The sequence below is a fragment of the Cryptomeria japonica genome, chromosome 9 (assembly GCF_030272615.1).
Source record: "Cryptomeria japonica chromosome 9, Sugi_1.0, whole genome shotgun sequence".
Lineage (NCBI taxonomy): Eukaryota > Viridiplantae > Streptophyta > Pinopsida > Cupressales > Cupressaceae > Cryptomeria > Cryptomeria japonica.
In genome coordinates, this window is record NC_081413.1 from 339428505 (window position 1) to 339572683 (window position 144179).

A 144179-nucleotide genomic window follows, 5' to 3' on the forward strand; every position below is an offset into this window, starting at 1 on the left:
TCAATCAAAAAAATCAATTAACTCCAAGGTACCTTTAGTGTCAAGTCTTAGCAATCTAGATCTATCATGGTCTTAGTGTTAAAGTTCTCATCACTATCCATAGTATAAGAGTCACGGATCTAATAGTTTTGATGCCTAACAACATATTGAGAAGCATAATATTAAGTGATACTAAAGTGTAAATTTCTTGTAGGTGTTATACTCAAAGAAAAACCAATCCTTTAACCCAGGGGAATAAGCCTTTGAAAATTATTAGGGTTTTGTAAAAAAAAGTACTTCATAACAAATATGTCAATGAAGGTTATCTTTAAGTCATGATAGAAAAAGAGTAAAATACTTTGAGTTATTGGGGATCAAACTTTGAAAGAAGGAAAAATAGCACCCATATAATCTAGTGGCATAAAAGAAAGTTCCAAAAATGATAAACTAGTGCAAGATGTTCGTGATAAAACACTAGAGGGACAACAAAAAATAATACTAAACTAAGTGTATGACTACAAACCCAACTCTTAATAAATATATAAAATTAAATCAAGGAGTTGACCATCAAGGACACTTCAAGATGGGTGTAAAAACATGACGACACTTGAAACCCAGAGTAGGAAAGATGATGGAGCTTTAAAAATGTATTTGTTAGACTTTAGGAAGAAAATATAACATGTACCCATATAAGAGGATTCTCAAAATCCTTACTAAAAAAGGCATAGAAATTTAAGCATGGGAGATGGACTCTAGATATTTTAACAACTCATCCCAAAGGAATGTCATGAAAAATCCCACAAATCTTATGCCAAGCATCAAAGCTCACTAAATAATGATATATCATCATGACATTGCCAAAAAAGAAGAAAGTTAATAACCCTAAAAAATAAATCTATCAAAAATAAATTTGTATAACTTAACAACAATAAAATTAAAAGATCAAAATACAAACAAAAACAAAGAAACGGAAAAAACCTTATAAATCCTTGATTACACAAACAAAACGAGAATATATGAAAGAAAGAAAAAACACCATAAAATACATATAATCGATCTAATAAAATCATAATCCATAAAAACAAAACCCTACTTGTTAAAATGACAAGGGGTTGAGGAGAAGAAAATTGACCAACACACTTCAACAATAGTTTTTTCACCATGAGCTCAAATTATAATGTGGCAAGAAAACTAGTTGTAAAGCATAGGAGAACTTGAAGGGTCGCGATATAAAATGACTACAAAAGAATCAAACAAGAACAAGTGCCACATAGTGGCTAGTACTTGTCGTTTTAATAAAGTAATAAATGTATAATCATATAAGATTTTAATTTTATGTAATTATATTTGATTGTTTGAATTGACTGATTTAATTTATATAATTTAAAAATAGAAATAATCAATCTCATTTGAATTATAATTGAAACTTATAATTATATGCATTGTAGGTTAAAATTATATGTATTGTAATTTGATTTTAATTTTGATTTTAGAAAATGAGTGTATTAGAAAAAATAAGATATATTATAATATTATCTAATTCTATTCCACTAATAAGTGATATAATATTAAATTATATAAGAATAACCTTAACTTAATTTCAAAAAAAAAAATTATATTACAATAAATAATGTATTGTTATTCTAGCTATTATATTTTTATTATTATTTTAAAAATGATCTTATTTTATTGCAAAAAAAATTCTTTTCTAGCACTAAGATTCTTATATTATTGTATTTCTAATTATTATAATATTAATATATGTTAATTATATACTACATGATATATTAAATACAATTCAAAAATTAAGTTTGGATTATAGTTAATTTAGAATTATGTTTAAAAAGTTGGTGTTAGTTAGGCTTAGGTTCAATATGTTTAAGTTAGGTTGGAGTCATATATATAAACATTAAGATTCTTATAATATTTTATTTTAATTATTATAATTATATTATAAGTTTGGATTATAGTTAATTTAGAGTTATGTTTAAAAGGTTGGTGTTAGTTAGGCTTAGGTTTAATATGTTTAAGTTAGGTTGGAGTCATATATATAAACATTAAGATTCTTATAATATTTTATTTTAATTATTATAATTATATTATAATATTATTGTTTAAATTTTTATATATTTATTATTATGTTGTGGTTGTTTATTAGTTTATTATTATAAATATTAGTATTATATTATTTATTTATGTTTTTTTGTATCTTATATATGTTTATTTATTTATATAAAGTTTTAAAAGATTTAGAATTTGTTAAATATTTGTTTGGTGGATGTGTAAAATAAATTTGATAAGAAAATTTAACACGCTTAATAGTATTTTAACATACTTAAAAAATTGCCTAAAAAAATTCATTCACATAGTGGATCCAGGAAATTCGCTAATAAGATGTAAATTTTTCAAGCCAATTAGATTGGAGAAAAATAATTTCTACAATTTAGAAACTTAAAAATCATAATAAAAAGGAAGTAACATGAGCATGAAAATCACCATTAATATAAGGCCAAAGTTCCCCATCCTTTGTGCTTTGATGATTGTCCATACCGTCAGAAAATTCCCCCATCTTTTATGCTTTGATGGTTGCCCATACCCTATTTTAAACCTTGGACAGGTTGGGAAGATGTTGGGAAAGTTTGCTAAAGTCTAGCATTAATTCTTTGGGACATTTTGTCCATGATTCCACATCTTGCATATCCTGCAATCCTGACATTCGGTCAAGCAATTTTTGGAGTCATTTAGTCAAATAGTTTGTGTGTCTTATCTATGCTTAGAACTTCTGCATGTCCAGCAAGGTAGTTGCAGCTACAACATCTGACAAAATTACTCTATCGTTGATCCATACCCTGTTTCAAAGCTTCCATTTTCGCACAGGCTGGGAGGATGCTTGCAAAGTTTGTGGAATTTGACGTTATACCAGCCAATAACCTTAGTTTTGAAAGTTTTTAAGTACTTTTTGACAAACGCATTTTGTGCATAGCCTGCAATCAAATCATTCCACGAAACCACATATCTCTGAGGCATCACTCAAACAGTTCACTTGCCCGGTCTATGCTTCCACGTTTTGCATTCAAAAACTCGACCATTTCTAGTACAGTCTGATCTTGTTTTGAAGCTCCCATTGTCGCTGCTTATAAAATAGTCATAGGTCAGAATATGAATCAGCAATTTTTTATGCGATAACACGCATCCACTTGACGTCGCGTGGGAATGGACTCAATTTAAAATTAACAGCGACTATCGTTTAAACAGGAACGGATGCTGACGATAGGGACGAGCCCAGAAGCTGCCAGCTAAGCAGTCACACCCGATTAGTGTGTGTTGTTTAAGCCAGGCGGTCCATACGTTGTTCTGAAGCTTCCATTTGTGCAAGCAAGGAGAACGCAAGCTTCAAAATCATTATCAACAAATACATTGTTCTGCAATCCCAAATCACAGAATTTCCACTTTAACGCAGCAATAGTTGCATTTGTTTTAAATTTTTTAGGCTTTCTCAACAGATCTATCTTATGCGAACTCGGCATTCATTGCATTCCATTAATGACATCTCTTTGGGGTATTCTGACAGACAATTCGCATGTGTCGTCTATGTTTCAACATTTTGCTTGCATTGAGCATTATGTCACAATCATAGCATTTCATTCTTTAAAATGGCCTCTTTTCGGGCATTCCGTAAAATCATTCAAGGGTGTGGATTGTTTCAAGCCTCCAATTCTATCACACGCACGTAGGATTCTGGAAAAGGACGTGGACTTTGGCTTTGTGCCCACCAAATGCATTTCTTTGAAAGTTTCTAAAGCATTTTCAACAGAACCATTTTGCACCCGATGTACTCCTTGGTTTCCATCTGAGATTCCACATTTTGCATACATATCTGCACGGCATTTTCAACTACAATTTTTACCAAAACCCCCTTACAAACGTGCTTCAATGAATGCCCAAGCCCTCTTTCAAAGCTTCCACATCGCACAAGTAGAGAGAACACTGGCAATGGTTGTGCACTTCGGCTTTTACACCTGCAGATTGTACATGCTTGAAAGTTTCTATTGCCTTTTAAATCCGTCGAGTGTATATCATGTAATCATTAATTCCATGAGAGGTCATCTCTTTGGGACATTCGATCAAACTGTTCGTGTGCCTTGTCTGAGACCACATTTATTTGAGGCATCACTGCTAAACAGTTGATTTGCAGTGTCCATGATTCCACTGTTTGCATGCATGTCTACAGAAGACACTTCCACCGCTCTCCCGCACACTTTTTAGGGTTAGACGCCTTCACTCATGCGGGATGACGGTGAGATCATGGATTGCAATGCTTTTGATGACATCTGGTGCAAATATATGGATATTCTAAGAGTTCAGTTTCTAAATATCTGTTTAAAAACAAGATACAACATGAAGTCAAGTGTTTTGAGATCATATGATCCTGAAGGATTCATTCGATGGTTGAAAAATGATCATTTCAAAAAAATTTCCTACATGAGGTTTATTATGAGGAGGCGGCAATAAGAAATTGTCAGAATATGAAAGATGTCCAAAGGAGGAAGAAATGAGACGTTTTGATGAAGAAAGAAGCTAAGAGAAAAAAGTTGGATCCTCATTTCCCTGGCCTTTTTGTGAATGTTAAAGATCCAACAAAGAGAATTGACCTCATAATTGATAACTTTGAGAAATTATATGGTAAGTGTCTAATGGAAGAACAAAGGTCAATGTATGAGCCACCAAAGGTGCAAGTCCCTAGGGCCACTAGAATTAAAATAATTGAGTTAGATGCTCAATCTGTCCAAGCACCACCATCAAACCATCCACAATAATTGTTGGCATTTGACTGAACTGGTAAAGATTGTTGTTGTTATGCAACCGGTATATAATTAGTTAGTAACTGTGATGAAGAGATTGAGATTCATGTTTGATGACTAAGTTTTGTGTTGTCATTGATGGCAACAATGTTTTTGATGTCATCTAAGTCTTAGAAGCCAACCAAAAGGTTTAACTGGTACAAAAGACAGTTTTACAGAGAAGCGGCAATTAGGTTCTCAACCGGTAAACTGAGACAGAGTTGCATTCCGACAACCGGTACAAGCGATTCATGAAGAGTTGGATGATGTGGTTTCACACCGATGGTGGTTACAGGTATTTGGAGCTATGTTCACAACCACATTGGTAGATTCAACTGGATGAGCGAGATTTGATTTACATAACAAACAAACTGGTAGAACACTTAACCGGTAGTAATATAGTCACTTAAATCGGTAACACGACACAATTTTTAATTTGTTATATTGATGGCCGACATATGTAAAGTGTGATGTAATTTTGTCTAGATTCATTAAACCTAGGAAATTGTTCCAAGGTTGTAGCCGACTTAATGTAAAATGTTTAAAATAAGTGTGATGAGGTAAAAAGTCGGTAAGTGTGAATATTGTGAATGTGATCGTGCGGTGATTACGGAAGTTTTGTAAAGAAGTATTGTTGATGTTTTAAGGATCAAAAGTGGATCTTATCAGACACAGAAGGTGTTACTTGAAGATCTTATCACTGTTGTTTTTCTAACAGTTTGCAACAGCAAAATCCCCTAACCGGGTAGGTCCTAGCAGGCCTTAATCTATAAATCCCCTAACAAGGTAGCTTTGAATCATTCAAATCCCTTAACCGGGTGGCTCCTAACCGGGTCTGCTCCTAACAGGGCATAGTTGTAAGACCTTAACCGGTCAAGATTTCTATTCTGCAGCTAGTGAATCTTGTGGGTACCAACTCCCATCATGGTTTTTCCCTTTTGGATTTTCCACGTGTAATCTCTTGTGTTATGTGGAATTTGTTTCATTGGGCATTTGCTTAAGTGGTGATATTTCTCATATGCTTGATAAGTTTTAAGTTCCATTTTAGTGATATTTTTTCCAGAATTCCTATGTAAAAAAAACTTTATGACTCTTATATCTATATATATCTGCTCTGATGCAAATTTTGATATCACATGTATTTGTATTTCATTAGGCATCATTTTCAAAGGGGGAGTAAGAGTTGAGTCAAAATTTTGTATGTAATTGTATATTGTATTTATTTTGTTATAGCATGCAACTGTTAAGGGGGAGTATATGTCATGTAGTCAATTTTTATTTTGCACACTTTGTTTTGCTCAGAAGCCAGCATCGGCAGATGCAGATGATGAAGACACTGAATCTAAGAAAGAGAAGAAAGTCCTAAGGACTAGTCGCAAGAAATCAAAGGTTGTTGGAACCTCCAATGTCAAATTTGTGGAGAACCCGGTAAATAAACCTATTGCTCTTGATAATTTATTAAAAAGTATTATGGAATATGGTGTTCTTAAGGGATTGAATAAACTATATGATAATCTTGGTGAGAATAAACAAAGATTAATAGAAGAGCAGTAGTGTATATGATGAATAAATATAGTAAAGCCCTTATTGAGCTGCAAGGAAAAATTTCAAATTCATTATAAAACAAAATTGATGCAAGGTGGCAGGCTGCAATGAAGCAGGACAGAGAATTTGGTGACTATACACTCAAGAGTCTTCAACCGGAAGCCACAAAGGAAGAATTAGATGATATTTTATTGAATGCAAAATCTTAATTCACATCTAAGAAAAGATTGACAAAAATGCTAATCGGTGAGACTCAATCAGTCCAGCAAGAGATTGAAATTTTGTTAAAGAAGGCTTTAGGTCTAATTCCTATTGAAGAGGAATATGATAAGGATACTGAACCTGTAAAGCTTAAGGGTGAATATTTTCCAGAGGATATTAAAAATATTGATTTTAAACTCGATGACATTGTGTTAAAGGACCAATCGGTGAACACATAAACAGAACAAGTGTTTATTCCTGATGATGATGATACTAGTGATAATGTTGATAATACTGATGATAATATAGATGTCTATGATGTAGATGTTCAGATGTCTTAACAACATGAGAAGAATCAGGAACAGGAAAGAAAGAAAGATGAAGAAGAAAAGAAGGATGAGGAACCATCGGTATATAATCAGACTGTAGATACTCAACCACCACCGGTAATGGAAAGTAATGAAGAAAAGCAAGCACAAGAGAAGAATGAAGAAACTGAAAAGAAAAAGGGAGAAGAGAAAACTGAAAATCAAGAGGGAACGGAGGAGAATAAGGCAGAAAAAACTGAACCCATAGTGACACCTTTGTCACTTGATTCCAAAAAGAAAGTTTTTGATGAAGAAGATGATGATGATGTTGTGATGGTGGGTAAATGATGAGTGATAGATCAAGAGGAAAACTAACCCTTTCCCTCAAAGAGAGATGAGAGTTTCACTATTGATTATCCTTCAAGCACTTTTCACCATTACATTAAGGAGATAAGGGGTAATTCACTAGATCCAATCTCCACACAAAGATGATAAATTGAATTTTGAATGAATTAAGGATGTTATGATGATCCCCTTATTCCCTTTTGTTTGATTTGAAATGGAAAGGAAATTGATTGAATTATGTAGTGCAAAAGTGACAAAGAATCGATTATAACTTGAGATCTGAATATGGGATGAAGTTGTGCACCTGGATATGGCAATAAAATGTCAAGACGAAGTTGCCCTGCAAATTTGATGAAAATTGTCCGCACTGTGGCGGGAATGTACACGGTCCTCCGAAAAATCCGTGAAATGAAAAGGGTTTTTCCGCCTCTACAAATGAAGTCTCAATCCAAAAGTACAACTACGCACCTACAACCTACACATAGAAAAGAGAGGGAAATGTGTTGGGATTGAGGGTTTGCCTTTAGGTCAAACCCCAGCTTTGGAATTAACCAAGTAATAAAAGAAAGTACTTGCAAGTAGATGTAAATGAAAGACTGAATTGTAAATCACCTCAAGGGAGGTTGTAGTAGCAATGTTGATAGAAATGCTTGTGTGGAATTGAATGTTGAAAGGGATCTCCTCTTCAATGGTTGAATCCTTTATTTGAATGCAACACCTAGCCTAAAAGGGAGACTTGAGAGTGCTCAATGCTAGAAAAGAATGCTTGATCGCTTATGCAACTTGAATCTCTCCAGCTTATTGAACCTCAACTTATGCAAATGAGCCCCTTAAATACATGTTTGAAGGATTTGAATTTCATCACGGGCCGACATCGGGGAGATTTCCCGCTCACTGCACAACCCACAATGCTTGCACTAGAAAGGTCCTGCCCCAAAATAGGGCAAGGACAAGGGCGCCATGCCCCTAACCTGGAAGGACAAGGGTGCCATGCCCATGTCCTACCCCTTTCTCTAGGGCGGAGTGTGGACAGGGTGATGCGGAGGCCAAGGAAGAAGCAGTTTTCACAAGCCGAGCACTCTTTGGTCTCCGATCAGGCTAGAGGATTCGAGTTCGCATGCGTGAGGACCCTAATGCAGTCATAAAGTGCTAGGGTCACAATTTTATGACACTACAGATGCATTAAGCATCCAAGAACCTCTTGACATGGATAAACTGAGTTCTACTGAGTTAATGGAGATTGCAACTGCCATGCAATCTCGAGCCAAAAAGAAGAGGATGAAAGAACAACAGAAGTAGGCAGAGATAATAAGGAGTGCAGTAGATATTTTGTCTAGTCTCCTACCGAAGACTGATATAGGAAATTTTGCCACACCTATTGACAAGATTCGACAACTTGTTTCTGATGTCGGAGAGCAGATGAAGTCGTTAGAGGATGTAGCTTATGTCAATGTGGATAAAACCTACAAGAAGAAAAGAACAGAGCACTTGATGTCTAAAATTGATAAAGGTAAAGTGCCTCTTACTGTTAATAAGGATTATTTGAAGGAAGCACTGGAAACCGGAGGTAAAATCCTCTCTATTGTTTCAACATTTTCCTTATTTTGTGCTGATTTGAAAAACAAAAGAGAAGAAGTTGAGAATGAACTTGAGGTTGTAAGTGGGTCATTTAAGCCCCTTAATGAATCTGCTATTCATTTTGGAAGATAAGTTGTAGAACTTCAGCACAATCTAAAAGTATATGAGCAGGAACGGGTAAAGAGAATCAGATCCCTGTAGGAACTTCAAACATAGCTCATACTGAAGGTTGAAGTTTTGCATAGAGCATACAAGGAATGTAAAGTCATTCTTGCTACACCGGAAATGAGCATTGTCGATGCTATGGAGAAGCTAGCTAGACAAATCAAGACTCATGTGGAGATTGCAGGCATAATTTTAGAGACATGACATAATGACTCTAAAAATTTGAAGTCTCATTTTAGTAATGTTTTTTCCAGAATTCCTGTGTAAAAAACTTTATGACTTATATCTATATATATCTGCTCTTATTCAAATTTTGATATCACATGTATTTGTATTACATTAGGCATTGTTGTCAAAGGGGGAGTAAGAGTTGAGCCAAAAATTTGTATGTAATTGTATATTGTATTTATTTTGTTATAGCATGCAACTACTAAGGGGCAGTATATGTCATGTAGTCAATTTTTGTTTTGCACACTTAGTTGACAAAATTTTTCCTAAGTGTTGCCATCAATGCCAAAGGGGGAGATTGTTGGCATTTGACTGAACCGGTAAAGATTGTTGTTGTTATCCAACCGCTATATGATTAGTTAGTAATTGTGATGAAGAGATTGAGATTCATGTTTGATGACTAATTTGTGTGTTGTCATTGATGGCAATAATGTTTTTGATGTCATCTAAGTCTTAGAAGCCAACCGATAAGGTTTAATCGGTACAAAAGACAGTTTTACAGAGAACTGGTAATTAGGTTCTCAACTAGTAAACTGAGACAGAGTTGCATTCCGACAACCGGTATAGGCGATTCATGAAGAGTTGGATGATACAATTTCACAGCAATGGTGGTGACAGGTATTTGGAGCTATGTTCACAATCGCATTGGCAAATTCAACTGGATGAGCGAGATTTGATTTACAGAACAGACAAACTAGTAGAACACTTAATCGGTAGTGATATAGTCACTTGAATCGATAACACGACACAAGTTTTAATTTGTTATATTGGTGGATGGCATATGTAAAGCATGCGATGTAAGTTTGTCTAGATTCATTGAACCTAGGAAATTGTTCCAAGATTGTAGTCGACTTAATGTAAAATGTTTATAATAAGTGTGATGAGGTAAAAAATTGGTATGTGTGTGGAGAGAATTCATGAGCAAATATTGTGAATGTGATCGTGCGGTGATTAGGCAATTTTTGTAATGAAGTGTTGTTGATGTTTTAAGGATCAGAAGTGGATCTTATCAGACACAGAAGGTGTTACTTGAATATCTTATCACTATTGTTTTCCTAACAGTTTGCAGGAGCAAAATCCCCTAACCAAGTAGGTCCTAACATGCCTTAATCTATAAATCCCCTAACAGGGTAGCTCTAAATCAGAGTCTCAAATCCTCTTGAAAGGTTGATCCTAACACGTCATTGCTCCTAACAGGGCTTATCATTCAAATCCGTGACTCTTAATTGGGTCTGCTCCTAATAGGGCATAGTTGTAAGACCTTAACCGATCAAGATTTCTATTCTACAGATAGTGAATCTTGTGCGTACCAACTCCTACTGTGGTTTTTCCCTTTTGCGTTTTCCATGTATAATCTCTTGTGTTATGTGGAATTTGATTTATTAGGCATTTGCTTATGTGGTGATATTTCTCATATGCTTGATAAGTTTTAAGTTGCTAAAGTTAGTGATCAAATTTATATTATTTTTGCTTGCATTGATTCACCGCCCCCCCCCCCCCCCTCAGTGCCTTATAATTTCATCAACAACAACCCTCAAAGAGGCAAAAGATTGATGATTGGCCTTCTCTTGCGAAATATTCCACAATTGAAGGAGAGCGTAGAGATACAGAGTAGGTGGAAAAGAGTATGCACTATTTAAATGATGAAGTTGTGGATCAACCTTTAAGAACACTACCCAAGGAGGATAATACTGCTCAAGTGCCAAAAGACAAAATTAATGTCCATAAGACAACTCATCATTAGTTAGTAGATGATGAAAGGGTAGTTGCATCAGTCCAATTTATGCTTGATGATGACTTCATAAAAACTCCCAAGTTAAAAGATTATAGATGAAGATGAAAACAAAAGAATGAAAGGAGGTGGAAACCAACAAAATAGGAGTTGAGGAAGAAAACCATGATGAGATTGTAGCTTCCACTTTTAAGGAAGTAAATTTTGATGAGATTAATAAGTACCCCTTCATGAATCAAAAAATTGGTGCAGGATATTGGTATGTTGCTCGTACCAAACTAGAATCTACAATCTTTGTTATCGTTGGATCAAGTTAGAAGTCAAAAGGACATTGTTTTTGTTTCTAAGTTTGAAGCAAAACAGGGGATAAGTAGATCAGGATACCATTGAAAGCTTGAGACATTGGCATTTTGGATGCGCAAACCCCAAGGACTCAGAAGCCACAACTGTTGCAGGTGACACAGAAAATGAGGGGGAATGCCATGATTAAAACTTTGAAAGATACCTCAGCATTAGAGGCATTAACTTTAACTATCCATGCAGCCATTTTCAGTCAAGTAGAAATTTGCAGGAAGAAAATGAAAGATTGAAAGAAGTGCAGGTGGAGATGAATGAAAAATATAATAAAATGTACCTGGATAATATAAAATTGAAGGAATCTTTAGCTTCAAGTAGTGTCCCTCCTACCTTGTTATTATAAGGATCCGGTTACTACTGAGAGGGGGGGTGAATCGGTAGTTAAACAATTCTGCAATACTTCAAAAAACTATACCGGTAACTACTCAAACATTCTGCTAAACTGATTTACCAAACCATTCATTTAAGTGTTCATCAACATGCAAATAAAGTAATGATAGCAAATGCATAACAATAATGCAACCACCACATGAATAGATATTTTTCACGTGGAAACCCAAATGGGAAAAACCACGATGGGAATTAGCACCTACAAAATATTTGCACTCTTTCGGAATGTGCCTGGTTAAATGCCTAGCCTGGTTAGGAGCTTACAATATGTCCAGTTAAGAGAAGACCATGTTAGGAGTCACTCGATTAAGGGATTTGCCTCAACCCTATTAGGAGCTCTACCCTGTTAGGAGTAACCTTGTTAGAGGATTTTAAACTCAAGCTAATGAGCCACCCGGTGAAAGAATTTTACAAATAAGACATGTTAGGATCTACGTGGTTAAGTGATTTCAAGCTGTTGTAACTATTAGGGAACAACGGAGCAAATGATTTGATCACAACACTTCCTTGCTTGCTAGTACAGATCTTTTTCATCTCAACTCTACTTCACACATGCAGACACTTAAATCTAGTTTGGCAACACCTTCTCTCAAACTCACCGACACAAAATCTCTTCTCCAACTAGCTCTAAATACATTTTTCAGTTACGTCAGCTACATAACCCTAACTACATTCAAAATACATTGAATTAACATTTACATATCATTATAACAAATTTCAAGACAATTTCCACCGTTGAATGATCACAGCACATCACCGCACATCAATTTGATAAGCAATCAAACCCTTGTCACTTTCTACTAAACACTTTGTTGTTTCCCAAGAAATTTGATCCTTGTACACGCTCAAACTCAATCTTATCATTACATGTGGATTCTGACACGTCATCACTAAGTTATGAACATGATAAGATCCACTGCCAAACCATAAATCATTACCGCTTAAAGATCTGTTACTAGTATACATTCTTCTTCATAGAGTTCATGACAATTAATCATAACTCACTCAATGCATCGAATCTACTAATGCGATTGCAATCACAAACTCATGCCAATGTTATAAGCATATCTTCAAAACCACAGCACCTAACTCCTCTCCAATCATCCATACCGGTGTCTTGATCATCACTTTGTTCCTGCTTACCGATTTACAGCAACTTAGCAGTTTTGTTGTCTAACTCATTCCTCTACTATTTAGGCTTTACCGGTAGGCCTAGATGACTTAAATGACTCAACAAACATGGTTGTCATCAATGACAACACAAATAAAGTACTCATCAAACAACTTACAACTATATCATCATCATCTAGCCAACAATCTCCATCAATTTTACAAGTTATGCCAATAATAACTTTAATGGTCATCTTCTCATCTCATCATCATCTCCATATGTCAATAATCTCCTCATCATTATCTTCATCAATTATGCCAACAATCTCCCCCTTTGGCATTGATGGCGACACCAAAATAGCAATACCAAAAGCTCATCATACAAAATTGCTAGAGTTCCGGTTATGACTGTTGTACATGATCTTCTCCCTTCATCAGTTCTTCTCTTTCTTTACTTTTATTCTCCCTCTTTGCTTTAATTCTCCCCCTATCACTTTTCTTCTCCCCTTTTGACAACAATGTCGAAGGTGCGAAGTGTCAAATTCATCTTCTGTTGCTAGTGTTTTCTACATCTATGTTGCTCCCCCTGAGGAGTAGCCTACTTCTCATCAATCCATGGTGAAATATCTTCAATTAGTCCACTAGATTGATGCTACAACGGCATCTTATTTTACCTTCGGTAGGGTTATAACCCCTAGCATGCCTCTAAGATATTCAAAGGTTGCTTTAGGCAATGGCTTAATGAAGATGTCAGCCAACTGCTCCTTACTTGACACATGTTACATCCTGACTTGCTTTTCCTGTACTCTTTCTCTCAGAAAATCGTACTTCAGTTCAATATGCTTTGTCCTAGCATGCAATATCGGGTTCTTTGATATACTTATTGCACTTGTATTATCACAATATATGATCACCAGTTCTGTCATAGTCTCCTTGAATCCTTCCAATACATGTCTCATCCATATTGCTTGAGTACAGTTCATAGATGTAGCCACATACTATCCTTTTGTTGTAGACCAAAAAATACAACTTTGTTTCTTACTGGTCCAGGCTACCAATCTTTCTCCTAGAAAGAATGCTCCACCGGTTGTTCTCTTTTAGTCATCTATATTACCTGCCCAATCAGCACCTGTGAACACCTTCAATGAGAAGTTGTCTTTGTATGGATACCATAATCCATAATCAATAGTTCCTCTAAGATATCTAAAAAATTCTCTTCGTTGTCACCATGTGGGTCTCTTTAGGACTTTTCTAAAATGTTGCTACTATACCAACTGCATGAGCAATATCTGATCTACTATGAACAACATAGTGTAGTTTCCCAATCATAGATCTATACTCAGATTCATCCACTGGATCATAATCATCTTCCTTTGATAATATACAACCAGTAACCATAGGGGTTCCAACTGGTTTATAGACTTCCATTCCAAAGGTTTTCAATAACTCCTTCACATATTTGGACTCACTAATAAAGATGCCTCCTTTCATCTATTGGACCTGCAAACCAATGAAAATTTTGATTTCACCTATCAAAGACATTTCAAATTCCTTTTTCATCTCTTCTGCAAAAGATAAACTCATGTTATCATCTCCTCCAAATATGATATCATCTACAAACACTTTTGCAATCAATAATTTGTCCCTTCTGTCTTCAAGTAAATGTTGTTGTCCTCACTGGTTCTTTGAAATCCAATCTTTATCAAGTGTGAATGGAGTCTTTCATACCATACTCTAGGAGCTTGCTTTAATCCATATAAAGCTTTATGCAGTTTGCACACCATGTCCTTATCTTCAGTCAATGCAAACACATCCGGTTGTTCAATATAAACCTCTTCTTCTAGAATTTCATTCAAAAATGTCGACTTAACATCCATTTGGTAAACCTTGAATCCTTTAAATGTTGCAAATGCAAGTAGCATTCTTACTCCTTCAAGTCTAGCAACCGATGCAAAAGTTTCTCCATAATCCTCACCTTCTTCTTGTGCATATCCTTTGCAAACTAGTCTAGCCTTGTTCCTAACCGCTTCACCATCTTCATTCATTTTATTTCTAAACACCCACTTAGTACCAATCACATTTTTATTAGCTGGTCTGGGGACAAGTGACCAAGTGTTGTTATTCTCTATTTGATCAAGCTCTTCATTCATAGCCTTTATCCAATCATCATCCTTGAGAGCTTCTCTCACTGTCTTCGGTTCAATTGTGGAAATTAGACAAGCACTTTCTCTAGTCTTTCTTCTTGTTTGTACTCCAGCATTCCTGTCTCCAATTATCTAATCTGCTGAGTGATTCAACATTACATGTCTAGGTATAACAAGTTCTGGTATAGAAGTTTCTTCTTGTTCTTCTTCATCTTCATATTCCGGTTGAGCAGTATCCTCAACATTGTTCTACTCAACATCATTTGAACTTCGGGTTCAATAATCACTAGCTTTTGTTCATCTACTGCATTAGACTTGTTGGTATCATCATATTTGTCAGAATACTCATCAATTTTCACATTTACACTTTCCACAATCTTCTTAGCTCTTTTGTTAAAGCACTTGAATGCTTTGCTCTTAGTTGAGTAGCCAAGGAAAGTTCCTTCATCACTCTTAGGATCAAACTTTCCGGTATACTCATCTCTCTTTATGTAACCCCTGTTGCCAAAGAATTTGAAATAACTAACATTAGGAGTACGACCATACCATAATTTATAGGGAGTTTTGTCACTACCTTTCTTGACCAGTACCCAGTTCATTGTGTATACTACAGTGCTAATTGCTTCTCTCCAAAACATTTAGGTACATCTCCTTGTATCAGCATTGTTCTAGCTGCTTCAACTATGGTCTGGTTCCTCCTTTCTGCAATCCCAATATGTTGTGGTGTCCTTGGTGCAGATAGTTGTCTCTTGATTCCATTCTCATCACAGTATTTCACAAATTCAGTTGATGTGAATTCTCCATCCCGGTCATATCTCAGGCACTTTAGGTTCTTACCGGTTTCTTTCTCCACTAAAGCTTTGAATGCCTTAAAATTGTTGAAAGCGTCAGACTTCTCCTTCAAAAATGTAACCCATGTCATTCTTGAATGGTCATCAATAAATATCATAAAATATTTATCACCATAAATACTCCTAGTCCTCATAGGACCACATAAATCAGTGTGCACCAAATCTAAAATATTTTTAGAAGAAAATGATTTGCTTTTGAAAGAGGAAGTAGTCATCTTACCCAACTGACACTCTTTACAAATCGCATTGTCTGGTTTGACTAGTTGTGGCATACCTCTAACCATACTAGACTTGCTGACCTTAACCAAATTGTCAAAATTTACATGACAAAATCTTCTATGCCATAACCAATTGTCCTCAACTTTTGCAACCAAACAACTGTTAACATTAGTGTTCAGATGAAATAAGTTGCCTTTTGTTTGTTTACCGGTAGCAATCAGTTCTCATTTGCTTTCTAAAACCCTACACACTCCATTTTTGAACTCAAGATGATAACCTTTATCATTTAGTTGACCAACACTCAACAAGTTATGCTTCAATCCTTCAACCCAATACACATCATCAGCATTACTTTTTCCATTTAAAAAAATTGAACGTTTACCTTTTACCATACATGGTGTATTGTTGTCAAATCTCACTATTCCACCATCAAATTCTTCAAGTGAGATGAACTTGTTCTTGTCACCGGTCATGTGATGTGAGCAACCACTATCAATGACCCACTCGTCACTATTGTCAATATGAGACACTAAAGTTTTCTTGTCAGAAAGATCTTCCTTAACCACTACAAATATAATTTTATCATTGTCTTCATCCTCTGATTCCTCATCGATAACACCTTCATCTACTGCAACATAACATTGTTTCTTACCTTTTCCCTTAAACCTTTTGAACTTTTCCTTCCGATCATTGTTAGGACAATTAGCAGCAATATGTCTTATCTTGTTACATGAGAAGCATTTATGAGGAAGCTTGCCTTTGTATTTATCGGTGCCTCTAGGAAGTTTCTTTGCCAATAAAGCCTCAATTTCCATCAAGTTATCTTCACCATCCACTTCTTCATTACCACCGCCATGATGACTTGACCTATAGACATCCTTTCATTTTCTTACCAGTGCATTAGATACTGATGCTTTGAAAGCAAATTCTACTTTAGGTACACTATTGTCAAAGCTATTCAACTCAAAAGCAGTAAGCTTGCCTATCAATGAATCAATTGTAACTTTATCTTTGCTGACAGACCACAATTCTTGGATAGCAGATACTCTAATAGCATAAGCAGACAATAAGGTTCTTAGAATTTTACTTACCACTGTGTGTTTTGTAATGGTTCCACCAACACTTTTGATTCCTCCAACTACTTATTTTATTCTTTGACCGTACTGGGTGATGTTCTCACCTTCCATCATCTTCATGTCATCAAACTTGCCTCTTAAGCTTTCTTCTTTATCTTTTTGCACATGCTCATCTCCACCATAAATCAACTTCAACTTTTCCCAAACTTCATAAGTTGTTTCAAGACCATGAACATCAATACACTCAAAATCAGAAAGTGTGCTTACAATGGCTTCCAATGCTTGAATATTCTCATGTTGTTCCTTAAGTTGATCTGCAATCAGAGTACCGGTAGGAGGTGTGTATTGATTAACAACATGCTCCCATAACTATTGCCCCATACCTTTGATGTAGATCTTCATTCTGTCGCTCCATATTCTGTAGTTATCGTTTGTGAACTTAGGACCCTCCTTCTTCATCATCTCGGATCTTTGCCTCAAGCAGTTAAGCTTCTGCTCAAAGAGGACCTAGTGCTCGGATGCCAATTGTTATTATGAGGATCTGGTTACTACTGTGAGGGGGGGTGAATCAGTAGTTAAACAATTCTACAATACTTCAAAAAATTATACCAGTAACTACTCAAACATTTTGTTAAACTGATTTAGCAAACCATTCATTTAAGTGTTCATCAACATGCAAATAAAGTAATGATATCAAATGCATAACAATAAAGTAATGAACACAAAGATTTTTCACGTGGAAACCCAAATGGAAAAAACCACGGTGGGAATTAGCACCCACAAAATATTTGCACTCTTTTGGAATGTGCCTGATTAAAGGCCTAGGCCGGTTAGGAGCTTACAATATGCCCAGTTAAGAGAAGACCCTGTTAGGAGTCACCCGGTTAAGGGATTTGCCTCAGCCCTGTTAGGAGTAACCTTGTTAGAGGATTTTAAACTCAAGCTAATGAGCCACTCGATGAACGAATTTTACAAATAAGACCTATTAGGATCTACCCAGTTAAGGGATTTCAAATTGTTGTAACTGTTATTGAACAACAAGGAAAATGATCTAATCACAGCACTTCCTTGCTTGCTAGTACAGATCCTTTTTAGCTCAACTCTTCTTCACACATGCAGACACTTCAATCTAGTTCGGCAACACCTTCTCTCAAACTCACTGACACAAAATCTCTTCTCCAGCTAGCCCTAAATACATTTTCAGTTAGGTCATCTACATAACCCTAACTACATTCAAAATACATTGAATTAACATTTACAGATCATTACAACAAATTTCAAGACAATTTCCATCGTTGAATGATCACAACACATCACCGCACATTGATTTGATAAGCAATCAAACCCTTGTCACATTCTACAAAGCACTTTGTTGTCTCCTAAGAAATTTGATCCTTGTACGCGTTCAAACACAATCTTATCATTACACGGATTTTGACATGTCATCACTAAGTTATGAACATGATAGGATCCACCGCCAAACTATAAATCATTACCGATTAAAGATCTATTACCGGTATACATTCTTCTTCACAGAGTTCATGACAGTTAATCATAACTCACTCAATACATTGAATTTGTTGATGCAGTTGCAATTACAAACTCATGCCAATGTTATAAACATATGTTCCAAACAGCAACACCTAACTCCTCTCCAATCATCCATACCAGTGTCTTGATCATCGCTTTGTTCATGCTTACCAGTTTTGTTGTCTAACTCATTCCTCTACCAATTAGGCTTTACCAGTAGGCCTAGATGACTTAGATGACTCAACAAACATGGTTGTCATCAATAACAACACAAATAAAGTCATCAATGACAACACAAATAAAGTCATCAAACAACTTACAACTATATCATCATCATCTAGCCAACAATCTCCATCAACTTTACAAGTTATGCCATCAATAACTTTACCGGTCTTCTCATCTCATCATCATCTCCATATGCCAATAATCTCCTCATCAATTATGCCAACACTACCATAAGTTCAAATATAGTGATTTATCAACCACATGTTGCCACAAGTGTTACCCCATCTGTTGATTTTAAAGAAAAGTTAAAATAGTATGCAGGAAGAATTGAGGTGTTAGAAGAAGCTCTAGTAAGAGCAAGGACGGAATTTAATTGAAGAATTATGGAAACATTGGAGAAGGTTCTCAACTATAGACTGAAGAATATCATTGCCAAATTAGATGATGTCTAGAATGGTTATCAAGCTTTGTTGTAGGCCTCATATCAGTGCAAAGTTCTATTCTCCTATCCTCAAGCCTATCTTTGATAAGTGGCATTTAAAGCATCATACATTAGACACATTGTGTTTGGTTACACAACATAATCCAAATGATCCACTAGCGTTGAACTCAACTCAAAAAATGGTGACAATGGTAATTGATGAATTCCAACTTATACCAAGGGCAAAGCAAATAATAAAGTTTAGAATTGATTTCTTTCACACTCTACAACATTGGTCGATCCACTGATTTTAAATATCAAAGGTCTAGACAAATGGAACAGGAATTTAATCTTGCTTTACCAATGATTCTTTTGTTGTTTGATGATGGAGATAAAGCAAAAGTACAGATGTTTAACTTCACCTTTGGTAGGATAATTGCAATAGACATGGGGTATACTAAGTTCATAATGGAGACTACAGTCACACTGGACAATAGATGGAGAGAACATTTGGCTCACATACAACAATTATAGGAATATTAATGGCCCCATGAGCTCACTTATATCCAATGGTAGGAGAAGTATTGCACCTTTGTGGATTAGTCAGTTGTGTCCTTATCTTACAATTTTGTCATGAAGAGTATGGTGCAATTGGGTGGAGGAGAGAATGCATTTGATTTATACTCTACAATATATAGAACCTTCCCAAACCTTTGGGTCATGGGTCTCTATGGAACTTAAATGGAAATAGAGTATATTCAATGTTGCAATCTTATCAATTTGAGTCTTCAATTTCTTTACATTCCTTTCTTATTGTTGGCAAAAAAAAATAGAGCAGAAATGAAGATAATGCATTTTAGTTGTTTTAAGATAGGACCTTGCTAGACCTTTGGGTCATGGGTGCCTTATGGTTATCAAATGAAACTAAATGTACCTAATTTGCATTTAAATTTGTCATTAAATTTTAGTGCCTTCGTCATTTCATATTTCATGTCATTCTTGTTACATGTCAGCTTGTTGTCAATTTGGTTCCATGTCAGCGTAGGCAGTAGGAGAATGTTGAGTCAAGACCAACGCCCGCATTGCTGCAACAAAGCCAATTTTCCCTCCAACATTGCAAATGGTTTTTATCTCATGTGTAAGCAAAGATGCTTAACGCATATTCATTCATTTTTTAAGATTATCGAAATCAAATTTTGACACGTGCATGGTCTAAAGCTTGTTGGCTCCCTTGTTTTATTAAAAGTATATCAAAAGCATTGCAAAAGGTTCTAAATTTTGATTCTAGGTGGTAGATATAAAAAGTGTCTAGTATACAGTTAGAGAATAGTTACAGATAATGTATATGTTCATATGCAATTTCAATCAAGTTTTGAACAATCATTGAGAAATATCGCAAAATTGTCTCCATATTATGTACTCAAATTTACACGAAACAATAATATCAAAGACGTTTTAGTTTGTCATCATGGTTTTCCCTGTGATTGTGTAATTTGTGCTGCATTCTTTCAATGAAGGAATCAAAAGCTTTATACAAATTGCAGTGAGTTTGAGTAACTAACATGTATAGGCATAAATGATAAAGATCCACTTATTCCAATTCATTTTGTTATATGAATGTGTTCATGATTTGAAGCTAACACTCCATGCCCATTACTAATCTGTTGAAATCTCCATGTTTGGTTCAAAAACAATTCAATTATCAAAATATTTTTACTTTTTTGTTGTGGGAGTAGGTTTAAATTAGAAGTTATTCCCAATTGTTGGTATATTTTCATTGGGAATTATCTGTGACAAATCACAATGTCTGCATAATTTGAAGTAGATCTTAAAGCAATTGTAAAAGATATCAATCTTTGGTTGATTCTCGTTTGTTGGCCACTGATCGCTGGAACTCCTGGGCAATCAATTGGAACAACCAACACAACGCGCGACTTGGTGATTTATACTTGTGTATATGGTCAACGTAGTTTCTACTTGATTAGTTAAGTGTCTCTAAAGTTTATTTATTAAAGGGTGCATGAAACAAATTTTTAATCCTTTAAAATCTCTATATTTCATTTTTTTTTTCAATTTGCCAAGTCTAAACGCCGAGTCCAAGTCATAAATCAGCTTGCCAAGTCCAATGCAAGTCCGAATCCTGAAACACCGATACAAACACAAGCCCAGCAAACCACCAAAAATGAATACAATTTTTCAGAGAGCTGAATTTGTGCTACCTTTATACTCATGATGAATATAGCTTTTTGCTCTTACAATTGGATGCTAAAATGAAAGGGTATTTCGCACCAAAATCTATAAAAACAGATGAACTGGAAATGCCCAAACTACCACTAGAGCCATATATATACTTGCACGGTACTTCATTTTGTGCCAACAAACAAAGGATGGAAGATCAAAGCATAATTTATCTTGCAGGTCATTTGCCATGTTTTTCCAGTTCATAAATTCAACCTCTAAATGCCTGTGGAGATACAAACACAAGCGCAGCAAACCATAAAAATAAATACATTCTTTCCAAAGAACTGAATTTTAGTAATGCCTTATATTCAAGATAAGTGTAGTTTTTTATTCTTACAATCAATCATAGACTGGAATATAATTGGATGTTAAACTGAAATTTAAGAGGCACTATGCACCAAAATCTTAAAAAATGGATGAATTTAATATGCCCAAACAACCACTAGACATTCTACTAATTCAACAGGGACGGTGTTGTACCCAAATTCTCAAATCGAGAAACTGATTTGCTCTCATAGCATTTGCATATGATGCCAATGCACCAAAAGCCTATGATACCAATGCGTCAAAGCAATTTGGTACTTCTATCTGATATGCATCATGCACAGAAATTCAAGTAAGATTTGAATGCCAGATTACCATTTTAAACATTGGAATGTATTTAATCATAAGGGTTCCTGAACCTCTGAAGTAATTCGGGAATGTCATATCCCAGCATATTATCTACTGACTGGACCATTTTTGGCTTTAGCTTCTCAAATTTATCAATGTTATATCCAGCTAATACTTCCTTGAAATGTTCAACGCTTGGAAAATCACCTGCTGGTAAATGGTACTCTCTCTGAACCTGAAAATGCAAACAGAGAAATTCTCACTAAAGTATTCAGATAATATAAGATACATGAGAGATTGGCACGCAGAAACTGTGGAGCCAGATAGTGCAATATGGGTAAGCTAAATATCTCACGAAACCTCCATACCAATGCATTGCATGCAGGAACTTGCATTTGAATTGACATAATAAGCCCTCAATATTTCAAAAATAGTATAACATTGAATACATATCTGGGGGTAAACCACATTGATACAAATTATCTTCTAAACTTCCCTTTAGTGCTATATAGCATGTAGAATGGAGAGGAAAAAAAGGGTTCTCACAAGGTCGTCCTATGAGTTTAGCATAATGAAGAGTTGAAAAAGGGAGAAATCCAAACCTTCGCAAATTCATCTGCCAGGTTATCAATGAGGCGTTGTTGAGCTTTGGCCTTTCCCATCATGGCAGGCATCTCTTTCTTCAGATGACTGATGATATATGAATGAATAGTAGCAGCTCGAGCACGCTTAACAAATTCATTTATCTGCATTCAAATAGATTAACAAGGGACTGCTCCAAGTTAACACAATCATCATTTAAAGCATATGCCTGAAAAGGAAACTTACTCGACGGTCACAGGCCTTCCGAGGAATATCTTTCAAATCAGTTAGTAGATCTTCCTGTTCCTTTTCAAATAATTCCTTTCCAATAGGACCTGTTGCTCCTTCATTTATTGGTTTATCGTTGAATGAACTGCATTAATAACAAACTAAGTGTCACATCAAATGGGTTATAAAAGCTGACAAGATAAATATAACATGACATCTTAATTTCAAGGGTAGATGCAACAGATTTAATCATATTACCCCAACTAAACTAGAATGAGAAGCAATACCCCCTCAAAATGCTGATTCCAATACAATATTATTATAAGCTCGTAAAGTAGATGATACAGAAACTCTCTTCTAACAAGAATTAGTTTACTCAATCAATAATGTTCTCACATGTGAGAATAGTTATGAAATTTATGACAGAGACCACAATCAATAGTTAAATCTAAAATTAACAAAATTTCTCAGGGCAATTTTTAAGGTTGTGTCGCTGGGACCTGGCCACTGAACACTGAATACTGAAAACAAATGGCCAAGAACCTAATATCAAAAAGGCCTAGGAATTAGAAGTTAGATTAGTAATACACCCAAAGAAAAATCATAAACATGAAGTTGAACACAGAACATATTCATGATCCAAATCAAAGACCATAGTGAACACTGAATACTGAAAACAAATAGCTAAGAACCTAATATCACAAAGGCCTAGTAATTAGAAGTTAGATTAGTAATACACCCAAAGGAAAATCATAAACATGAAGTTGAACACGGAACATATTCATGATCCAAACCAAAGACCGTAGAGTATGCAAATTTGCAAATTGACTAGTTTACAATAAATATTTCTCACACTTCCACAAAAGTTCATCTGCAATCCACACTAGAATCAAGGGTTGGCCAAAGCCGAACATATCATGAGCAAGAACCAACTTGCAGATCAAAATCCACAGTAGAAGCAGTATTGTGAGGAAACAATCTGTGCCAGAAAAGCCACTTAGTTATACTGGCTTGGAATTTGTCAATATGTTAAAACAACCAGGTGGCATCTATGCCACAAATCCCATTTTTTCAAAATTCACAATAAGTTACAATGTATTTATCTGCCCTTCTTCATAATTACAATAATTTATTTTTGGATACAAAATTATGTCGCTACTATATTTCTTTTTGGATACAAAATTATATTGCTGCTATATTACATAGAGAGATTTCATAGCACAAAATCTCCATAACTTGAATGACTAAGATTAGAGTGCAAAAACACTGTTAAAGTTCAAACCTACAACATTGCAGCATTCAATACGCACTAGCAAACTTATTCATGTCTTCGGTCACTTTGAACTTGTCAAAAAAGTAAAGCAGCTATGTGATATCTATGCCACTAATACCTTTTCTCAACTAACAGCACGCATGGTTTATCTGCCCTTCTTGTTTAGGGTAAAAAAGTCAAGCAATCTGGACCAAAAAAACCAATCATGTCTCTCTAACAATAAAGCTGCCATGTAACATCTCTGCAACATAATCCAATTTTCTCAGGAACAGCAGGAAGTTGAGAGATTTTATCTTCACTTCTTGATTACTGACTATAACATATGTATAAATATGAAATAAGAGCCGTGTAGGTATTTTAAATTAATATACATGTCACCTCAATAATACTAAATGATTCATTTTAGTCATGGTTGATATGGATACTTATTTTGCTATAAACTAATATTCCCACTGCATTTTAAAACCAGCTAATTTCCCCCCAAACCTACTTGGAGTAAACAACATTAGTATCATAGCAGACCACCCTCCTAACTTGAATAGCGAGAATGGAGTAAAAAAGTACATTATTCCAATTTCCCACAAAACATCACTTTATCTTAACACTTGGGACTGTCTCAAATAGCAAGAAATCTAAATTCACTTGAGCATTTACATGCAATAATCTAGATGCACAAGTAAAATAGATAAATGAAATGTAAAATCAACTTGCACAAACCTAAAAAGATTTAAAACTTCAACTACACCAATCACATCTTGAAGTTAACATGTTTGGTGACAACCCATTTCAATATACACGACAATCTGAATATTTAGAAGCCGCAAAACAAATGGACTGACAGTCACTTTCTAAGACCAAAAAAGATTGGAACAGCTGCATTCTATAGATGGTAATGATACTATAAGTATAAGTAATCTGAAGATATGAATGAATCTATGAGCACCTAGACATAGTTTGTAAAGTACTCTATAACTAAGTCACCAGGTTCGAATTCGAATTCGTGTTCAGCAACAATAAAATTTGGATGAAAAATTATATAGTATTTGAAATTATAAGGGCAGAGGAAAGAACAATATCTCACACACTGTCATGCCTAAACAAAGTCGTCTGCAAAAAAGCTAAATTATACCCTAGCTGCTTGCCTTTTCTGGTAGGAACTTAAACTAGAACTTCGACAAATATCATAACTTAGTTAACTTTTCGCCAAATTTCGAACTTCAAGTAAGAAATTTGGCAAATGCGGTGACTTAGCTCTATAATGAATGTAATGAAATAACTTGAAAATGAGAAGAATGTATAATAGGAAATATGCTGCAAATACTCAAAAAATAATAGGCCACTTCGAAGAGGCAAACCTCCAAAAGTCTTCCATAAGAACATCATTCACAGTATGATGACTTACATGGCAGCTTTGTAATCAACCCTAATGACAAGAAGAAGTTTCATAATCATGTCCTAGTGACAAACAGTGAAATTATTCCATAACACAAAATGAATCGTGGCATTCCAATTTCTTCCACTTTTTGACTTCCTTCAGTTTTTGAGCTTATGTTCTTTGTGGTAAAATATAAAATGTATTGTTGTAAACCAAAAATTGGGAGGGAATGACATGTAATTGGGATTAAAAATGAGCTCAAGTGAGTTCATAGTTCACATGTCTAATGGCATACCTGCTCACAGAAAGTAGTTCAAAGGTAGGAGGTACAACCTGTAACACTGATCCCCGTGTGCTAGATTTATGATCTAACAAAAGAAGAGGACAGAGAAGAATTTTGGGAGATGAATATTTGTGAAAGTTTTGTGAAATCCATAGCAGCAAAAATCTTTTAGGGGAAAAATAGGCAAACCAAAAGCATAAATTGTTTACAAATTCGGAAAAAAAAAACGGATTTAAAAAAATGGTAAAAATTGTATAAAAAGAGAAATTTTTCTTTTTGAAATTTAAGGGCATTTCAATAGCATAGAGATATAGAGAACAAATAAATTAGAGACTTCAACCCATGAATTATGGAAAATAGGATTGTGTTGTTTATATTCATATCACTAATTAGTAATTACATTGCATTGCACAAAGCATACTTCATAGTGCATAAATAATAACTAGATGGTTATAATAATTCAATTGCAATATAGTCTGTACAAAGTCAACCTATGAACTAAGTATAAAGTTCCAGAAAATCAAACAATTCTTGCTACTACAAATAGAGCTATCATAGAGGGCTGCAGGTCCTGATAATAAGCTCCTGGTTCAGATACTCCTAAGTCGTTCAACCTCATGACTACCCAAGTTTGCCTCCACAATCTCAAAATCATCAGTCTCAAGAAAGAAATTAAGAAAACAGTTTTCCTTTGCTCAGCAGACATCATATATTATAAAATGGGAATCAACTGGTTCATATTTGCGATTTAACAGTACATGTGATTTCTAGAATAGTGTCAAAGAGTATGAAAAGGAAATTAGTTGACAAAGAAAATAATTGCAAAGTTCAACTTGATAGGTTGAGTAATAGAAAATGCTTTTAAAACGGCATCTTACATCTCAAGAGACCATAAATAATATTGAAATGTTTTCATTGATAATTGTTTTAGCAGACTCATAAAATAGTAAAGTGGGTGTTAAATATTTTAGCAACTATTTGAGCCGCAATTTTAGCTATTATTATTCAAGTAATTTTTCTGGATTTTGCGTGTAAGTGGATGACGGAATTAAAAACATTGGACTTTGAGTTGAGAATTTAAGAGATACAAGTACAAGTTTCAATGGAAAATCAAAGCATGAGGAACATCCTCTTTCAATGGGACAACTGCTACTGAGATCTATCTGACTCATTAAAGACAAAATATAAGAGGCCCACTTCACGAGGGATTAAGATAAGCCCACAAGACTAGGGCATGACTTCTCTCAAGACATGTATTAGTTTGTCTGATACCTATTTAACATGCATGGAATGCTACACTATATATGTCTAAAGCATTCATACACAATACATTATTGTTCTCCTTGCAGGCCTTATGAACCTCCATGTATATGACGAGCCTAAATGGAATGTAGTTCCCTAACAAGTGCAGGACATGCATTGAAGCAATGAGCTTCACTAGCTAACAAAGCACTAAGCATGCAAAACCAAAACAATCCTTCATTTTTATATAAAATATTGCTATGGTTCATTTTTTCCAGCACGATTGTTATCTCATAGGAACCATTCTACTTCTGGTTCCACGTCTTGATACTGTTATGTATATACTTTTGCTACCCACTTGATTATACAATTGTTATTACCCTACCCAGTTGTCATTAAAATTTGATAGCCGGTGTCAAATTGGAGCTCCAAATTATCACACTTTCTTAGCATCTGAAAAGGAAATTTGTCCCAATCTAGCCTTGATAATCTAAACAACCACATTGGTATTATTGTCGACAATCAATATGTTGAAATTCTTTTTTGTAGTCAAGATCACAAAAATTCCAAGAAAACAAACATATTTAGGTTGCTATCAAGCCAACAAAGTTTCGTTTTAGTTTATTTTGGCTTTCTATATTTACATTTGGCAAGTACTCTTATATTGTTCAGATATGTTTAAAAAAATCAAATAGAAGCCTGCCTTAGTATTTATAATATCGTCTACTATTTCACACTAAATTGTCTTTGGAATTATATACATGGAAAGCATTACTATTTCACACTAAAAAGTAACACATCTCTCAATCATTCCCCATGTTAATGTCCTTAACATCAAACGTAGAAACATACCAAAGAATGATTCTATTTTAATGTCCTTAACATCAAACGTAGAAGCATACCATGATTCTATTTTAATGTCCTTAACATCGATTAGAAATATACATCCATTCAAGGCCCGCCTACCAAGCATTTACCTTAGCAACCTGCTGAAATCTGGTGAATCTTTGATGGTGAACCCCATCCCAGCAACAAACGCTCAATTCTATGCTAAAAATCAACGAAAAAACCTGATTAAATAGTGATTTTGTGTGGTTAGGATTTCACAATAGGTGGACAATAAATGTGTTTTTTGAGCGATTTTTTCACATTTTAAACCCTTTAAAATCGTTGAAAATCAGAGCTGATTGAATCACGATTTCTTGGGAAAAAAATCATTTGGGTCAGTAGGATATTTTCAGGATCTATGCTTGTATGGTGAAAACTCCCTAGTAACAAAAATAGCAGGATGACACTAATTCAAATACACAAAACTAGAATGATGAGGGAGAGTGGTAAAGGGAAGCAAAGTAGGATGGAAGCAAACTGATACATGAAAGGCCTTGCATCTACATGCTTGCAGAAGGCACTTCAAAGCTAGAATGTACAAGCTGACACTTAATCCTCCTACATTAGATTTATGGACAAATGGCAAATCATTAAAAAGGGACAGAAGAGAGTAGAATTTTAGAGGGATGTTAATGCAAGTTTTGCAGGTTTTTCTTTTAGAACATAAAAAGAATCATCTACGTGCTAAAAAGCAAAACTAAATACATCAAAAAATTAAAAGTATTTGCAAAATTACACCTCACACACAAGAAAGTACTCACTAGATTTAATAATTAACATGCAATATTAAAACTCCCTAGGAAAAAAATAACAAGACAATAAACCAAATCAAAAATGATAGAATTCTAATATTTCTATTCTAGATGCATGCCAAGACTACTCATCCCAAAATGTGCCCACCTCAGATGCCCAAGTATAAACAATCACTGAAGCTACTAGTGCTGAAGGCATTTGAGACCCCTATACGCAATCTCATCTTTTATATCATCAACATATGGAGGATACTCAAAGTCATCAACAGTTAGAAAACTATCGATAGTAGAATCATCTGGGAATAGAGTTTCCTTGGGATCTCCATTCGTCTCCCAAATTTTGTCCAAAGAGTGAAAGGGCACTCAACGTGTGAGAGAGCCCACGATGTGTGCTTGCCAACACCAAGACTAGTTAATCCTAAAACATGATCATTTTGGTTAACTGATACATATTTCTACCAATAAAATACTGATTCAAGAACAAACCCATCTAAGACATGGTTTCTTTTTTCCAAGGTAATTTTATAAAAGGATGAAATAAAATATACCCATTAGTGACTTGATTAGATTTCCCCCTAGCAGATTTGGAACTTTATTTTGGTCATTTGATTACAAAATGCCCGTGATGAACTTTATAAGTGTGTGAGGATTCCCTATTTGCATAATCAAAAACCCTGATGCATGGCCAATCAAACCCCACCACAAAAAAATGCAGTTTGAGGCACTTTATTTAAATGTATTTTTACAAAGAATAAGCTCAAAAACACTTGTTTATACTTTATAGTGCATCGGATTTTTGCAATTTCCTGAGAGAAAACAGCCAATAAATGAAAAACACAAGCACAATTGGATTCCTTGTGATTTTCTGAGCAATGTAGAAAAAAAATGCTAAATTTCAATATTCTAAGAGAAAGTTCTACTCATTTGGAAGAGGCAAAAAAAGATAGTTGGGTACTTGGGTGCACAAGTGGCAATGCTTGGGCAGTGCTTCCAGCAACACAAACAAAACGGGCAACAGTGCTTGGGCGATGCTTCTAGCGTCGTGCACGGAGAGTTAAGAGAGTGCAGCAGACAAGCAGCACTTGGGCAAAGGGGGTGAAGCAATGAGGCAGCATGCACAGAGACCAGCAAGAACAAGATGCACTGCTCAAGCACCAATGGAGCTGCAAAATAGTGGCATCAAGCAATGGCAGCATTGGAGGATCAATAGTAGGACCTTGTAGTACGGTAACAAAGAAAGGGTTCCACAAATCTAAACAACCAAAGATCCAAAAACTATGTAAGGGGTTAAAAAGGCACCATGAAACCAAACAACATTCCAACTGTCGGCCAATCCACACTCTCAAGGTATGGTCATGCCTATTGTCATTGTACATGAACCTGAACATCTAATACCATGTTAGAAGTAATGCTGCACAAAAAGACTGCATAATACAAGGAAATGATCATAAAATAAACATGATTTAGAATGGGTACATTAAATAATAAATACCCTTCATCGATCATTTCACTTCAACTCAATCATTACATTGTACAGACTACATTGTACAGAGAATCTCATTATATAATGTCACTTGAGCAGGGACCTATCATGTACAACACGTGGATAAATCCACACGATTAAATATTAGCATGTTACAATAGTACAAACCTCATGTAACATATGGGATAAATCTACATAATGGAATATTAACCCATTCCAACATTCCAATTTTATGATGATGATTGACTACTCAAAGTCCAACAAATGAGGGTGTGATGGCTGCAAATATTCTTGGGTATCTGTTACAAGCAGCCATCGTTTAGGAGCAGACTAATAGTATCAGTCTCTCAAGCAGTCAGGAAAATGTGCTCAATAAACACCTTTGAGATAATCACCTGAGCGCATGGATAAATCTTTTTTAGGTACTCTTTCTTATTTTAGAATATACTAACTATATTTCATATTGATCAACCCTAGAAAGAAACAGGTTTGAAGAGAAAGATTTTCTGCAACACACTGAATCCACTTGGCATCAATGCTTTTAGAAAGGACACATGAGAGCGCCTTGTTTCCAAGTTCGAACCCAAAACACAAAACGCAGTAAAAATTGTGAGTAAGAACAAAACCAAACAAATATACCTCACAAGGACACAAGCCCTCCATACCATACTCTATAAGGCTACAATATGACCAATCAGCTGACAGGGTGATTTTCGAGAGTTCTTTAATGTTCAAAGAATATGTTGTACATACCCGATATATACCCGCATAACTTCTGGTGTATTCAGCACTTTTCCAAGTGACCACATCAATGCCCCATATACTCTCATTAGCTGCAATGACAATCCAACAGATAGAATTGAACAAATTAAAAGACAAACAGAAAACCAAAAGCAGTTATCTGTTAAAAAAAAGAACATGTAGTCTTACCTGTTGTGTATCAACTTGATCTGCTTTGTTAAGAACTACCCTTATCTTGTCATCATGGCCACGGAGGGACCCAATAACACGCCTAAACTCGTCGCTAATATCAAGCTTGTAAGGGTCAAATAACAAGAGTATAAGATCACACTTCGCAGCAAACCAGGAAGTCACACCAGTGAAGTCATAACTACGTTGTGTACGTTGCTTTTCTCCAGATAGAACTCCTGGAGTATCAACAAACGTGATATGCTCCAGAAGCTATAGACATACAATACAGACATAAATAAGTAACAGGCTAGGAAAAAGAAGGAAACTATGGATCCTTCATCAGGAATCATCACATTGATAAGTATACAGACTAGGAAAAAGAAGGAGCTGGGGATCCTTTCTTCAGGGATCTCTTAAAGACTTACCGGATGTGGCATTTGTGAACACTCAAATTTAGAGAGAAAAGCAGTGCCAAATCTTGTTAGCCCACTAAAAGGCATATCTGCTTGCACTGCAATTGTATTTCCTGGAACACTTCTATCATCAGGCCCTGACTGGAAACAAAGAAAAGATATTTATTACTTAAGAAATATTCCAGCAAATAAACTAGTATACTCAAGTTTTGAAATATCCAAAAAAGCAAATCCATGTCAAAAAGCAAAGATCTTGTTTATAAACAACAAAGGTGTCTAAAAATTAAATATAGGAAACTCGACATCAATAAAACTCAAAAAATCAAGAGAAATTTTGTATAATGCATCAAATACATAGCAGCAAAAAAGGAATGATCATGAATACTAGAAATAAAATTGTGAACACAAATCCAAGAGATCATATACCATCTTTCACCCAGAACAGTAAAGTCTCGAGGCAGACCTGAAATTCTAGTTAGAATTTAACCATCTCCTCAAACTGACAAAAAAAGATCAAGTTCTTACCACCTGACTAGATGAAAATAAAAAAATTATGTTTGAATTATGAACCCAGAATACCATATAGAGAAAATTGATTTCTCTAATCTCCCAAATGACCAAAAACAAGTATCATTTACAAAAGTGAGCATAATCAATTCTTGCACATAGTAGTACCATGCTACAAACATATTTTAGTGTTCATAAATGTCTTGTACCAAACCAAACAGTATAAAAAAATTGTGACAGACAATGAAGTCCGTACCATGACCACAACAAATCGATCAGTAGTGGGCTCTGGTCCAATGTGTGCTCCTACAATTAGAAGAAAACAATCAGTAAAATATTGATTATAATATTAAAAAATATTATATTTTAACAATTGAAGTTAGATGTTCTACCTGGATAATTAGCTCTTAGCAAGTGTTTTATAAAGGTCGTCTTTCCAGTTGAATATTGACCTAAAAGCATGACCATCGGTTTGGCATCAAAGTCGCTGTTGGTCTGTTATGTAAAAAGAAACAAACTACTATTATTTTATCCCTTGTACAAAAATTTTAAGAGATTTATAATCCCCTTTTTAATAATTAATTCACTTAGTTTTTCCCATTTCACTCAAACTCTTGAAGGTATTACGAATTTAGCAATTATTTAAATCCTGTAAATTAAAGATAATAATTCCCTGTGCAAGTTGAATAAGCTACATTTAAGGGACTTGAGAGAAATCTTGAAATATTTTAATAAAAGATATTTTACTGTATTTACCAGAATGGGTGAGCAAAAATCGTTGAACCGATAAGTAACTTCCAATGGTTTTAGTTTCTCTATGTACAGTCTCTTCAAACCATCAATTATCGACGTAACCGAATTAATTGACACCTGGTTTAACAACACATCAAAATAGAATCAATTGATAAAGAAACACAGATCCAAAACCACGCTACAAAAATTTTCCATGAATAACTTCCCTGTAATGTTGCAAATGACTAAGAACCCAAACCACTCAATCATACAGATTAGTATTTAATATTCTTTTATATTTTTATTTTGTTGAAAGTTTCTGGAAACAGCAAGAGACAAATACTGTTCAATTGTATCAAAAATTAAAAACATCATTAGACATCATATGCCTTTGCAATGGCTGTTAAACAAATATAAGAGAGAAGAAAATATTAAAACATTTCAGTTTTCAGATTGAACAACGGCTCCCCCCACGAGAAAAACTGTGATGTTTAATAGCAGCCCAAGCCATTTACTTTAGTGACCTCATAGTTTTTGTCTTCTTGCTGTTTTCATAAAATTCATCACACACCATATGCCTTTCCAGTGGCTGTCAAAGGAATATAAGAAAGAAAAAGTTCAAAATATTAAAGTTTCAGATTGTGCCCCCAAAAACACATCTATACTTAATATTCAGCCCAAGCATCTTAATTTAGTGACCTCCATGATAGAGACTTAATTTCCAATGATCCATAGTAAATTAGTGAAGCATACTCTTCTATATGGGCCCTATGTACAAGGGGCATCTAAGGCCACACCATCATCCTAGAGACAACCAAGGGACCCACACTCCCAAAAATAAATAAAACAATTTTTTAAATCACTGTTATGCTATATCAATTCTGTTTTCATAAATATTTGCAGAGTTGGATGAGGTTGGAACCACACCGCTGAAGGAAAAACTAGTAGGTTAGGCTTCACGTGACAGTTGGGAGATGGATTGATGCACTCTCTAATAACCATGACTGTGACTGTTCGGAATTGAACCCCTCTCTATCTGAGAATAAAGGAGGAAAAGCTCACATGATCCTGACTGGCTGCTACTTCTCACTATGCCTAACTGCTGTGTTGAGTTTCCGAGTCCTCATCACAATTGCATAGGAAACAGACAAATAGTAAACGTAAAACAAATAAGCAAATAAATAAGAAAAAATTTCACTACCTCAACACAGCTAAAATTTCAGGCGATGGCACAAACACAGATAATAGACAGCATGTTCCAGAGCAGTCAGATTGCACATTCTGTTGGAGAGGAAAAGAGGCTAGGGTTTTATGGCAAATAGATTTGTCACTGCAATTGTTTTTCTGAAACTGACCCTGTTCACCCGAAGAGCAGTGACAAATGTTCCAACAGTTGGAGAGATTGCGGTGAAACCACAATCTTCCTCTGTGTTTGAAAGGAGCAGCTCCCTCGTATGATTAGTGTTTTTAGGATTTTTGTGTACTTTTAACCTGAAAGTACGTAAAGGAGAAAACATAAAACTAAAAGAAGAGGAATAACAGAAACTCTACAGGAAGGCATACAAATACCAAGTAGGATATATGGGATCATGCCATCATATTCTTCATCCTTATGATTAACATCATGTGAACCATAAGCCATCACTCATACAGGATTTACTGCAATAATCAGATTCATAAGGTTGAAGAAGTGGCAACAATTCTCTACCTAGTTGCCCATTGTATTTACATTGAACCCATTCCAATTGCGAACCTTGATAGAAGGAAACTGATGCTCCCTGATCTCAACCGTCCAAACTCGCCCAAGCACCCCACTTTGGACTTCCTTGATCAATATAGCTACAACTGGCATGTATCTATATTCCAATCCAACTTGTACTAGTATATTTGGCCTTTCCATGACTGCTATTACAACGTTTTTGCAATGCTCCATCTTAAGTACAAAGAGGCTTTTCTACAAGAATGTGATGAGACTTTGGGAGTCTTAGAATATCCATGAGCATTTCATAATGTGTCTTATTAGGTGTTGAAACCACCAGTATGTCACATATAACTCACTGTCCAGAAGCTCATGGTGACTCAAAAATACCATTCTGTGCACAACCTAGAATCATTTCATTTTATTCCTCAATATGATATCTCTTTGAGGGATTTTGTCAGACACTTCAGGTGCATCGTATATGATTCCATAGTTTGCCCATATCTACAAGAGCATTCCAAAAATATTTCTTCATTATACTATGATGGATGTCCATATATTGCTGTTGGTCATTTGATATAGTGCAACAAGCATTATTTTTCAGATTGTTTCATTTAGAATCGCTAGTAATCTCCGCAATAACATTGTCGATGTTCAAAATGATGGAAATAAACCGGATGCAATTGCTAACTTTAATTATGATGGAAGATGAATAATTTGTTGTCTTTCACCTCCACGGCATTAATCATGTGTCTTGAATCTAAGAATACCATGCTACCTTCATTTGCCAAACTTGCATATAGCAGCGTGCACATATAACATAAACAAAGCTTACAATGTTAGGATATGTTCCAGAGTAATTCATTAACTCAAATCTTTTGAGAGCTTCCTTGCAAAATCCTTTTGTGCACATTCTGCAATCATTTAATTTCATTCCTTGAGACGATATCGCTTGGAGGCATTCTGTCAAATAGTTCACTCGCCTTGTCTATGACTCCACATTCTTCATGAAGACATTCTGTCAAACAGTTCGCAGGTTGTCTTTGATTCCATATTATTGTTCCAAACCTCTCATTCTAGTGCGCAAGCTGCTGGCAAATGATTGTGGAATTTGGATTTATACCCGCAAGGGCATTTTGTAAAGGCCCCCATCCTTCTGCACTAATTAGTTCAGTTTACTTGGTTTAGCATTTCGTCAAACAGTTGGCAGGCTATCATTTAAGGACTGATTTTTTCCCCTCTTCTAAAAATTTTCTGTGGTTTAGTTGATACCTGGTGCGTTTTGTTTATTGCTTGCAAATATTCATTCTTTCCAATACTCGTGCATTAATATAACAACAAAATCTTGCAATTTAGAACTAAGACAAAGCAATCAGCTAGCTTGTAGAAACACTACTCAAGATCACTGATTTACTGCAGTCAAAGAACAAGGGGTTCATTTCAAAATATTCAAACAACTCAGTTCCAAATAATGTATTCATACATAGAGTATAATCACATTTTGAACAGCAGGGTTCCAATGAAAACTACATTCCAAACACACACTTTCATTCTTTACAAACTTCTGTTCCAAAGCTGGAAAAAACCACATTCGTGTTGAAGGACTAACCCAAGTCGCAACTGTTCCAAACCACCACTGTGTCCCACGACCCCCGCCTCTTATTCACGTCCCAACCTGAAAGGACGATCAGCTAGCTGTGAATGAGCTGGGTGCTAATCTCCCCTCCATTTCTGCCATACTCCAGTTATTACCAGCTGCAACTTAAGGGAAATCAGACCAAAGGTACTATGCAGCTGTAGTTTGGTCTATGGCAGCTAAAAGCTATGTGCAGCGGCTGTCCAGAAATCACTGTGCTTCCAATAAATAACTCTTAACTCCAAACTGGTTGCTGGTGTAATGTATTCTCTTACTGATTTCATACAGTTTGCAGTATTCCCAGCGTAGTAAACTAGTGGCTGGATGTTCTACGATTCTCCCTGAAGCGGCCATGTAAAAACATCAATAGTTTTCCATTCAAAGCACTGATCAATCCCATTCTCCTGGTTCACTATTCAATTTGCATCAATATTCTTATAGCTGGAAAGTAATAAATACCTGATTCAGTACTGTGACTTCACCCAGCAGAGTTTCCACCAGAATCTGAGACTTCACTGCTATTCAACTCGTTGAACACCCATTTGTTTCTATGAATCTCCCAAACCTGGTCTTTCACAGGCAAGAGAAATGTCACATTTGAGGGATTTTGTCCCCAAATGCCAAGAAGATTTCCGGATTTTCTCCAAAAACACAATCCCCAATAAACACAATTTCCAAGATACGATTTCCAAGATGTCCCAATCTGCATTTAATGCTTTCATTTATAACTCTCATTGGGCTCATTTCCCAAGACAACGCGAATGTGCGATAAATAACTTCTTTTAAAAATATCACTTCTCTCTTAAGTGAATAAAGTGTACCTTTTAAAATAAAGTGACTTTATAAATAAATGTACTTTAATTTAATAGTCACTTTATTTATTTAAACTCCCTTTTTCGTATTAAACTGACCCTTTCAATAATATAATAATATTTTGACACTTAAGGTCACTGTTTTATGTGCCCAAGATTTAAAACTTTTCGCCCCGGTTCCAACGAGCTATAACACTAAAGTTGGAATTAAATATTTGAATTAAATTTAAGCAACCTTAGTAAAATAATTAAAATAACTCATTAATGCACCAAATTTGCGAAAACTTGTCGGAACACATCGGAATCAAGTTTCAATCGCACCGGAGTGATCCTGATGACGAATAATAGCAAACGAGGCTGATTGGGCAACTTACTAAAAATAGACGGCTTCTCCAAGATTCTTGGAGACCAATCTAGAGGCCAAAAATCACTTCAGAAAATGGTGTATAACTCCACTAAACCAACTGAGCTCACCGGAAACATCAGATTACTCATCTGAACAAGCTGACGTGAACCCAGAGTGTCAGCTACTAAAGCTAGCTAGAAAGCCTGAAAAATTAGGGACATTACACATTTCTTCAATGTTTTCAAAGCCTTTTCAACTAGTTCATTTTAGGCATATCGTTCAATCATTGCATTATGAGATGGCATCTCTTTGAGGTGGTCTACCAAAAGCCTGTGTGCTACATTAATTCAAACATTTTGAGAGCTTCCTTGCAAACTCCATTTCGTGCGCATCGTGCAGTCATTTCATTCCATTCCATGTGATGAGGTCTCTTTAAGGCATTTCCCAAATCAGTTTGCGTACTATCTATGTCATTACGGCCTGTGATTTCAACATTTTGAGGTGTTTTTAAACAGTTTGATGCTTTATACTGTTGTGACGTTTTCACACATCGCCCCATTGCAAATGGGGACCCCTGCTTTTTTGCTTTTAGGGTTTGTTTTCTAGGTCTTTTAGGGTTTTGTCCGTTAGCCTTTGCATTTTTTAGTGCTGTCGGGGAGATCAATAGGATAGCAAGTCCTGCTTGAGTGATGTCCTGATCCTGAAATTTAGCTAAGTCTGGAAGTCCTGATCCTGAAATTTGACTAAGTCTGGAAACTGAAAATCCTCCAAAAACTAGATTTTGCAATATAACTCCTGGAGGTCTGAAACCACTCTCAAACATCCTGAAAGTATAAATGGAATATAACTTAAAGTATAAGAAAGAAGAAAGATGTCTTTCTTATACTTAAATGCTATATTCCATAAAAATTATCCTGATAGAGAGTTCAAAAAGTCAAATTTCGCTCCTGTCCCTCTCCAAGGGTCCAAGGCAAAGCGCTCTTGTCCCTCACCAAGGGACCAAGGCGAAAGGGCTTATTTGAGTCATTCCTGGCCTTGTTTGGTCAAATTGAAACATCAAAGGCATGGTGGACGGCGAAATGAACGTGATAGAGCATCCAGACTTGATCAAAGACGATGAAATGATGGAGTTTTTGTCTAGAAAGGCAAAAGCGCTCTTGTCCCTCACTGAAGGACCAGAGCGATTTTATTTATATGCACAATTTTAGACCTTTCTTGGACATTAACTCTTATTCATAGCATCAAGTAAGATGAAATCTTCCCTAGCAACGGAATTTCGAGATGAAAAGTGAGACACTTTGGCCTAGAAGGCAAAAAGCGCTCCTGTCCCTCACTGAAGGACCGGAGCTTGAATTTCAAATTTGCACTATTTTTGCAAGATTAAAGTGATTTTACGATTTGAAAAGGTCAAGGGAAGCATGTTTTGTCCATTGAATATAATTTAAGTGGTCTACAAAGGAGGAAATCAACCCAAATGACAAAAAGCGCTCCTATCCCTCACTGAAGGACCATAGCGTCTTTTCCAAAATTCTCCTCTTTGTTTAAGATTTTGAGGCAAAACCTGACTTGGACAGGAGGGAGCAATGATGTTTTATGCCTTAGATACGATTGAGGGTTTAAAGAACAAAGAAATACACCAAGATGTAAAAAGGCGCTCCTGTCCCTCTCCAAGGGTCCAGAGCGATTTTCCAAAAAGTGCAAATTTCTTGCAAAAGACAAGGCAAGTTTGTGATTGAAATGAATGGAATAAGGCATGATTAGCCCATTGAAGATAATTTGGAAGGCTAGCAAAGGACAAACAAGCTTGAATTTATAAAAGCGCTCATGTCCCTCTCCAAGGGACCAAGGCGAAAAACATATTATCTAGCTCTTCTCTCCAAATTGGGACAAATCCAAGCCAAGGCAAGTTTGAAATGATGTTTAAAATGCTTCGAGGTGGAATCGAGATTCAAGATTTGCAAATTTTGATGACAATTGGCAAAAGCACTCCTGTCCTTCTCCAAGGGACCAGGGCGAAATCTCCAAATATGCCCATTTACCTTACATTTTGAGATGCTATTTTTTGTTTCCAAGGCTCAAGAAAGAATGGGGAATGATGTCCTACGCCTTAAGGGTAATTTGAGGATCGAAACAATCAAGAATTTGCACAAGGACTCAAAAGCGCTCCTATCCCTCACTAAAGGACCACGGCGATTTTTACAAAACCAATAACTTCCCTCCAAAATTACGCTAAGGCAAGGTTGTGCAAGATGGAAAAGGTCTTCTAAAGCATGGTGAACAAAGATTTGCCTTCAAAACTTGAGAATCCTAGCCTAAAATACAAAAAGCGCTCCTGTCCCTCACCCAGGGACTAGGGCGAAAATATTTGGGAACCTATTTTGCCTTTCAAGAACAATTTAAGCATGCATGGAACAAGTGAAAGAGATCATCACTTATCCCGCAACGAGAATTGGCAATTAAAAATGAGGAATGCAAGGCCTAGATTGAGAAAAGCGCTCCTGTCCCTATCCAAGGGACCAGAGCGAAGTCATTGGCATTCATTATTTTTTACCTTATTTCAATGTTAATATCCTCCAAATCGCATTAGATGCCAAAATTGCCAACTTCAAAATTTTGAAAAAATTAATTAAATTGGCATTTAATAAAGGCGCATTGGTATTTGATAATTAATTTTGAGCCTTAGAAAATCGATTTTTTTATTATTAAGGCATTTAAAATTAATTTTTATTAAATTAAAATTAAAAAATGGAGCGCTTGAGGTATTATTTTTATTTATTTTATCAAGTCGGCCTAGGGGGAACAAAGTGGTGAGCGCTCTATATATTGGAGGTGTGTTTTTCATTATCCAAATCATTCAATCATCCTTTCAAGTGCGAATTTGGAGAGCTAATTGAAGGTGCGAAATCTAGCTGGAGTGGAGCGAATTTCTACTAAGTGTGGAGACTATGGAGGGCGAAGTTTATCTTGAAGGCTATTGGAGAGGCAAATTTCTTGCTAGATTGGAGGATAATTTCCAGATGTTTTGAAGGTATTTGAAGGCAAATTTCCAGATTTTTGAAGAGGCTAGTGGAGTTTATTCTTTTCCAAGCTAGGGGAGGCGCAATTTGTTCAAGAGAAGGCTTTGATCTACATTTTGCCTAGCGAATTTCATCTATTTTTGCATCATTTCTTAGAGTTTAATACTTAAGGGGAGGTATGGCGAAATCATCTTGACACCATTATTGAAGATTTGAATTTTGAACTTTTATTTTGAAAATTCTAAGTTTGGCATAGTTAATTAGGAAATGATAACTCAAGATTTATCATGAAGTTTCCTAATTAAAATCTTAAATCTTCCTTTTGAATCCTAATTTCTACACTTCAAGATATATTATTAATTGTGAAATGTTGTGTAGGTATCAAGATGGCGACTCCCAAGCTCGAAGGATCTACAAGTCGGAAGGCTCTCCTCAAGGAAAATCAAGCCAGATCAAGGACGGTCTCCTCCAAGAAGATCAAGCAAGGAGAAGGGCAACTTCCTCCAGTCTAGCATCGACAGGGACGATCTTCTTCGATCCAGCATCATCAGGATAAGGGCGACCTCTTCCAGTCCAGCATTCCAAGGCGAGGTACATCATCATCCTGCAAATCAAGGACACAAGAAGTCAGAGCAAAGGGTTCGTTGAAGAAGCAGATAGTTTCAGAAGAGTTAATTAAAGCTAGCTTCTCAAAATCATCAAATTGAGTATCAACCAAGTGTCAAATGAGGTGGCATCCCAGTCATCACTCCTCCAGTCGGATTGATCCACCTCAACATGTCCAGATTCAATATACCTAACTCATGGAAGGTGGTACAAACTTCTATGTACCTACTCCAGCTATCCATTGGTCGATTTTTCCAGAGAAGACATGTGTCCAATTAATACAATTATTTCATTGGTCGAGCATTAAATGTTATGTAATGGTGGTAACAAACCCTAATTAGGGTTTTCATTGTTGAATCTTGGCCATTGATCTCAAATTGATCTTAGCCATCGAATTGTATTATGGGCACTATATAAGCCCTGGCATTTCATTTATAAAGAAGCAGTAAGTTAGAGAGTTAATAGAAGACAGATAGAGAGTAGTTAGAAGGTGAGTAGTTAGTTGATAGAATAGCAATTAGAGTAGAGTAGAGAGAGAAGGCAAAGATTGTTGCCAAGGTGTTGTTGTAAAAGACTTGTAACTTCATTGAAGAAATGGTGGAATTTATGGGTCGATTCGACAATTTGCATGGTCTCTATACTTCTCATATTTGATTTCATGTTATTAGATGAGTGGAAGAAATGTGCTTGATTGATGGTGGAATTCGTATATCCATACTACTAGCAGTTTGTTGATTGCAGACTTGCCTTGCGTAGTCAACTGGAATCATTTAGCTTAAACTTAACTTCAATTGTCGCTTCTTCATTGATATGCATCAACCTGATGGTGTCTATGCCTGCAGTGATGATTTGAACATCATAAAGCTTTCCTTCAAAGATCGCACTAACCTTGTGGAGATGGTCCTGTGATGTCAAAACAAGACTTAGTTAGAATTTCATCAAAGATCATTCATTGCTCTTACATTCTTAGTGTTAGGATTAGACCCTTTCCTCGCCCTCGTCTTTTTTTTCTTTTTTTTCAAATCTAAGGCAGTAAAATCCTGTGTTCCAGCAATATTCAAAGCAAATCAGAAGTTCAGTCATCAAGTGTAAGTCCCCTTGTGATTCCAGCAAATCACATCATACCACAGAGAGCTTATCCACACGTAGAGATCCTACATACAAGAACCTTGAAGTCATCCCGATTGATCCTTTTCGCGATATCTTCAGCATTCGGAGACTTTACTCAAGAGAGGATAAGGTACCCTTGGGTATTTTATTCTGTGTTTGATAGTGTACAAAATACACGTCAACATATACCAGCTAATTACAATTGCTTGAAACCTTTCAAAACAAATGCACATTGTACATGCTACATAATCATTACATAAGATGATGCCTCGTTGATCTGTCAAGCAATTGAGGTGTTTAGTCAATGATTTCCAATTCTTACAATGTTTATCGAACAGAGCAATCACCACTGCCATTTGTATTATAATACAGTCAGAAAAAGGATGTGGACCAAGATTGTGGAATCTGGTTCTACACCTGCCTGGCTTGAACGATTGTAAAGACTTTCAACCAATCCATTTTGTGCATATACCATGAAATAATGGCATTTATGAGATGACAACTCTGTAAGCATCTTCAAAAACTGTTCATGTGCCTTATCTGTTCTTCCACTTTGCAACCGTAGGTTCCATCAAAAACCTTACATGAACAGGTAATCTTATTTGAAATCTTTAAATAGAATCTTGAGGTAGTTACAGGAGGTTTGCAGGTTAGATTCTTGAAAATCACAGTGCAGAAGTTAGAAATTTCAACTTTCAAGCATGAAAGTTAGAAATTTTGGCTTTCACGCATGTAAGTTAGAAATTTGAGCTCTTAGACGTAAAAGTTAGCATTTTGGGCTAAAAGACACAAAAGTTAGGATTTTGGACTCTGAAGTGCGAAAGTTAGAAATTTTAACTTTTGGACGCAAAAGTTAGGATTTTGGTGAGTGACTTGTAGAGATGGACATTAGATGTTGCCTTCAGATGCAAAAAGTTTTAAATTTTTGGATGCTTCAAAAATCAAGGGAACAGGTTTCACAAAAGATTTCTTTGGCCACTGCTCTTTCAGAGAACCAATCCCTTCTGTATAAAGGTGGCAGTTGTGGGAAGGAGGATAGGGTCTCACTTTTCTTTTTCACAAAGGTTTCATTAAACCCTACTCACTCTTTTTTTTTTGAAGGATGCTGCTCTGTTGTCGAAAGCAGAGGAGGAGACCATTGGACTTATCTAGAATGAAAAAACTCCTGAAATTCTTTCACTTCAATTCCGATTTTTGCAAGTTTCAAATTTCAAAAGATAAAAATAATATATTTTCCTGTTCTAGCAAGGGCTCTTTTCCAATGGATAAGATTATTTCCTCCACTCAAGAGTTCAACAGAGAAGGCAGGGGTGCACAAAATGTTGGTAAAGGGGTTTCAAAGGATAAAATTGCAGAAAAGGAAGAGCCTGGGGGATCCCAATCACATGGTTGCTGGCAAGATTTTTGATTCCACCTTTGGACAAATTATCTTTTCAGTTGGCAGAGGATACGGTGGAGCCAATTCTTTTGAAGGATCGTTTTAATCAAATTTCAGCATAGATGGGAGCTGCTCTCTTGTGGGCAGATTTTTTTGGTACGAAGCTGACTCATTCAGACATCATCTGCAGGATAGGAAATACATTGAAATGTATCGTGAAGCCCAATTTCAGCAGAGATGGGAAGCTGCTCTCTTTTGGGCAGATTTTTGGATAAGAAGCTGACTCAGTCAGATATCCTCTAAAAGATTGAAATTACATTGAAATATATTGTGAACCCAAATTTCAGCAGGGCTGGGGAGCTGCTCTCTTGTCGGCAGATTTTTGAATAAAAGACCGACTCGGTCAGAGATCCTCTGTGGGTTGAAAATACATTGCAATATATTGTGAAACCCACTTTGACTCTGTTGGCTATAACCTTTTCCAGATAAAATTTCAATCCAGAGGATAGTGACTGCATTTAGAATAATGTCTGTGGTCTCATAGTAGTGTTGAATTGTTCCTATGCCCTTGGAAATCTTTCTTCAACCCAGTGGTGGAATTCGAAACAATTGCCAAGATCACAGTTTGGAATCATTTTTCTCATCATCTAATGGTTTTGAGAAACCCTATTTGGAATTGCCAGCAGAGAAAGTTGGCGAGTTTGTCAAGATTGATACTGAGGCAGATGAATCTCAAACAAATCATGTAAGCACTTGCTCCATTTGGATATTTCTAAACCAGTTTTTCAAACTATTTGGATTTTACCAAAGCATGGTCCTTGGCTTCAGCATATGTGAATTTTGAGGGTTGTAATTAGATGTTTTTATTCTAGGAAAATTGGTCTTAAGGTTGCTGCTTAATCAAATTTCACCAAAGATGTGGAGCTGCTCTCTTGAGGCCAGATATTCAGGAAAGAGGCCAACATAGTTGGAGACCATCTGCAAGATGGAAAATACATTGAAATATATTGTGAACTCCAATTTTAGCAGAAATGGGAAGCTGCTCTCTTGTGGGCAGATTTTTGGGTAAGACACTGACTCAGTCAAAGATCATTTGCAGGATTGAAAATATATTGAAATATATTGTGAAATGTGAATCCCCCTTTGACTCTGTTGGCTAAAGGCTTTTTCCAGAAAAAAAACCAATCCGCGCAGGATCAACATTGCATTTGGAAGAATGTCCTTGGTCTCATGGTAGGGTTGGCAGTTCTTATGCCCTTTGAAACCTTTCTTTGACCCAGTGGTGGAAACAATTGCCAAGATCGCCATTTGGAATCATTTTGATTATCATCTGATGGTTTTGAGAAATCATATTTGGAATTGTTAGCAGAGAAGTTTGGGGAGTTTGTAAAGGTTGATACTGAGGTGGACAGGTCTCAAAGAAATTTTGTAAGCACGTACATCCATTTGTTTATTTCTAAACTAGTTATTCAAATTCTATCAAAACATGGTCCTTGGCTTCAGTATATGCCAAAGTATCCAGGTCCACAGGCGATCCAACATAAACCAAAAAAAAATTCAAGTTATGTTTTTTGTTTGGTTCAGTTTTGCTTTCAGTTGGCTTTGATGATTTGTCATAGGAGAATTTGTTCATTTCAAATTTGTCAAAGTTTGAAGCCTTTGAAAAAGTTAAACACTTAATTTCAGTAATTGTTCGAGTTTGTGAATCTGAAAGTTTGCCGAAAAGGTTCTCAGGTTCGCCAAAACACAGAAGAAAAGTTAGAAAGTTATTGTAATGCACAAAATTGTTAGTATACGAACCTCTTGGTTCGCCAAAAGAAGAAATCGCTGAAGAAAGAAGTTGATGAGATGAAAGAAAGAATGATTCCTGAAAAAATGGCTTCACCGGAAGCCAATTCCCTCAAAAGAAGGTTATTTTGATAATATTGCTAGTTTGTGAAATTCTACGGACACCAAAGAAAGTTCGTAGAACCTAAACTTCACCGAAGTGGCACGGAAGAAACATTTCTTGGAGGGCAATTTAGTTGTGGAAGTTTCCAAACTGTTCAACTTCCCCAACCAATATATAAAATAGCAATAAAATGCTCTTGCAAAAAAGGTTAGAAAGTGGGGATTTTCAAAGGAAGTTCGGCAGAATTCTATGTGGAGATGTTGAGGTTAATTGAAGACAATTAGAAGCTCTAAAAAAGAATGTTGTGATCAATGAGATAAAATTTAATTGCATTCCTTATAATCCTATGATGTCTTGTTGCTGCAAACAATAAATAAAATTATCATTGTTTTTGTGAATCATTTTGTGTGATTTAATTTGGTTTGGCCTAATCCTGACCGTCTAATTAGATTCTCTGGGTTAGGCTGCATCATTTGGTATCAGAGCAGGGTTTATTATGATCATGTCAAGAGAAGGGTCCTAAGGAAATTGTTGTGAGAAAGTGAAAAAGAGTAATCTTGCAACTGCAGAGGACCGGAGTGGAGATGAGATATGTAGGGGACATGGGCAAAGAGAAACACCACAAGCTGGAGAAATGGCGATTGTAGAAATGTTGAGAGGAATAACAGCACATTTAGATGCTATGGAAATGTAACGTAGACTACATATGCAAGATATGAGTGATGATGAAGAAGAAATAGAGGCAATAGAAGATGATGAAACTAAAGGTGGAGATGAAGCATAAAGAAGATTTTTGCAAGCAATGAGGAAGATAAGTTGTAAACAAACAATTGATCCTCTTAGTCATAATAGTAGTTTGAATCCAAAAGAACTTATTGACTGGATATCAAAATAGAGAAGTATTTTGATTTTGAATCAGTTGAGGATCCTAAATGAATGGAATTTGCTTGTACCAAATTGAAAGGACATGCATCCCTCTGGTGGGATCATATGCAAGCTGAAAGGCAGTGAAAAGTAAAGGAGAAAATCAAATCGTGGGAGAGGATGATTACCAAATTGAAAAGAAAATTCCTACCAATAGACTACCAAATCAATTTATTTAAGAAATTGCAAAACTTGAAACAAAAGGAAAAGAATGCACAATAATATAGAAAAGAATTTTATAAACTGGACATTCATGTCGGGCATGTACATGATGATACCAAGAAAGGTATCAATATATTAATGGCCTAAAGTACGAAGTTCAAGATTCAAGATGAAATAAGCATGGTTAGAATAAATGGTGTGTAAGAAACATATCAATATGCCCTGAAGGAGAAAGAGAAGATTGCCAAAAGTCAAAATAACTTCAAATCTTCATGCACATGAGGACAATCTAGTAGTGGTTGTGGTTATTCAAATAGGCAAGGGGAAGCCAATACATCACAGACTGGTCCCCAAGAAAATAGGAGAAGAGGAGATTACTCCAAAGGAAGAGGTGATTATTCGAGAGGTTGTGGATTTTTTGGAAGAGGAAGAGGCAAAGGAAAAGGATTTAGTGGAACATTCAAATGTGCAGAAACTAGGCATAGAGCATTTGAATGTCCTCAAATACGATAGAGTAGTGGAAAAGGGAAAGTGATCAGAATTCATGTGACCCAGGCTGAGGAAGAAAGTGTGGTTTCACCTAAACATGAAAAGATCCCGAGGAGAATACTTAACACTGAGACGGATTTTGTTAATTCCAGGGAAGGAGAAATCTGAACCTATTCACAGAAGAAACTTATTTGGAACAAGATGCAAGGCGAGTGGGAAGTGCTGCAAAATGATAGTGGACAGCAGTACCACAGATAACATTGTGTCAGAGGAAATGGTGAATAAACTAAAATTAAAGAAGTTGAAACATCACAATCCCTACAAAGTTTTGTGGTAACAGAATGAACATCAATCAGTGGAGATAACAATGTCTGCTAGTTTTTCAAATTGGTAGGTATAAGGATGAGATTTTGTGCAATATAATGCCAATGGATGCATGCCATATTTTGTTCGGTAGGCCTTCGCAATTTGATAGACAAGTTGTGCATGATGGAAGAAGTAATACATATAAAATAAATAAAGGGGAGAAAGCATTCTAAAATTTGTTCGGTAACTACTAAACAGTTTTTGAAAGATGTGAAAAAGGATAAGGTTTGCAATGTTTTTATCAATAAACATGCAAGAGCTCTGACAATAGAGAAGAAGGAAGGTCTACCAATAGAAATTCAAGAAACTTTGGATGAGTATACGAAAATAATGATGAAAGAGTTGCCAAATGGACTGTCACCTATAAAAGAGATAAGTCACCGTATGAACTTGACCTGGTGCAAGTTTACCAAATAAAGCACCATATAGAATAACACCTATAGAGAATGAGGAGATTAACAGGCAAGTACAGAAATTGCTGGATAAGGGGTTAATTCAAGAAAGACTCAATCAATGTGTTGTAATAGTAGTGTTGACACCAAAAAAAGATGAGTGGTGAATGTGTAAAATTTACAATCAATAAATAAGATAACCATCAAGTATAGGTTCCCATTGCCACAAATGGATGATATGATGAATTGTTTAAGTGGAGCCAAGTACTTCACGCAAATTGACTTGAAGAACAGACATCATCAAGTTTGAATCAAAGAAGGAGACCAGTGGAAAATAGCATTCAAGATTAAGGACCGATTGTATGAAACTTGAATCAAAGAAGGAGACCAGTGGAAAATAGCATTCAAGATTAAGGACCGATTGTATGAATGGTTAGAGATGCCGATTGGGTTAACAAATCTCCCCAACACTTTCATGAGATTGATGAACAAAGTCTTAAAGCCTTTTCTTGGTAAGTTTGTGATTATATATTTAGATGATATTTTGATATTCAATAAGATAAAGGAAGAGCATTTGTTGCATGTTAAGACAATATTATAGAGATCGAAGGAGAAAGGGTTGCTAGTAATTTGAAAAAGTATAGCTTTACGAAGAATGAATTAGTATATTTGAGGTTTGTTGTATCAGACATTGCCTATACTGGAAAGACCGTGGGGGCACATTAGTTTGGATTTTGTTTAAAGATTACCTCGAACACAAAGAGGTAATGATTCAATTTTTTTAGTTGATAGATTTTCTAAATTGTTTCGTTTCATCCCCCCATGCCAAAAGAGTAATGATGCATCCCAGATAGCTACATTAATTTTCAAAAAGGTAGTTAGGCTGCATGGCTTGCCAAAATGTATTGCCTCAAATCGAGACACCAAGTTTGTTGGTCATTTTTGGTGCAATTTGTCAACGAAGATGAGGACACAGTTGGGTTTCAATTTAGCTTACCATCCTCAAACAAATAGTCAAATGGAAACTGTGAAGAAAAGTTTGGGTAATTTGCTGCAATGTTTGGTATGTGACAAGCCCAGTAAGTGGGAATATTTTTAGCGTATGCAGAGTTTGCTTTTGATAATTCAATCAATAGGAGCGTGGGAGAAAGTCCTTTTCATATTGTTTATGGGTATAGTCTTAGAGGTGTTGATGAATTGAGGGATAGTGCAAATTTGAATAGGAAAAGTGATGTGGCAAAAGATTTATGAATATCTTTGTGAGTTACAAAAGGAAGTAGAAAAGAATTTGGAAAAGAGTGCCATGAAATATAAGAAACATGGTGATAAGCATAGAAGAGAACAAGAGCACCAGGTAGGTGACTTGGTTTTGGCACATTTAAGTAAAGAGAGTTTCCCACAATGAACCTAAAATGGAAGAAGTTCAGCCCATGTAGGGTATTGAGAATGTTTTCATCCAATGCCTATGAAATTGAACTTCCAACGAATATAGATATCTCACATTTCTATTTTTGTTGATTTGCACAAGTATTATGAAGATGAGACAAGCATAAAAGGGGCTACACATTTAGATTTGCAAGATGCACAAGCATGGATATGTCAGTTGCCTGAAAAGAAATTTTAAGAGATAGACAGAGTGATTGATTCTCATTTGGCCAAAAAATAAGGAGAAAGAATATATGGAACATATGGTCTGTTGGAAGAACAGAACTGCGAATGAAGCCTCTTGGATGACTGCTGAAAAATTGGCTAAGCATGAAATTCAAGTCTCAGACTTACCAAAAAGTTCGTGAGTTCCAAACTCATGGAACATTTCACTTACCAAATATGTCTAATGCAAGAGAGCATCCGGGTCCACAAGCAATCCAGCATCAACCAAAACATAAAATTTCGTTTTATTTTCAGTTGGTCATTATGATTTTGTCATAGGAGAAATTGTTCATTTCAAATTTGGCTAAGTGACCTTTGGAAAAGTTAAACACTTAAGTTCAACACTTGTTCAATTTCGCGAACCTAGAGGTTTGCTAAAAAGGATCACAAGTTCTCAAGTTCGCTGAAACACAAAGAAAAGTTGGAAGATTGTCTTTGGCAAAATCATTAATTCAGGAACCTCTTATTCGCCAAAAGAAGAAATCATCAAAGAAGGAAGTTGATGAGATGAAAAAAAGATTGATTCATGAAAAGTGAGTTAGCTGAAAACCAATTTCGTCAAAAGAAGACTATTTCAGTGATGTTCCTAGTTTATGTACTTGTACAGATGCTGAAGTAAGTTTGTGGAAGCTCGATTTCACCGAAATGACGAGAAAGAGACAAGAACAAGACTTGGACAATAAATGCCTAGCAATCAAAATTCCTTGAAGGCAAAATGTTTCTTGGAGGGCGATTTAGTTGTGACAATTTCCAAACAGCTCAATTTCCCCAACCAGCCTATAAAATGGCAATACAATACTCTTGCAAAGAAGAAATTCCTTGAGAGCAAAACATTTCTTGAAGGGCAATTTAGTTGTGACAATTTCCCAACAACTCAATTTCCCCAACCAACCTATAAAATGGCAATACAATGCTCCTGTGGAAAAGGCTAGAGAGGGCATTTTTGAAGGGAGTTCGACAAAGTTTTTTGTGGAGATGTTGAGGCTAGTTGGAGACAACCAAAAGCTCTAAATAAGAATGTTGTGATCAATGAGATAAACTTTGATTGCATTCCTTCTACTCCTAGGATGTTTTGTTGCTGTAATCAATAAATAAACTATCATTGTTTCTGTGAATTGTTTTGTGTGACTTTAAATTGGTTTGGCTGCTAAATCCTAACCGTCTGATAAGATTCTCAGGGTTAGAATGCATCAGCATATGGTTGTTGAGAGTTTGTAGTATAGACATTTTCATCCTAAGAAAATTAATCATAAGTTTGATGTGTGTTCCTTCCCTAATGTGCCTGGGTCTTTGACAATCTAGTTCCAAAAATGGGTTCTCAAAGTTGGTAAGCATCTAACGATTCCTACATACAGGAACTAAAGTTGTTTATTTGGACACCCAAGAGAATAGATCAGAGCTCCCTGTAACGGCTGCTTCTTGAAAGCCATTGGGCAATTTTTGCACTTAAGAACTGTGTCAATTCTTCTCCCATATGTGGTGGGTGAGCTTGGTTTGCAAGACTCCAACACTCTGCATGTTTAATGGAGGCTAAGGCAACAAAGTAACATTATATTCAAAACTTGAAAGTTGCAAACTTTCAAAACAAAGAAGATGACCATTTGGTTTCCACATAAATCCTCATCATTTCTTGAACAAAATCCAAGAAGATAAGGCTAATTGTGGTTCCAAAAACAAACATACAGGACATGAGACTAAAGGTGAAAGATTGTGTTTGGATGCAATGAACACCATAGGTAAGGGATGCAATGGATTATAAGGCTCTTCTTTCCCACAAGGAATGAAGAAAGAGGATGCTTGCAACCAAAGTTGCATGGAGACGGATACAGATACAAATATGGATATGGTATCGGATATGGATACGGCCATTTTTTAAGACCCCCAATATGGATACGGCTGGATACGTCATTCATAAAAAACACACACATATATTTAACACAATTTTCTAAGTTATTTTAGGAGATTTTCCTTACTTCAAAGGGGCTGTATTGGATACGTATCCATTTAGGATACGGGAACGGATATGAGGATACGCGTGCCCAAGGAGGGACAAAGCTAGAGCTGGTGGTTATCAAATATTTTGCTAAATAGTTCAAAGAGATTATTTGGTTTCATAGATTGCTAGGACTTTTATGTTTCTTCAAGAAGTTGACTCTCTCTTTTCATTTATATGTATTTAATTTTGTTGATCGTTTCTTCATTCACAAAAAAAAAAAGAATAGTATATAATTTATTTTTATATAATATATTAATATATTTATTATGTATTAAAAGATCTAAAATGAATATTTTTATAAATATTGATTAATTTATTATATGAGTTTCACATTTCATATGATATATAAATAGTATTAGAACTTTAGAGGGGGATGTCTATCGGAAAAGCCTTAAGGGTTTGTGCTTTGAATATAAGATCTAGCAAAAAGGTGTCTAATAACCATGGAATGGGAACTTTAGCTGCACTTACTAGAGGAGGATGAAAACCAAACAAACCACTTTGGTAAAGATTGTGTGGATCACTTTGATGAATGGCTGTCTACCTTCCCTTTTGTGTCTCATAGCAACCAGATCACTTTGGTAAAGATTGTGTGGATCACTTTGATGAATGGCTATCTACCTTCCCTTTTGTGTCTCATGGCAACCAGATTTGGAAGGGTGTGGAGCGAAGAAAGGTGATCTTGCACTTGAATCTATTTTGGCTCCACCTAGTACTTCTTTAGCCATCGAAAGGGTGGTGCTATGTCAAGATTCGTGTAAAGAGAGATTGATTTATCAAGATTGCAAAAATGTTGGGAACCCCTTTCATGTGTGATGCAATTTCTGTCTCTTTTTGCTCTCACGTGTGGGGATAGGTCGCCAATCAATTATGATTAAAGGATCAAATGGTTCTCTTTGGCTAATGGCTTCTGATAAAATCATAAAAGGGTAGGTTCCTCTCATGTTTCTTCCTTGAAGCCAATGGTGCCTGTTGCAATTGTTGTGAAGGAGCTAGACAACTGTGCTCAGCAAGAGCATACCTGTGGAGCAATTGTGCTTGCTTTAGGGGATTATCCCTTTTTTTCTGCCTGACAGAAGATCACTCAATGTGGATCTGTCCTAAGAGAATGTGGTTGAATTTTCTATATCACAAGAAACTAAATTTTTAGGGGCAAGTTTGTGGGAAAGGCTATGAGCAAGAAGGCATTTTCCAAATGGATGGTTGTTCCTTGGCCAAATATTCCTTCCTTTGCCATCAACTCTCTTGAAGAGCTTTTTCCTTCAATAGTTTTATTCACCCAAATACAACAAGTGTATTTGGATACAAGGGTCATGGTTTCATGGCAGATTTGGGCACTTTTTACACCCTTAGCAACCTTTTTTCAATCTTAGGAAGGTCATTTTTTCAAGTGCTTCATCCTAGATTAACATCTATCAGCTTCCATTCGTGTGCAGATCGATTGAAATGAATCAGTTGTTTGTGAAATGAATTGGCACCTTTGTCAAGTTGAAACACGAATTGGGATGGTTCTTGTGGTAGTTTTTCCAAGGTTTGGGTGTTCATGAATCTCTCTCACCCAATCTTTAGGTTGATGCAAATTTGATCTTTGTCAAATTTGAGGTTGCAACATGTGGATTGCAAAGGAATTCTATCCAAATGATGTAAATGAAATCAATTTAGGCATAGAAAGCCAAAGTGATCTTCTAGTAAGAAGTATTCAGTGGGTGCCAAGGAAGGAGAAGCCAAGTGGGGATTTCATTTGGAGGGAAGGTTGACAATGTGGATTTCAAAGGAATTCCATTCAAATGGCTTTTAAAGGCAACCAAGTTGGGCATGGATGGTCAAAGTGGTCTTCAAGTAAGAAGCATTCAGATTTGGTTCATTAGAGGGTGCCAAGGAAGGAGAAGCCAAGTGAGGATTTTGTTTGGAGGAATGGCTGACAATGTGGAGCTGTTGTTTGATCCATCTTTAATGCAGCCTCTCGGTTCTAGTATCAATAAGATGTTTGGTTCATGTATCTTATGACTCTTGGTTCTTGTTTTATTCTTTGTTAATCTTTTCATTTTGTTTGTGTGCTTAATTGAAGATTATATTTTCTGGTATCTGTTTAAAGTTTGGGTGTCTATTTACATCCTACAATTAGATTGATCCAGTTTGATGTTTGGGTGTCGATTTACATCCTACAAGTAGATTGATCAATTTACATCTTTCATGTGGGTAAGGGCCCAATAGATTCCCTATATTTAATCAAAACAAATCAACAAACTGTAATCATCTCACCAATAACCCTAGTTTAGTGTTTGGCTGTCAATTTACATCCTACAAGTAAATTGATCCAATAGATTCCCTATATTTAATCAAAATAAATTAAATGAACTGTGAGTTCCTCAACAAAAAACCCAATTTGGTGTTTGGATGTCGATTTACATACTAAAAGTAGATTGATCCATGTTCTACCCTTTGGCCCTTGGGAAGTATATGTAATTCACTGGCAATTCTATAGATTGCAATCCATTCTGATTTAGCGAACTACACTTAAATCTCCAAATCTTTGATACCAGAATACACCTTTTGCATTTTACAAGCTTTTGCCTACCTTATCACCAAAATAACAGTAGTCAACTTATCTCAGACTAGTAAATTACACAATCACAAGTCACCTAGATTAATTCATTTGGATCTTTTTAGGTTCTTTTCAAACATATGTGGATATGCAACCTTCTCACTTTTAAGATTTATATCTGTGGTGATTGTGTGGATCACTTGTTCCCCTTTCTCAGAATATTCTTAGGAACTGCAAATTTTTCTCGCATACACAGAGTATGCTTCCCTTATAGCAAGAACTTCCAGAAACACATCAAAAAAGTATTTGTACTGATATTCCTGGACAAGAATCCCTTTAAATTCAAAATCTAAATTGTGCAACAAATCATAGGGTAGGATATTAGGAACATGCATAGAACAATAACCAGAAGAAATGACAAATATGGAAACTCCAAAGGTCTAAATAGAAACAGCCTGTCTAAGAATCACAAAATAGAAACGGAAGTCAAACAATTATCCATAAATCCACCAACAATTTTTCACAAAGTTGAGAGTTCAAGCTGAATTTCAATGATTTCACTTTTCCCTCCAAAATCTCCTAGTGAACTCTGTTTTACACCATTAACTTCAAACAACTACTAACTATAGACAAACCATAGAAACAGCATTCAAAAGTCATCAACAACTCCTTGAACTTCTGGAGTGAAATTTCCAAAAGTATATTCAAAAAGCACAGGTTTCAGAAGATATAAAACCCTAAATTTTATCAGCCATATTGCAATTCAGGATCCACTCCTTAGCAATATTTCATTGAATTTCAATAACTTCAAGCAAACTAGGCTAGTTAATATTCAACAACATAATAAGAATTAAAGTCAAGGCCAAACAAAAACAATTTCACCCAAAATTAAAATTCAGCGATATGAAAAAAATTTTAGGCTAAAGTAAAATTGATGTTGAACAGGAAACAGCATTAAGCCACTTTGATCATTCCTGACAACATGAACAGCTATTTTAAGGAATCATCCATTTTCACACATTGCAATAGCAAGGCAAGACCCAGGAAACATTCAGCTACCAAAAATATCTACCTTCTTGGTTGATTTAGATGTAAACCACTGAGCTGATTCTGCTTGTAATTGGTTTGATGAACCTGCTAACACCCAGTGGAGGTTTAGAGATACATTTAACAAACAAGAATATAGGTCCAAACTTTTAGTTCTTGAAATGGCAAATCAGATTATTACAAATGCATATCCAAATAGCAAAAGCATAACCTTACCATTTGATTCTGCTGCCAATTTTAATGGTGATGATCTGCGTCTCTGTATGTTTCCAATGCAGCATGTAATATAGTATTCAGCACTAAGCACAGAATGGAAATAAATCTAATTGGACAATGAAATAAGAGCAAAACTTGAAGAAAAGGCATACAGATAAGAGCTCATCCAACCCTTCCATTGCAGGAGGACTGATATTCTCCACCTCTGATTTTTAAATAATATATTCACCAACCCAACATTGTCAGTATACAGGGGAGAGACAAATATAATAGCTAATGAATGAACATCATATCCTATTATGCTTAAAAAATGTTATATGAGAATACCATCAGCATAATGTGACGACAGGAATAATTCTAGAAACTTTCAGGACCTCTGTAGAGTTTTTACCTGTATTCTTAAGAATATCAGCAGTGACCTCAGTCCCTTTCTGAGCTAAAGATATTATCTGTTTAATACAGGAAGAAGTTAATAAGATGCAAATACTATTCAAGTTTAAAAAATTTAATAGATGCTAAAACAAAAATCAATGTCTAAGCTAAACCTGCATTGCTGTAACAAACTCCTTAAAGCCAAGAAATCCCTGCCGTTTTGAATCAGCCACAGCCCACACCTTTGCAAACAAAAAAGCCAAAGATCAGTGTCAAATTTAGAGCACTTAACAACAATTGCTTGTATTGTATATGCATACCAATTGCCAAGTTTCAAATACAAGAATTGCTAGTATATGCATAGCAATGACCAAGATCCAAATGCAACAACAATCACTTGTACATGCATGCCAAATTGTCAAGATTAAAATACAACTGCTAGTATATGCATAACAACTGCTAAGGTCGAAATACACATGTTCCAAGGAAGGCTACTATTTCAGTGGACCATGATTATCAAATCATTAGATGTGCACCCTGTAACTGGGAAATTTCAGTATATTATAATACAATCCATAGGCTTGACACCAATGCATTGATTAATGATATAAGATTTCCACAAACCATAATATTAGTCTATGCTGAATTTCTGGATTAGATTGTGGTTTTGATTTTTGCATCAACGTTTCGAATCACACTCCGTGATCCATCATCAGGATAGTAGAGAGAGCTAGGAGGCAAAAAATATTATAAACTCATTTTTAAGTGCCATTTATATAATATTATAAACTCAAAATTTGAACCAGTACAGTAGACAAAAAAATTTCCAGTTGCAGTGTTTTTTCAAATTAAATTTGCACCAAGTATAGCTGAAGTCAGATAAGATGATAAAAGGCATCCAGTCCAAGTGTCGTATCAGTTGTGCAAAAACATTTGAACTGCAAGAGCATCCAATCCAACTGCCATATCAGTTGTGTGAAAACATTTGAACTAAAAAAGCACTGCAAAATATTGAGTTATTTACACATTATTAGAATGCTACTGCTTGAACATGCGTGAAATCTGAATTCAGCTCTAAACTTATAATGCACATGAATGATACGGTGTATGCCTTATAAATGTTATCATATGATTATTTAAAATTTCCTTTATTTAAAAGAAAACTTGGTATAACATAGATTAAAAGATCTCAAAGATTTTAGTCCCCTACCACCCCCTAAAATATGGCCTCCCCTAAAACTTGGTATGAGCATTTGGAATTTTCCTATTTTAAAAAAATTCCTTTTATTTGAAGAGAAAACTTGATGTAACATAGATTAAAATATCTTAAAAATTTGGTACCGTCACCCCCTAAAATATGGCCTCCCAGAAATACATCCCTCCATCTCCCTTGTCGTCCCTATCCTAGGAATTTTTTAGTCCCAAAGATCTTAGTCCCATTCTGTGTGAATGCTATGCACACTCTTTGTGTCGCCTATTAAAGCTGCTCTCTCGACAAAGTTACAAACATGTCTGCATGGAACAAATTCAGAAATACCTCGCCTTTCAAGATTTTATAGATCAATCAAATATTACTCTGTTGCTGATTTGTTCATTGTTCTCATTAAGGATGGATAGGCATACGGTGAGGTGTTAGGGTGCATCATGGTCTTCAACTCTGCCTATCTCCAAATCCAACAGAGAAATTTGGATTAGGATGGGAAATATTTAAAATATAAAATTTTATTAGAAAATTGAAATGCGGCTTCATAAAAATGTTATGAATGCAAAATGTTAACATAAACATGTGTAAATTTCAACTTATTGTTGAGCAGAGCAAATTAGCTGGGACATGAATTTGTAGACAAATAAAAAAATTATTTAAAATAAAAAAATTATTTAAAATAAAAAAAGTTCAAATTATGAGACAAACTCAGCCCCTCTGAAAAATCCAGATCCAACAGATTAGGGCCAAATCCAAAAGAATTAGCTAACTATGAATGCCATAGAATAGTACCAAAGAGGATGCCCTTTTAAAGTAGTTTAAATTGAATGTCGCATAATAAATGTAGCATGGTATGAAGGTAAGAGATTATTCATATGATATAAGAAAAAACAGAGATAACATGTTCAAATATGACTATAATCTGACACAAACTCGTCAGGTTTCTATAAAATAAAAAAAAGTTCAAATTATGAGACAAACTCGACCCCTCTGAAAAATCCAGATCCAACAGATTAGGGCCAAATCCAAAAGAATTAGCCAACTATGAATGCCATAGAATAGTACCAAAGAGGATGCCCTTTTAGAGTAGTTCAAATTGAATGTAGCATGGTATGACGGTAAGAGATTATACATATGATATAAGGAAAAACAGAGATAACATGTTCAAATATGACTATAATCTGCTGACACAAACTCATCAGGTTTCTATAAAGTAAAAAAAGTTCAAATTATGAGACAAACTCAGCCCCTCTGAAAAATCCAGATCCAACATTAGGGCCAAATCCAAAAGAATTAGCTAACAATGAATGCCATAAAATAGTACCAAAGAGGATGCCCTTTTAGAGTAGTTCAAATTGAATGTCGCATAATAAATGTAGCATGGTATTGTTGTGACGTCTTCACACATCACCCCATTGCAAATGGGGACCCCCACTTCTCGCTTTTTAGAGTAGAAGTTTTGCCTAATTTCCTAGCGTTTGTCTTTGCCGATAAGAGAGTTTTTGTAGGATTGTTGGTATATGCTGCAGCTATTTGAATCTAAATCATTGTTCAATTGTTGGTGATTTTGCTCTTCAAATGTTGTCTTTGCATTCACGGTTCTCAATTCCTCCAAGTTAGATTAGAATTTTAGATTAGAATTTGTTTTCATGTTTGTTAGATTGAATGAAAGATTTGTTGAATATATTTGTGTGGAATCCTTAATCCATACCACTAGCCTCTTGCCGTTGGTAAGTGTGCCTTGTGTGGTCAACTGGAAATTTGAGTAAGCTTAACTTCAATTATTATGCGTCCCTTGACAAGCGTCAACTTGGATGGTGTCAACGTTTGATGGTAATAGTTTGAAAATCCACAAGTATACCTTAGATGATTGCACTAAGCTTGTGTCAATACCTGTGTTTGTGAGACCTTGCCTAGTTTGATTCCACTAAATTTGTTCATCATTTCCTACATTCCTAGGCTTAGAATAGATTTCCTGAACCCTATTCCTTTTGCCCATTTTTTAGTTAGAAATTAAGTCCGGAGCTTCATTGCCAAATCCTAAGTTATCGGCATACCTATCCTGATCCATGATAAGATTGAGCATTCATGTAAAACGTAAGTCCCCTTGTGATTCCAGCATTATCACATCAAACCACTGAACTTATCCACAAGTCAAGACCTGACATTTCGTAACCTTGGAGTTGTCTCATTTGATCACAAAGCATAGCATATGAGAGACTTTGTTCAAGAGAGGATAAGATACCTTGGTATTTTATTCTGTGTTCGCATGTGCATAAAAAACACATCAACGGGTATGAAGGTAAGAGATTATTCATATGATATAAAGAAAAACAGAGATAACATGTTCAAATATGACTATAATCTGACACGAGCTCATCAGGTTTCTATACATTCCACCTTGTCCAGAAGCCTTCCACATTTATAGAATTGACATGAGTTTACGAAAAATTTAACACAAAAAAATAACAACTATTTTATTGTGCCCAAATAATGTTTACAACCCCAAAATAAGATGGTTATGCATCCTCTATTTATAACATTATGATAGAGATGGAATTTAATAGTCACAATTCGCTACCTCCCAATATGGCGAGATCATCTTGTTAATCTTAGTAAACTCAATTAGGCAGATAGACATGTAAAGATGTTTGCTTGATGAACTAGGGCTATCTCTTAGTCTTATAAAGATGCACACTATTATCATGCCCCTGCCACACTAGGCTTAGCAGCCTTAATAAAAACAAGTTGCCACCTTTATTAACAGTAAACCTGGGTGACAGTATATTAGCAATTCAAGGCGCCAACCTTATAAATAAGTCTAGGCAAAAAATAATAACAATAATAGCTATCCAATGTGAGGGGCCGACCCAGTTATAAAAGAAAGGTGTAATTATCATTGCTGGTTAGCAATTTCCCTTGAGTAATATTAATTACCATTTATCCCTAGCAGCGACTAATTATGGTATACTAAGCAGCGAAGGGCAGCAATTGCAAGGTGAAAGGGCAGCAGTTGCATAAGTTGTATTTTTTCAAAAAATAAGAGTTGTGTAATGTACCCTTTTGGGAATACCCTAAACTTTACCCTAGAATCACAAGTTCAAAAAGAACAAGAAATGTAATATAGTTAGAGATATAACTTTACCTAAAAAAACGCTTAAGACAGACAGATCCTGGTTCAGATCCTGCAATCAGGTAAGACAATAATCGAAAATATAATTCATAAAATCAATCATTTCTACTAGGGTTAAAGAACATATATTCATAACCATCTTAATTGAAATAAATCATATAATATCTATAATTCATTATTGGGATTCAACCATAACAGGGCTTGGATGAGGAGATATGATAGAGTGCCTGAAGCAATCCTCACACCAAGACCAAGAGCGAATATACCATCCCTCTTGGCCCCATGTGGCAGTCCACCATTCATCCCTCACGAGGTGGTGTACTTAGTGGGGAAGCTTGTCTCTGCCCTCCCTATTTGTGCCACCTTATCTACCTTCCTATGATTGAGACTTCTTTAAATCCATTCCAACAATCAACCATGGTAGAGGTTGGGGAGGAAACCACAATAGGTTGCCCGGAGTATCCTTCCCATCTAAAAGCCCAAGAGCGGACTTTATACCCCTTGGCCCACATATAGCACACGTCAGTCATCCATCATGGGGTGGCCTACATAGAAGAGGATCTGATATCAGTTCTACCTCCTTGTATTCCCTTCCTGTTGCTTGCAGTAGTTTGATGAATAAATTAGGAAATCTAAGAGAGTAAAATATATTATCATATTGCATACATCCATATAAGGGAGATTACATATCAAATATACTATTATATTATCTACACCTTATTGCCTTTGTCATTATGTGAGGAATTATCTCTAAAACATCACCATATTGCATAACACAGATGAATAAGATTGCTACTGTCTGCAATATGTAGTAATCCTCTGATCTGATCAGTTTATATGCTTGATTGCTGCTGATCTGTTGTCTTATGAGCACCAATATTGCTAGGATCAGTTGCTTCCTAATTATCAAAGTTGCATGGACACGGATACGGTATCGGATACGGATACGGTATCGGATACGGATACGGCTATTTTTTGAGACCCCCAATATGGATACGGCTGGACACGTCATTCATAAAAAACACATACACATATATTTAACACAATTTTCTAAGTTATTCGAGTAAATTTTCATTACTTCAAAAGCAATATAGACACATAATTTTACATAAATAATGATAAGTTGAATTAACATTTTATAATATGCAAAAATAGAAGAGTTGCATTGGAAGATAACCCAGAAAATGGGTCACTGAAATAGAAAAACATTTCATTTGTCTTTCTCATTTGGTGTAGGTTTTGTTAATACCATTTTTCTTTTAAAAATGCATTAATGAAGTTTTTTAAAATTAAATTTAGGAAGATTTACGTCAATTTTTTTTAAAATCAAATCACATTAGTATTTAGCATGGTTGGAAATCTAGGATTTTTGGGCATGCGTGGGTACAATATTCGACGTGTATCTGGGCTGTATCGGATGCATATACGTTTCAGAAACGGGAACAGATACGGAGAAATGCGTTCCTGGGGAGGGACAACGGAGTTTCCGGCAACACTGCCAATTATTGATTTTCATCTTTGGTAGATACAGATGTTATTCTATTTGATGCTCCCCATTTGGAGGTCGATATGCCACTTATATATCTCTTCATTGGGTGGAAGGAAATGTCTCTTCCCACGGGTATCCTCCTTAGAAAAGCGGCGATCCTTGATCATTTGTCCTTTGCCTCTAACAAATAATAATTAAGGTGATCGCACCTCATCAAGGATTATTAATAGCACTTGTTAATGCACACAATTACTATCATTTCCTTAATCCATTCAATGTCATGCTAGCTTGGACACGGATCACTGCACTGTTGTTGATGTAGATTTTAAAAGGATCGCTGCCTGCATCTTCTCTTATAAGAAAATTGTGAAGTCTTATGATTAAGACGATTTTTTGTGTGTTGCCATCTTCTTATTATCTTAGCTGCTCTTTAATTGTTACTTTTTGACTTATATGTAACCGCAGCTTTATAACATAATAAATTGCTGCCTTAATGAACATTAATTCGCTGATCCTTAACATATATACTGACACATTGGTCTCTCCTTAATAAAGTCTTTGTCTAAGTATGGTTGTATAGTGATCACTGTGTTAATCATCTTATGCATCGGTGCAGGGTTAGTTCATCTAATAGGATAGAGTCAGTCTTGGTCTAAACGCAACCACAAAAAATTGTGAAGTCTTGAATAAGACAACTTTCTCAATTTATTTATTTATTTCTAATGTGGTATTGAATATTATCATTATGTCCATTATGAGATGATCAGGGGCATGACATTGTGACCCTTCCCACCTTGGAGGGTATAAAAGGAGGAAGCCTCATTTGAGGAAGGCATGTAATGAAAGAAGTAAGAATTGGGAAATAAGACACCTATTTGGGAATAGAAATAAAGTGAGAATTGAAATAAATCAGACTATAAAAAACATAAGTATATATAAAAAGAAATAAATTAATTTAGAATATAGATTGAGAGCAGCAATAAATGTATTTCAGAAATAAGTTATTACAGCCATTTGAATAAATCTATGGATTTCATCAAGAAATATAGGATAAATAATTATTTAATTAATTTCCATCAGCAATCATGTTTGGAATCAATGTAAAATGTTTATAGGAAGATATAGCAGTACCGGTCTTCCTTCATCAAGTACGCCACCCCGAGATAGATGGACTGAAGGTCCAGCCATACTTGTGGGCCAAAAAGCCGAATGACTCGGAGGCTCGTTACGTGCCCTTGGTCTTGGTTGAGGAAGACAGTCTCCCGACATCCTATCAAGCTTTTTCATCGGATTCCTAATATGGTTGACTTTGGGAATAAGCTATGAAATAGATATGAATGACTTTAGGATACTTTGATTTTAATAAAGATTATTTGTATATGATCTAGATTCTTGATATTAATGCTTTGATGTTAATTAATATTGTTCATAAGACCTAAATTAAAATTTTCTCTAAATTGGCATTACAATTATGTAATTGTATTATAGAATTCTATTTGTAAATGAATTGCAGCTGTTGGAATTGATATTTTTGGGCAAAATCCAATATACCCCAGAAGGGGACATTACAACTATGTCGACTAATGATTTGGATATTCATTGAATTATCCCCATTTAAAATGCACGGACCCTAGAAAGGCATATGCACCAACATACACCTTTAAGATTACCATGGAGCATCACAGTTAGGAGGAACTATGCACTGTCCTCCACTCATTGACAACTTCCTTCATCCCACACCATAGTCACATCATACATAGACAGCAATGGAGCAGCAAACCAAAAATATAAATGGAATTCAATTACAGAGGTTTAAAACAGGAAAAAAACAGCAAATTAAAAGCATTCATTAAGAATGGAAAAAGGTAAAAATTTTAAGGTTTTATAGACAAATTAAAGATACTTGTAAAAACACAGAAACAAAACTACAAATGTTAGAGGGCTGTATAGACAAAAACCCATAGGCTGACTGAAAAAACTGGCTTTTTTAATTAGACACTATGAAACACCTTTTTTCAATTATCCACTTATAATAATACACATTTTTTTCAATTACCTGCATTTTATTCACTATTTGACCTGTTGTTGGGCCCATATACAATTTTCATTCCATATGCGTCCCTGTACGAAGTCGTGCTTGTCTAGTTCATCGGTCAAGAACTTGCTTAAATTTTGCTCTTGTCATTCGGTCCTTGTTAGGTTTCACTGTGTTGAACTTGAACCTTTTTGGTTCAAGGTTCAAAGTTCAACGGGCGTTGTTTCGAGCGTCTTTCTTCTCCGCACAACTTTAAACTTTGCTAGTCTTGTCGGCATTTCGCATTCTTTGAACCTTGAACTTGAACCTTTTTGGTTCAAGGTTTAAGTTCAACATTCGTCATGTTAATGTCTTTTTGTGATGGTTGCGCAAGGCTCTGAGTTTTATGTTTAGGTTCTTTGGAAGGCGTGTGACTTGCCACGTGGTGATGGCCCAGACGTTCAGAACACGAAAGACGGCCGTCGAGGGAAGGAATATTCTTTTTCTAATAATTTGAAATCTGCCATTTATGGCAAGTATGTGTGAAGATCGGCTATGTCAGAAGAGAAGTGACTTAACGGTTAAGGCGTACCTCAGTGTAATCATTTCAAAGTAACTTCACACGAACAAGGAGTAATGAAGGCAGCTTTAGTAATGATGGGTAAGATTTTCTCCGCTTTAGAACTGAGTAGTTGTCTCATCGGAATTATTATTTTCGTGAGAAGATTTTGAGAAGGAGTTTTCGGAGTGGGAAAATTAGGCAGCGATAGAGGGTTACAGAGAGCAGAGGAAGGTATGTTCAACAATTTTCTAAATTGCTGCAGTTTGTTTTAAAAGATCTGGGTGTTCTTTAGCTGCTTGTTTTTGTTTTCAATTTCCTTCTTCGCCTGGGATTGATTTGGGGAAAATCACGAACCAAAATATGAGGCTTGTTTTACCCAAATTGGTGAGCTCGTCTTCCCTTGTAAGCTCTTTACCGGAGTTGGGTGACACAGCCCTGGTTCAACTAGATTTAGAGGTTTTTCTGGAGAGAGTAAAGAATTCAACCGCGGACATGATGAAAGATGTGGCTCAGAGCGGATTATTAGAAGCCGCCGCCTTCCCCACTGCTGCTCCCTGCCCAGAGTTAGTCTTAGAATGCATGAATCATTACGACAAGGGTAATAGGTGCATAAGGAGAAATGATGGTGAAGTCTTGTTGTCTATTGACAGACAGACGGTAATGGCAGCTATGGGTATTCCACACCGAGAACCCTATGAAGACTGGACCATTGGTAAATCTTACGGGATCTTCTCTGAGAAGAAGCAATATTATAGAACAGTGATTGCCCGGAATTGGCTTGTAAAATTCCAAAAAGGGGGCTCGAGGCTACCGAGACCTTTAACTCGTGAACATTTAATTCCAACAATCCAGGATTTAGTCATACTGCTAAGCGGGGTGAAGGGTAATTCTCACTCTTTTTACTGGGAAGACTAGATGTATTTCTTCATCCAGGTTACTCTGGATAGAAATCGGTTCATTATTTGGGGAACTGTTATTGAGGAAAGATTACATGAGGGTCTGAGTAATTATCTTGGAATGTCCAATTTTTATATGTCATCCTATCTGCTATACATGCTTGCCTATGTTAGAGAGTGGTCGGGGTTGTCACATGTAAAATGGGTTCAAGGCATGAGGATTTGTGATTATCATCCTAGTTTAACTTTGAAAGGGCATGTTGATGATTATCTTCGTTGGAATGATGTTTTTGCTGGAAGGCTGACCTTTGAGTTACATGGAAATTTGCATAGAAGAATGTCCACAGAAGCAGTTGAACTCGTCAACATATATGGCAGTTTCTTCATACAGTTCAGCCATTTCACTTATTTAAGAGTTGGAGGATTTAAGGATGAACCCTTTAGACTTCCTAGGTACGTCTCAGACTCTTGCATATTGATCGAAGTATCTAGACAGCTTGCTTACGTTGCCAAAGATTATGGTGAGGACTCCGACACAAGCGGGATTTTCCCCATTGATTTAGGACATTATAGCTGTAGATCAGTTTCCAATGCATTGAACCTTGAACTTGAATTTAAAAGGTTCCATTTGAAGTCCTTTGTAAAGAGGGATAACTTTGACAGTAGGGGTTTTATTGCTCAGTATGTAAAGAAAGCGGTACCTGATCAGCATGTTCCTCAGTTGGAAGATTATTGGGAGGGTTGTCGGGATGAATTTGAAGTACAGAGAAGGAGTTGGTCAAGACTAACTTTGAAGCAAATTCATGATATGAAGTTACCCATGGATATCTCAGGTGTCATCGGCGATGATGAGGACACACTTGACTCTGAGTTTATGAAGCGGGTTCATGATGAACCTCTTCCGGAAATAGATTGGAACAAGAAGATGGGCGACAGTGTTCAGACACACACTTTCGATGTAATCCGAAGGACAGAAAATTGGCTTAGGGGTCACCATTTTCACCCAACACGAGCCACCAGCTCAAGAAACAAAAATGGGAAGAGGAGTACTGCAAATAAAATTTTTGTTGTGACTAACATTCCCGTTTCTAATGCAGGAAAAGCGCAGGGAAGGATTAAGGATGAGAAACTTAACATCGGGGTTGAGCTTTCTGTTGCTAGTCGAGTTACCAGATCGAGATATAAGAAGGGTTTCAAACCGCCGGTTTCTCACCTCATTCTAGATCTGGACCCAGAGGAAACACCGAGCAAGATGACATCCCCTGTTTCCGAAGCGGACAAGCTTTCAATTGACATAGACACTATTTTTCGGGACTCGGGAACACTTGAGATCCAATCTCATATAGACCATACCACGCCTCCCTCCTCAGCAAGGCTTCCATCCATGCCTTCAAAAGAGCTAACCCTAGCACCAAAATGGCTAAATGATTCCATCACTAGGAAAAAGAATGTAGTTCCGATTTCAGTATCAATGGAGGATGCCGTAAGTAAATGTCTGGGAAGGTCTACAAAGCCCAAAAAGTTAAAAACAGAGGCAATGATTGACTTTGATGAAAATACGAAGCATTGGACTGCGGATATTGCTAGACCCGAGCCTAACAAAGATGCTGCTACGGCTTCAGAGGCAGATTATGTTGTTGAACGAATAGATTTGGGAATCGGAACCAGAGCCGTGGATGTTAAGCACTTGGAGACTTCCACCAAACGAATCATCTCCCGTACCTGGAAGGATGAGAGGGACAAGGCTGAGTTGAAACAAAGTTTAACACAAATGGCTCAATATATCCATGCTTTGCAGAATAGCCCGTTGCCATTATCCCAACATTCGGGCCCTTTTAGTCCAAAGTCACCTAGCAATCAAAAATTCCTGGATGAGGTTCAACGGAACAGGATGATCGCCGAAGTTTTCTCAGAATGGCTCACCACAATCATGTGCCAGGCAACCAATTACATAACCGACTTGGTCCAGATTTTTAAGGATGCTAATGAGGTTACCAAAGCCTTAGATTCCGACTTGGTCTCATGGCAGAAGGAGAAGTCTAAATGGGCTGTGATTTCGAAGCAAATGCCAGATATTCAACGTTATGGGCTAATGAACTTTCTAGCTGAAAACCAAGTGTCAGGTTTGAATGAAGATGTCATGTTCATTTGCAAGGAGAGTATTGAGTGGCGCAATCAGATTATTGAGCAGGGTTATAACGAGTCAGCCAGCCTGCGTGGTGAATTAACAGCCTTGAGGGCGACCATGCAGAAGGACTTACGCTGTGTGGATGTTCAACTACTTAAGGAAGACGGTGAAACTCTAGAGGACACCACGAAGATGATTAACCAGTTCGGCAGCCACATCAGACAAATCAAGATGGAGAAATCCTTGTCTGTGGAAGATTTTATAGGGATCTCTAAGGTGGAATCAATGCTCACCGTTTGCCTCGATCATCTGGATTCTCATAGAGATAAAGTGCAAATGGTGAAGAGGAAGAAGGAGCTCTGGAAACAGAGGGTTATTCATATCAATTTGCCGCACGTAACGGTAATCCAGGAGTTTTCAAAAGTACACTGAGAGTGGAGCGCAGCCAAGGCGGTGATGGTGTCTATTCAAGACACTAACCCGAGCGATCACACCGAAACAGAGCAGACTACATGACTAGCTCTGCTAGTAGTTGTTTGCCAGCAAGCCTAGTTATTTTCTTTAAAATTCGGTTATTGCAGTTAGGGTTGATTTCCATCAACTCTTATGAGTTAATTTTACTTTGGTTTAAAAGACTATTGGGTCTGGTGACCTATAAGTATCTGATGTAATAACTTTGAAGGGGTTCGCTAAGTTTTTGAAAAAGACTATCTTTAAAACTAGCTAAATACCTTTTTTGTGTGTATGAAGGAAGTTGAGGATCATCTGTGAATGTGAATCTTTTTAACAGCTATTTTCAGTCTCAAATCTGTGTGTTTGATTTCAAAGTTTGATTTCTGTGTAAGTCTATTTTGAAGAAGGGGCTGTTATACTTTCTATATGTGCAGAAAACTATTGGCTAAGTTCATCTCTGAAGGCTTTTTCATTTTGTTTTAGTGACCGTATGAAGTCAGTCGGCTTTATATAAAAGGTTATATATGAATCAGTACTTGCATTCATTTTGTATTGACTGGTGTATGCAATTGCCTTTAAGTGTTTTCTGGTGAAAAGCATTTCATTGATTGTATGTAATTTGGAGCCGAATGAATATTTACTAGAGGGAGCTGTACCTAAATTCAGAGGTTAATCGTACAACCTGAGTTGGCCTAGTGGTGGAGAATTTGTGCTCTTGAAAGAGAGGTGACAAGTTCAAATCCCACAAGGGGGTAAGGTATGTACACCTCATTGGCTTTGGCCTATTACCTATCAATAAATAAAGAAAAAATTAAAAAATTCAGAAGTTAATCAATTAAATGATTTTCCAACTGATTGGTAGAAGAATTTGTCTGCTTTCTTGTGTTTCACACTGCTATAATTTAATTAGATAACAAAAGACAAATCTGTTTACCAACACTTGTATTGACCCATTTTTATAATGAACCAACCATAGTGAGTTTGAACACAATTTTGGTGTCGGCTACACATTAAACACCATTACACGCATTTTTTGGCATTTTCTGCTACTATTAGAGGCTTTAGAGGGGCTTTAAACACCATTACGCCCCAAATAATGGATAAGGGATGCAAGATTCCAATGCTGATGTTAATATTGATGCAGAAAATATGGTGTACATGATTTCATAGAAATGTCAAATAAAGCAAGATGTCACAACCAACTGAAAAGCTCTATAACAAGGCGAATGCTCCATAACAAGGTACAAAAGAAGCAAATATCAACTATTTCCATGCAGATCTGGCAGGAAAAAACAGACAAGAAAAGTCAAATAAGATGGGAGTGGACTTGAAGGTCAACAAAATGACACACAACTTGGACAAAATCTCCTTGGAAATACTATTACAAGAAACTGGTGTGGGGTGAACCCCAAAGAATAACCAATGTCATCTAAAGTCAAACCAAGTAAAACACACTAGGAAAATGATCAAAAAAACGATGGGCAGGATCACCAACCAAAGTATGTTGTATTATAAGGAGATCTAAGTCTAGCATCCTATCAACCATAGAGAAGTTAAATTATTACTTCACTGTGTCTAACGAGGTAAGGCAACTCTCGAAACCTATGCCGTGAAGAAATTGGGAAATAAGGCACTAAAGACCTTTACAATGCAATAATAATGCTGCATTATAACTAAAATGTTATGGCCTCACTGGAAAATTTCATGAAATACGAGATTTTAAAATTGGGGAATGAAAATACTTCTATATATGCCAAAAAACTATTTTATTTGGTTCTTCCATTTCCCTAGATATACAATTAGGACACATCCTGGGCCTCTGCATACCTAGGAAAACAGTGCTTCTTTAAAACTTGCTCTATTTCACCTTGGGTACACACGGAACATGTACTCAATCTTGGTCATACAGCGAAGGTACATTTGAAAATCACTTGGGTTTGCCCCAGGTATGCATAGAGCACATACTCAGGCGGCAGGCCTATGCATTCAAATGTACCCAGGTCAAATGCACAAACCTAGGTACGTGCCCTATGCATATCCAAGACAAATATGTCAATTTAGAAAAACAATTGTACTCGATTCTATATGTTTTTTGTACAGATTACAAGTACTCTTATATATTTGTAATATTACAATTTACATTATATGATACAGTTAAACCCAACAGTACCCTACCCAAGGAAAAAGATCAATCAACCCCAAACCCAAATTGGCAACATAGCTCAAAACATGTACACGGCATTGACATGGCAACCAATGGCAACCTATAAGTGTGTAAATAGAATTCGATTACTCGAGTTTATAATGGGAAAAAGCTTGGCTAAATTTTTTAAATGCTAAAATATTTATATCAGATATGGAAAAAAAGAAATTGATATTGTTATTTCATGCCAAATATAGCACATAGAAAGAGAAACAAATATAAGATGTACATAACAAATTTGTTCAATGTTGCCAATAACTCTTGAACTTTCAATGAGTATCAAATTCTCAATCAAGTACCCTACAAGTGTGAAAATGGAATGACGAAAACCAAAAAAATCAGCAATGTCGGAGGTATGCCCTAATTTGTTGATCACTTATACACCTGTTCAACTTTGAAAGAATGAGAATATTTATTTCTGTAGTGAGAAGTTGAAAAAAAGAATTTAAAACATTAAACCTAAAAATTACTGAGAAAAAAATGTTTCTTTTTTTAACCAGTAAAAACCCACTATTGAATAAACAACTTTTTCGCTGGTTTTTTCAGCGTTTGACCCAGTTCTCAGGAAAACCCAGCCAGACAGTTCAAACTGATACAGCCCCAAGCTGAAGCCCTGGTTAACCACAGGTTATTCTTAGACTTTGATTCAACAGGAAGAACTGTTAAATTTCAACATCAAATGACATAATCTGCTGAAATCAAGTATTACACTATATAGGTTTCAAATCTAGTAAATTCAACAAAAAAGGCACTAAAACATGTGCCCCAATCACTAAGATGTGTCCTTCAGAAAAACAACATTTAGGCCATAGTGTTGTGACCATTTCACACATCGCCCCATTGCAAATGGGACCCTGTTGTGACCATTTCACACATCGCCCCATTAAAATGGGGACCCCCTCTTTTTGCTTTTGTTTTGCCTGTTCTTCTCTCTGCTTTTAGGGTTTTGAGTGAGTAAGTGAGTTGTATGGACTAGGGTTAAGCCTTAGGGGTTTCTTTTGGATATTTTTAAGCCGAGTCCAGTCAAATTTTGAAGATTATTATGCATCCTCCCGAGGATTGCAAATTTTGAAATAGGATGAGCCTGTCAGAAAGTCAGGTATGTCTCAGGATAGGTCCAGTCAGGATTTTGAGGGCAAATTCAAGCTATGTCTAAGTGTTAGCATTTTAATGATGGAATTGTGCATTTTTGTCCGGGTAAATTTTGACCAAATTTTTGAAGGCTTGCTAACTGGCCCCTGGCCTTGGAGATGACCTAATTATGCCTTGTCAAATGATTGAAGACCTAAAATGTGGATATTTTGGCTTATAGAGATGATATCGCTCCTGTCCCTCTCCCAGGGACCAAGGCGAAAATGTTATTTAGTGCATATTTGTCTCTAACTTCCTTTAATTGTTTTGTGCAGGGTCTCCAGGGCAGGGTCTCCAGGGGAGATGATTGGACGTGAATTGAAGATTTTGAGGATTTTGGAGGTTTGAAAAAAATGAAATTTGAAGGATTAAGACAAATCGCTCCTGTCCTCCACTGAAGGACCAGGGCAAAATGGTTTATTTTGGTCATTTTTGGCCTTGGTTGATCAAATTGAAGCATTGAGGACACAATGAAGGATGAAATGAGCGTAATGGAGTATCCAGACTTAGTTAAAAACATGGAAAGGTTGAACTTTTTGTCTAGCAAGATGAATTCGCTCTTGTCCCTCACCAAGGGACCAGAGCGATTTTCTTTGTACACACCTTCTTGGACCTTTTCTGGATTTGGGCTCTCGTTCATGGATTGTAAAAAGATGATATCTTCCCCAGCAAAGGAAATTTGAGATGAAAAGTGAAGAGATTTGGCCTTGAGGACAAAAGGCGCTCCTGTCCCTCACTGAAGGACCGGAGCTTGAATTCCAAATTTGCATTGTCCTTGCAAGATTTAAGTGATTTCGCGATTTGAAGAGGTCAAGGGGAGTACGTTTTGCCCATTGAATATAACTTGAGTGGCCTACAAAGGAGAGAATCAACCCAAGTTGCAATAGGCGCTCCTGTCCCTCTCCAAGGGACCAGGGCGATTTTCTCACAAGGCAAATTTCTTGCAAGGGTAAAGCAAGTTTCACATTTGAAATGAATGGAGGAGGACGTAATCAATCCATTGAAGATAGCTGTGAAAGTTAGCAAAGCATAAGTGTGCTCATAATTGCCAAGGCGCTCCTGTCCCTCACCAAGGGACCAGGGCAAAAAACACATTAACAAGCTTCCCCCTCCAAGTTTGGACGAATCCAAGCCAAAGCACGAGATTGGAGTGATATTTAAAATGCTTCAAGGAAGAATGGAGTAGCAAGGACCACAAAATTCGATGAAAATGGGCTAGGGCGCTCCTGTCCCTCACCAAGGGACCAGAGCGAAATCTTCAAATATGACTAATAGCCTAACGTTTTGGAATGCTACTTTCGTTTCCAAGATTCGAGATGGAATAAGAAATTATGTTTTATGCCTTGAAGGTAATTAGATATTGATATGGTTAAGAATTTGTGCTATGGACTAAAAATCGCTCCTGTCCTTCACTGGAGGACCAGGGCGATTTTCATAAAATCAACAATTTTCCTCCAAGACCACGCCAAGACAAGGTTGTGCAAAGTGAGAAATGTCTTTCGAAAAATGATTAACAAGGAATTGCCCCCAAGAATCGACAATCTTAAGCTCAAATGCAAAAATCGCTCCTGTCCTCCACTGGAGGACCAGGGCGAAAATCTTTGGATAGTCAATTTTGCCTTGCAGAAAGCGAGTGGAACATGCACTGAAGGGATGAATGAAGATCATTGTTTACCTCCAAACTTGAATTGGCGATTTGAAAGACAAAGACCAAGGACAAAGGGTGAGATCGCTCCTGTCCCTCACCAAGGGACCAGGGCGAAAATGTCCTAAGGAGCACTCATTCCAAAGATCGAATAAATTAAACTCAAAAGAAAATCCCATTTTGGACGTCCAGGAAGAGATTTTGAACGTGAAAGCAAGGAATACAAGGCCAAAAGTGAAAAGGCGCTCCTGTCCCTCTCCCAGGGACCAGAGCGAGGTTATTAACAAATTGATATTTTTACCATGCCTAGACGCCAATGTCCTCCAAATCACATTAAATGCCAATTTCGCTAAAACTCCAAAATATTTTAAAAATTAAATTGACATTTAATAAAAGCGCATAGCATTTAATAATTAATTTTGGGCCTTAAAAAAATCGAAATTTTCAATTATAAAGGCATTTAAAATTAATTATTATTAATTTAAAATAAAAAGATAGAGCGCTTTGGGGTATTATTTTAATATTTTAATTAAGTCGGCCTTATTCTTTTATTAATTTTTGTTTATTTTTTGGCCTATTTTCCAAGTCGGCCTATGGGAAATGAAAGGGTGAGCGCTCTATATATTTGGGGTGCGTTTTCATTATTCAAATCATTCACTTATTGTTTCAAGTGCGATTTGGAAGAACAAGAAGGAGTGCGAAACATGATTTAAGAGAAGCGAATTTTGTTGAAGGATAAAGGTGATAGAATTAATACTTGCGAAGACTAGAGGGAGGCGCATTTTGCTAAAGGGAGTCTTCGATCTACCTTTTCCCTAGCCAACTTTCCTAATTTTGCATCATTTCTTAGAATTAATCCTCAAGTGGAGATATGGCAAGATCTTCCTAGTCCAACGTTGAAATTTTGAATTTTGAATTTCAAATTGCGTAGTTAAATTTAGGAAATGATAATTCAAAGATTTATCATGAAGTTTCCTACATTAAATGCTTCAATCTTCCTTTCTACTCTAGATGTTTAAATTGCAAAATATATTACTCATTATGAAATGTTGTGTAGGTGTCAAGATGGCGACCCCAAAGGCAGGAGCATCCACTAGTCGTCCGGCTCTCATGAAGGAAGATCAGAGGAATGAAGAATTGGAGACCAAGATCGTGTCAAAGTGGAGCAACATTGGAGATACCAACTTGGGAAACTTCAGTGTGAAGAAGTTTCGAGAGGTCCCTTATATTGGAAAACCATCACCTGTCGCAAAGAGAATAATTGAAAGTGGTATCATCAAGGCGGCCGGTTTTCCTCCAGCAGTCCAGTGCCATGAGCTGATGATCGAGTGTGCCCGCCATTATGACCCACAATCAAGATCAATCGTGTCCAAGGAAGGGAACACTTTGGCTTACCTTTCAGAAGAGGCTATCAGTGAGGCTCTCCATCTTCCAGAACATAAAGATATGATTTACAAAAGCTTGGAAGGAGCTAGGTCCATGTACGAAGATGATCCAGACACTTGCTTGAGCATCATCAATAAGAATTGGTTACTCAAAAGTCGTCCTCGCCTGAGCAAGATTCCCAACACACCACATAGGATCAACTTCCAGGAGAAGTACAGAGATTTGATAACTTTACTCAATCGAGTTACAGGGGCTCCTCAAGCCTTCTATTTTGAGAAGTGGATGTTCTACTTCATCCAAGTGATAGTTCAAGGAAAAGGAACAATTCATTGGGCTAGAATTATTAGCCATTGCTTGGACGTGCAGTTAAGATGACTGAAGGCTACCAAATCCTTCCACATGAGCTCGTACATCATATATGCCTTGATCAGGAGTTTTGAATATGCAGGACTACCTCACAGAGGAGTGATCGGAAGAGGGCCCGGGGAGGTCAGAGTTTGTGAATCTTATGTTCATTTGCATCACCCACAAGGAAGTGACTACAAGTTAGTCAATGATACCTTTACGATGAACATCACCAGGATGTTGCAAGGTGGGATTCACAATCGGATATCTCAAGATGCACAAGAGCTTGTAAAGAGGTATGGTGCTTGGTTTATCCAATTCCAGAAGTTTACATATATTAGAGTTCATGGGTGTCCTTCACCTCCATATATGTTGCCAAGATATCCGACAGACAGAATAGTGTTACTGGAGGTGACTAGGCAGTTGGCGGCTTATGCGAAGGCATTCAGACACAGGCATGGAAATGGAATTCTTGTGCCTATCATACTAGGGAATTCAGTTGAGGTATGTCCTAATGCTTTAGCCTTGGATGATGCAGAGAAAGAGTTGGCCTTATATTCATTTTCATTCTTTGCCTTGAGAGAGAATTTTGATCCTTATGGATATATAGAAGAGACAGTCGGTAGAAAGTACAAGCATGAATTTCAGATAGAGGACTTTTGGATGAATCTCTCAAGTGATCTAGAAGTAAAGAGAAAGATGAATTCCAGATTGCCTTTAGATCTCATCAGGAAATGCAAAGTTTACAGAGTGGCCGATCAAGCCCAGGACAGTGGCAGACATCTCCAATCATCTTATGACCGAGAAGACAAAGCAGTGAGGATAGATTGGAACGAGCTTGAGATTGTGGACTTAAAAGCTTTGATGGCTCCAGTTTTGTCATGTACTCGCAGATGGGTTGATGTACAACATCAAAAGTTGAGAGAACAGAACACACCGATGACTTTTACTTTGGAGGAAAGGCCAGGGGAAGGAGGAGCAAGCACAAGTGAAGGCAATCCTCATCCTAGGAGCACAAGTGAAGACAATCCTCACCCTAGATGCGTAAGTGAAGGCAATCCTCATCCTAGAAGCGCGAAGAGGAAAGAAAGACCTGAGAAAAGGGAACCCTCCAAGAAGAAGCAAGAGGCCCATCGAGATCACTCATCTGGCACATCTTCCCGACATGAAAAAAGGACAAGTCAAGGACAAGAGAAGAGGGTACTTGAAGTTGAGGAATCTATGGAATCAATGGTCCAGAATGATAAACATGAAGAAAGGCAAGCACCTCAACGTTCATCAAGTCAATCTCCCCAAGTCAATGAGCTACATGAAGACAAGAATGATGATGAAGTGACATCTCCTCTCCGAGAAGAGGGATTAGTGCCTAAAGAAATACAAGTTAGAGAGACAAGGTCCGCCATTCCAGATTGGTTAAAGGAGAGGCTAACAAGGGTGATTGTGATCGAAGATGAAGATAATGTAATTGATTTAGAAGGCCTTGTTGGAAATTCTCAGGAAGTGACAGAGAGGAGGAAGGCTACCAAGATGTCCAAGATGGTCAGAGATGAGATAGGATCCAGGAAATTGCAGATAGCTACACCAGCAGTAGACAAATATGAAGGTGAGATCCTGGCAGAGGAGTATGATGTAGAAACATTTGAGCTTGGTCCACTCACCACCGAGCAGACACTGGATGAGGCAACTGATTCATTTGAGGCACTTAAAGACAAGCTTAAAAAAGAAATGGAAAAGAATAGAAAGCTTGAGCGAGAGGTCGGTGCTTGGAGAGGCTACTTTAGCCATCTCAATCAGCCTTTGGGACGTCAGGATCCAGCAGTGTCTCTTGTGCAAGCACTTCCCCTTGAATCAGTTGGTGAGGCAGAAAGAGTTAAGAGCTTGGTCCAGCTTATGAGCTCTTGGATTGACAAATCCCATACCGTTGCCATTGAGTTCGCAACAAGAATGATGCAGACCACCCATCGAGCTATCCAGGTCCTTGAGATCATTCACAACCTAATGATAACAGTAGCCGCCTTTGCACATACTAGAGATGTTATCATTCCTGTTCTACAAGTAATCAGGCAAACACCAAGGAAGATCCTAGCACAAGAAAAGATAATGGATGGAGGAGCTCATAATTTACTCCAGTGGTCAACTTTACTCCAGATGAAGGAAGTCCTTTTCGAAGACATTAGCACCAAATGCAATCAAGTTGAAGAGGTCATCCATCCAATTCAGGACAAGGTGTTTGAGGTGTTATGTTCTATTCTTGGCAGAAGGATTGAAGATGAGACAGATGTGAATCTTCAAGAGTTGGAAGAGAAGGTTAAGGTCATCTTTTGTAAAGATGAGAATGTTATCACAGATGAGCAAAGGGATCAAATGTTCGCTACTATGTTCCTGATTGAGAAAATCAAGGAACTCGAACCTCGATGGGATGCAGCTCTTCTCAAGGCCTTCGATAAAGTTATCCACTTGGAGGAACGAATGAGGAATCTTCCCGAGATTCCTATTGCTGAGATTGAAGGAATTGTGTCCAGATTCACTGCATATGCTAAGAAGGAGCATTGGAAAGGGAACAAGGTTCTAGAAGAGAGGTTGTTATAGATGATGTGGCACCATAATTATCATTGGTCTATGTTTCCTAAATTTTTGTGCCAATTAAATATTTGGCTATGCATTTAATATTGTTCAATAAAAGGGGAACTTTTTGTAATAAAACCCTAATTAGGGTTTAGGTGTCAGAATCTCAGCCGTTGATCTTCTTTTTGATCTGGGCCGTTCATTGTAATTGAGGATGCTATATATACCCTCACTCATTTTCATTTTGAAGAAGATAGAGAATAGGAAGATAGAATTAGAGCTTTTGAGAAGAAAGTTATTTTGTAGCAAGATTGAGCATTGAAGAAAGAATTTCAAGCAATTGTTGTCTATGTTGGCTTTGAGATCAATAAAATATTAAAGTTATGGTGTTTTATTGCAATTCTCGTGGCTATCTTCATGGTTGTTTACTTTCTTGAATCATTCGCAGTCGAAGCAGTGTTTAAATTTGAAGGACTAAGTGTTGAGCTTGATCTTTGGTGAGATTCACATTCCAAACCACTAGCTTCTTGCTGATTGTAAGGACGCCTTGTGTGGTCAACTGGAGATATTTGGATTGCTTAAAACCTTCAATCATTATTGAACCATTGATATGTGCCTTCATGGTAGTGTCTATGATTCTTGATGAATTGAAAAATCATTAGTCACCTTAGAAGATCGCAGCAATTTCAGTAGAGTTGTTATTCCTTGGCAATACTGAAATTGGTAGAATCTTACCAAGTCTAGCCTACATTAAGTCATTCCTAGGATTAGATTAGAATTCATCTCTTGCAAACCCTACCTTTTGATCCTTTTTGAGAACTTGTTAGTTTTAGGAAATTCTGTTCCTGTATGGAAACGTAAGGCCCCTTGATGAAACAGCATTCACAACGACCACTGGTGCTTATCCACACATAGAGACCCTACATCAAAGAACCTTGGAGTCATCCTGATTGATCATTTTTTTGCGACATCTTCAGCAATCAGAGGCTTTATTCAAGAGAGGATAAGGTACCCTTGGGTATTTTATTCTGTGTTTGATTGTGTACAAAATACACGTCAACAGAACCCCCACTTTTTCGCTTTCTAAGTTAGTTGTCGTAGCTTAGCCGTTAGTAATTTTAGTCTTTAGCTATTAGCCTTTGCTTGGAAGAGGTGTAGTGTCTTAGGTGGCTAAGAGGTATTCAAGTTGAGTCTCTTTAGGATGAAGAGAGGTCAGTTAGTTTTCAGGGCCTGCGAAATGAACGATTCATGATGATCATTCCATTTGATCATCTTTTGCTTGCAAAATCAGAGATGAAATGCTAAATTTAGCTAAGGCAAATTGTTTTCAATGCTTGGAAGAGGATAGGCAGTAAGTCAGAATCATCATGAAAGGCTCAAGGAGAAATGAGTAAGTTATCAAAGTTAAGCATTTTCATCATTTCCTTTGATTGCCTAGATCAGCGACTTAAGCATTTTGAATGGCATTGACATCACTTCCTTTGCCCCCTTGAATCAACGAACTAAGGTTTTGCATTGCATTGCTTTAAATGGGATCATTGTTCTTTGCCAAGAACGTTGCTAAGAGGCTCAAACAATATCAAGTGTGAATGAGATCGATCACTTCTAATGGAAGATCCAGTCCACAACTTAAGACATTTTCATCCTTGCCTTTGATTGCCTAGGACACCGATTTAAGATGTTTCATTCCCTTTGATGGTCAAGATCAGCGAATTAAGGGATTTTATTTTTTAATTTTCAATCAAGATTCAAGTGAGTCTGATTTCATTTCCTTGGAGTTTGGAAGTGCAATTTAACAATCTTGGGCCATTTCCTTTGCTCAGCAATCTAAGGCATTTTTTACCTCCCTTGGCAATGGATATCAGCGAAATTACCCTTGGTGGACCTTCCTTGGCAATGACCGAAAGCATCCCTTGGCAAAGGATATTGGTGACACAAGGATTTCATCCATCCCTTGGCAAAGGATATTGGCGACATAAGGATTTCATACATCCCTAGGCAAAGGATATCAGCGAGTTAAGGATTTAGGACCTCCTTTGGCAATGACAGCATTTCTTTTGCCTTTCCCTCTCAGATCCACGACCAGGCATCAAGCCAGTGTCTTTGCCCTCCTAGAGGCCCAATCAGTATCAATGCACCACTCAAATGATGAAAAGGATGCAAAGGAGAAAGGAAGGAAGAAAGCTACTTCCTTTGCCCATTGAGAACAATGAACTTCATTTGCCACTTGAAACCAATGCAAATCAGGCTTGTCTCAGACTTGAAACCTATCAAATCAGGCACATAAAAGTGAGAAATCAGACATAAATCAGGCATGAGACTTAAAATCACATGTTTTCATGATCAGAAAATTTATTTCCAGATTTAGAGAAGGTAGTAGGAAGCTTGATTAAGCACTTTTGCAATATTTTGATTCAAGTTATGTTTGTTTCCAGGTTTGATGCAAGTAGGATGAACATGTAAAGCAAGTGATGAAGATAAGCTCCAAGATGAAGGCTTATCAGCTCATATACAAACATCAAGATTTCGTCACATAAGCAAAGACAAGAGCCCAAGGATGGCATTGCAGCACTTCACGTCTCAAGCTCATACAAAGCAGCTGATAGGATCATCATCACAGACTATAAGGCAAGAGTGGGAATCATCTACATCAAGGGGAGAACAAGAAGACTCTAGGCTTGGAATGAAGGATTTCCACCGCATGAAGAAGATAACATCGTACAAGAAAGACTTCAAGATCAACATAAGGATGGCAGCGAAGGCAAAGAACATGATCAGCATGATGATACAGTAGCACACTTCAATTGCAATAGATGTCAGGACATACATAGAAGGTTTTACCAGCGGTTAGAAGGATACAAGAAAGCTGCTTGAAGGAAAGGATTTCACATAAGGAATAATGGAAGTCAACCACTACAAGGCAAAGAGTAGTGATCAACATCAAGCACTACAAAGCAAAGAGTAGCTAAGAGTAGCGATCAACATCAAGCATTCAAGGAAGGAAATTTACACGGTTTGAATTTCCTCCAAAAATCCAAGAAGCATTGCTAGTACGAAGGAGTTTCCACACAAGACAAGGAGAATGCAAGTGATCAAGACACGAGATAGTTTCAAAAGAGTTAATCGAAGTTAGAAGATGATGCAATTTGGGAATATCTCCCACCATCGTCTCATTCATTGATCGAGCTTGGAAATGTTGAGCATCAAGAGATATGCCTCATTCATTTACAATTACAAATTGTGATGAGTTACAAAGATAAAGCAAGCTAAGGCGTCCAGATTCAATGCATTTGACTCATCTAACAAGGAGATAACTACCACATGTGGGCACAAAGTCTGATGCACCTACCGTTGTCATCTATTGGTCAGTTATTCAAAGGACATGTGTCCCATCCAATGTAATTTTGTCATTGTTCAAGCATTAAACGCTTTTTAATGGGTGTAACAAATGCTAATTAGGGTTTCTATCTTTCAATCTTGGCCATTGATTGTGAATCAATCTAAGCCACTCAATTGTAATGAGAGCACTATATAAGGCTCCACTTATTCATTTGTAAAGGTTAATAGAAAATAGTGAATAGTTAGTAGTTCAAGAAAGTAGCAGATAGCAAGCACATAGTTAGAGTAGAGTAGGAAGAGAAGGCAAAGATTGTTGCCAAGACATTGTTGTAAGAAGCATGTAAACTTCATTGAAGATATGGTGAAATTCAAATGTTGACTCAACAATTTGCATGGTCTTTACTTCTCAATTAATTTGCATGTTGTTTAAATGAATGGGGGAACTTTGTGCATGATCAATGGTGAAACTCGTACATCCATACTACTAACACCTTGCCGATGGTAAAGCGTCTTGCGTAGTCAACTGGATCTATCTTAAACTTAACTTCAATTGCTACTTCTTCATTGATATGCATCAACTTGATGGTGTCCATGCTTGTAGTGGTGATTTAAATATCATTAGCTATCCCTAGAAGATCGCACTAGCCTTGTGGAGATGTTCATTGTGTGTCAAAGCAAGACTTAGTTGGGTTTCACCAAAGATTGTCTATTGCTCTTACATCCTAGAGTTAGATTAGCTTCCTCAAACCCTCATCCTTTTGCTATTTTTTTAATCAAGTTAATTCCCATGTTCCAGTGATACTCAAAGCATTCAAGCATTCAACATAGATCCACCTTGTGATTCCAGCAATATCACATCAAACAACTGAGCCTATCCAAGAGCACATCAAGATATGACATTCGAGAACCTTGGAGTCATCCCATTTGATCACATAGCTTAGCATTTGGGCAGTCTTTGTTCAAGAGAGGATAGAATACTTAGTATTTTATTCTGTGTTGCATAGTGCGTAAAAACACCATCAACACATAGTCCAATGCAGGAGCTCAAATTTTTAAGGAGTGTTTTGTGGAGCTAGTGGTGCCATGATTTTTTAATTCTTCTGCTTATTTTTTAGCAGTTATTTTAAATTGTGATTCTTTACACTATATAATATTTATTAAAAAACATTATTAATAAAGAACATTTACTGATAAAGAAAATTTAAGAAGTAAAATTTGAAGGGAAATTAAAAAAGAGGGAAGGAATCATGTACAGCCACATGGGATATTGTTATCTTGCAGTAGCTGCATGATTTCAGCCCCCCATTTTTTCACAGCATAATTGCAAACCCTAAAATGTGCTCCACCATGATAGAAGAAGAGCCTAAATCACCCTTTCCACTTAATTTAAAATTTGCATGACACCACATGTGCAGCTCAAATTAAAACAGCAAATCCAAATAAGCAGCCCCATGGAAACAATGCACACTAGAGAGGAGTCGAATGGAATGCTGAATTAGTAGGCCTCACAAGCTGCTTGTGCACCCTGATGTGGCAAAAAAACTGGTTTAAAAATCAATGTTTTGTGGGGCTTGGCCCACCTGTCAAACAGGGCCGCACCCTTTCTCGTCAAATAGGACAGAAATGCTTCTATGTCCAGCACTGTTGATCGAAGATTTGAACTCCATATCCACGGGACTTTATCACTGGTAATCATGTATGAAAGTAAATGTTCTTAAACCATGTCACATACTTTTTTGAAGCATTACCTAATTGGAGCTTGCCAAACAATTTGATTAATGACAACTCCTCATAACTAAGCCGTACAATAACTGTATTATATTTCTTTGAATAAATGGGTTGGAAAGTGTGAAAAGAACAACAAAGAGCTGTCATCCAGCCAAAATCTTTTTTTTTAACTTTACAAACAACTTTAAAAATAATTATTTTAAAAAGCTTTGCTTGATTCAAACAAAACCGTAATAACTCCAATTGAGCAGAAATTAGACACAATCTAGGGCTTTTTAACATTCCAAATGTGATGGTGAAGTTTAATTTTCCCAACAAACTCCAAAGAGTACAAATCTGCAATGGCCCCCTCTTAAACACTCCCAAAACTCAGACCACGAAGAACAAAGTGAAAAGGAAGCTCATGTTGAAATATGAAGAAATCTAAAACAAACTTGCCAGATTTCTTAAAGATCCAGTTTGCCCACAACCCTTCTATAATCATAGATTTGACAAAAGCCTGCCAGAGATTGAACACAAAAAAATATCAACCACCAATAATGAGGTGAATACCCATCTTTTATTTATAACATGAAGAGATAGAGGTGGAACTGATAGTTACAATTATCCATCTCCCAAAACAGCAAGATTTAACTACTTGATTCAATCCAAATCAACTAGGTAGATAAGCATGGGAAGATGATTGATTGGCCAACTAATGATGTTGATATTCGTTGAATAAACCACATATAAATAATTCTATCCATAAAAAATGAAAATGCTAGTTTAGAAATATCAAATAAACCTTAACATAACATGCCAGATAGGTCCTTAAAATTGTCTATTGCATCAACAGGCCCAAGCAAAGAAAAATAAGATAAAACATTTTTTCTAAATGTCACTCCAATTTTTTTAATGAGAATCATGATTTAGTTGCAATTTTCTTTTTCAAAAAAGTGATATTTTGCTCAAAAAAGTCAAAATTTGGTTTTGACCAAATAATTGCAAATACTCGGCACCAGAGTAAACTGGAGATTAATTGGAATAGCTCATGATTTTTTAGAGATCTCTGCAACTATGGGTACTAGTACTAATGTTGACCCTTGGAAGCTTATAAATTTTAGAACCTTCATACAGGCAATAATTACAGTGTCAAAGTAAGGATTCACCAATGCAAGAAGAATCGCTTAAACAGACAATAATACATAGAAACTCATGCCATTGGAGGATGTGCACAAAAGCATAAAAGGTCTCCTTTGCATCGGAAAGCTGCATTTGAACAGAGCTAGGAAGTTCCAGCATGTCAGCTGATGCATAGATTAGAAGCATTTGAAACTAAAGATTTTAGAGCTGATATTACTTTATACTCAAAAGGTGTAAAGCATAAAGATAACTTTCTATATGAAACTTTTCAGGCTTCAACGCACGCAATGATGCGTTTTTCAGAAAAGAATGATGCTCGACGATTGCATTCAATGAAATTTAAAATTGCAATCATGACAAGGGTGACTAAAGAGCTGTGAAAAACTGTCCAGATTATAAAATGTCACCCAATCTGCAATATTATTGATAACAAAACGCTTGCAAGTGATTAAAAAGGGAAAAACATTAATGAACGTGATATTTTCACACTCCATGAGATAGAGCAACACGAAGCTTCTGGAAAAAGATTGTGCATTTTATTTACATCAACATCATCAATTACACTCCATGACCCATCAACATAGTAAAAAAATAATTCAGATCCTACTCCGTAATCTATCGTCTAAATAACAATTTAAAATGATAAGAAGATTACACGTTAGCTCACTAAAACATGAAAAATGAGATTCCCAAGGACGCATCTACCTTACCCATAGCAACCCATGAAGGAAATCCAGACTAACATCACTATGGATCCATTCCTTCACTATGAAGACAAACCTAACAAGTAAGGGTTTGAGCTAGACGCAAAAGTTAACCTGTTTAAGCTCCTGTCTGGAGAGAAGTGAGAGGGAAAAAATTTTGACAGCATCGTCTCCCGTAATCCGCCCATCTCCATCTGCGTTGCAATGAGTCATTTTCACATATCTAACTTTTCTTATTTATTGTAATCAAACTGGGAAAGAGAATTGGAATACCTGCATCGGCGAATTGGAACCATTGTCGAAACAGTTTTTCGTTTTGCTTTTCAAAATTGCTTTCTCTGCTCGGTAGAATGTCCATGCTCATGATAGTTCCGTTGTTTACGGCAGATTCGAATGGCAGGACTCACCCCTCTTCAGATTCAAAACGCGAATACCTTCTGCTTGTATATATATAGGGACACAGAAATAATTCAACTTTTGCCTAAGCATAATTTATAACTGAACTCCGTTGCCCTCCCCTTAATTTCGGCGGTGGTGGTCACATCACACGTCTACTTCAACAGCTCTCCTGCTTAAAGGAATGTCAATCCGAGTCGAGTTGTAAAGTTTTCTTCCTTCGGAGGGAAATGAATTGGCAATCAATGGCCATGTTTAATGGATCTAATATCAGTGTAATAAAGACCTTATATTATTAGGTTAAATATTTTGAAAATATATATTTAAATATTTATATATATCAATTTCAAAATATTTTTATATTGAATTTGTTGTTTAGAATGAATAATCTTTTCAAACTAGCAATCCCATGTTGGTGTGCAATGGGTATGACAAAGAGGTGTGAAAGTCATTTATGAAAACTTTTAGTTTATTTTTTTCATACATTTATGTAGTACATGAGTTTAATTGGTAGGTCATTTAGTAAATGATGTTGTTTGTGCAATAGAGGTCTCAATAGAAAAGTGATAGCTTCAAAACAATTATGCAAAGTCAATTGTGAATGCTTATAGTTTGTTTTTTGCATGCAATTGTGTAGTACGTGAGTTCAATTGTTAGGCCATTTAGTAAGCCATTTAGTAAATGTTGTTTGTGCAACAGAGGAGGAGAGAGAGAGAGAGAGAGAGAGAGAGAGAGATGATGATGATGAGATAAAGTAATGGCAATATAGAGATATAGAGAGAGGGGGAGAGGGGGGAAGATATAGACAAATAGAGAGAAGTATATATAAACAAATAGATATGGAGAGAGGGAGAGAGCCAAAGGGAGAGATGGAGAAGAAGACCTAGATATGTAAGACAAGATAGAGATGTATAATAAGAGAAAGGGAGAGAGTGATAGAGATAGAGAAATGGATAGGGGAATAGGGAAGGAGTCAGAGTGCGAGAGATGGGGAGAGATAGAGAGATGGAGGGAGAGAAAGGGATGTAGATAGGTAAAGGAGGATAGGTAGATGGGACAGAGAGAGAGAGAGAAGAGGGGGAGAGAAGAAGAGATAGCTCAATGTATAAAGGGGGAGAGGTATAGATAGAGGATATAACTAAATATTTATAACTTATTTTATAATTGTAATATAATATTATATATAGATAGAAATAGACTTATTGGATATATTTAAATATATTATTTTAATAACTTGTGAAAAAACATAAACATGAAATATATATAATCTAATGATAGAAAGAGAAGCGGAGAATAATAACTTTATATAAATGTTATATATATATAACATCTAAATATAATAATTTTTTTGTAATATTATATTAAAAATAGTTAACAAAAATATATTTTATAATATAAATTAATACAGTATGTAGAAAAATATATTATATTTATTAGTTTTATATTATTATTTATTTTAAAAGATATAATATATAAAAACAGATATAAGATATACAATTAAATAATATAAACAAAACATATATTTAATTTATTTTAAATATATAAACTTAATATAATAAATAATAAATTTAAAAAATTACATATAATATATTTTATGGTAGTATACTTAAAATCATTTATGTTATAGTATATTTACTAGCAATTTATAATTTTTTCCTACATAAAACTAAACGACACTTATAATAATCTATATAAATTCTAAAACCCTACCAAAGCATTTTTTTTTAACAAGACTAACCTGAACAATGAGTGCTTACTATAAGAGTCTAGCAAAAGAAACCATCAACGAAAAAAATTGGACTTTGGGCTCACTTTTGCTAGAACGATGAATAAAAAGATTTTTTTAAATGCAATAAATGAAGTTGTAGCAGTTTGTTAGATATTTTATAGGGATATCAGAAATGGAAAAGAGAAAACAAAAAATTTAAGTTGTTGACGGAAATGAAGAAAGCAAATTTGTTGTTGCGACTTCAAATTTATCCTTTGTTGTCAATTAAAGGCATAGAGACAAAGACAACATTGTAGTGAAGCCACGAATTAAACAAACATAGTGGAGAAAGAAAAGACACGTGACAAGAAAATGTAAAAACAACATTGAAAAAAGGACGAGTGAAAGAACAGTTAAAAACACTCAAATCGTCTTGCATGCCTTGACAAAGAGTGTACATCGTTGATGAACAAAGATAGCTCATCCATCTCATGCAAAGAAATGCCTTTGGCGTAATTATATCTTTTAACATATTTAAAATTTATAGATACATCGATTTTTGTTTTTGTCAAAGACTATTTTATTTTGTTGTGTATATTTTTTTTGAAATGAAAATAAATTATTTATTATATTTCTTGAGAATACAATTATTTTAGTGAAAGTAAATTAGTATATATATGAGGTATTTATATTAAACCATATGTAAGATAAAAAGATAAGTAATTGTTGTTTATTAAAAAAAAATAGAGATGGATAAACACTTTTGATCTGAGTTATGAACCAGTTAGATCAAATAATTACTTTCTTTCGTTGTATGATTGTTTTATTTCCTACATACTTTTTGTAAATGGTGTCTTCATCTTCCTCTTGACAAAAAGGAGGATATATAATTAAATGAGAAACTAAAACAAATAATTATAACAAGAGATCTTATGATAGTATATCAATAAAGTCAAAAGAAAGAAAACCTAAGAAGGTTTTCTACTATTTGATCATCTGTAAGAAATAGAAGAGTTTTTAATCCAAACAAAACTCACATTTCCTAAGGGCTTCAAGCAAGAAAAGTTAAAATTCTAATCATCCTTGTAATGCCCTACAAAGGAACCCCTGAGGAAACAAACCAAGAAAACCTAGAATAATTTTCTTTTGAAACATTCCATATTAACTTAACACCTGCAATGTTAAAGATATGACACAACATGTCACACTTGCACGACAACATGTACACAAGTGTTGTAAGGGAGACCACAGCAGTGCATCAAAACATCTACTCAAGACCACACCATTACACAAGTAAGGTGACCATAGCAGAATACTAACAAGGAAACAACTTGTCGTGTGAAATGGCAGAGAGAGAGAGAGAAGATGACTCCTCGACAACGATCGACACAAACTATTGTCACAAAAGTTTACACCCTTGTTGAGATATCAACTTAGCAACCTCATGAAACATGGAAACAACCCTGAAGTGTGGGACCTTGCCCAATGGGGTTGAATCTCTAGAGAAGGTCATTTTCCTTGTCAATCCAAGTGCAAGTGTTGAACCAACCCAACACTTCAAATTCTACTTCTAAACCTATCCCAATAGCTTGCAAAGGAAAAGGGGAGAAGGAAATGCTAAAAAGAAGGAGTTGATGCACCAAGATAAGAGATGTTCCTCTCCCCACCCGAAATGACACAAATAATCAATCAAAATACCCTAGAGATGCACAAGCTTCAGTTGCATGAATGACCCCAAACACACATATGGAAGTTAAAATTCACTAAATGTCAAAAGGGGAGAACTTTTTGCCACAAGTCACACTCAAAAACAAGTTAACGTAACATATATGTGAGAAAAAACCACAAAACATACACTTACAATGAAGGTAAGAAAACATACACAACATGCATAAGTTGAAGAGAGGCAAGAATCAATTCATTCTCAGGCCAATGACCAAACTTATAGTTGCAGAAATGCAAGAAAATATACAAATCTTCAAGATAAGTGAAAGAGCATAGAGTAGCTCAAGCCAGTGGGGAGAGAACCTTTTACAACAAGGCTTGATAGCCTATATATGGCAAATTGGTTGTAGAGAAGAGCTCAACGATCAAAGAGGAAAAATCTTGACCATGGCATGCATAGGAGAATGTCAGTCCAAGAAGGTAGGGAAGTGCAATTTGACATGGTTGTGCGTACAAGACACCCATCCATACCCTAACAAGGCAATCTCGAGAAGAAAAGAACTTCTAGAAGGTAGATTGCTTGACATTCCAAATTTAGAGCATATAGACTTGACATGAAGGCCATGAAGTAACCATAAATAAGCATGGCATTGGACTCCACTTGATGGAAATCCTACAAAAATCATCAAATGTACCCCTATAGCTCCATAAGTAAAAGTAGACAAGTTGCAAGAATTGGTATAACATTAAGAACCTATAGTGTTGATCACGCCATTTGGAAGTGTTGATGTCATTGAAAGGACCAAACGTCGAGCCTTTAGGAAAACACTACAAGGGAAGAGGAGGTGGGAACCTTGGAGTCCTGAGGAATGAGAGGGAGGACTTCAAGTTTTGAGGTTTGGTGAAGATATGATACCTCTCCCCAAAAGGGAAGGAATAGACTCGTTTCCCAAACTACGAAATCCGTAAGAGAAGTGTAGGATTTTGGGGTTCAGGGAGATGAGACACCTCTTCCCAAAAGGGAAGGGATAAACTGATTCCCTGAACTATGGAATCAGGAGGGAAAGTAAATCTAAGATTTTGAGGTTTGGGGAGACGAGGTGCCTCTCCTCACAAGGGAAAGGATAGATCGGTTCCCTGGACTCCATAATCCAGTTTGAAGGGATGTTTGGAATTCTGGAGTCCAGGGACACAGGATACCTCTCTAGAAAGGGAAGGGATAGACTAGTTCCCCGGACTCCGAAATATGGAAAGAGGGGAAGTTTGGGATTCTAGGGTCCAAGGAAACAAGATACCTCTCCCCAAAAGGGAAGGGACAGATCGGTTCCCCAAACTCCGAAATCTAAAATTCCTAAGAAAGAAAAGGGAAGTAGAAGGAACCAATGGGCTCCAAGGTTCCCGAGGGCAAGATACAAAGGGGAAGGCCTGAATCCACCTCTTGACAAGATAACACTTCAACATTTCATGATTTTATAGGTCTTGTGCATGATCAATTGGGGCCGCACTAATCCATGAAACATATCTTTGATCGGTTCTTGTTGATGGACCAAGGGTATCATAAAATTACAACATTTTGGTGACCTTTGCGGGATGCTTGCCTGCTAAGCATGAAATCTAGAAGCCTTAAGCATTCACTGGGCACTTAATCACTAGAAGTACCTCTGAACATGTGTTTTCCAATACTTGAGGGAAGTTGGAAACTAGAGCATCCATTCTCTTAAAGAGAATGCAACAAGTACAAAAGTAGTTATGAAAGCAAAACAAACTCTAATCTAATATTTACATTATCATCGAGACCCTCTTTAGAATCAAGGCTTGATATGAATCCCCTTCGCTAGAATTGGAAGAACTTCACCATCAAGCCTAGAGAGATAAAATGCATTGGCCTCCTTGCAACTGATGATGACATATGGACCACTCTAAGATAGCATCAAATTTGGAGCATTGTTCAACTTTGGCTCTATTTGCATCCCACTTGAAAACTGGATCTCCCTCTTTAAAGACCCTATTAGTAGCCTTTGTTTTCAAAACTTCTTTTGACCTGCTCTTGATGAACCTCGAGTATATTCATGGCTTGGTTTCTAACTTCTTCTAGCTCCCTCAACTCAGCTAGCCTCACAGTCATAGCATCATTCTCTATCGATTCCAGCTAATGTGATAATTTGAAAGAGGGTAACTCCAAGGAAGATGGGAGTCTTGCTTCCCTCCCATATACGAGCATGAAACGAGAGTTACCAATTGCCCTCTTAGGTGTAATTATATCAGCTATAAGGTTGTCCTCAACTTAGTATGCCAAGACCTCTAATTGTCTTCAATTGTTCTTTTGATTATCGAGTGATGAGGTTTTTGTTGGAAAACTCGGCTAAGCCATTATCCTGAGAGTAGTAATTGGATGATGTATTTAAGTATATGCCATGTTTAACTACCCAATAACTGATTTGGGTTCCAACAAATTCCTTGGCATTATCTAATATGATGGTGGAGGGGACATCGAATCTTGTCACAATTCCATTAAGGAATTTTAACACTAAGGCCTTTGTGGCATATTTCAATGCAACTGCCTCTTTCCACCTAGTGAAGTAGTCTATTGTGGCCAAGATCCACTTGTGACTAGTACTAGAAGGCAGATTTATCATTCCAATGAAGTCTAAACCCCATTGTGTGAATGGTTTATCTGCTTGAATAGGGTGGAGAGGAAGGGTAGCTACCCTTTGCTTCCCAGATAAGAAAGTGAATTTCTTGCAATTATCCACCCATCTATGTGAGTCACTGAGTAAGGTTGGCCAGTAATAACCAACCCTCATTGTTTTCATAGTTGTAGTCCTTGCAGAGAAGTGGCCCCTTGAAGAGCCATCATGAATGCCTCTAATAATATATTGACTTGATTATGCTCAATACATCTTAACAAGACTCTGTTAGAGTCTCTTCTAAAAAGGGTGACATACAATAAGACATAGGGGACAAACTATAACCTAAAATGTTCTCTTTTGGTCCTATCTAGACCTTGGGGGTATCTACCTTCCATTAACAAGGTGGTCATGTCACTCACCCAACTAACCTGAGTGTCGTTGCTAGTTGGTTGATCCTCTTGTAACACAAGGGTGACCTCTGAAGGAGTCTCGAAAGATGAGACAAGTTGTTCACATAGGCCCTTGCTTCTTATAAGCTTAACAATCTTGATGTTGATGTCATATTCCATGACCTTGGTTATCCACCCAGCCCTTTTCTCATTGATGTCCTTATTTAAAAGGGAATCCTTGACACTTGCATGTGGAACTAAGAGTTGGATCTTATTGTTAGGCAACATGTGTCTAAAATTCTTCAATGCTCTTACAAAAACGAGGACATACCTCTCTACATAGTTATACCTAAGCTCGTAATCCATTAATCCCTCACTGAAGAAGGCAACAGGTTGCTCCAAATTATCATTGTTTATCTATGTTAGGACAAATGAGATGTTGGGTTCTCCTCTGAAGGTATAGAGGATAAAATCCTTTTCATAGTTAGGATTGACAAGAGTAGGGGCCTGAGCAATTGCTTGCTTTTTTTTTTTCAAATCTGGCCTTCCCTTCCTTGGTCCAACTAAAAGCCAAATTTTTCTTTAACATGGAGGTGAGGGGTTTTACCATGGTTGCGAGGTTGGGAATGAACCTCTTCACAAAGTTGATCCTACCAAGGAAACTTTGTAATCCTTTATTACTACTGGGGAGTGGAAGAGAAAGAATGGCTTCCACTCACTCGAGATCAATGGCTAACCCTTCCTTTGATACAATGTGTCCCAAAAATCTTCCTTGATCAATGGAAAATATATATTTGTTTGGGTTCAAGGTCACACCATATTCCCTACATTTCATGAACACATACTCAAGAAGACCAAAATGATCAGATAAGCACAAACTTTGTTAATACACTCCTCAAAGCCATGTCCACTGCTCTTTGAAACGTGACACATGCATTCATCAACCCAAAAGGCATATTATAATAAGCATAGGTACCCCACTTAGTAGTAAATGCAATCTTGTATTGCTTTGACTCTTGGACCAAAATCTGATTGTAGCTTGAATACCCATCCAAAATTGAAAATCTTTCTAAGCCACTGACTTTTTGTAGAATTTGTTCCATGGAGAGAAGGGGATAATTATCCTTAAGGGGGGCTCTGTTGAGGTCCCTAAAGTCTACATATTGCCTGATTTCCCCATTCTTCTTCCTTACAAGGACAAGGTTAGCCAACCAAGAGGAGTGTTTGATAGGGAAGATGGTATTGTCTTCTATGAGTTTGGTTAACTCCTTCCTCACTAGTGGCTCAATTTTGGGGTTTATTGGCCTTTGCTTTTGTCTAACTGGTTTTGCATCTAGCCTTAGTTCTATAGTATGTTGGGCTAGGCTAGGGTCAAAACCCTTCAAATCTTCATAAGTCAAAGCAATTATGTCATCATATCTTTGACAAACCTTAACAAAGGCCTCTTATTCGCTTGAGGAACATACCGTTCACCAATTTAGTAACCTACCCTAAGCAACAAAAGTTGACTTATAATCACCCTTCTTTGCAATCGAGTTCATCTTCTTCTTCAGTTGATCATCTGAGTTGAAAATTCCTTCTAAGGTAACTAGACTTTTAGGAAACCTGTTGGAGTTATGATACACGATCTCATCTCCATATTGGTCTTGCGGCGTAGCCTAATTTCTAGCAAAAAACTTTGCTTCTTTTTTGTAGAAAATTGACAATTTGTTGATCACTTTCGAATGCCTACCAAATTGCTTGATTGGTTGGGATGACAGGCCTTACAACAAGCTTGATGTGTTGTTCCTTCCTTCTTGCAATATGTGTTGTTATGTCAAACTAAGAACCCACAATTGCAAACCTACTAATATGCCTATTTGGAATCCTAGGAAGGCTCTCGATGTTGAAGGCCTAAAATCCTTCGATCAAATCCTGAATCCTATGTTTGTATGATTTGAGTAGGTTGTTCTTTGTTATGTATAGAGCTCTTCTATGATTAACAACCAACTCACTATCCCCAAATATCTGCAAGGATTTGATCTCTCTTCTTTGTGCAAGTTGGAGGCCTTGAACTAGGGCTTCATACTCAACCAGATCATTGGTGCAACCAAAATGGTGCCTAAAAGAGAAGAAATATTTCTCCTACTTAGGATAAACAAGCATTACACCAACACCCACGCCATTCTTGTTTCTTGAACCATAAAAAAATATGCTCCATAACCCCCCTCAAGACTTCTTGTGTCTTGACGAGTTAGAAATAGGAGTATCCTCCTCATGAATACAACAGGTGTCAAGCCTGATCTTCTTTGTCTCAGCTAATGGGTCAAACTAAAAAGTGTTACCCCACTCATCGAGCAATAAATATAGAACCTCTTCTAGAAGAGTAGCAAGCTCACAGATGATATGCTCCTCTCTCTGTCTCTCTCTGTCTCTCTCTCTCTCTCTCTCTTCATGCAAAATGCAATTCATTTTTATAGGGCTGGGGGGGTGTAGGGCTCAATGTGGTTTTGTACAATGGGATATACTTTTATAGTAACCTCGGTACCATACCTTTCTAGAAACAATATATGGGACCGATCAGAAGGCAAGTAACCACATATCTTCATGGTGAAGTCTCTAGATAGACAAATGGCAAAGAAGGCAAGGAGGTCAATGACGGATATGTCTTGCAAGATAGTGCAACCAAGGCATTCGTGCAAGGTGAACTTCAATTTTTTAACAACCCCTATTGTCTTAATAGAAGTGCCATCCAATCAGACAACCCCTTTAGTCACTAGTTCATATTTTATACCAGGGTCAACTGCCTTCTTATGCATGGTTGAGCTACTAGCTCCTAAATCTATCACGCAATTGTGAATTAGGTTATCTCCTATGATTAAAGAGATATAGAAGGGGGAAGGCCCACTGATCTTGCTTGAATCTTCTTCCTCCTTAGGTTGTACCAAACTGGTGGAGATTGTCTTCTTGCTGACTGTTGTTGGTCCTTGCAATTGGAATAGCAACTAGGTTCTAAAGACTTAGGTCAGAGATTAAACATCCTTACTGAGCAACTACCTTTCTTGTATCAAAGGTTCACTTACTTTATCATCCAGGGACGTAACCTTGAAATGGGTCAACACTGTATGTGCACTTAAGCTCAAATTGCAACCATTTTACTCTACTACTGAAAAATGAAATTCTCTTAAACAAATATGCATAAACGTGATGACTTAATACTTATTAAAACTCACAATTGAAAATAACTTAAGCAAATACTATTAATGGCAACATTCTGGACAACGGATAGGAACTACTCTAGCTGCTTTGGTTGTAGGAACAGAGACAAGAGCTATTTCCTGTGGCTGCAGGAATAGTCAAATACCAAAACAACAACTATAACAAAATGGAAATTAACTCAAAAATACATAGGAACTACTCACCAAGTGCCCCCCCTTGAATGAGTATATCTAGAACTTAGATAACAACTGATAAACTCATAATACTATTATTTTTATTTACTTCAAATTGATTGCACATACATAAGTCTAAAAATTGAATACTACTAACTATATGGTCGTTCTCTTCTTACTCCCGTGAGAAGATAGATAACTTTTGTTTATAAGAAAACTTATAACAAACTCCTAACTGATCAACCCATGTCCCAGAGGAATAGGTGAACATGATTTATTATACTAGAAGAAGTTAGCACATAAATGCAGAACAACAATTGTTTTGTTGCTGAGAAAATATAGCGTAACCTCCTTCCTGGATTTATGTTCCATCAGGAACAATCATGAATGCTCCATAGTTTGCTCCATTGAGGATGCAGTCAATTGGTTATGACCTTCTTCAATGCTGCTCCACTTTGACTAGGTCTGCATCCAACGACATATTGGCGTGTCTTTAAACCACAAGCTTAGTCATCTTTTCCTCTTAGCTGACCATGCATCATGGCATTAATGTGTACAAAAACGTGTGTATCGATTGATGTTAACATAGCATTAATTTAGCATATTAATTTAGATAATTTGCATAGATTAATTGTATAAAGATCATTAGTCAACAACCTTGGGTATAGGATAAATCATGTCCAAAAATACTAGAAAAAGACATCAACAAGGAAAGTCCTATGACCCATACATTACCCAAACATATTATCAAAGCCAAAGTTTTATGACAATATTTGACAAAATGGAGCCATTATTTTGGCTCATCAACTGCTACCTCATCACTTTATTAATTGATGTCCTTCAATGCCTCCTTAAGCAAATCCCTTTAAGATGGCATGGAAAGGGCTTCCCACATAATAACATTGAGATTGGCTTTCTTCGTTTGGTCAACTATATTGAAAGGAACACCAGCTAATTTTGAAGGCCCCTTTGAAGCAACAAGGTCTATCCTTGTTCTTGGGGTGACCCTAGGCTCTTCTTTCCTCCCACTCCCTTGAATGGTATTTTGACTTGTATCCTAGACAACTACTCTGGGCATTGGAGCTAGGGTTGTTGTTGAAGGTGAGGCACCTTCTACCGCTTTCCTTTTTGACCTTTTGTTTTGTAGCATAGTGTCACTTTTTGTTTGGTTTATACCACATAATTCTACCTCTTGTCAATTTATAAAAGTAGAATCACCTTGTATGTGAGCCTGATTGTTGACACTTGGTTGATTTGGATCATATTGCTAACTAGGGATGGTTGGCTCATTCGACACTACTAGAGCTTGGACAAATTCTCCATTTTGACATTCACTTTGATTGTGTGGTTGATTGCATGGTTGACACCAATCCTACTCTTGGCGAGATTATTATGCATTGGAACTATTGCCCTTGAGTTTTTTGTAGCTGTAGGGTTCATACTATTCAAAGGCCTGGCCCGAATCCATTAGTTTTGCCCTTGAAAAGGTGGCCTATTCTGTTGGTAATCCTGATTTTGTGCTTGATAAGGCCTACTTTGCTGAGCTTGTTGCCTCTTTAGTGTCAAAACCTCATTTCCAAAGTTCTACAACAGATTCTTGACCTTATTTGAGGATGAAGTGGATGTGGATGGATGGCATGTGGATTCCATGGTGATAGAAACCAAGGTGGGATATTCAGTATGAGCTTCTAAAAATTGAAGCATTGGCGGCCTTGGAGCTATCTTCCCAACCTGTATCTAGGGCAAAGTCATGCTCATGTGGTAGAGAAGTTTCACCCATTGATTGTATCATGACAACTATATCACTATTGAGAGCTCTTAGATAATACAAGAAGGCATGATTGGGAGATGACTTTACTAGAGCTAGGATTCCATTTCATGTCTTTTGGAATCTAAAATTGAAGTCTCCCATGAAATTACTAGGCAACCTCTTGTTTGTAGTTAGCTCTTCTACAAGTGATAGGTGGTCACTTTTGTCTTCACATTGTTGACACAACTTCTCCCCCAACTTGTCCTAATTGCGAATGGAGTTATGCGACAACCTTCTATACCACTGCAAGGCTTTTCCTTTTGAGGTTGTGGCCAAGAGCCTAACAACAACATCATCCTCAATGACATTATGGATGGAGCAGATGTTTACAATGTCCTAAATGTGCTCTATGGGGGTGGTGGTTGTCTCACCAATAAAATAGGGTATACTCTTTAATGCAGCCACCGGTATATCATTTCTTTGGGCTAAAATAAGAGGAATTCCCTCATTGAAGGTAATAAAAACTTGATATAGATAGAGAGATATAGAGGGGAGGAGAGAGGGAGAGACAGAAAGAGACATAGATGAGATAAAGTAGTAGCAATATAGAGAAATAGAGGGGAGGAGAGAGGGAGAGATAGAAAGAGACATAGATGAGATAAAGTAGTAGCAATATAGAGATATAGAGAGAGGGCGAGAGATATAGACAAATAGAGAGAAGTATGTATATAAACAAATAGATATGGAGAGAGGGAGAGAGCCAAAGGGAGAGATAGAGAAGAAGACCTAGATATGTAAGAAGAGATAGAGATGTATAATAAGAGAAACAAAGAAAGTGATAGAGATAGAGAGATAGATATGGGAATAGGGAAGGAGTCAGAGTGCAAGAGTTGAGGAGAGATAAAGAGATGGAGGGAGAAAAAGGGATATAAATACATAAAGGAGGATATGTAGATGGGAGATAGAGAGAGAAGAGGGGGAGAGATGGAGAGATAGCTCAATATGTAGAGAGGGAGAGGTATAGATAGAGGATATAACTGAATATTTATAACTTATTTTATAATTGTAATGTAATATTATATATAAATAAAAATAGACTGTGAGATTTTGCCCATATCAAGGGCACAATGAAAAGCATAAAAGAGAGACAAAAGAATGACAAGAACAAGTTGTATTCTCATCAATATGCAAATGATCATTTGGATTAACCAATACAATGAATATAGGCCTGCTTATATAGGCAAGGCCATATGGATGTACGAGCACACAATCATGACATGCGGCTCAATGAGAAACAAGGGTAGGTAGAAGAAATAATATAATATTCCACAAGAGGTGGATGACCCACTGAATGTGGAGTGTAACAATAAAATAAGACCACAAAAGGTGAAATTTCTCCTACAAGCTATATCCCTATGTGCACACTTCCCTAAGTGTCTCAAATCCAAACTACAAAGAAATGCATTATCCTAAGTTAACTTAAGTAAAGTGTAATAATATCCATGATGGATATTTATTTACACCAACACCCCCCCTTAAGTGCAATTTAGGGAAATGAAGACTCAAGTCAACAATGCAAGATAGGTCTCGGCTACAAGGCCATGATAGGTACCCATGTACAATATGCAAATGCAAGGAAAACTATGCAATGCAATCTCTCACAAATGGAGAAAGGGAGAAAACCCCGTGGGAAAAAAACTCCCCCCAAAAGAGAGATGAATGTACAAAAGACTCTCAAAGAAGAAGGACAAAACCTCAAAGAGGAAAAAGTCCCCCCATAAGAGAGGAAGGAGAAGTCAATTGGCCCCCCTAATGATACATCCTACACCCCAAGAGAGCTCGCAACTATTGGAACTTACTCTCGGTGAAAGGTTTGGTGAATATGTCTGCAACCTGCTCCATTGTAGGATAATACTGCAAATCAATGACCTGCTCTTGAATCAACTCTCGGATATAGTGCATATGGATCTCGATGTGTTTGGTCAGCTGGTGCTGGACAAGGTTCTTCGAGATTGCAATAGCACTCTGATTGTCACAATGTAGAACTGTCGGTTGTGGAGTGGTGAACCCAAACTCTGTGAGAATCTGCTGAAGCCAAATGGTCTCAGTTGCTGCGTTAACAACTCCTCAATACTCAGCCTTAGTCAAAGAGAGAGCAATAGCATGCTGCTTATTGCTCTGCCAACAAATGGGGCTTGAACCAAGGTGGAAGCTGTAACCTAAAGTAGACTTATGATCATCAAGATTGCCAGCCCTATCGGAGTCTATGTAACCAACCAAGCGAAGTCCTGTGCCTGCTGCATAGTGAATCCCATAGTGATGTGTACCCTAGATGTAATGAAGGATGCATTTGGTGACTTTCCAATGAAGCTCATGTGGTTGCTACATGAAGAGGGAAACCATGCCAATTGCAAATAAAGTATCAGGGCGTGTGTGAGTCAAGTAAATGAGACTACCCACAAGCTGACGATACAATGTGGCATCAACTGGTGGAGAAGAACACAAAGCCTCAAGCTTGACTCCTGAAAGAAAGGGAGTCGGTGCAGGCTTACAATTAGCCATATGAAAGCATGCAAGCAGATCAAGAGCATACTTGGGCTGCGATAGTGTAATCCTGGAAGGTGATTGTGAAATCTCTATCCAGAGAAAGTAGTGCAAAAGACCCAAGTCAATCATAGCAAATCTATCATGCAAAGCCGATTTGACCCTGCTAATGATGGATGCGGTGCTCCCTGTAATGATCAAATCATCAACATAGAGCACAAGTATCAAGTGAGAGTCATTCTGTTGCAAAATATAGGAATTCAGATCAGAATGACACCTGGTGAACCTTGCTGAGAGAAGAAAGGAATCCATCTTGGCATACCAAGCCCTGGGGGCCTACTTGAGGCCATAAAGAGATTTCCTTAGTATGCAAACCAATGAAGTATCCTGGATGAAACCCTGTGGCTGCTCTATATAAATATCTTCATCAAGATCCCCATGAAGAAAAGCACTCTTCACATCCATCTGATGTACAACCCAACCATGATCTGCAGCAATAGCAAGTGTCAAGCGAATGGAGTTCATCTTGGCTATGGGCACAAAGGTCTCAGTATAGTCAACACCGGGAACCTGAGAGAAACCTTTCACAAAAAGCCGAGCCTTATACTTATCCACACTACCATCTGCTGCAAACTTGGTTTGATAGATCCACTTACATCGAACCATATTTTTTCCCTTAGGGAGATGGGCTAAATCCCATGTGTTGTTCCTCATCAAGGAAATATACTCTTCCTCCATAGCTTGGTCCTACTCAGGAACCCCTGATGCTTCCCGAAATGTCTGTGGATCAGAAGTAGTAGCAATGAATGCATGTGGAAGATCTTGATGATGTGATCAAGTCCTCTATGTATTTGAAGGATCCCCAACAAGAGAACCTGCTGACTCAAGTGTCTGTCGAGCCCGACGAGGTCTAGGTGGAGGTGGAGAATGAGGCTCCTCAACTGCAAGTGGACCTTGCAGAGGTGTAACCCTGTGAGTCGAAGTTGAAGGAGTCTCATCATCTGAATCACTAGCATCACTATCCACAATGGAGGAAGGTGGAGGAGGTAGAGAGGCTAAGCTAGGAGAGATTTCCTCAAAGTGAACACTCCTCTCAATGAACACCTCATATGTCTCAGGATCCATCAATCTATATGCCTTAACACCCTCAGGATATCCAACAAAAATACAAGGTCGACTCTGAGGTTCCAATGCCTTGCGTTTCTGTGGAGGTATGCGAGCCCATGCTGGACACCCAAAGACTCTGAAATGTCTCACAATCGGTTTCCTACCAGCCCAAGATTCAAAAGGAGTAATACCTTGCAAAGCTTTGTGAGGAAGCCGATTATGGATGTGTGTGGCACAACTAATAGCCTCCACCCAAAGGCGGGATCAAGAGAACGTGCATGTATCATACAAATAGCCATTTCTTTGAGAGTTCTATTCTTGCGTTCTACAACTCCATTCTGCTGTGGAGTGTATGCAATAGAATGTTGAAGATCAATCCCCTCAAATGTACAAAAATCCTCAAGTCTTTTGTTCACATATTCCCTTCCATTATTTGTACAAAGAATCTTGACCACTTTCTCGGATTGCTTCTCCACACGAGTCTTGAAGTCCTGAAATATGTCAAATACTTCACTCTTGTGAATGAGAAAGTAGACCCAAGTGAAGTGGGAGTAGTCATCAATGAAGGTGAAGACATAGCGGGCCTTTCTAAATGAAGCAGCTGGAAATGTCCTGTTACATTGTTGTGAACAAGTTGAAGAACTTACAAAGCTCTCCAAGCTTTCCCCTTATCAAACTTCTCCTCTGGATGCTTGCCCATGGAACAACCTGAACATACACCCTTTGAAAAAATGATTTGAGGTAGACCTGTGACCATTTCTTTAGTGTTGAGCTGCTGAAGATAGCGGTAGTTGAGGTGACCAAACCGCTCATGCCATAGCTTACTTTCTGAATTTGAATGAGTAAGCAAGGCCCTAGAAGGATAACTTGGCACAAAGTGGGAGAATGAATAAAGCCTTGAGTTGTCATTGACTTGTCCCACTGCTACCAAGGCATCATCATCAAGTTCCTTTACCACAACTGAATCAGGTGTAAACTCAACCTTTTTCCCATTCCCATAGTGAGTGATTTGGTAGATAGAGAGAAGGTTGGTAGACAAGTTAGGAACATAAAGAACATTCTCAAATGTTCCATCATCCATGTCAACTGAACTTTTCCCTTCAACCTCTACTTGTGTATCATCACCTATGTAAATGTGAGGTACCTTAGATGGCTCCAATGAAGAAAACTGCTCCTTTGTAGAACCCATGTGATAAGAGGCACCCGAGTCAAGTATCCACTATTGTGAAGAACCTGTTGTAGCCACAAATGCTTGCCCTTTTCCCTTAGACTGTGAGGAAGAGGAAGGAGATGAATCCTTCTTTGTGTAGGCGGATGGCAAGTTGATGTTGTTTTTCTTAAGAAAATTTGTCAACTCATCAACTTGCTTGGTGTGGCATCGATGCTCATCATGAACATACTTCTTGCAATATGCACAAGTTGGTTTATCCTTCTTAGGTGGAGTCCCCTTCTTGGAAGAGGATGATTGTCCTTTTTCCTGTTGTGGCTTTGGCTTAGATTGCTTCTTCTTCTTGTTGGAATCTTTGCCTTGACTCCCTTGACTCCCTTGATTAGCCACCAAAGCCTTGGACTTTGAAGACTTGAAAAACCCCATGTTCAACAACTTAGATTGTTTCAATATCAACATTTCTGTGAAATCATCAAATGAAGGCATGATGTAGGAACTCCCCACTATCAAACGATGAGTTTGGAAGCTAGACACAAATGCTGCATATTCTGGTGCAAGCTTGTCCAACAAGTTGAATATCAACTTAGCATCCTTTTTGTCAATTCCACAATCCTTAAGCTTTTCTCTTAGCTCATTTGCTTTGGTGACATAATCTTGGATTATATCAAAACTCTTGGGATCCAAGTTGGTGAGCTCATTGTCAACATTGTAACCTCTAATTTCATCAACTTGACCATACAATTTCTAAAACATATCCCAAGCCTCTTTGATTGTTGTACACTTCTCAATGTGAAAAATGAGGTCATCTGATACATACTTACGCAAAGTTCCAAGAGCCATGCAATTCTTCATGAGCCATTCTAATTAAGCATTAGGATCAACCTTAGGATCAGGTGGTGCTGCTATTGTTCCATCTATGTAATGCGTGAGACCTTTTTCCATTAATTTGCTCCATACTTTAATTTTCCATGATGCATAATTATGTGGAGTTAAAGGTAGATATTTATGAGGACTCATTGCAACAAAAATGAAAGAGCACAAGAAAAGAGAGGCACAATCACACAAGACACCCCCCAAATTCACTCAATCAAAGAACCCCCCCCCCCCAAAAAAAAAAATGATGATTTGACACTTTATACTTAGTGCGTGTACAGTGGGTCACTTGCAAAAAATGGCAAAGTGAACTTCTGATTTCAACTTTGCAACTGCCTCAATAAGGCCAAAAGAGACTCAAACTAATAATGCAAGAGATCTAAACTAAGATCCAAGCAATTTACAAGTACCAAATAGGCCAAATAAGACCACTATATGAAAGTACAACTTCCACTCAAAATATTTGAAATCTGATCATATATTATGAAAGTAGACAAAAAAATATGCACTTTAAAAAAAAATGGCACCTGAAAAGGAGGTCGCATGAGCTCAAACAAAGCTTTTGAAGTTACAAAATTGAGGATTGGACAAGTACAACTGACCGAATCCAAAAATTATGAAAAACCAATGCACCAAAATTAAAAAATAACCACATCACTGCGAAGGGCATGAAAAATTATCCCAAATAAATAAAAAATTGCACCCAAAAAGGAGCAAAATTGAGTAAGTTATGAGCCTCCAAAGTTGACCCAAAAATCCAAACTACTCAACAGAGAGGGGTCTAAATTTTTTTTCAAAAAATGCTGACTGAGCATAAGGTACGGACCCGCAATTTTTTTTATTTTTTTTTGAGATCCGAAAATTCCGTACCGTACCGTCCGAATTGGGCAAAAAATTCCTCCAACATCCAAAATTCAATTTTCGCCAAAATAGGTCGAGTTTATACTCGATTTTTATGGAAACGGCCTCCCGGACGCAATGGTGAGGTTGAAAACACTCTAAGATGCCTCCGAAAAGTGTTCTTCCTCAAATCCGAAAATAGAAGCCTTCCAAAATGTCTCCCAAAAACCAATCAATGAAGCCCTAATGACTCTGATACCATGTGATGTTTTGCCAAGATCAAGGGCACAATGAAAAACATAAAAGAGAGACAAAAGAATGAGAAGAACAAACTGTATTCTCATCAATATGCAAATGATCAACTGGATTAACCAATACAATAAATATAGGCCTGCTTATATAGGCAAGGCCATATGGATGTACGAACACACAATCATGACATGTGGCTCAATGAGAAACAAGGGTAGGTAAGAAATACTAGGGGTACGTAGGAGAAATAATATAATATTCCACAAGAGGTGGATGACCCACCGAATGTGGAGTGTAACAGCAAAATAAGACCACAAAAGGTGGAATTTCTCTTACAAGCTATATCCCTATGTGCACACTTCCCTAAGTGTCTCAAATCCAAACTATGAAGAGATGCATTATCCTAAGTTAACTTAAGTAAAGTGTAATAATATCCATGATGAATATTTATTTACACCAACATAGACTTATAAAATATCTTTAAATATATAATTTTTTTAACTTGTAAAAAAACATAAACATTAAATATATAACCTAATGTTAGAAAGAGAGGTAGAAACAAATAACTTTGTGTAAACATTATATATATAACATCTAAATATAATAATTTTTATTATAATATTATATTAAAAAAAGTTAACAAAAGGCTTGTTAAGGGCCAGGCCCGAGTGCATTCAAGAGAGGATACTTAGAGGGAGGTGAAGTGGAAAAAACCAAGGGAGGGTTGGTATAAGGTTAATTTTGACGAGGCTTCGAAAGGGAATCCTAGACCCTCGGGTATTGGGTGTGTGATGAGGGGTTGGGAAGGTAACATAGTGGTAATTGGAGGAAAAAGAATTGTTGATGGAACAAATAATTTGGCAGAAGCAGAAGCAACTCTTTTGGAGATTAAATTGGGGAAACAATTAGGATTGCACACTATCCACTTGGAAGGAGATTCAATGATAATCATTAATACGATTATTAGTGGCGAAATTCAGGCGTGGCATTTGCAAAAATATATTGTGGGTATAAAAGCTGAGCTGAAGGCCCTGCAAGGCTATGAAGCGAGTCACATAAAATGTGTGGGAAATCACGAGGCAAATGTACTATCCAAATGGTATCATTTATCGAAGTGGGAGAGGTACACTTTAAGGATTTCAAAGAGATTGCATGGCCAAATAATTAGTGATGTTGTCCTTTAAAGCATGTGATTATTAATGGCATGGCAGGGGAGTTGGAGTGATGGGAAAGGGAATGTGCGAGGTGATGTTATAAGCAAGCCAAAGGTGCTTGGTGGTAGCATTCGTAGTTGTGTGCGACAATGATCTCTGAGGTGGAGTGAAGGATGGAGGCAAACTTAACTCTCATCACTTCTCATTTGCAGGTTGCCTTTCATGGGAAGGTTATGACTTGGCGGCTGAGGTGATCATTTCTACTTGGGGATGCAAATTATTTTCGAGCAATTGATATTTTGTTTGGCGACACCTTTCTGCAACTCATGCACAAGTATAAGACCAATATGGATATTGTTTGCATGGTCATTGCTTGCGGTTTAGATTTGGGGTGACCCCACAAACACTATCAAGTGGTTTATGAATTCAATTATAAAGAAGGACTAGTTAGAGGGGTTGGGCTCCATTCTAGAATGGGCAGTGTCGGGGGCGGGGTTTGATGTGAGTGAGGGTATTAAGGATTCACAGATGAAGGTTGTGTATGAGCTCATTCTGTTCATGAGGTGGCCACCAGAATGTAACGAGGACAAGAGGAGGGCAGAGGCCCTTATTGGATGGGACACAATTAAGACCTACATTCGGAACAAGGAGGCCTAGAGGGCATTTACAATGGTGTTAATGGATGAGGAGCCAAATTCTAGGGGTCATAGGTGTTCCCTGCGAGTGCGGAGGACTCGGGGTGGCAATGTGGTGAAGGCATGCGGGAAGGCTCGACATAATGCTTGAGAAAAGTGGGCATGGTCTGTGGCAAAAACATGGTATCTTTTTTACATTCCCTTGTTTTGTTGTCGATGGTATATGTTTATACAGTCTATGTATGGAAGGGTTTTTGTATTGATATATGTGGTCTAGGGTAGGGATGGTTTTGATGTTGATATTCTTTGTGTACATGGTTTGGTGTCGTCTAGAGGGAGGGTTTTTCTATAATGTATAGTTGGTAAGCTGTATGGAGCCTCGACTCTTGGTTTCAGGTGGCGACTGTAAGGGTCGTCTTTGAATGATAAGCAGATGGTAGTTGCAAGGTGGGGGCGATTTTTGAGTATCATCAGCCCAATTTTGGCTGGTTTTTTATGTAATCTTTTTCTTATATTATTAATAAAAAAATATATCGCTATTACAGATTAAAAAAAAAAAAGTTAACAAAAATATATTTTGTAAAATAAATTAATACCACATGTAAAAAATATATATTATACTTATTAATTTTATATTTTTATTTAATATGACATAATATATAATAATAGATATAAGACATATAATTAAATAATGTAAACAAAACATATATAAATAATTTATTTTAAATATATAAACTTAATATAATTTTAATTTATATATAGTGTATTTTATTATAATATACTTAAAATCATTTATGTTATAATAAAACTAAATGACACTTATAGGAATCTATATAAATTCTAAAACCCTACCAAAGCATTTTTTATTTAACAAGACTAACCTAAACCATGAGAGCTTTTTTCCATTTACTATAAGAGTTTGGCAAAAGAAACCCTCAACGAATTAAATTGGACTTTGGGCTCACTTTTGTTGGAACAACAAATAAAAAAGATTTTAAAAAATGCAAGAAATGAAGTTGTAATAGTTTGTTAGATATTTTATAGGGATATCAAAAATACAAAAGAAAAAACAAAAAATCTCATTTCTTGACGGAAATGAAGAAAGCAAATTTGTTGCTACAACTTCAACTTATCCTTTGTTGTCAATTAAAGGCATAGAGACAGAGACAACACTAGTAGTTGAGCCACTAATTAAATAGATACGACAAAGAAAGAAAAGACAGGCGACGGGAAAATATCAAAACAACATTGAAAAAAGGACGAGTGAAAGAACGGTTAAGGTCACTCAAATCATCTTGCATGCCTTGACAAAGAGTGTACATTGTTGATGAACAAAGGTAGCTCATCCATCTCATGTAAAGAAATGCCTTCGAGGTAGTTATATCTTTTCACATATTTAAAATTTATGGATATGTCAATTTTTAATTTTGTTAAAGACTATTTTATTTTGTCATTTATATTATTTATAAAATGAAAATAAATTATTTATTATATTTTTTGAGAATACAATTATTTTAGTGAAAATAAATTAGTATAGATACGAGGTATTTATATTAAGTTGTATGTAAGATAAAAAGATAACTATTTATTATTCATTAAAAAAAAATAGAGATGAATAAACAATTTTGATCTAGAGTTATGAACCAGTTAGATCAAATAATTACTTTCTTTCATTGTATAATTTTATTTATTTCCTACATATTTTTTGTAAACGGTGTCTTCATTTTTCTCTTGACAAAAAGGAGAATATAATTAAATGTGAAACTAAAACAAATAATTACAACAAGAGATCTTATGATAGTATACCAATAAAGTCAAAAGAAAGAAAACCCAAGAAGGTTTTCTACTATTTGATCATCTCTAAGAAATAGAAGAGTTTTTAATCCAAACAAAACTCACATTTCCTAAGGGCTCAAAGCAAGAAGAGTTAAAATTCTAATCATTCTTGTAATGACCTACCAAGGAACCCTCGAGGAAACAAGCCAATAAAATCTAGAATAATTTTATTTTGAAACATTCCATAGTAACTTAAACTGTTGTCACAAAAGTTTGCACCCTTGTTGAGCTATCAACTCAACAACCTCGTGAAACATGGAAACAACCCTTCCAATTTCCTTCTTAATCGAGTGTTGAACCAACCCAACACTTTGAATTTTACTTCTAGACCTATTCTAACAATTTGCAGAGGAAAAGGGAAGAAGGAAATGCAAAAAAGAAGGAGGTGGTGCACCAAGATAAGAGATGTTCATCTCCCCACTCGAAATGACACAAATAATTAATCAAAATACCCTAGACATGCACAAGCTTCAGTTGCATGAATGACTCCAAACACACGTATGGAGGCTAGGATTCATTGAATGTCAAAAGGGGAGAAAGGTTTCCCACAAGTCACACTAAAAAACAAGTTAACATAACATATACGAGAGAAAAAGTCACAAAACATACACTTATAATGAAGGTAAGAAAATATACACAATGTGCATTAGTTAAAGAGAGGCAAGAATGATGATTTCAATTCATTCTCGAGCCAATGGCCAAACTTATAGTTCCAAAAATGTAAAAAAATATACAAATCTTCAAGAGAAGTGAATAGCAGAGAGTAGTTCAAGCTAGTAGGGAGAGAACACTTTACAATGAGGCTTAACAACCTATATATGGTAAATTGGTCATAAAGAAAAGACCAATGGTCAAAGAGGGAAAATCTTGAGCCTGAAGTGCAAAGGAGAATGTCAGCTTGGGAAGGTAGGGAAGTGCATAGATTTGACACTATTGTCCATGCAAGACACTCGTCCATACCTTGACAAGGAAATCCCAAGAAGGAAAGAACTTCTAGAAGGTAGATTGCTTGACATTCCAAAGTCAAAGCATACAAACCTGACATGAAGGCCATAAAGTAACCATAAATAAGCATGGACTTGGACTCCACTTGATGGAAATCCTACAAAAATCATTAAATGTGACCCTATAGCTCCATAAGTGAAAGTAGACAGGTCGCAAGGTTTGGTGGAGCATTAAGAGCCTTGAGTGTTGATCACTCCATTTGGAAGTATTGATGTCACTGAAGGTCAAATGTTGAGCCTTCGAGAAAACGCTGCAAGGGAAGAGGAGGCGGGAACCCCAAAGTCCAGAGCAACGAGAGGGAGGAGAAGTTAGACTCTAAGTTTCAGGGTTCGGGGAAGATGGGATAACTCTCCCCAAAAGGGAAGGGATAAACTAGATCCCTGGACTCCAAAATCTAAAAGGAAGGAAAGTATAGGATTTTGATGTTTGGGGAGATGGGATACCTCTCCCCAAAAGGGAAGGGATAGACCGGTTCCTTGGACTTCAAAATCCAAAAGTAAGGGAAGTCTAGGATTTCGGGATCCAGGGAGACATGATACCTCTCCCCAAAAGGGAGGGGATGGACTGGCTTCTTGGACTCCTAAAACTGAAAGGAATGGAAGTCCAGGTTTCTAGGATTTGGGGAGACAAGATACCTCTCCCCAAAAGGGAAGGTATAGACTACTTCCCTAGACTTTGGAATCCAAAAGGAAGGGAAGTTTGGGATTCTAGGGTCTGGGGAGACGTTTCCTCTCCCCAAAAGGGAAGGGATAGACCAGTTCCTTGGACCTCAAAATCCAGAATTCCTAAGAAAGAAAAGGGATGAAGAAGGGACCAATAGACTCCAAGGTTCCCAAGGGCAAGACGCAAAGGGGAAGGCCTAAAGCTGCCTCTTGACAAGATAACACTACAACATTTCATGATTCCATTGGTCTTGTGCTTGATCAATTGGGGCAGTTCTGGTCCATGGAACATATCTTTGACCACTCTTCTTGACACTAAGCACCAATGAAATGCACATGAAGAGGATGGGAAGGGAGACAAACACCTCCACAAAATCCTTCCCCAAGAAAAAAACATTTAAGTATCGACAACTACAACACTTGATTGCTAATGTAAGACTTTACAAGATGCTTCATAATGCCCTAAATGAGCACAAAACTACACAAAATGACTCAAATTAGGTACAACAACCTAGAGAGGGGACTACAAAACCCTCCAATATGACTCATGACACTATTACGTTCATTTTAAACCCAAAGAAAATATTCCTATTCATAAACCATAATTGCAGATTATAATGAAAGGAAAGAATGCATGATCCTTCGTGCTTGGTACCAACACTAACACACACAAAATAAGCTAATCCATTTCAATATCAATCAATTAAAATATCCTTAATGAGGAAGGTAAAACATACAATATCCATAGTTACCTCATTACATTACATTAACATATGATCTCAAACATCCTTAATATTACATTTACAAGAATTGGAATGAACATTAGAATATAAGAGGTGGAGTAGAATGAACTTGATACTATCTCCAAAGCCAAGATCTCTAATCCCTAATGGTGCTTATACATGCCACTCAACATGTGGAACTCTTAGGCCCACCCCACCTTCTCAAACAGAAAACCGCACAACCTAAACACTCAAACAATTAACATACAAAGGTGGGGGGGATAGACTTACACACACGCCAAACACAAAGCATACACATCAAATATACTCATAGAGTAAGCATCAAAATTAGGTAAATGCCATAAATATTAGGTGCCACACAATCCATATAAGATAATAGGTATTGTTGGCACCTTCAAAGTTTTGTAATTTGAAGTACCATTTGTGTTTAGTTTGCATCATTCTACTCTTGGAAATCCTTGACAAATCTTCTCAAGTAGCCCACTTTGAAGGGTAATATTTTTGGACCTATTGATTGTCATGCAAAATAATTCTGAGAATATGTTCATGTGTCATAAATAAGCACATTTTCCAAGTTATAGAATCCTTGGAACAGGTTTGATATGTTTTTTATGCCCTCAGTTTGGTTACTTTGTGAAGATCTATTGTTTGCACGCTGTTATATTTGCCTAAGTAGCTAACTTGAGAGGTTAATATTTTGGACCTCGAAGATTGTCATATCAAACCAATTGGTTCCTGCAATGGTCCTCATATTAATATGATATCATGTTCATTTTTAGAGCCTCAACATTCTATTCGATATTTTTCCCAAGCCAAAAGCAAATGGAATTTATTGAGATTTGTTGTTTGCCTGTTCTTGAAAGTCTCAGAAGAGTCAACTTTGACCGTTAATATCTCGCAGAAAAAATGGAGTCATGCAAATTCCTTTGGCACACTTTCTCACTATACCTTAATAAATTCCTCCACCTAGTGATGGCTTCCCAAGGTGAGATTCAAAAAAAATTCAAGGCACATGGTTAGCAAGGTTCAAATGAGTTTTGACATGTGGAATTTTTTAAAATGTTTAAGTGACCTAACTTTGAGCATCAAAATTTTGTAACCTAGGCCACTTTGAGAAAATCCCCTTGGTAAAGTATTTTATGTGATATATGCGAATACACCTATTTAGCCTTGGGGTCTGCAAGTGAGTGCTGATATGGATTTTAATTATTTTTTGACTGCTACTTGGCCCAAAAATGCATCCAAAAAGAGTTTCAAATTTGCACAATCCAAAGGTAACCCACCTGATATTTTTGCCTTAAAAGCCTCTAGTTTCATTTTTGTGGTGATTCAAGTTCATATGGTATATTGTTTTAAACTTTTCTCAGGTGAGTGATATATTCGATAGGGTTAGTTTACAAAGCAAGTACCTCGATTTTGCGAGCTGCTAAAAAATAGAAAACAAATCCATGCTTTATTTTAATTATTGTAGTTATTCACAAGTTTTCATAGCCCCAAGACCCTCGATTTTCCTGTTTTCACAATTTCTCTATAGTTTTCTTCGCACCAATTTTAAAATATTTTGAAATGTTTTAAAATATTTTAGGGCAAACTTTGATTTATTTTCATGAAGTGGGATATTATAAAGTTAACATTCTTAAACTTTATAATTTGACATACACATGTTATATGAACTAACTATTGTCACCAATATTGCACTCGTGATGCTTAAGTTGAAAGCTCAACAATCTTGTGAAACATGGGATGATTTCCAGGCCTATGGGTTGTTTATAGTGGAAATCAACCCCCAGAGTGAGTTGATTCTCTTTGATGAATCTCCTGCAAACTAATCTCTGATGGGAAAAGGGATAGAATAAATTGCTTGAATTGAAAAACCTATCCTAAAAGGAGGCAATACACCAAATATCAACTGAAATTTGTAACCTACTTAATTCAAAAAAAAAATTCAACCAAATAGATCTGAATCTCTCATAACTCAACTAAATATGCAAATGCATGAGTATTTCATGAGAAAGGAATGAATTCAGAGCTTTCTTGAAGGAAAACAAAGTATTTTCACAACTACAAACTGCTAAAAACATCTAGCACAATCTATGACCTGCACCTAACACATATATTCTTATACCAATCATGTTTGAATGAGACATACCTAAAGGATTAAAGAAAAATCACAATAATAACATCAAATCATCCATTCATGAAACAATACAAGAAGTGTGAAAAAGTAAGATGTTGTTATTTCATTAAATAAAATAAAGGTGTTTGCTATTACAATACTCAGAAATGAGTCTCAATGCTTCATGCCCAGCTGAAAAGGAAAAGGCAGAAAGAAAGGGACTAGAGAGAATGAGGAAAATAGAAGAAACCTTATAGAAAAGAAGCCTTTCAATAGCTTAGAGATGAGTTGAGAGATGAACTACTTCTGCCTCTGATAAATCAACTCAAACTGATTGTGTTCCACCTTGAAATTATTGGCAATTGACACTCATCTGGTGGCTTATGATGCTTGATTAATGGTTTAGGGTTGTCATTGATGAAAATATTCATGATATTCCCATCCGGTAATCACGGATCTTGATATCCGGAAGCAGACATCAACCGATAGCCAGTTAACTGGTATTTCAGGTTGAACATAGCAGTTTGGTCCGGAAGCTTTCTGGTGATTGTAGTGTCATGAATCGTGTATAAGATGATTGGGCCGACATAAAGATAACATTTTATCATCAATTTGGTGATCCGCATTTATCTTTGGTGATCCGATCAAGCGGACATAAGACTACACGTTACATTAGTAGGCCAACCTGGTGAATGATCTATTTTGTGATTGCAGATATATAAGACTGGTGTAGATGATTTTTTTGATGTATGGTATGATTTTATGCGAGTGAGTGGTGCTCGAGAATCCTTTCTAGCATAGTTTCACATGTGCATTCTTGATCCGGTAGTTGATTGAGGCAGAGAACAGGGCAGCACAGAGCATAACAACAAAGGTGATATAGTCAGTGTATTTTGCACTTAATCGAAACTCATCTAGGCATTGCAGATGCTATTTTGGAGTTAATTTGTTGTAATTCATCATTTTAATTATGCAGTGTGCCTAAATACAAGTGCATTCCCCATTTTGTAATATTGTTTTGCTACTATCCATAGTGGAATAATATCGTGGGTTCAAATCCTGCCGTGGTTTTTCCCATTTGGGATTCCATGTAAAAATCTTGGTGTTATGTTTTTGTGGTTGGTTGTTTTGAGTTTCTGCATTTCAGTTTCATTTTTATGCTTTTGGTGGTTTAAAGTTAAATCAGAAAATTTGCTAACCGGTAAAACACTAATTCACCCCCCCTCTTAGTGTTCCTTGATTCCAACAATTGGTATCAGATCCTAGTTCCTCTGAGGAAGCCTACCCACTTGACAAAGGTTTGAGAGATTGAATCAATGGATTCCAGTTTTCAAAGAGAGCTCAACGTGGCACTTGAGGATCTTGATACAACAAGAAATGAGATCAGTTCCTTGAAGAGAAACCTAAATGTTGTTGTGAATTCATTAATTACTTAAAGGAACAAGTGAACACTTCAAGAGACAAGAGGAAGGAATCGATGAAAAAGCTGAAGGAGAAAGAAGATCAAATCATGGAAAATCGGGGTAAAGCTGATGAAGTTGACAAGCTTGAGAGAGAGAATGTTGCATTGAAGAATGAGATGCAATCCATTATGATGACGCTGACTAAGGAGATTGAGGACCAAAAGAAGAATGAAGAGAATTTGACTCAATCATTAAAGGACAGAGCAAATGAATGATTTAGGCTTACCTATGAGAATAATCAGTTGAAGTTGGAGTTGACACAATTAAGGAATAATGGTCAAGAACTTGAAAGATAGATTGTTGCCCTAAGAGATGAACTTGCTACTGCAAATGAATACAAAGATAAATTCAATGCTAGCTCAACAAGACTTGATGAGATGCTGGAAAGTTAGAGACATTGAATGGATATGAGAGGACTTGGATTTGAGAAAGGAGAATCCTTTAGATCTGGACAAATCAATGCTAAACTTAATTAGAAGAAGAGAAAGAATCCTCTGGTAAGACTACCTAATACTCATAAATTCAATGGTAGAGGCTTTACTTGCAATAAATTTGGTCATGTGGTAAATAAATGCAGAAGTAGGATGTATAATGGAATGAATAATATGAACAATGGTCTTGCCTTTACCGGTCAGTGTTTCATATGCAATAATTTTGGTCACAAGTCAAACATGTGTAGAGCAGTAATGAATAAGTTTCAAAACAAGATATGATATGCTTATGTGATCTTTGGACATATTTCTAACTAGTGCAGGATGAGACCAAATCAAATGAACTTTAGACCGATGCAGAATGTTGTTTGTCATGCATGCAACAAAACCGGTCACATTGCAAAATATTGCAGAAGCAAAAAGAGTGCTCTGGTATACAAGAACAAATCAGATGAGAAGGGCAAGGCAATGGTAGAGGAGATCATAGTCAAGCATGAGAAGACATGGGTCAGAAAGGATGAATCTAAAATAGACAATGAATCTATACCCGAATCCAGTGCAAGATCTTCATCTGGTAACTAGGGCTTTTTGCCTTAGGGGGAACTTTTCATGCATATTCTAAGAACCCCCTCTTTGATGATCAGCAATTGATTTCAGAAGGTTGAAGAAGGCTTAAATCATATATGCAGATGTTATCTAGAAGATTTAGTGAAGATTTGATGTTCTGACAAGTGACTCCATGAAAATCAAGGTAACCGGTTGCAACATTTATTGCAATGGAGAATTAGGTTTTTGAAGGATAAAAAGACATTTGGAAGCTTCATTTTTCACAATGCGATCAAGAGATAAGTGTAGAGCATAAGAGCGACATAATTTGGTGATCTAGACAACCATTTCAGTGGTCCTCAAGTGAATATCTATTCTCAATTGTGAATTGAGGTATTTATCTATTTCAAGCTATCAATTTTTGAAAACCCTAAGTTTGAAATGGCTTCTACATCTGGAATGGCTACTCCGCTAGTAGTGGAAATCAAGGATAGGGCTCGACTGTCAAGGATGATCTCGAAGGAGCGTTTTCCTTTGTACCCTACAACGTTCTTCACAATGAGGGCATACGGGCATATATCCACTATGATCTTGATGAACTCGAGAGTGCTAACATGTTGACCTTGTACAACAAGCATCTAGCGAACAACTTGGGAAATCTCAAGCCAAAATATCAGCACTTATAGGCCACGGGTTTCTCTCAGTTCATACTTTTTTTACAATTTTGATGAGAAAGAATGGATTCAGTTCGTACTCAGCAGAATTCATGATGAATTTATGTGGTTGGATAGGCCTCACAAGATTACTAAGCAAGCAATCCAGGTCATGACTTGTTTGAGCGCATCCGGTGAAGTTCCTAGCCTGAAGAAAATATCAAACAACACTGTGATTGCCGCCACTGGTTCTCAATTTGATAGCAGACCTATGACAATCAATGACATTCTGGAGCATGATGTCAAGTTTGCATCAATGGTGGCTGGATATAAATTATACCAGTCAAGCAGATAAAACTCTGTCTCTGGTACAACTATATACTCTGCCTATCTAATGCTGATGGAAGACAAGAGGTATGATTTGTGTATGGTTCTCTTGAATGAGTTGCTAAGCAATTTATATAAAATCAAATAAGACAAGAAGCACACCTTTAAGTTTGGCACTCTTATCATCTATTTGGCACTATATTTCATGAATGAAATCCATGGTGTTCAAGGAAAGGTCCAATGGGCCTATGAAAATCCAGTTACTATGCAAATCCAGTTAGGGATTATGGAGATTGGTGATGATACAATGAGGATATCTACTCTATGGGGTTATTTCAAAACTTTTCAAGCCATAATGAAGAGCAAAGAAAGAATCCCGAAAGAGATGGTGGAGAAATATGAGGAAACAATTTGCCTCATGGTTGATAAGGACCAATTATTAATGAAAGAAATTGAGCCAAGGACTGTGTGGATTCTTTCTATGGGCTACGAAGTTGATTCTACTACCCTAGATGCCTATGCTCAACATATGTTGAGTCAGTCGGTTGATGAAAAAGAAGGAAGTTTGACACATTTAAGGAGAAGGACCTAGAGTTACACAAATAGTTCACAGCCCCTGCAAGGAAAAGGAAAGTTTCCAAGATGGCTGAGGAAGTAGGTGTTTAGAGGGGATTCACCTAGGAGGAGGTGAAGCAGGCTAGAGAGAAACATGCAAAGATGGAGGCTAAAGAGGAAACCAAAAATCCTAAGGGCGAACCGATTCCCTCTTAAGCTAAACCAAAAGAGACTAAGTCTGCCCCTATTCCGGTAGCACCATCTATATGATAGAGCTCATCTGGAAAAGGAATTCTGAGAAAAAAGGAGAAGCCTAAGCGAACTTATGTTGTTGTATCTTCGATGGCCTCTAAGATGGAATCTGATGAAGAGGGAGATAAGGCTAAGAAGAAAGGTGAATTTGTAAGGGTGGTGAGGAAGCCGCAGTCCGGTGGAGCCCATAAAACCAAGAAAGTCAAATCTGAACCTGCCCTTATTAGAAGACCCAAGAGAGGAAGAAAGGTTAGAACTCAACTTGAAAAATATCTTGAGTCAGGTGATCAACAAGGTAAATATACATTTGTTCCTCCATTGACAACAAATCTACTGATTGATGAAATAATTGTTGATGGAAATTTAAAAAATATTGGAGTATATTACGAAAATCTAGATGAGGCAGATCAAAGAAAAGTTGAAGCAGCTATTGTTTTGTATTTACATAAATTTAGCAAAGCTTTAATTGAATTGGAGCGTAGTATCCCTAAGGATATATATAACATCATTGATGCAAGGAGGCTAACAACTAGTAAGATTGATAAGGAAATGAAGGAGAGAGAGTTGATTAATGTTTGCACTCGTGCCTCCCAAGATGAATCATGAAGAACAATCCTTTGTACAGTGATGCAGTTCATACTTCTCATCTAGAAGTAAAGGAAGGTGTCTTTGGTGACCAAAAGGATGAAACTCAGACCAAGGAGAATCGAGATGACCAAGGAAATGGAACCACTGATGCTGAGACTAGTGTAAATCCTCTAGTGGTTGAGAGTACTGAAGCAGTCCCTAAGATTCAAAAGGATGACATTGCACCAAGTGGCAACACCGGTGCACTGGATATAGGGGATGGTGTTGAGGTGAAGGAACCTGAGAAGACAAAAGTGAAGTATGTAGAGGTAGATAAAGGGAAGGGAGTTTTTGATCCAACAATTGAAACTCCTCCAGTCACAAGGACCCCACCCCAAATCTCTATCAACCTGGATGGTCCTCTAAATCTTGGACAAATGTCTCTGGCAGAGAAGTTGATGCTTGCAGTTGTTGTACAAGCACATGCCAGTCAAGATCTGGTCAAATTAGAGTCCGAAGACAAAAAGATCATTTTGATGTCTGTTGAAGTGTTACAGAAGGTGGCTTCAGGTGTACAATTAGATCCTAATTCTAGCCCCTCCGGTAAATTACTTCAATTGATTAACAATGTAAATACAAATTTTGATTCTTTGGAGAAGGTTACTACTAAACGAGTTTTGGATAGATTAAAGGAAGTAAGCATGCAGACATTTCAAAAAATGATTGAAGATGATAGAGTAAGATTGAATAAAGGTCTGCAGACTCTTTTAAATGCATTAATTGAAGGTGGTAACTGTGTAACCTGGAAATATTTCAAGAAAATACCTGCAAGATTTTGTTAGTTTCACAATAAAACAAACCTACAGGAAACTCCAAAAATACCAATGAAACATTTAAAAGAGATATACTTCAAATAACAAACCTCCACTTGTTGTCTCATTGTTTCCTATCATCTTTGATCTTGTTGCAGATGTTGCTCTCAGATTGCACTAGTTGTATCCTCCAAGATGACAAATGATGAATGGACTGATAGCTAATTGTTTGATATGCAAGCTAAATGATCGTGTAAAACTATATATGCAACTATATGAAAGATTAAACTAAAATGCCAAAGGCATACTGTAAATTGCTAAAATGCTTGATTGCTAAAACTCACGTGAATGCAAGATAACTCCTAGATGACTATTAACTCTAAAATTCTCTTTTTATCGATTTTCATGAGCAAAAATCTCATGTGGTAGAGATCAACGATTGAGATTAAATCTTGCAAGATTGATGGCTATGAAGAGATTGGTTGGGATGCAAGAGAAAAAGGAGGAAGATGTTCCTCCTACACATGCAAGATGGAGGAAAAGGTGGAAGGAGAACCCAACTGTCAGAAGGCTCACCTTGATTGGAGTTGAAGACTTGAGAGAATATATGATGGTTGGAGAAGATTTAGGGATATTCAGACAAGTGGACTCAACTTCCTCCAAAGATGTAGGGATGTTAGAGAGAATATAGAGGAATTAAAAATGTGTGTACGTACACATTATTTTATTTAGGAGATGGAAGTTGAAGTTAAATATGACTATTTAATAATTAGAAATTAATAATCTGTTTAGCCGCAAAATTGTGAGGGCAAGATTGAGTGATGTGGAGATGAGGTGAGTTGGAAAAGGAGATTAAATAATTATAAAATTATTTAATTAATGGAGACTTTAGAAGAATTGCATAGTGTGTGATTAAATAATAAATATTTAATAAAATTTAATTAGAAGAATGACCACATGAATTAAATTAATTAAACTTTTCAATTTAATTATGTAATAGAGGAATAAGCATTAAATAAATAACAAATATTTATTTAATTATTCATAGCCAATTTTGAGTGTATACATTTTGCCCCTCTTTGAAATATTGTCGGAACAAACATTGTTTCAAAGAAAAATCAAGTCTCGATTTTTGTTGCCCTTGACGTTGATTGATAGATGACGATACAAGGATGCCCCCTTAGGAGATCAATTGAGAGAATTGACGATTGGATTGTTTGGATTTTTGTGAAATTGATTTCTCGATAAAATTTATTTGATTCCTGCAACTTTTGTTGATGAAAGTGTCAGTTCTCTGATTATCTTGATGTTTTTCTTGATTTGATGATTGATAGAGTTTGATTGACCTCATGATCAATGAGGGTCAATGATATAAACTCATGATTGAATAGACTAGATGCGTGACCTCGTGATGAATGAGTGTCACTGATAGGTGCTTGAAGAGATTGATGGGAGTCTCAAGTGAGCCGATAGGATAGTCGATCAATTAGGCAAAGTGATTGATTGGATAAAAAACTGACATTTTGTTGATATCCCGTTGCAGGAAGATTGATATGTGTTGATGAATGATGTTAAATGATATGAGGACTCCCCTTTATTATTTGTATGTGGAATGCTTTGCTGCAGGGTGGTGGCGGCCAGAAATCAATACCCATCAGTATCTTCGATAGCGAAGGCATAGCCCGCCAGGATTCGAGACTGCTAGTGAAGGAGGCTTAGAGGATGGATCAATAAGAGAAATAGATGAAATGATATTTTATGAAATGCTTATAATGAGACACTTATATGCAAATGGAAATAAATGCAACTAATGAATATGATAATGAACGAATGAGCTAAATAAATTCTAAATGATTAATGAAATGAACCTAATGAATGATTGCAACTAATGCAAACGTTTTTGTTTGTCCAAGTATACTCAATCATTATTTTTCAACTGTTGATCATGAATGATATGACAAATGGATAATGAATGCTTATAATGTAAATGCAAATGCAAAGACCTAGCTAAATGATATTTGTCATCTTTTCAACTTTTAGTACAGTGCTTCAATTCATCATTGAGCTTTTAAATTGTTGTAAGAAAATACAAGCACCTGGGTATAATTACACCAAGATGACCTGAGTATTTCTTACATGGATTTTGATTTAACAAGTTAACACAAGCATCTAGGTATAAGGAACCAAGATGAACCCGAGTATTTCTTACATGGATCTTGATTTAACAAGTTAATACAAGCATCTAGGTATAAGGAACCAAGATGACCTGAGTATTTCTTTCATAACAAACAAGGATTATCCCCTTCCATATATATGAGTCGGCACGTCCTCGATGATCTTTTGTCGATCATGTCCTTAGACAAGTACATATACTACTAAGAGATAAACCACAAACAATAGACAAAGAAAAATAACCATGCCCCATCATAGCCCCTCTATAACTATGACTTTTGAGTGTATTGTCAGTGTATGCGGGAAAAGCGGGTCGATAGAACTTAAAATGTGAAAAATGAAGCCTAAGGAGCCTTGCTCACACACCCACAGGACTTCTTGGTGCAAGCTATGGAGTCATGAAGTATGACTCAACTTCCCAAGGTTGGTTCCATGGTTCTCTATCTCACAAGGTCCCTCAAACCAATCTCTCTGCTCTCAGATCACTGAGCAAAGTGGTTTAGGGATGACAAATGCAAGAACGAGGGATGCTTTGGTTGATTTTAAGATGAAATGCATCCTAAGCTATGCATGATCCTATAAATGCAATAAACTAGTTTATAAGGTGACAAGATTAGTAACAAGACTATCCTAGCATGCTATATTAGTCTATGATTAAGCTAAATGATAAGGAAAATACTCTAAACATGCATATTTAGATTAATTCCTATTTAAAAGAGAGGCTAAATGATGAGCATAAAATGAGATATTTAAGCTTGCATATATTTGAGTATAAGTGTGATGCTAAAGACTTGGATGATGAAAATGGAGGAATGAGAGCTCTATTTATAGCAAAAATAGGGCAATGGATGGCCAGGATTGAAAGATTTAATCAAGGGTTGAGTTTGAAAGTTGGGAATCCATGTTTGCAATTGGCACCAATGAAATGGTGATAAATTTCAATATAAGACTGGGTTGAGAAGAGAGGTAGGAAGCATTAAATGCTTGAGAAGACCTCGTGGTTACCTTAGGGGGTAAGGGTTAAGGTTAGGTTAGGGTTATCCAATGGATAAAGGTTTTATCCAAAGGATAAACACTTGTGCAAAAGATTAAGGATAACCATGGTCAAAGCAATAAATGCTTGATGAGACCCTTGGGTTACATGGAGGTTGAGTTTAGGGAAATTCTTTAATCATGCTAGAGGGTTGAGTTAACCATTAATGGTTTGGGACTTTCAAAGTTAAGTGGTTGAAGCCTTTAAGGGTTTTCAAAGACTTTGAGGGTTTGAGAAGTGACTTCCCCTTGCTTAGGGATGCGACAAAGTTTAGAAGATGGGTTAGGTTAACTTAGAAGTGATTAGAAGAGTCTAGAAGGGGTTAGGAATAGGGTTTAGGAAGCAAGTGGGAGGTGTATGATTTTGCAAGTGGATGAAGGGATAATAGGATTTAATTAATAAAATGAATTTAATTCAATTTGGTTGTAATTTGGGGAAATCAAATAAATTAGATTTATTCAATTTAGGATAAACTATTTAATTAAATTTGAATTTAATTAAAAGTGGATAGAAGGGATTTAATTGAATAAAATGATTTATTCATTAAATGTCAAAAGGGGCCTAGTGAATTTAATTTAAATAAATTGAGTAATTTACTTAATTTAAATAGAGGAATGTGGGTGGTTTAATTAAATTGGATTTAATTAAATAGAGAAATGAATAAAAAATATTCATTTAGGAATATGGTCATTTTTATACGTCTACAGTCAGATCAGCAAATCATGGGATTATCAGACCAATCTACTGCTAAAGCTATTTGGGATAAATTGGAGACATTGAATGAATGTGATACCACTGTCAAAATTGTAAAACTGGAATGCTTCCGGGCCAGGTATGAAAATCTAAAAATGGAAGAAGATGAAAGGATTTTTGCTTTTATGGAAAGAGTTAATGAAATTTTTTTGGGTATACAATGTTGTGGAGGATCCTTAAGTGAAGATGAAATTGTTTCTAAAGTTGTAAATGCATTGAGCTGACATGATGCATCGCATATTGATTCATTTGTAATTGATTTAATTGTAATATTCTTAGTGAGATGACCTACACATTTGGTCTTAGGTTCTGGTATATATGCAAGATCTCATTTGTGAGATTATGTATGTAGAAGGTGTGGAAAAGGATTGTAATAAGGTATATGCGAATATAAGAAGAGCTATACACATAGACATCATTTGAAGATTCAAGGAAGGTATGAAGAAGACAATCAGAGCTTAACCGATACTAAATCTAGCATATGAAGATGCTATTTTGAGCAGTACATTATCATTGGATTTAACCATCCAATTGTAGTCAGTGTGACTCTCATTTTGTGATTGAGCAGTGAGCTCTAGGTATTTGGCCTTTCTGCATGTGCAGACCCCATTTGTACACACATACTATCTGTAGTAGTATCATCTGATTGTGGGTAAGGTTTCCCACCATGGTTTTTCCCCTTACAAGGTTTCCACGTACAAATATTTGTGTTATGTGTGTGAATGACTGAAGGATGAACTAATTGGTAACTTGAAAAAGATAAAAGGCGAATAATAAAGGACCCAATTTAAAAGGCAAAGAAAAGGTAGATGAGGTAAAACAAGAATTTTCAAAACAATGGATTAAGCAAATGTTGAAGGACATAAAGGTAAAATGCAAAGAACCTATAATAATTTACTATGATAACATGGCAGCAATAGATATATCAAAGAATCCAATATTTCACTCTAAAACTAAACATGTTTCTACCAAATTCAATTTTCTGAAAGAGAATGTTGAAGAAAAAGAAGTAAAATTGGTTTATGTGAATACTAAAGAGCAGATTGCAGATATCTTTACTAAGCCTTTGCCTAAGGAAACTTTTGAATATCTCAGAGAGCAGCTTGGAGTTATACCCTCACCGGTAGAAACTTAGACAGTTGGAGCATGGCATCAGACCGATAGAATTAACAAAGAAATCTTTTTCCGGCTTTGATGAAGGAGAGCTACTTCTCGTGGGGAGTAGCTGGATAAATTTGGTTATAACAATTGGTATTTTTAATAAGTTCTATGAACTAATTGTATATGGTTTTGTATTGCTTTGGAATTTGATGTCAAAGGGGGAGAGATATCTATGGAAAAAACACATTATCTTTTGGCGAGAGATTATTCCCCGGGGGAGAAATATTATGTATTTTGATTTCTGGTAATTGATCTCTTTGGGAGATTGTTGGTTTTTCGTTTTTGGCATTTCTGCTTTGGCACTTAGATGGTTTTTCCATCTTGTGTTACCATCAATGCCAAAGGGGGAGATTGTTGGTATTATGGATGTGTTGCATTGGTTTTGTCATTGATGTTAACACTTATCAACACTTATCAACACTAAAGATCTTTGGTTATGTTCACCGACATGTTCAGTGACTTATGCACAATCACCGGTATCTGGTTCACCGACAGGTTATATTGTTCACCGACACTGAGGATGATCTGTTATCATCTGGAGATTAATTAGTTATGTCGAAGACATTGTTTGGACACTTAGTTTTGGTGATTTAGTTATTGGTCTAATCAAGTTTGCATATTTTCTATTACCGGCAAATAGGTCTAGGTTATGGACCGACAAGCATTATCTATTCCAAATCAGCACGACACGTTATGAAGATGATTTATTGATTGGTTATTATTGTAAATGCATTGAATCGACATGATGCATCACATACTGATTCATTTGTAATTGATTTAATTGTAATATTCTTAGTGAGCTGACCTACACATTTGGTCTTAGGTTTTGGTATATCTGTAAGATCTCATTTGTGAGATTATGTATGTAAAAGGTGTGGAAAAGGATTGTAATAAGGTATATGCGAATATAAGCAGAGCTATACACATAGACATCATTTGAAGATTCAAAGAAGGTATGAAGAAGACAATCAGAGCTTAACCGGTATTGAATCCAACATATGAAGATGCTATTTTGAGCAGTACATTATCATTAGATTTAACCATCCCATTGTAGTCAGTGTGACTCTCATTTTGTGATTGAGCAGTGAGCTCTAGGCAGTTGGCCTTTCTGCATGTGCATAACCCATTTGTACACACGTACTATCTGCAGTAGTATCATTTGATTGTGGGTAAGGTTTCCCATAGTGGTTTTCCCCTTATAGGGTTTCCACGTACAAATATCTGTGTTATGTGTTGTGGATGTTATTTGTCTTTCTATTTCATGCATTAAACTTTATTGGTATTGTTATTAACTATTAAACTGTCAACCAGCATTAAGTTTGGTTTACCGGTATTATGCATTAAGTTTGGTTAAGTTATATTTGGGTTGAAATTAATAGACAACTGATTCAACCCCCCCCCCTCTCAGTTGCCTCCGGGTCCTAACACTCTAGTCTTAGATATCATCGAGTTACATTGGGAACATGATTAATGAAAATCAAGATATAAATATTGAATCATGCAGGTCACATGTACATTCTCTTAGGCAAAACATGTATAATCATCCAGATTAATGATTGTTGATATGAATTGCAACTTGCTTGTTGAATCTCCGAAGTTTGAGTTTCACGATTCGATTTTGTCTATGTCCTGATTTTGCTTTGTTGTCTTACTACTTGTCGTCTGCTTTCAAAATCCAAATTGTTTTTGTTTTTTTAAATTTTTTTGATGTTTTTACTTTTCCAAGTTTTCAATGTTGCTCCCTGCTAAGCTCAAGATTTTGCCCCTAGCTAGAAACAAACTTTATTATGGATGTACAACAATGATCAAAACATGGCGAGACAACTATGTCTGATTATGTACAAAAGGCCTTATTATGAATATGCATAAATATGATGGATGGATGCAGAAAGAAATGTGAACTCATAGATAGAAGAGCCAGTAGACAGATATCGTCTGTTTGCTAGGTTTTCACCATCTATTTTTATCGTATTTTTTCTTATATTTGATTTTTTTTTCCACTGTTTTTGTTGTTTTCACTATTTTTGTATTTCCCTTGTTTATACTTTTTATGGGTTTTCTACTTTTTCACTTTTTTTTCCCTCTTACTTCAAACATATAACTTTTTTAGGTGCATAGTATTGATTGGTTCTTCAAACCATTCACCCTCTGGTGTAGATAACCTATAAGCTCTAGATTTGTATGTAGCTACTATGATATAAGGACCCAACTAGTTTGGTTCAAACTTTCCCTTTTTCTCTCTATCTTGTTGGTTGCATGGATTTTCCCTTAGAACAAGATCTCCCAACTGAAGTACCATGGGCTTAACTTTGTGATTGTGTCTTCTCGCCATCCTTTGCTGATATGCTTTCAAGTGATTTGAAGCATTTTGGCAATGCTCTTGTATCAATTCAAGTTCTTGCAACCTCGATACTCTTTGTTCCTCATCTGGGATGAGTACCTTTAGTGACATACATAGAGAAGGTATCTCTACTTCAATTGGTAAGATTGCTTCAGATCCATACACAAGGCAATATGGAGTTGCTCTAGTTGGTGTATGAATGCTAGTGTGATAAGCCCATAGAGCAGGATTCAACTGAACATGCTAGTCCCTACCAGCCTCATTAACTGTTTTCTTCAAGATTTTAAGGATTGTCTTATTGGATGCTTTTGCTTGACCATTCCCTTGAGGATAGTATGGTGTCGAGAACCTATGTTGGATTTGGAATCACTCACATAGTTCTTGCACATCTTGATTTTTAAATGGTCTTCCATTATCAATGATAATAAAGATGGGAATTCCATAGCGACAGATGATGAATTAAGGATAAAAGATGCAATTTGTTTTCCTGTCACTGTTGTTAAAGGCACTGCTTCAATCCATTTAGTGAAGTACTCAGTTGCAGTCAAAATGAACTTGTTTCCATTTGAAGATGAAGGATTAATCTTTCTCACCAGGTCCAGTCCCCATTGAGAAAATGGTTATGAGCCTGCCAAAGGTTACAATTCTTGTGCCGGTGCACAGATAAGATTACCGTGAATCTGACATTGTTTGCACTTTTTAATGTATGTGTAGGAATCTCTTTCCACAGTGGCCCAATAATAACCCAATAAAATGAGTTTCTTAGACAGTGTAAGACCACTTGAATGTGTGCCACAAATACCTTCATGGACTTTGTTTAGAGCTTTTTCAAATTCTTCCCATTCGAGACACCTTAAGAGAGTGTTATCCAAACCTCATCTATAAAGAATATCGACAATAATGGTATAACGAGCTCATTGACGGATAAAGTTTCACTTCTAAATTTGGGATAGGTTTAGGGGAAGGATATTGTATTTTAAGTACATATAGGTTTGGCTATATAGTGAGGCATTAGTTCCAGGTATATTGCAGATGATTTGGACATTATGGGAATCATGAGGCGAATAAAAGATTTCTTGCACCAAGAATTCACAACGCTCTTGATTCTCTTGAGTTTGTATAAGAGATGTTATTATCGCCATGAAATCTGTTGCTTTATTTTCATTCCTTGAATCTGAACAAAGGTGACTTTAGTAAAGTATTTCTTGAAATCTTCAACCAGTTTCTTGTAGGACATCAGTTTATCATCCTTGGTTTGATATTCATCATTTATTTGGTTGATAATTAGTTGTGAATCTCCATAGATATGTAATTCTTTGATATTTCATTTAATAGCCATCTTGATCCCAATGATCAACGCCTCAATTTCTGCAGTATTGTTTGTACATGGGAAGCACAACCTGTATGACTTAGGAATGGTGTGACCTTGAGGTGTTAGTAATAAAATTCTTGCACCTGATCCATGTCATGTTTAGGAGCCATCAAAGAACAACTCCCAAGCCTTTGTGTTGATAGTGAGAACATCTGCATCGAGGAACTCAATATGTAAAGTGATGAATACTAAGAGGGGGGGGGTGAATTAGTATACCAAAAATTATTGAACTCAAACACTTTATCAGTCTAGCAGTAAACCGGTATAACAGTTTAACTAATAAACCGGTTAACACAAATGAAAACCAAACAACAAGTAAGGCATTCACCCATAGAAGCACAATCACCATAACACAAGAGATTTTGACGTGGAAACCCAAATGGGAAAAACCATGGTGAGATGAAACTCACAAGTAACTATCTGTAGAATAGTAACCAAACCAGTTAAGGTCATACAATGTTCTTTACCAGAATAGATCCTGTTAGGAATCTAAATCTCTGTTAGGAGATAAGTTCGATTAAAGACTATCTTGTGAGAGGATTTTAGATCCATAGATGTGAATCACCTTGTTAGAGGATTTGCAATATCTTTTTTGGGCCTACTCGGTTAAGGGTTTCTAACTTGTCAAAGATGTGAGTAATCAACAAGTGAATGATGTAGCAAATAACACAGTCTGCTTGGTTAGATCCATGATAGCTCATTGCTAATGCATTTCAGCATTACTTCAGTCTTTAGTAAATCCACACTCTGTTACAGCACACAGACTTGATCCTTTTTGTTAAGATCGTACATGCAAGAACTCATCAACCACCACAAACCCCAACAACTACACACATATTCTAAAACCCTAGACATGATGTCCTTAAAAGGAATATGATTTCATGTCGGTCCAATAGGATTACATTGCAAGTTCCTAGGTTCATTGTATCTAGATACATTTGGTAACACAACACAAAATCACCGTCAAAGTGTCGGTGGATAGTAACTCATCACAAAGATATACCGGTAGGTAACTCATCACATAGTATTACCGGTTTATACAACTTTACCGATTACCAATTGGTAACTCAAATTAATACCGGTTTAACTATTAAACAGATTGTCGGTTGACAAAAATGAAGATTGGGAAAATGATAACTGCCGCTTCTAGTTCCTTTGCTCCGTTCCACTTGACATCCTCGAACCGCTTGAGGTCCTCATGCCGCTTGAGATTGGTAAACACTTTCTGCAAGACACCGATAGTCTAAAGACTATAACATAATACCGGTTCGAAACAAATACCGGTTGAGCATAACTCATACATACAAAAAGTGATCTCATAGCAAGTGTGTGTCCATCAATGACAATCACAACATAATCATAAAAAATGCCAACAATCTCCCCCTTTGGCGTTGATGGCAACACTTAGGAAAAAATTTGACGTCTAAGTGTTTTTACACAAAAAAAATATGCCATAATAAAAAATACTCCCCCTAAGCATATACACTATCCCTTTGCAGAAAAAAAATGTCTACTACTTCCTTATAGAGATAAACATGAGTATACATAGCATGCATCAAAATTTTAAATACCAGAATACTTCTCCCCCTTTGCCAACAATGACAAAATATAGCTGAATAACCCCTGTTTCTATTAGCTGAATAAATGTTTATGACAATAAAGAGTGAAACTTGTCAAAAACTGATTTAAAGTCCTGCATAAATTGCTTCATGGATAAGGACCATGACTCAAGTAATGATGTAGCAACCTCACTCTCTGTTTGCATCTGGGATACCTGTTCCTCCATGGCGTCCAAGGTACCATCTCTTGAGTAACTGTTAAGGCATCCAGATTGAGATAGCACTTTAGTAGAACCAGTTGTAGTTCCTGCAAATCCTTGGTCCGGTTGCTGATCTCCAAATCAATTCTTGCAACCTGAAGTTGAAACCCGTGAACGGTTTGCCCATAAGCAGTAAAGGAATCATATGGGGTCTTGAAGGTGCTTATGAATGTCTGCAAATCAGTTTGCATTTTGTCTTTCTGGGCAAGCACATCATCACATAATAGATGGGGTAGACATATCTTACTGAGCAACAATTTCCCCTCATCCATTGCATCTTTGATATGTTGGCATTATGTGAACTGGTATGAGGACATAATGATATTGTATGTTGTCATTGATGTCAATATGTGATATGAAGAGAGAACCAACATATGTGAGAACCGGTATATATGCCAAAGTAAAGCGCTATATTTGTTCAAGGTAAACCGGCATGTCAAGGTGAACCGACATGTAGTCATGGGAACTGGCACATGGAAGCCTGTGTGACTCAATCGGTGATCTTTATGTGATGAAGTTAGCATGATAACAAAGAACAGATAGTGTTGCCACATAAGCCTTGTGCGTGTGAAGGATCTTGCATAAAGAAGAGTGTTCCTATCTACCTCAGGAATGTGCGAAGTTTGTAAACAGTGATAACGTGTGATGGGTTATCAGCCGCCATGAAATCGGTGGAAAATGAATGATGGAGAATGTCTTGAGATTGGATCAAGACTGTTGCATTCAATACAATATGATCAATGGTCAGGATTGAACCATTTTAATTCCTTAACCTAACAGGTCTAGGGTTTAGGGTTTATGCTACCGGCCTGTCTGTTGTCCTATAAGGTCGATGTTGTGATTCTTTCAGAGTTTGTTGGCAAAAGTTGTGTGTGTGTATCTAAGAGAAGAGATACATGATTCTTACCATATCAGAGGAGAGAAGTCATATCTGTAGAGTGTAAGTGCAGAAGGTGAAGAGGAGCTTAAGCGGATCTGCATTGGCATTGAGTGCTATTATCAGGTCATTGATATACCTGTTGATCTTTAACTACTTCAACAGTTGTGAAATCCCCTAACAGGGTAGCCTTAACCGGCTTGTTGAAAATCCTCTAACAGGGTAACTCGAAGCTACCGAGTCATTGATATCCTTTAGCTATTGAGTTCTTGAAATCCTCTAACAAGGTACCCTTAATAGAGTTTAACCCTTAACCGGGCATTGTAGCCATCCCTTAACTGGGTGATCCCTAACAGGATCGGTTCCTAACATAACCTATTGTATCTGTCTTTAACCGGACAAGGCTCCTAATAGAGCGGACTTCCAAAGAGTTCAAAAACAAGCTTGTGGGTATTCATCCCCACCGAGGTTTTTCCCAGTTGGGTTTCCACGTGAAAAATATGTGTGTCATGTGTGATGTTTTCTTCATGTGATGTTATGTTTGTTTTCTGATTAATTGGTGATGCATGTTGATCTTGTCGTAATATGTACATCTTTGATGGTAGATTGCCTGTTCATGCATTAGAGTGAAATGGGAATGAAGAGTTAGATTATATGAGAAGATAAGTGTCAACCGGTCTTTGCTCGTCTTAGTTACACTGGGTTTTGACGGTTGAACTCTGTTGAAGGACCGGTGCTGCTGTTTGTCTGTCAATGCATAAGTGTTAGTTGACAAACCGGTTTAAGGTTGAGTTTTTGCCTGTACTGATTCACCCCCCCCTCTCAGTACCGGTTTGGTACTATTCATTCATCATTAAGTTATCATGATCTCCTTATGTGCCTTCTGCAGATCAGACCGAAGCTCATGTAACTTTTTCACCAAGGCAGTGCTCAAAGCCTTTTGATGCTCCTTCTTGGCATGCGCTTCGACCACCTCTTCCAAGCTTTGTACCTAGTCCTCAACAATTGTGCATAAGAGTTTCAGTTGGGCCAGAGAGGAATCGGTACTAAGGAGGTTGGTACCGGGTATCAAACTTGTAAGAGTGTCCACTGCAGCTTGGATCACGTCTTGCTCCTTCTTCCTCCTTATCACCTCTAGGCGTTCTTGAGCAAGCTTAATGCTTTGTAGCAACTTTGATTCGTTAGCAGATTGGAGGTCAATGGGATTGGTAATGTCAGTCAATTTGGCTTGACTACCGATTGCCTTTGGGGTCTCCACCTGTGTGCTCTGTGTCGCTTCCTCCTTCTCTTTGGCTCTTACCTTATCTTCTTCTGCCTTCTTTTGCTCCTTTGCTTCTTGCTTTCTTTTTTCTTCTTCCTTCTTCTTCTCTTCTTCTTTCTGCTCCTTTTCTTCTTCATCCTTCTTCTTCTTCTCCTCTTCCTTCTTCTTCTTCTCCTCTTCCTACTTTTTCTTATCCTCTTTCTGCTTCTTCTTCTCTCCTGCCTTTCTCTTTTCTTCTTCCTGCCGCTTCTCTTCTTCTTTCTTTTCTTCTTCCTTCTTCTTCTTCTCTTCCTCTTGTTTCTTCTTCTCCTCTTCTTTTCTTTTCTTTTCCTCTTCTTGTTTCCTCTTCTCCTCCTCTTTTTTCTTTTCTTCCTCTTTTCTCTTTTTCTCTTCTTCTGCCTGTTTCTTCTTTTCTTCTTCCTATTTCTTCTTCTTATTGCTGACAATGTGTATTGGGTTGATGGTCTCAGACACAACCTTTTGAGTGTTGCCCAGCTGAATGACAGTGGCCTCACTCTGGAATTCAAGAATGGAATCTGCAGAATCAAAGGAAAAGATGGTGAATTGGGTTCCATCGACATGCAGACCAAAGGTAACCTATTTCATCTGAATGCAAATATAAGTACATGTCTTATGGCTAATTTTGATGATAGTTGGATATGGCATAGGAGACTCTACCATGTAAACTTTGATAACATTGTGAAGGATAGTAAGATCAAGGCAGTTAGAGGGTTGCCGGTGCTAAGCAAACCGGATAATACCTTGTGCAGAGAGTGTCAATTGGGGAAAATGTCTTCCTCAACTTTTAAAGGTAAATTTTTCACTGCTGACAACTTGCTTGATCTTGTGCATACTGATTTGTGTGGTCTTATGAAAACTAGAAGTGTGTAGGGTGATAGGTACTTCATGATTCTCACTGATGACTACTCAAGAATGATGTGGGTCACATTCTTGAAAGACAAGTTTGAAGCCTTTGTGAAGTTCAAAGCTTTCAGAGCATTAGCGAATAAGGAAAGCAGTAAAAGGATCAAGTGTCTCATAACTGATCAAGGAGGGGAATTCACTTCCGGTGAATTCAACAAGTATTGTGAAGAATTTGGAATCAAGAGGCAACTGTCTGCCCCCCAGGCTCCACAACAGAATGGCCTAACAGAGAGGAATAACTGGACTATGGTTGAAGCAGCTAGAACCATGTTGGTTCAAGGAAAAGTAGCTCACACCTTTTGGAGAGAAGCGGTAAGCACTGCAGTCTACATAATGAACTGGGTACTCATCAAGAAAGGTAAGGATAAAACTCCTTATGAGTATTGGACCAGTAAGACACCTGTGGTTAGCTACTTTAGGGTATTTGGTAGCAAATGTTACATCAAGAGGAGTGAACATCAGGGCAAGTTTGAAGCTAAATGTGATGAGGGAATATTCCTAGGATATTCCACCAAGAGTAAAACTCTCAAGTGTTTCAACAATAGGATTCAGAGAATTATGGAAAGTATCAATGTGAGAGTTGATGAAACCTCTGAGAAATCGGAAGAAACAGGCAGTGAGCAAGCTGTAAATGAACCGGTTGCAACCTTCTAGGAACCGGTTGTCAGTCAACTAAGTACCAGTAACAGTGTTCCTGAACCGGTGAATGTTGATACTGATGAAGATGAGGATGAACAGGAAAAGCAAGAAGAACCAATCAAGACTATTCCTAGGTATGTCAAGCTGAATCATGATCCTAAGCAGATCATAGGAGATAAGGATGCAGGAATCCTTACAAGAAGAAAGATCAGAGAAAACTCATGTTTGATCTCTGAATTTGAGCCTAAGTCATTCAAAGAGGCTCATAAAGATGAAGACTGGATCAAGGCAATGGAAGAGGAACTTGACTAGATAGAGAAAAATGGTACATGGTCCTTGGTACCCAGATCGGAACATAAAAATGTCATTGGCACCAAATTGGTGTTCAGAAATAAGCTGAATGAGGATGGCACAGTGATCAAGAACAAAGCCAGATTGGTGTGCAAAGGATATGCTTAAGAAGAAGGAGAAGACTATGGTGAAACCTTTGCTCCTATAGCCAGATTGGAAGGAGTTCGAATGCTTCTTGCATATGCAGCTTTTAAAGGATTCAAGGTATATCAAATGGATGTAAAACCTGCATTCCTAAATGGTGTACTTGAAGAGGAGGTGTATATAGAGCAATCAGATGGGTTTTCCCTATCTGAAGACAGTGATATGGTGTGTAGGCTACATAAAGCCTTATATGGTCTAATGCAGGCACCTAGAGCATGGTATGAACGTCTACATTCCCATCTTGTGAAGATTGGATTTGAGAGAACAAGTGAAGATAGCAATATCTACTTGAAATTTGAAGGAGATCAGATCCTAATCTGTGAAGTTTTTGTTGATGACATTATCTTTGGTGGAGATGACAATATGAGTCATGAGTTTGCTAATGAGATGAAGGAAGAGTTTGAGATGTCACTCATAGGGAAAATTAAGTTCTTCATTGGACTGCAGATCCAGCAGATGAAAGATGGAATCTTTATCACTCAGTCCAAATATGTCAAAGAGGTGTTGAAGACCTTTGGCATGGAAGATAGCAAACCGGTTGGTACACCGATGGTGACCGGTTGCAAATTATCAAAAGAGGATGATTCCACATTGGTTGATGAGAAGGAATACCGATCAATGATTGGTAAGTTGCATTATGTAGTGCATAGCAGACCAGATATTGCACATGTAGTTGGCATTACTGCAAGGTTCCAGAAAAATCCAAGAGAATCGCACTTGGTTGCAGTCAGGCGGATTCTTGCGGATTCTTAGGTATCTGAAGGGAACAGTTGACTATGGATTGTGGTACCCATACAACAATGATTTCAACCTGAAAGTATTCATAGATGTTGATTGGGCAGGTAATGTGGATGATCGGAAAAGCACAACCGGTGGTGCATTCTTTCTCGGTGGTAGACTGGTCTCATGGATGAGTAAGAAGAAAAGCTGTATCTCTCAGTATACAGCGAAAGCGGAGTATGTTGCAGCTTTTATGAACTGCACTCAGACAATCTGGATGAAGCATGTATTAGATGGCTTCAAAATCCCTGTATTTGAACCGGTAAGTATATTCTGTGATAACACAAGTGCTATCAATATTGCAAAGAATCCAGTTTTACATTCTAGAACCAAGCATTTGAGCTTAAGTATCATTCTTGAGGGAAAAGGTTCAAAATAAAGAGATTGCACTGGAACATGTTTCCAGTAAGGAGCAGTTAGCAGACATATTCACCAAGCCTCTCCCAAAGACTACATTTGTGTATTTAAGAGGTGAATTGGGGGTACTGCCCCTTCAGGAGGTAAATTAAAAGTATTTGTTCCACATTAGTTAGGTATTGCATAGTCAATTTTTTTTTTGATTGATGTGTTGAAGGATGCTACTCCTCAGGGGGAGCAACATAATGGAACAGGGATGTTTGTGCCTCCACTTTGGCATTGATGTCAAAGGGGGAGAAGAAGTGTAGCTGAGAAGATATCTGCAGAAATTGGGGAGAAGATGAGTTTGCAGAAAGATATCTTTGTATATTGCCATCAATGCCAAAGGGGGAGATTGTTGGCATTATGTGAACCGGTATGAGGACATAATGATATTGTATGTTGTCATTGATGTCAATATGTGATATGAAGAGAGAACCGACATATGTGAGAACTGGTATATATGCCAAAGTAAAGCGGTATATTTGTTCAAGGTGAACCGGCATGTCAAGGTGAACCGACATGTAGTCATGGGAACCGGCACATGGAAGCATTGTATGACTACCAGTTGGTAGGTAGTTTCCACTTTAGGATTTCTGGTTGGAGTATCTTAAGCCCATGTGACTCAATCGGTGATCTTTATGTGATGAAGTTAGCATGATAACGAAGAATAGATAGTGTTGCCATGTAAGCCTTGTGCGCGTGAAGGATCTTGCATAAAAAAGAGTGTTCCTATCTACCTCGAGAATGTGCATAGTCTGTAAACGGTGATAACGTGTGATGGGTTATCAGTCGCCATGAAATTGGTGGAAAATGAACGATGGAGAATGTCTTGAGATTGGATCAAGACTGTTGCATTCAATACAGTATGATCAGCGGTCAGGATTGAACTGTTTGAATTCCTTAACCTAATAGGTCTAGGGTTTAGGGTTGATGCTACCGACCTGTTTGTTGTCCTATAAGGTCGATGTTGTGATTCTTTCAGAGTTTGTTGGAAAAAGTTGTGTGTGTGTATCTAAGAGAAGAGATACGTGATTCTTGCCAGACCAAAGGAGAGAAGTCATATCTGCAGAGTGTAAGTGCAGAAGGTGAAGAGGAGCTTAAGCAGATCTGCATTGGCATTGAGTGCTATTATCGGGTCATTGATATACCTGTTGATCTTTAACTACTTCTACAGTTGTGAAATCCCCTAACAGGGTAGCCTTAACTGGTTTGTTGAAAATCCTCTAACAGGGTAACTCGAAGCTACTGAGTCATTGATATCCTTTAGCTATTGAGTTCTTGAAATCCTCTAACAAGGTACCCTTAGCACGGTTTAATCCTTAACCGGGTATTGTAGTCATCCCTTAACCGGGTGATCCCTAACAGGATCGGTTCCTAATAGAACCTATTGCATCTGTCTTTAATCGGATAAGGCTCCCAACAGAGCGGACTTCCAAAGAGTTCAAAAACAAGCTTGTGATTATTCATCCCCACCGTGGTTTTTCCCAGTTGGGTTTCCACGTGAAAAATATGTGTGTCATGTGTGATGTTTTCTTCATGTGATGTTATGATTGTTTTCTGATTAAGTGGTGATGCATGTTGATCTTGCCGTAATAGGTACATCTTTGATGGTAGATTGCTTGTTCATTGATTAGAGTGAAATGGGAATGAAGAGTTAGATTATATGAGAAGATAAGTGTCAACCGGTCTTTGCTTGTCTTAGTTACATTGGGTTTTGCCGGTTGAACTCTGTTGAAGGACCGGTACTGCTCTTTGTCTGTCAGTGCATAAGTGTTAGTTGACAAACCGGTTTAAGGTTGAGTTTTTGCCTATACTGATTCACCCCCCCCGCTCTCAGTACCGGTTTGGTACTATTCGTTCATCATTAAGTTATCATGATCTCCTTATGTGCCTTCTACAGATCAGACCGGAGCTCATGTAACTTTTTCACCAAGGTAGTGCTCAAAGCCTTTTGATGCTCCTTCTTGGCATGCGCTTCAACCACCTCTTCCAAGCTTTGTACTTGGTCCTCCATAACTGTGCATAAGAGTTTTAGTTGGGCCAGAGAGGAATCGGTACTAAGGAGGTTGGTACTGGGTATCAAACCGGTAAGAGTGTCCACTGCAGCTTGGATCACATCTTGCTCCTTCTTCCTCCTTATCACCTCTAGGCGTTCTTGAGCAAGCTTAATGCTTTGTAGCAGCTCTGATTCGTTAGCAGATTGGAGGTCAATGGGACTGGTAATGTCAACCGATTTGGCTTGAGTATCGGTTACCTTTGGGGTCTCCACTTATGTGCTTTGTGCCGCTTCCTCCTTCTCTTTGGTTCTTACCTTATCTTCTTCTGCCTTCTTTTGCTCCTCTGCTTCTTGCTTTCTTTTTTCATCTTCCTTCTTCTTCTCTTCTTCTTTCCGCTCCTTTTCTTCTCCATCCTTCTTCTTCTTCTCCTCTTCCTGCTTCTTCTTCTCCTCTTCCTACTTCTTCTTCTCCTCTTCTTGATTCTTCTTCTCTTCTGCCTTTCTCTTTTCTTCTTCCTGCCGTTTCTCTTCTTCTTTATTTTCTTCTTCCTTCTTCTTCTTCTTCTCTTCCTCTTGTTTCTTCTTCTCCTCTTATTTTCTTTTCTTTTCCTCTTCTTGTTTCCTCTTCTCCTCCTCTTTTTTCTTTTCTTCCTCTTTTCTCTTTTTCTCTTCTTTTGCTTGCTTCTTCTTTTCTTCTTCCTGTTGCTTCTTCTCTTTCTCCGCTTGCTCCTTGGCAGCCTTTTCTTTGTCCTATTTTTCCTGTCCTGCCGCTTTTGATGGTGTACCCGGAGTGACATTTTCACCATTCAAGGCATCAACATCAATAGAGTCCATTTGATCAGTGACCTATTCTCCTTCAATGTCATATACCTCATCCAGTTTATTGGTTGCCGGTTATTGCTCAACTTTCCTGTTGGCTTCAGCCACTTGATGCAACCTTAAAGTGGCTTGGGCATGAGAGTGGGTATCTTTTACCACTTCAGGAACTTTTCCTTCTAGCAACAAGAGTCTCATTCTTCTCATGAAGAAGAGGCCTTTATATTTTTCCATAGTTTCATAAAGTTCTAAATTTGACACATTAAGAAAATATTGTGCAAATATTTCCTCTCCTATTTCTTGTTCCTTCTCTATGGCAATGCGCCATTTGTTATCTAAAGAATTATATAAAGAATCCGATGTCACAGATCTAATTTCTGATGGTGACTGGTCATTAACACATAAATATTGAATGACTTCCTGTTCAACTTCCTCTTTCTCATTGTCATTGAAATCATCAAAATATTCTTGCAAATCACTAATTTTCTTCTAATATTCTTAATAGTTCTTTGACAACGTGTCAAAGGTTTGTAGGAGGAAATATCAATATTTACCGGTGCAGATGTTGTCGGTTCACTCTTTGTCTTTTTCCTCGTTCGCCTAGTCTTCTTAGTTTGTTCTTCAGACATAGTGTCCTCTGAGTCTGGTGTGGTGTCTTTTGTCTTCCGCTTTCTCTCAAAGACTTTGGTGGGTGCAGCTTCCGGTTTCTTCTTTGCTGGTGACCGCTTGGTCACTTTGGGACTTGCTGTGGTAACCAATGCCGATATTGAAGGCACCGCCTTTTCCTTCTTTACTGACGGTTCTTCAACCAGTGCAACCCTTTCCAAATAGGTGCCGGTTCTCTTTGCCTTTGGATCAAGGGGCGAGGCGAGTAGGGTAGAGGCATACCCATCTAGCATGTCATACATTACCTCATATCCCATCAGTTCCACTTCTTCCTATCTAGGCTCAACCACCTCCATTATGCACTCATCAACTTTGATGGTGAAGCAGATGTCATCTTCATATTTCTTGACAATATCACATGATATTCTCACTCTTTGGATCATTTTGCATCTGAACTCATCAAAGTATTTGTTCAGAACTTCTGGATAACCAGTTCCAACCGCTTGAAGACTTTCCTTGATTTGCTTTGCAACTCGTTAGTCGGCAGACCACTGAATATCTCTAATTCCTGAGAAGTAACCTTGGAAGTAGAAGAACAACCCAACCAATAGTTGTCCAAACTTAAATCTCAAGGCATTGTCCTGTTTAATCGACTTTAGGTTCACCAGAAGTTGCCTTTGCATACAAGTGCATAAATCAAATGATGCATCTTCCATGATCATCCGGTAGGCAGCATTTACCACTACAACAGAGACAGAGTTGATCCTGCTACCATAAAATATCCAGTAACCTATTACCATGCAGACATATTTGACCAGATCGTCCTTGATGGGATCGATGGTCATTCCCTATTGGTTGCTCACAGAACTGATGATCTTGGTCATTTCCGTCTTGCTGATCTTCCTTAGGGCTGGCACTTCACCGATGTTACAGAAACCAGTGACGGCATGAATTGCTTCCGGTGTGATGTCATGCGTCTGCTCTAAGTATATTTTATCACTGTGCACTCTGCTCAGAATGATACGGATGTGATCATCTAAAAACTCTTTAAGGAAATAGACTGCATTATGAAGCTTCTTCTTTTCCAGGATGCTAAATTTTGGTTTAATCTTCTTGTCCTTCCCGCAAAACAAACTCAACTGGGAATGGATTACAAGAGATCCTAAGTCTTCAATTTTACAGTCAATGTAATCGGAAATGCCTTCCTCCACTATAACACCGATGGGTATTTGAGATAGGGCATTGTATTTTTCCTTTCGTTGAATGAAGTCTACTGGATCAACGGGTGCACTAGGGCTAGAGTGTGATGCGAAAGCCATGATAAACAGAGAAATTCGAGAAATACCTTCATAATTCAAAATTTAGGGCTTGCAAATTACACTTTGCCACACACTCCTTCGGTTGCTGAAATACCGCTTTGTGTTCTACACTTGACCGATTGATATTCGCTTCTCATTCTTCTTCAAGGTTTTGAAAATTCTTCAAATCGCAATCCAAATAGCTTTTCATAGCTCAGTGCTTAAAAACTTATTCGCTCAAGAACTGATAAGTGAAAAATGACTTGAAAAATCCTTTTAAACAAGTTCTCCACCTACCATAATAAATGCTCCACTATTAGGGCGTAAACCCTAATTTGCCTTTTACCATTTCCGGTCTTCTGCCAGTTGACAAGTATCACTTACCGGTTAAGGTCTTTTACCGGTGTAAACCGGGGGTTCGAGATATTTCACCATTTGCTCCCCCTATTCTTTTTTGATGCTTAGTTTGCCGATTCAGTGACTTTCACACTAGGTGCAGAAACCGGTTCTTCTTGAATCACATCTTCTGGCTTCTTCTTCTAGGTTTTCTTCATATCCACTTGAACGGTTTCAACATCTATCTTTCCTTCCGGAGTTATCGGTATATCATCTGATATATTCTTTCTCGTTTTGCAGAATCTTGCTATATGACTCAGTTTGTTGCAATGATAGCCAATCATTCCAGGTGCTCTCCAAGGTCCATCGTTCATGTTTCCATTCTTCCTTTTGCATGTTGCAACAGTATGACCATTACCATGATAGATCAAATAGGTTGCTCTCCATCCTGTTGCCGCTTGATAGCCACTACTTCCTGATTGATAATTATAGGTATTAAACCGGTTTGGGTTTCGGTTCCCAGAGGGTTCAGAAAAAGATCCTTTACTCCTTTGAGGATACCTTCCGGTGTTGTGCATGACAAACCTGCATTCAAATGCTCTATGCCCAAACTTGTTGCATGCATAACAATTACCATTGAACCTATTGGGTCTAGGCTTATCGTTTAGAAAATAAGGAAGTTATTGTAAGCCTTACTTCTACATACATTAGCAGTGTGTCCTTCCTTGAGACAATTAAAGCAAACAAGTTTGAATTTTTGCTTACCTTTATCCTTTGGTGTCGGTTGTTTCTTTGATGCTCCATCTTTTGTTCCAGAGGTCTCACCTTCCTCATATTCCAAGAAACCAAGTCCATTGGTATTCTTTACCGGTTTAGCTAATTCAAGCTTCTACTCTAGCTTGACAGTGCTCTTATTGAATTTGGCAAGTATTTCCTTTGACTCAGTAAGTTCTTTGGTAATACCATCATTGGATTCCTTCAAGGTTGCATTCTCAGAAATAGCCATGTGTAGTTCACCTTGCATTTCTTCCTTTTCCATTTTATTTTCATGAAGATGAGCGGTAAGTGCACTGATCTCTTGCTTCAGCTTGGAGATCTCATGATTTTTGTCTTTTACCATATCTTCAGCTTTCCCCTGGTTCTCAAGCTCTTGACACATTATGATAGTTAGTCCTTCAAGTTCCCTTCTTAGGTTGGCATTGGACTCATTCAGTTTTTCAACTTCTTGAACTAGGGCTTCCATGTTCGCTTCATCAGAAGAATTGTTTTCAGTTAGCTCCATCAGTTTTTCAGCATACTCTCTTCTTTTTGCGTGAGAGGCCTTATATTTGACTTTAAGTTCATCATAGGCTTGCTTAGTTTGAGTGAGCCGATGAGTAAGTTCCCTCATAGTGTATTCACCCTTATCTCTTTTCAAGTGGTTAGACTTATAGAAAGGTTGGCTCTGATACCAATTGATGAATACTAAGAGGGGGGGGGGTGAATTAGTATACCAAAAATTACTGAACTCAAACACTTTATCAGTCTAGCAGTAAACCGGTATAACAGTTTAACTAACAAACCGGTTAACACAAATGCAGGATATACACTTTGTCCTTTTATAGCTTTTCAATCAACATACTCAATGTCAAACTTAGTCTGCACCATGACCCATTTGGCTAGTCATCCTGTCAGTGTTGCCTTGCTAAGCAGATATTTTAGAGGGTCGATCTTTGAAATTAGCTTAATAGAGTGTGTGAGCATATAATATCACAACTTTTGAGCTACGAATACCATTACCAAGCATGTTTTCTTCACTGTTGTATAATTTAACACATAGCCAACCAGAGTTCTGCTGATATAATATATTGCTCTTTCTTTCCCTTCATTGTCATGTTGTGTCAGGAAATCTCCTAATGATACATATGTAGCTGAGATGTAGAGCAATAATGGTTTTCCTTTAATTGGTGATGCTAGTACTAGTGGATTTACTAGACATTCCTCGATTTGTGTGAGAGCTTCCTCACATTTGGCATCCCATCTGAATGGAATATTTTTGTGTAACAAGTGAGTAAATGGATGACATCGATCAACTAACTGATATATGAACCTTATTATTGATTGCAATTTCCCTTGTACAGACACAATTGACTAATATTCTTTGGAGATTCCATTTCCATTATAGCTTGTACTTTTGCTGGATCAACTTTTATGCCATGAGCAGATATGATATAGCCTAGGAGTTTACTTGATGTAACTCCAAAATCACACTTTTTTAGGTTCGGTCTCAACTTATATTGTTCCAGTCTATCAAAGATCTTGTCTATGATCTCCAAATCCTCCTCTGTTATGTTATTTTGCCAGTATATCATCCACACAATCTTCCATGAAAGTATGCATCATATCATGGAAAATGGTTGTCATAACTCTCTAATAAGTAGCTCTTGCATTCTTGAGCCCAAATGGCATGACGTTCCAATAGAAAGCACCCTAGGGGCACGTGAAAGTTGTTTTCTCTTGATCCTCAGGGGCTATCTTGATTTGGTTATACCTTGAGAAGCCATCTATTAAAGAGAACATTTTATGTCCTGGTGTGAGATCTCCAATAATATCAATGCTTGGTAATGGAGAGTCATCCTTTGGACATGATTTGTTTAGGTCCCTGAAATCTGTGCGCACTCTGATACTTTTTTCTCGTTTTGATACAGGCAAAATGGTTGACACCCATTCAGGATATGCGACTGGTCATATGAACCCTACATCCAATAGTTTCTTCAATTCTGCTTTGACAAGAAGAGCAACATGAGGATGCATATTTCTAAGTTTCCATTTAAATGGTTTAGCTCTTGGAGCGACATTAAGATGATGCATAATGAGATCTGGGTCAAGTCCTAACATATTAGCATATGACCAAGCAAAGTTGACTTGCCTCTTTTTGAAAAATTGGGTAAAGTCCCATCTTTCTTCTTTTGATAAGGATGTAGCAGGATTAATAATCTTAGGACTCTCTAGAGTACCAATATTAATTGCCTCTGTAGGTTCTATCAGAATAGTCGATCTCTCTTGAAAATATTCTAGTAGAGTGTCAAATCTTCCATCTTCTGGCACCTCAAGGAGGGTTTCACCATCAAATACATCCTTTATTTTATCTTTTGACTGATTTAATGTTTCCATAAAATGGTTTTCAACATTAAACCTTCTTCTTTGTTTTGTTATTTCACTTTTGCAACTGGAAGATTTGGCACCCCCTGACTACAAGAAGCATTATTTGATTCACTGGTAGAAGCTCTCTTTGGTGTTACCAGCTCAACAATGTTATGGTATATAGATATGACATGGTCATTTGGGAAGGTATCAATTTCAATGAGTTCACTATTATCCCATTCAACAAATTCTAGATGGACTAAGGGTAAATCATTTGCTTGATCAGTCTCAAAGGTCTCAATGGTCATCACATAGTTGTCAAAGTTTTCTGGTGTGTCAGTCGAGTTAAGGATTTCACTCTCTTCAGGATATACTCTCCCGATCAGTCTCCAATTAGCTCTGGTAAAGTTAGAATGAGTAATTTGTGATTCATCCTCAAGTGGTCTATTTGCTGACATTTGCCCCTCAAGCGAATGGATCATATCGACCTGTATATCTTTTGGATAACACACCTTTTCAAAAGATGTCTCAGCATTTGAGTTAATTTCACTGCTATCTTGTAATATACATATTTGAGTAGCTTCTATTGCTTTTCTTTCCATCTCTTGTCTCCTTTCATACTCTTCTTCCTCTAGACCTATTATTTCTTCTATTTGGCTTGCCATCAGTTCCTCTTGACTTCTTCCCATTTTTGGTACTTGTTGACTAGGAATTTATTTGGATTTTGTATCATTTTGTTTTTTTATTATTAACTACTTTTGTTACTTCTTTTTTTCTTCTTGTTTTATTATTAACTTCTTATGTTACTTCTTTTTGTTTTCTCCCGTTTTCTTCTTGTTTTCTAGCATGCTCATCCTTTTGTTTGGTGGAAGTTGTTTATTGCTTTGTATTAACTTGCTTGTTCCCTAAGCTTTTTGTATCTTCATCAGATCATGAGATTGGATCTCACTCCTACTCACTTGGGTCTATTTCAGAATCACTTTCTAGGATTACGCCATTGTATCTGACATGGATGTTATATAGCGAGAAGAGTTTACTGATAATTGATACAAGTTTTATTGCTTGTTCTGATTCAGGTTTTGTACTTGCTTGCACTCTTTGGATCTGTTTATAAGAAGACTCTTCCCTTTTAATGTAAAGTTCTTCTTGTGTTCAAATTCTTCTTTCCTTTGTTTTCTAATTGCTTCTTCAGCTGCTTGTTGTTGTGTCAATTCTTGTGATGATTGTTTCCTTTGTGTTGTTTTCTTTTTCTGTTGATGATATTGGTGATCTTGACTTTGTGTAGGTTGAGTATGTTGGCCATACCCAAGTCCCAATTTGTCATAATCTTGTTGTGTGTGAGGTTGGATAGGTTCTGTGATGCCTTCTTGATGGTTGCCAATAAGGCCTCTTCCAATATATCCCATTCTTTGCATAATTTTGAACCCATTACCATATTGTTTTGTGGGAATAGTGACCTCTAAAGTTGTTGCTATGATCTCTTATTCATCCTTATATAACCAATTAAGAATGTCTTTGTCTTCAGCTTCTTCTGATAATGTCCCAGCTCTGACAAATGCTCCATCAAATTTTTGAAGAGATTTTTGTTGGCTTTGTGATTGTGAACTTGTTGGTTTTTCATAAGAATTTGGAGAAAGTGGTAAAGTTTGCAAAGAATACTTTCCCATTCCTTCATCATTCAGTTTCAACTTTTAATCAAAACTCTCTAAGGTTGATGTGAATGATGTCTCTTGAGATGACACAATAGGAGAGATTTCTTCCCTGTTATAAGGCATTTTTTCATCTTGAGTTGGCTTCAGATTGCTGCAATATTGAGTTGAGTCTGCTGTAATTGTTATCTCTTGTCCATCATAAGGAAATTTAATGCATTAATGATAGGTTGATGGAACTGCTTGTATATCATGAATCCATGGTCTGCTTAGAAGAATGTTATAGGACAAATTCAAGTCCAAGACTTGACAAACTGTATCCTTTTGAACCGGTCCTATTTTGATTGGTAAACCCACTGTTCCTTTGGAAGAGCGTTCTTCTTCATCATAGGCCTTGATTGTTATTCTCTTTCTAGGATCTACTGCATTTTCTGAAAAACCCAAAGCTTTTACCAAACTCAATACACAAATATTCAAGCATGCTCCTCCATCTATGAGAACACGTTTGACCCACGTTTTATGAATAAGCACTTCAATGTGAAGTGAAGAATTATGAGGATGTTGCAATGATACGTCATCATGTTCTGTGAATAATAAGCAATGAGGGGCTATGAGATGTCCCACCATATTTTGAAATTGATCAACATCTAGATCTTTAGAGACCATTATTTCTACTAGAGCCTTTTCCAATATTTCCTTATGCATTGGTGATATTTTTAGAAGCTCTAGAATTGATATTTGTGCGGAGGTTTTCTTCAATTGATCTACTAAGTTATACTGCCCGAGGTAGAGGTTGTCTCATTTGTTACACCCGAGAATGTTACCTAGCCTTACTTTGAGTAATGGCATGTACTGTTTTTGAGGTTATTTTATCCTTAACGATGATGACGTTAACTACATTGTTGTATGTGTACACATAATTTATATTTACTTTTCCCTTGTCATCTTGTGTATTTGAGGTTCCACCCTTTTCATAGTTAGGGAGTGGAGTTTTGAAGGCTAAATGTGATTCATTCATTTTGTGGGCATCCACTATGATAACCTCATTATCAATTAAATCTTGGATAAGATGTTTTAGCCTTTGACAATTGTTAGTTTGACGTCCTTTGTTTCTATCAAAATCATAAAAATGATTGTCATTCAACCAATTTGGTTTAATCTTGGTCTCAAAATTTCTTGCTTTTGGTAATGTGATTTACTTGTTTGCAAGAAGCGTTTTTAAAGCTGATTCCAATGGTTCTCCAATATTGGTAAATTTTCTGCGAGCATTGGAAAAGAAAGGTTTTGGTTTAACATTGTCTTGGTTATTCACTGGTGCTAGACTTGAGAGACTAAAAATAGGTTGTTGCGGTTCAACATTGTTGTTATCAGGTACTCCCTCATTAGTAACATTTTTGTTCTTTGTCCAAAACTTTGGTTTATCATTATGGTTGTGATTGTTGTTGTTGTTGTAGTTATAGGAATTACCTCTTTCCTTGTAGAGTTTCAACTCTCCTTTCTTGACCATAGTATCCTCTATTTTAAAACCATTTTCAATCATTTTTGCAAAACTAGGAGGACATTGTAACTTGAGTGCACAACTCATTTCGCTAGTAAGATTGTCAATGAAGATGTCCATTTTCTCCTGATCTGGTACTAGTCTAGGGTACCTATTAAACAATCAGCTCCATCACTGTAAAAAGACCATGAAATGTTCCCCATTCTTTTGCTTGATGTTACACAAAACCAATATTGTTATCTCTTGTTGTATGTTGTATGAGTATTATGAGATGAATTTGTTTACGATCTCCTCAAATGATCTAAGCCCAGGTGGTAATTTAGAGAGCCATTCCATTGATTGTCCACTCAAACTTTTGGGAAATTAATCCATGAGATAGGTTTCATTATACGCAAATTCCATACTCATGGTACAAAATTCTTTAATGTGATCTTGAGGATCCGTTTTCCCATCATATTTATCATATTTTAGGATCTCACAATATTGTGGGAATGGTACCATGTTCAAACTCTTGTCAAAAGGGTATGGACATATATCCTCCAAGGAATTTCTTTTAGAACTTGTTCCCTTATGTATATCCTGTATTTGTTGTTGCAAAGTTTGTATTTGTTGAGTGAGAGTTAAAATAGATTATCAACATGGGTTCTCCTTGTATCCTCATGAGTTCCTTTGTCACCATGATCCCTTCTTGTTTCATCTTGGTTCCTTGTGGTATCATCATAGTTTCTATTTGTATCATCCTGATCTCGTTTAGCATCACTATTCACCCGACTTATGTTGTTGCCATCTTGGTCATTATTGTGTTGAGTATGACTTGATTCGACATCTTGTCTCAAGAATTCTAGATCAAAACTTTGAGGTGAGTTAGCCCTTGATTTTGCCAACATCAAGAAGTATTTTTGTTTTTGGGTCTCT

General features: G+C 36.8%; 1 protein-coding gene across 2 annotated transcripts; it reads right to left on the minus strand.

The window, feature by feature from the left end:
- Positions 1 to 21767: 21767 nt before the first annotated feature.
- On the minus strand, positions 21768 to 84115 carry LOC131029718 (EH domain-containing protein 1). Of its 2 annotated transcripts, XM_057960338.1 has the most exons (16): positions 83743 to 84115; positions 83584 to 83663; positions 55596 to 55664; positions 55442 to 55499; positions 55203 to 55255; positions 55051 to 55093; positions 54860 to 54921; positions 32793 to 32906; positions 32429 to 32531; positions 32293 to 32342; positions 31542 to 31670; positions 31135 to 31386; positions 30958 to 31037; positions 22927 to 23053; positions 22701 to 22844; positions 21768 to 22333 (listed from the first exon to the last, which is right to left on the minus strand). In XM_057960338.1, exons 1-16 carry the CDS (start codon positions 83831 to 83833, stop codon positions 22148 to 22150), a joined length of 1641 nt encoding a protein of 546 aa, XP_057816321.1. In that variant the 5' UTR covers positions 83834 to 84115; the 3' UTR covers positions 21768 to 22147. The 2 variants fall into 2 exon arrangements, with proteins under 2 accessions (XP_057816321.1, XP_057816322.1); XM_057960339.1 differs by lacking the exons at positions 32293 to 32342; positions 32429 to 32531; positions 32793 to 32906.
- Positions 84116 to 144179: the final 60064 nt, after the last annotated feature.

Excerpts from the sequence above, each read along its gene's own strand:
- LOC131029718 (XM_057960338.1), bottom strand. The coding sequence starts at position 83,833 with ATGAGCATGGACATTCTACCGAGCAGAGAAAGCAATTTTGAAAAGCAA. Across the intron at positions 83,664-83,742 it reads GTTCCAATTCGCCGATGCAG|ATGGAGATGGGCGGATTACG; the intron begins GTATTCCAATTC and ends ATTGCAACGCAG. Across the intron at positions 32,343-32,428 it reads GCTAAGAGCTAATTATCCAG|GAGCACACATTGGACCAGAG; the intron begins GTAGAACATCTA and ends TTCTAATTGTAG.